The sequence below is a fragment of the Hermetia illucens genome, chromosome 4, assembly GCF_905115235.1.
Source record: "Hermetia illucens chromosome 4, iHerIll2.2.curated.20191125, whole genome shotgun sequence".
NCBI lineage: Eukaryota > Metazoa > Arthropoda > Insecta > Diptera > Stratiomyidae > Hermetia > Hermetia illucens.
Window position 1 is genome coordinate 23,583,735 of NC_051852.1, and position 144,179 is coordinate 23,727,913.

A 144,179-nucleotide genomic window follows, 5' to 3' on the forward strand; every position below is an offset into this window, starting at 1 on the left:
TGCTTCTTGGTTAATTTTGCTAGGAGAGTTGCAATTCGGTAGGTATGCATTACGTTCTTCAGGGGTAATACATCCTACTAAATCTTTGCTCTTGAGGTTCAAGATGACTTTACTTTCCTTAGCAAGGAGGGCCACAGAGATAATTTCCGCGATCGCGATTAACGCCGGTTTTGAAACGGTGTGATAAGCGGACGCCACTCGCAAAGCTCACCATCCTTGCACTTGGTCAAGGTGCTTACTATGCACCTCCTTGCCAAGGTCTTCAGCCCATACCTCCACGACATCGAGGAAAATGCACCGGGTTTCTCCCATAAGAAAAAGCGTTCCGGTAGAAATAAGGTTCCCAACATTCGCCATTAGCTGACTTAAGGCCAAGAGTCCAGCTCCAGTCCTGTTCGCTATTGCTTTGATTTCCTCGAAATAATTCATCCTCGAGGAGAGCATTAAAACGAAGTGGACACATAGTCGGGATTCTCTCGCTGTTCAAGATGAATACTTCAGTTTTTTCCAGCGCAAGGCTGAAACCATCAGCAGTCACTCATCCGTTTACCCGTTCCATGAATATGCATGCTTGGCGCCTGTTCAACAGTGTGTCCGCCAGGAAGTGCCTCAATGTCGTCTACATAACCGAACAGGCTTGACTCTACGGGCCTGTCGAGCTTTAGCAGACCATCATAGAAAACGTTCCAGAGTTCCGCCCCTAGAAGGGATTGTTGTGCTACTCCCGATTTGAAATCCATCCTCATCCATTCCATCTCATAGGGAGAAAGCCGTCCCTCAAATAATCCCTTAATATACGCCACAGATAGCTCGGCCATTCTACGAAATTGAAGACATTTTTATCATCAAGTGTTATAAGGAGCACTATTTGTCGAGATCGGCGTGTGTGCGCCTTAGCACGATGAACTCCATCCTCGAACTCCATAATAGCATTTACCGTGGGTCTTTCTACTCTGAACCTGAACTGCCTCGGGAACAAGTTCCCAGCAGAACTTTTCGAGCCGCCGCCATGTCAAGAATAAACAGCTGTGAGTACACTGATAGCAGCTCGGGGTCTAATCTTTGGTCCTCTGGAGTCTGGGCAAGGCAGGACTCATTCAGGGGCCCCGGCACTGAAATCACTGCCTAACAGAATTTGCCACTCTGTGTCCGAAAGGTCGTCCGCCAGAGCATCAAGTCTCCATCGAAAGTCCGACTTTGTTTCATTCGGTATTAGGTAAACATGAAAAAAATATTATCCCTTAAGACCGACTCCAGGCAAAGGCATTTCCTCGACTTTGGATAAGTCAAAATTCTATGAAGCCGGGTCCTTGTTGCAATATTCCTCACTGATTAAATCAGCTTTTACCCTCACGGCGAACTGTAAAATGTGTATCACGCTACTCGAGTCCCAAACCTTTCTAGCTTTTTCCTGAAGATTAGAGGCCGCCTCGAACTTGTAATGTATCCAGGTGTACTAGGATCCTTGCGGAAAATGCTATCCTCGCTTTCGTTAGAACCCTTCACTTGGTGATCTACCTAAGCGCATCTACGGCATGTTATCCTTCGTTCATGCTCCTAGCAACTTGCAGAAATGTGTCCATAGTCTACATTCATGTAGCACTTGGTGGGGGTTATCCACATTCGTCCCTTGAATACTGAGGTCGGGGGAAAAGAGAGCCTTCTACCCCAGGAGTCTCTTCACCGCTTCGCAGCACATACTCTTACTAGTTGGCTTCGGATTTTATTCAACGAGGACTTCCGCAAATGTCTGGGCTTCCGTCTTTTTAATGAACAAAGCGGACGGTCTAGTCCTTTTCCATTTCTTCGCCTTTCTTGTTAGTAGTTTTTATTCTTAGCCTCCTAACAATGAAGCGTGTTATTTCCCTTTGTCTTTCTTGGCCTTCTTCTGAAACTACTTGGAATGAAGTATCCTTCAGGCGCGTTTTCCTCTTTCCGGTTTTTTCTTTTTTGCTTTGTAGTGCGCTACCTGCGAACCCAGACATTAGCCGCAATGCAGTTCCCGTCCTTTCGTGGCGTGACCTACCCACTGTCACTTTTGCCTTCTCATCTCAAGTCAGAGAACCCAGTCACACCCCATCAATTTATAAAAGCTAGCAGGTTCCAAGTTACTAGTGGTAGTTCATTTCCCTGGATTACCGAGTCAGAACTTTGTCCAGGAAAAGCATCAGCTTAATGTTTAGTGTTGGGTTACTTGCATTTCCAGATTTTGGAAAAAATATGAAAGCCAGTTTTTGTTCTATTGATACGTCGACTAATGGTGCCGCTTCCGGCATGACGAGCTTCACCGGTAATGAGAAGAACAATGGGCAGTTTTGAGATGAGACCCAGACAAACTCCACTTTGGACCTCAAATTTGTAGGTAACTTGTGACATTTTTCGGAAGCCCTCTCAAAATCAATGAGAAGTACGTGGAGCAGTGAACTCCGCAAAGTAATCCACAATAATAATAATAATCGTTGGCACAACAATCCATATTGGATCAGGGCCTTGAAGTGTGTTAGAGCACTTCATTCAAGACCGTAACGGTACACTAGGAGGCAATGTGGTCAGCATTGCGCTCGCCCGAGATTATTACCCTGATTTGACTCAGGTACTCATTCACAGCTGAGTCGACTGGTATCCGACGTCAAATCACGATACAAATCCCACTGTCGCCAGCGAGATTTGAACCGCGACCTTCCGTACGACAGCCTTGTGCTCTAACCACTCAGCTACCCGGACACAATCCACAATGATCGGAGGAATAATAAAACGGTCGATGCTAAAGGATCCAGAAAGGCGTCCTACTCTCTACCCAACAAACTTTTAAGATATTCCCTGATGTGCTCCAAGATTAATTTAAGTAGTAACATTTCGAGTGCCTAAAGGACCCAAACAATGCTTTAATTGTCGCACTTGACTCGATTACTCTTCTTCGGGTCTGACCCATTGGCCCCTAATAGCACCCACTAGATAATAGCTCAGATATTCAGGGCTAACCAATGAGTGGCAGTGGCAACTCTGAAGAAAGTTCTTCTATTTAGAAGAGCAATCCGTCGCATTTTATCCCAAAAAGGTGGAACTTCTGCGAATGTGATACTGTTGTCAATCGTTGTAAAGTGCTCCTTCCATCCCTTCGGCTGTCTATCATCGTTGATAAAAATGTTGTGGATCTTACATCTACCTCAATGTAGTGTACGGTGCTGAAACCATTGCTATCTGTAGGAACTTCAATTGGTTTCCACAAGGCAATGGTGGAATTCCTATCATCGCAGTGGACGCTATATATACTCCCGACCTTTACAATCTAAACGAACGTATCGGAGTGACGCCGCTCGCAGCCACCAATGGAGCTCTTAGTTCATTACGTTCATCATTCCACCGCCATGTCTTTACAGTCAGGTTTTATGAACCCATCACGACTTTCCAGACTACAAAAGTACAATGCAACAAAGGGAAACGGAGTACTCCCCTGAGTTTTGTCACCTTACTTCACATAGGCTCAGTTTGTGCAGCCTATATCGCCGCTTAAGCTGGATATAAGTTCACAACCTAGCAGATCGCGCTCAGATAATTTGGGGTTAACATACTATAACTTGCAGAGATCACTTTTAGCGGAAATTCCTGGCGTCACGACAGAGCAACATAGCCCAAAAATGTCTACCGCTTTGTATCCTTTTTTCTGTACCAGCAGAGCAAACCTTCTAGTGGGTTTGCAATGGAAGGCATACGCTATGGGAGAGTTTCGAGATAGACGAACTAAGCAAGGCTACTTTCAATTTCATTTCTATTATGTGACTGGCCTTTTCCAACATGCCTTCTGAAAGGGTTAGCATCGGATAGATCACCTGGTTGAATGAGGTAGCATTTGAGACCATGTTCATCAGTACCAAAATGCTTTCTTCAACAACGTGACAAGCTCTCCAATTTACTGCAGCACTTCGGACAACATTCACATTCAAGTTGCCTTCTTCAACCAAATGATCTACTGGACGATAACCTTTTCCATTTCCTCGACGGAGTAGTGAAAGAGACCAAACAAGGGAAACAAAAGGAGGGAAGGATTCCTCCAGGCCCGCAGTTTTCTCGGAGGCTTGCAGAAGAAATTTGAATTTACTTCGAGTTCGTACTTTTCCTCTAGGGTTCTGTCTCAATGGCAAGTGCTCATCACATTACCTCTACATTGACAGCTCAAAAGGGAAATCGCTTTGGAATTTAACCAAATCTTCCTCCCCAAAAAACTAAGGAAACGCGATGTAGATGTCATTTTAGGAAGTCGGAACAGTCATCTCAAAATTCTTCTGGGAATAGTCAAGGTACCTATCGGCCAAACGGCCAATTTCGGGATATACGATATTTCCTAAACACATTGCAAAAGTATACGTCGTACAGACAAGAAAGAATGTGGAAACACGTCCTGGAGAGCACTTGAAAGAGGCAGGGCTTGCAGAAAAAGGGGGCGACACACTTCAGATCGAAGGTGATGGATCTTGCATCACCACATCGTTCACAAGAAGAGCGTCGGGTTGGTGATGTAAATCTTGAAATGGAAATTAATCAGTCTTTCGGGAATCCCAGATGGATTTACTGGGCCAAACTTTGTCTGTTATTTAGATTGACAAGAATAATTAATTCTAGAGCTATTAAAGGGGTGTAGTATAGGTCCCTTATAAAGTCCCTTGAAACAAGATATACGGGAAGGAAACCCCATCTCACCCTTCTGCAGTAGACAATATCTATAAGGAAAGACAGAACTGTCAGGAGGAAGTCTTGGTGAGGCTTGTGACAATCCGTTGGTTTAGTAAAATTCTTTCGAAAGAACATTGACCTGTGTCCCTTCTGAAGAAACCGGACAGACGCCAGTCAGAATTATTGGGACAGAGACACGAACTTTTAATAAAACCGGATTACTTCTTTAGCAGAAGCCACCATGCAGTTTGAGATGCAGTGTACCACCGACGTACATCTGGTTCCCCAGTGACAGGGTCATAGACAAAAATTAGTCAGTGGTCTAGTTAGTCAAGTAGGATTCGGTGGGACAAATAATGACTACTGTGCAGGTCAAGACATCGCTTCCTGGAATATCTCAGAGATGCCTCTGGTTCTGAAAGTCAGAACCAGGAGAGTGCCTTTTATTGATTTCGAACCAGGACATGATATTAGCATGTAGGCCAAAGTGCCCTACAGTCAAAACCATACAACTGTGCTAATTGAGCCTGCATAACTGCAACATAAATCAATCAACCTTTCAAGTTGTCATAAAACTACTATAAACTTGCCACAAATCGCACTTACCCTACATAAACTCGCGTAGATATTTCTATAGAATGTAAATGATAAAGAAGCCATAAATAGTGCATCACATCCCTCTCCTGTCATAAACGTCCTTCAGAAAAGTATCCCTGAAACCATATTTTCATTGCAATCATTCTCACAATATGTTCATCCATTCCTGCAAGTGATACTTATTGCAGCTGTTAAATAATTGAATCTATTATTCGACTCTCTGCACACATCCCCAACTATCACGCTTGAATCCTCGCGAAGTGAATGATTTCAGGGATTAAGGATTCTACTTCCACTCGTAGATGGATAAACTTAGCTGCTAACATAAAATGAATCCAATTTTATTTCGCTTCGTCTTTTTCTCTCCTTTTGCAGAAGATTAAGGGCTTAAATTCCTTATACGCCAGATGAGTTCACTTCTTATAATTCTGATATGGTTCTGGTCCTCCTCGTAGTCGTCCCAGGACTCGTTGCTTTCCCTCTAAGAGTTTCTATTCCCACTCAAAGTCAGCTACGTAAGTTAGGATGTACGCAGAAAAACGGATCGCTAAATCCATTGATAAAGTTGATGTCATTTAAAGATCTACTTTGGAGTAATTGTGGATATTTGTTGGGGAGAATGTTTGTTGCTGCCGCTGCTTTCGAGATTTTTATCTGTTCGCACGAAATAGGTAGGCCTTCGAATCAACACACGGGAATCAAGTCAGAGCCGAGAGAAGGTGATTCCCATATCAATTTTATGGAGAGCGTAACTTGTGAATTTATCGTAGCGTATTAGCGAAAAGCTGAGAAGTTAATATTGGAAATCCCATAGAAAGGCAGGCTTCAGTCGTCTCAATTTAGCAATCGTATCTTGCCGCTGTTGATTTCGCCATCTGATTTTCGCGGAATCTTTTTGTTGTCACAAATTTGTGATTTTCATCTTTTGTTCAGAAGAAGATTCTCATGTTTCTACTTCATGAGATGAAGATATTGTTACCGAGTGTTCATCATCTAAGCCAAATCTCGGTTGATTTTTACAATAAGTGGACTGTTGGAGCTCATTTGTTTAAAATATTGGTCATATCGCATCAATCGCACCTACACGCCATCTTTGGCACTCTCTAACAATGTCCATTAGATTATCCAAGCGCATCCACGGTTCTACGCCTAGGATAATGGAATGTTCACCTTTCTATTGCTGCTAAATGAAACTACTTCATAGTAGAGCACCCCGAAGCAATAGAAGTTTGCAAACAAGAGATCATGGTATTCCCAACCAACTTGGCGGATTGGCCGACATGTGTTACAGAATTTGGAAGTAAACTGTCAATCCTTTACGGAAGCTCTAACTGTCAAGGTACAGATGAGTTATTAAAATTATGCAATTCTGTATCATTTCCAGTCTTAGACCAGCTCTATTCCAGGGGCTTGACATGAATTTGAGGAAAGGCACCATGACAACATCATTGTCTACGCCAAAATCTTCAAATATTGCGATAATACCTCGAGAGCGTAATGATTAAGAAGTTTAGATAGAACATCAAAATACCATCCTGAATTGACTATGGCCAACTTCAAGACCACAGCTATATCTTACTTTGGAAAACTGGTAACTATAGGTTCTGTTCTGCCTACCTACACTGAAGTGGTTTGACACAGTCAAAGTTTTTTATCTTGCACTCAAAGCACTCTTGACTAGTGCCAATCCAAGAATAACTTTCCAGCTTGCATAGACATTTAGGGGGCTTATTTAAGGTAATTGCAGTGGAGATAACACTTGCAAAGATACGATCATCACTTACTACCAAAAATGGAAAGGCCCACTCCCCCGGTGGATAAGAGGACCATATAAGGTAATAATCCTGGCGGCCAGATGTCGTTAACCTCGAAGAAGGAAAAGGGCCACGAGAAAAGATGAGATGATTCGGGCAGTGTTGACCAAATTCGTCATCTAGGGAGAAATACAAGTCTTTTCTCTGAAGAGGGTAGAAGAAAGGTACTTGAGAAATACAGGGCTGCTGTCATTATCTAACGATACACCTCTATGGATAACTAAAATGTCACAATGGAGATAGAGAAATCTCTGGATCTTATCACACCTGTGGAACTCCTGGGAGACTTCCAAAGAAGAGCTTGATCTTATCACACCTGCGGAACTCCTGGGAGACTTCCAAAGAGGAGCTGGGGAAAAAATAAATCGCTAACGCTGCAGAAAACACTGTGCCTTCAGGGGAAAACGATTACTAACAAAAGCGGACGTTGAGAAAACAGCATAAATCTGCATCAACAACAAAATAACTAGGATATCGACGGCAGTGATTCCACTGTAGCAATATCCAGTTCAACTAGGACCACATCAGCGCCGAAGTAAAATAGAAGGGACAAACCAACGACGAAGACCCTTCTCAACAATCCCAACGAAGGGCTGGGTAGGTCAGGACAGAAGCACTTTTCCTTACAAGTGTGACGAAGTTGAGCATAAAGCGGAGACTTGCGCGGCGGAAAAATAGAGGATCGTGGTCTCCAGGAAGAACACGTGGCTTATGTTCCCGGTTTCGGGTATTGCCAGGTCTTCAAAGAAGAGCTGCTAAAAGTAATGTAAGTAAAAGTAAAGCATGCAACTGTTTACAATCTGATGGGGCAGATAGTGCAAGAAAGAAGACCTGACTTTGTGCTCGTTAGTGAGGAATACCGAGATACGAGTTCACCATCGTGGAATAACGATATATGTAGAACTGCTGCCATTTGAGTGAGAGATACGATTAACTTGCGAGTGCGAAGACTGGCCCAGGAGATGGCTTCATTTGAATTCGTTGTGCAGAGGTATGTATCTCAGAGTTTACATCATACTGGTTTTTTGCTTTTCCGAACAGACTTGACGCATTTGAAGACAAGATTCGTAATACAGAATGGAAATTTCCAGATGAAGGAGACTTTAACGCCTCGAGTGAGCCATGTCTCTATTACATTCTCAGAACATACAAACTTTGGAGATGGCGGCCAAGACGGGGCTTATTGTCTTGAAGCATTCCGACATTTCAATGCCCTAGTTGCAAAGACTGGGATAGTGCCCGTGTTACTGACATGAATTTAGTCACGGAGGTCTTAATGTTAGCTGTGTCACTATGGAAGATGCTAAAATACATTTCCACCGAAGTGACAAATAGCTCCTCCCAATGCAAATACCTACTAGCTGGAACATAAGGGAAATCGACGTTGCCAAATGTGCCGAAGTTCTTTAGAGTAGTAAACGACCAATATGACCCGGGTGCAGATAGAGGAACTGCGACTGAATCGTTGGTGAACATAACAATCAGTCATCGGCGCCCAGAAAAAGATTCAGGTACGTGAAGTCATCAGTGTATTAGTAGGCGGCGGTATTGCAAGCCTAAACTGGCTGAAACTTTGGGGAATCGTAGAGCAGGCAGGAGGAAAAACCGAGCTAAATACGAAGCTCACCATGAAACCGACTGGTGGAGAATACATTGTTAGCAGCAGTTAGTCAGCGACATAAACGCGCTGCGGCTTCTTGTATAAGTTGGTCACCAAAAAATCGGCGCTCATCGAATAATAGTGAAAGATATGGTGAAACTAATTTCTCCTATCTACCCAGTTCTAACTGACATTGTCATTGAAGGATGAGTTCTGAGGTATACCTACTATTCATTGTAAAGGCTGATTATATTCGCAGCGAAATGCTGAAACCTGTGACCAGCTGCGCGTGTTTAACCCATGTTTAGCAGCAGGCTCTCCCTCTCTCCCCACTAGTTGGTTGCGAGACTTGTGCTGATAAACAAAGGCAAAGACAGTCCCGCGCCGTACAGTCCTGAGAGTAGGTTGGACACAGCGGCGAAGCAGCTTTAGAAGGTCATTATGCCAAGATTGAGTTGCGCAACACCTGTTGCAGGAAATCTTTCACCAAAACAATGTGGTTTTTGTCCCAAACAGTGAGACCGGTTGAGGCGCAATGTCGCCACTGTCGACGAATGGTGCTCCGTGTGACGCTACAAGTAAGAAACGCCTTCAATTTTACAAAGTAGTGTAATGTGCTCAAAGTGCCGAAAAAGTGTTTTCATATTCCCAACTATATTTTGGGATATTGAGGTACAACCTAAAGGATCGTACCCTGCTTTACGAGGCCCGGGATACACTGCAGAGAATGAGGGTTACATTAAGGCGGGCTCAAGGATTTATCTTTGGTACAGGCCTCACCCAATAGTCTACTACGACTCGATACGCCCGATGAATCGCGCGGAAGAACAAGCTCAATGCACACTGAAAATTGTGATACAGTGAATGGATAACTCCGGATGGATTCTCCTATCTCAAGAGAAAAGCCGGACATTCATCTTGACCAAGGAAAGGGTTTCCACAATCCTCCCCTATTCTGGTTTGTGAGATAATGGTATCATAATAGATAGACATGAAGATCAGTTTCTTCTGCTAGATTCAGAACACCAAAGACAAAGCTGCTTCCAGAATGTTCACGATTTGCCAGCTAGTGACTGATGTCGGAGGTCCCTTATCCAGTAGACGTCGTTTGCTGATTCAGAGCGGAATTATAGATAACTCAGAAATGGAAAGGGAAATAAGAAACCAATCCCTTTCGAAGCTAGATTCCACACTGTCATCGCGGCCAATTGGACCGTCCATCTCATCAAAAATATGGAAAGGTAGAACTGTTTCTACTGCAGGGTTGACATTCATTAGCTTTACCCTCGTGCATAACAGTAGCAATTACGCCAACGCTTTAATTGCGTTCCTACTGGAAGTTATGCGAAGACATTCCACATGAGTTTGTGTGACACATGGAGAAACACTTGAATTATGACAGCCTACGCCTGAGATAAAAGGGGAGTAATTTAGGTTGATTTTTAGTGAATGAGAATCCAATATGATGCCCTTCTATCAGAGGCATCTCCAGTAAGAACTCCAACAAAAGCGGACGTTTCTTTTTAAAAATATTGCACAACTTTCTTCAGGGTGCCCTGAGGTGGAGAGAATTTCCGACCGAATCAACGTTAAGTCGCCAAAGACAACCTCCACGTGGTGGCACTGAGAAACACTGTATTCACTTTAACTTGCTTCGCGTGGTCCAGTGGTCGAATATTCTAAGAGTTAATTAGAACGATTAGACTCGATTTCTACACGAGAACGCATCTGAATTAGCGAAATCTCACCAAAAGTTATCTGGTACCATCGTTAGCCGTCTTATAGGAGTTTCATGGGGTTGAGGCGGCACGTTGGGGCACAAAACTAGGCACCAGTATGAATTCGCCCCCGCCGCTGCATTCAATGGCTGCAGTAACACCTGAGGGACTGAGAATGTTTACAAAATGTCATTGTTGATATTTGCCCCCCCCAATCTCATGTCAGTCCCTCAGCTGTGTAAGTCCCTCTAGCTGCAACGACTCCCGGAGAGTACCCGCGCCGCCTTGGCCTGCGCGGACTCAGGATCGCTGGAGGTTTGGTCGTCACAGCCAACAAAGTACTCGAGGTGTACGCGCGCCTCGTGGTCGCGGAAATTTCCGAGACACAACTCAGGAAATTTTCAATTTTCTTGAATTTTGCCCGGGTTCTCTGGAGGTAGATTTTCGGCAATATCTTGTCTTCTAAGGATGGCAGCGTGATAATTCTTAGATTTCGTTAATCTGGGCCGTCACCCCTTTCAAACGAAACGCACACACGAATCAGACGACTTTGCATTTTTTGCCATTTTTTCGCCCCGGGGTCGTGAAATTTTCAATTTTCTTTGATTTTGGGTGGCCCCTCTGGAGGTGGATTTTCGACAATATCTCGTCTTCCAGGAATCGTAGCGTGGTAGTAGTAGTAGTAGTATTGAATTTCGTTAATCTGCGCCGCCTCCCCTGTCAAACGAGGTATCCTCCACGCGAATCCGTCGATGTTCCATTTTTGGGCATTTTTTCAACCCGAAGGTCCAGGAAATTTTCTTGAATTTTGGCCGGCCCCTACGAAGGTGGATTTTCGGCAATATCTCGTCTTCCAGGAAAGGTGGCGTGATAATTTTTGGATTTCTTTAATTTGGGCCGTCGTCCATCTCAAACGAGGTATCCCGCACACGAATCAGACGACTTTGCATTTATGGTCGTGGAAATTTTCAATTTTCTTGGATTTTTGGTGCCCCCTCCGGAGGTGGATTTTCGGCGATATCTCGTCTTTCAGACATTGAAGTGTGAAAATTCTTGGATTTCGTTAATCTGGGCTGTTTCCCTTTTCAAACGAGGTATCCCCCACACGAATCTGATAATTTTTTCGACCCGCGGGTCGTTAAAATTTTCAATTTCTTGAATATCTCGTCTTCCAGGAATTGTAACGTGAAAATTCCTGGATTTCGTTAATCTGGGCCGCCTCCCCTTTAAAACAAGGTATTCCCCACGCGAACCCAACGATTTTGCATTTTTGTCATTTTTTCGATGAAAATTCTGTCATTTTTTCGTGAAAATTTTAAATTTTCATAGATTTTGGCCGAGCCCTCCGGAGGCGTCTGCCAGACATCGTACTGTGGGAATTCTGGAATTTCTTTGGGCCGCCTCCTCTTTCAAACGAGATATCGTAGAGCTCTATTGCAATCACAGTCAAGTTCCGCTACCCGAAATGGTGAGTAGTCGCGCGGCGGGACCCTCTACGATTTCCTGGTACCATTGCAAATACGGAGCTTCAGCGACTAAATTTACCATCGGATGCACGTTTAACGTAATCTTACAACAATCTTCAATCCCTCAGGTTATGTTTTTACGACCTTGGATCTAGCTAAGGCGTCGCTCCCGAAGACATTCCGAACCCGCGTGGTTTCAGCTCCGGGCGGAGTGAAGTGGTGGCACATCGTAGGCGCGAACCTAGGGACCAGTATGAATTCGCCTCCGCTGCTGCATTCAACGGCGCAGAAACAGCTGAGAGACTGACATGAGACTGGGGTGACAAATGCCAACAATGACATTTTGTAAACATTTTCATTCTAGACTCCCGTCCTGTCCATCAACCCACGAAGTGATAACAGTAATGTGTATTAAACTAATTTATAGTTTTAAATATATTTTTCAAATAAATAGAAGTGAATTTTCATCTTGCGTCATAGTTTATCTTTGTTCTAGTAAACAACAACAAACGTTCATGAAGGAAACGTCCTGAAATTGAACTTCCTGAAACTCCTGTGAAGAAGGGAAGATCTGGATCCTCAGAGCACCGTGGAAATTCATACTTCAGGAAACAAATAATTAGGCATGCGGGACCAATCAGCATCGCGACTTAGAGAACTGAAATTTTGTACATGAAACTGCATATATGGAAAACGGTTTCTCCACAGGGATGTGGTTACGTTCAAGCGATTTTTAGGCCTCAAACTTGGGGTTGTGTTTCAAGTCGAATGTCGACTCCTTAGTTAGGTAGAGATTTAGGTGGGTCATGGATCCATCAGTATGAATGCTGAGTTATGCAGTCGTTGTTGCTTCCACAGCAGCTCCCTGGAACTCATGGTGTTCCTTGACCGCTTTCGATAAATTAACTAACCTTGCGTAGCCATAAAATCTTCAATTTTTCCGAAACCGTTTAACTATCTGCTGAGTGTCCTTTCAAGACTTGCAATGTATTTTAGTTAATGCTGAGCTCTGGTGCCAGCCCCTAATAGACAGAATGAAGAAACAAAACGATTTTATTCTTTTAGGCAGTTAGAGCCAACTATATGTATGAAGCTTCTGCATCCTTTTCTTATGCCTGGCTGCTTGTGTCACCGATTGGCTAATGTCCTTCCACCCCATAACTTCGTCCTCTAACTAGCAGTTTATTTTTAACGCATTCCCCCTCAAAATTGCTAATTTTATTCCCCATCATTTCCAACTAAATGCAAGAAACTTACCCTAAATTTACTTACATTCTTTCCGGGCGTTATTTGTTTTTTTAGCTAATCATCGCTCCCTCCCGTCGCAGGACAGGCTGGACTACTCTGCAGAAATTATTCATCCAAACTCATTAAAAGTTTTGAAGACTTGGGGGCATAAAAAGAAATAAAGTACACCGTCTTTCTTGCCAAAATGATCTTTTCTGTCTTCAAAAGAGCCCAAGGACGAGCGGGGAGCAAAAAACCCCCGTAAAGACACACAAGTAGGCGGCAAAGAAAAGAAACTACAGGACATCACTATACAATGTTATTTCCATCCAGAATTTTCGGTAGAAACATCGGGCGATAAGTGAGGCAATTTATTTATATTTTCATGTAAAGAAAAAATAATTGTGCAACAATAAAACAAGATGTTCGCCAAATTGGATTCCTTTGTCGGTCGACGGTTGCTAGTTGAGCTTAAAAAACATGGAGCGCGGACTGGGTCAAATGAAAGCGTTTTCCTTCTCGCCCTAATTCACCTATCTTTAGCATCGTCATTGCTATCACACCATCATCCAGGATATTGTACGTGAAATTGTCCTTTTGGTTTGTCGTCAAACAAACTTTCTTACCTGCAACGTCTTACTATTGTGCTTCCTCTCGATTTGAGTCGCCGGTGAACTGAATTTCAGCTAATTTTCTCAGAGGAAAATCAAGTGGGTGTAGTTGTTTCTTTCCTTCATTCCTTCCAGTTGGCACAGCATTTTCCGCAGGATACCTGAAGATAAAATTACTCAAGGTTAAAGCTGAATTGTTACTGGAAAGGAGACGGAAGGGTGAAGTTGTTCTTTGAGAAGAGAAGAAAAAGATACTTTTTTCTCCCTGTGGAATTTCCTTGCTTTGTTGGATACGTCGTAAGGAATGCCAGCTAGAAGGACGATGTAGCTCAGATTACTTCTATTCCCTTTTCTCTGCAATGCTTTATTTTGCAAGTTGTTAACAAGATACGGAAGCCTTTGTTCGTGAATTTTTGAATATTCGCTGACAGTCACATTAAGAGTATCTTTGAAAATATCCAAGTTTCGCCTCCATTTCATTTCGAGGCTCTTCAACAACACGACTGTTGGTCGACTACATTTCGCAATTTTTCTACTTAATATCAATTTATTCTAGGACAATGACTTTATTAAAATCTGCTCCTTCGTGAAAAATACCAGGGACGTAATTTGATGAATAGAATAGTCTGCAGAAAAAATGTAATAAACCAGCGGTGGTGGAGATTTTTTTTTAACAAAACACGATACCAGGAAACCATTCCAGTTTGTTATTAAGAATAAAATAGCTCTTCCTCGAAGGATCGTTTCGCAGGACTCCGGTTCATTATAAAGGACATAAGTTACCTTATTAGGAAACCTATATGCAACGTGGCGACTTTTAATGACTTCAGAGTAGCCTCACCCCGAACCTACCCTCTTCTTACATTATGTTGGCGCTTCATAGGTTTGAATATTACAACGTTCAATAATGAAGAAAATATTCAAAAAATTTTCTGGGAAAAAGACAGCAAACAATAGTAAAGAGCAGAGTGTGAGGACGAAGTGTTCGTTAATATTTTTTCTGAATTTAAAAAAATTCATTTCCTTTCACCTCCGCTTGTTCCGGAGCCATACCTGCCGGGCACGTTAGGGACAAAAACGCAAAATTCCTATTTTCCCATTTACTGTTCTGTGTCCCTCAACCCCAAGCTTTCTGTCCCTATAACCACCAACAAAAACGAAAGAAAGAAGGACCACGTGGTGTCAGATAAAAATTGTGCTGAAGACCAAACAAAGAGACAGACCCAACCCAATCAAACACAACAAACGAAACCTAGCAACATATTATGTGAATTTCTCATATTTCTGCGGAACAAAGACAACCAAATTCAAAATTCCTTCCACGAAAGGACATAAAACCTGAATCGTTTCTAGCGTACACTAGTCTTGGGGACACGTTGCCTCTTCCACTTACTTCTTCAGCGCGTTTCATTGGTATTTTTACCATCACCAGGATAGCCCGGATAGGCTCAAATATTTGGGGCTACAACACGTGATCTGTGCTGAATTTCACTGGAAATTAATTGAAATGAAACGAACAAACCAACCGAAATAATGTCAAATATTAGTCTAATAAACGACAGCAACTCACAGATGGAATGTGGGACTTCAAAAGAAAGCGAAGGAAGAAATTATTTCTAGTTAACTTTCTTTTCCTCCTTCTTTTTGCTTATTTTTGTCTGCTTTATTTAAAATGCTTGGCGTGTCTCTTCCCAAAAGCGTGACGGCGAAAGTTGCCTAATTTTTTGAGTGTACTTGAATATCACCTCAACCTTTGATGTTCCCTTAATTTCGTTTATTATATATTCAGAAGAAATAGAAACTCAAAGCGGGGCAGAGACTGTTAAACTGAGTATAAAGTTGTAGTGGCCGCGGCTTCGTGACTGAAGCGCAATTTAATTTGGCTTTTTCGGGATTAATTTGATCAAATAATGCATTCTATAATGTGCAATTACCTTAAATTTCGCCCCATGTTTCGCACCATTGAATGCATTTGAGCGAATTGATCGTGACAGAGGAGAATGATCTGCTGCATCCGTCAACGTACTGCAAATGTTACTGGCAACATGAAATCTGACAGTTCAAGGCAGTGTTACCGGCTCCGGGAGTTGTTTATGCAGGATCTGATCAACGAACCGGCAACTGGGCATAGTGAAAAGAATTGCGGGGAAATTCAACTTGAATAACAGGGTAAATATTCCCAAAGTGCAAATTTCTATTTGGGGTTGACGGTGTTTGGTTTTTTTGCAGCATTCTGGTGACATCCTCGCAAAAGGTGGATCCCAGTGGGTTCAGGGTGATGTTCAACTTGTAACCAAGCACAGCAATAATCTGATGGCAAGTAAGTGATTATTACACTAGCGAAGAAAGAACTCCTAAAAGAATTCCATCACGATTCATATTTTCGATAACAAATAATAATTTAATCCGGACAAATCATGACGTCGCATAACTTACCTCGGTAAATATGGTGATTATAGGGATTCAAGCAAAATACGAAAGAAATTCAACATGAAATTGTAAGCGCCAGTGCTTACCGGAATTTGCAAGAGGTAATTGAACCGGTCCAGAACACGTCAACCGTAGGATGGATATAGGGGTGAGATAAACTTCATTAAATCGTACGTTAGGTTGTTTCCGAATTCTTTCGAACAATAACTTGGTGCAAATTGTCGTTCTTCCACTTGGTTTTAGCAGAAAAAGTGACTGCTATTTTGGATGTTGAATTATCCCCCCCAAGTGCATAGCAAAGTATGTGAGAAATCCCCCAGATTATCGGTTTCGGCCGGAAGTTAATGAAGTATCTTATGATAACTAAAAGCGACCACTTTTTTTTATTTATTTTAGTTATTTTTTTTTTTTGTTGAGAATGCTGGGAGTCCTGGGTCCGTGTTCACTTGCTGACTGACCGGACTACTTCGGAAACAACTTACTTCCTCCATTGTGGTCCACGGACTCCCCCTTGAGGCCAACAGCCAAGTTTATTAAAAATCTTGACTGACGGTTTCGTCCAGGGCAGAGGCAACTCATCAGACTTTCGCCTCACCTCTACCCTGGGAGCAGCGTGACCAGAAGTAGCGACAAACAGCAATGGCTCCATTTGTATATAATCGCAAACACGACATGAGTTCGAAATATATTGAAGTGAAATCCATCCCAAGCTCTCCTTCTCCTTGATCCCGCCAAATTCACACATATAGGGACATCCTCTCAAATAATGGCCTGAGAATGTCGAGGAAGGGAGGGAACCTCAGGAGTCGCGTCTTATTGAAAAACCGAGGCAGAGGAAACAATGATTGACACTGTGATGCGTCGTGGATCTTTCATCCCTCAATCGCACCACTTGGGTCCGGAGGTTTACGGCTCCACAGGCGTACGGTCGAACCATTTCTTTGTATTTTCCAAGTTTAGCTCGCGTTCTGTTTTAACTCGTTGTCCCTCGGGAATTCCTTTGTTTGTACACATAGGTGTACAACCGAGTGCTTTGATGGAGCTTATTTGCGTATTTGCGGGCAGACCTTCAAGGTCTACTTAGCCAATTTCTTTTAGGTTTTGGGATAGGTCTTCCTTCTACTTCATCGTGGTCACTCAAGATTGTCATTTGACCATCTAAATCTCTTAAGTTCATTACAAAGCTATTTCATAAAAATTACTAAATTTCAGAGCCACGTGCTAGCAAACATAGTTCACATAGTGTCATTCAAACTACCTCCCTTATAACCTGGAACTAACTCACCAGGTGTAATGAAGGTTGATAGCAATTTCTCAATTTCAGAGCTATTAGGGATTATAATCCCTTCTTGTAGGGGAAGAGATGACATGCTTGGTAGACTTAGAAAAGGGGGCCGCAAACCACGTTAAGGCAGTTTTATTAGTTTTAGATGCATCTACTTATGCAGTTTCCTTCCTGCGGTGCTAGCAGCCTTCTGCGATTTCGGAAGCATTCATAGGGCAGCCTGGTCTTTCTCCCTCAGGGCAGAGGCGAGGCAGCGTCTGATGAGTTGGCTCTGCCCTGGTGCGAAAGGGTAGCCGTCACCGCCCCTCTTCTTTGGGTGTTAAACCCAATAGGAGAAGTCCGTGAACCATGAAAAGTGGCAGTAAGTTACTCTCCATTTAGTCCTGTCCGAAGCCAAGTGGACTTAGGACTCCTTAATCCCTAAAGAAAAAAAAAAATAAATACTCTGTTAGAAATCTTACAGATGTGCTAATATTCCCCTGGCCAGGAAGCTCAGGTTCGTTCACAATAATTTTGGGTTGTCATTCAGCGGCATGAATCTTTCTGATCTCATCCTCGAGAACACTGAGGCCTAATATTTGACAAGGAAAGTAGTCAAACTTTTCTTATCAGCAAGATTTAAAAGCTTTGGAACCCACATCGAGAACGTTTCATTCAGTTCATCATCAACGATCGGTATCCGGTCTAGGCCTGCCTTAATAAGGACTCCAGACACGCCGGTTTTATGCTGAAATCCACCAGTGCGATATCCCTAAAAGCTGTCTGGCGTCCTGACCTACGAAATCGCTCCATCTCAGAGAGGGTCTGCCTCAGCTTCTTCATTAATGTGCAGCCCGAGATCTCGCCTCGCCTGCTTGATCTGAATGAAAACAGCACATTTCGGGTTGCTCTTCACATAATATCAATATCTTCAGCGTAAGCCACCAGCTGGGTGGACTTGATGAGGATGGTGCCTCTCGCATTGACATTTGCATCACGAATCACTTTCTCCAGGCCCAGGTTAAAGAGGACGCACTTTAAAATGTATCTGGTTGCGGTTCTATACCAGTTCGGGGGATGTGGTATACCAGCAAATTGCCATGAACGTCGCTTTGATAAGGACAGTCTTTCGCTTCCAATAGAAAGGCATGTCACACCGTCTGAGATTGAGTCGTCATATCTCCAAAGGATTCAACATTTCTGAGGACATCACTAAACTTGATCAACATTCGGGATTGCTCATTTCAAAAAAATTATGTATTTGTGCGGTAATGGACGTGTGACTTTCTAAAAATCATAGTTCCTTTTCGGTAAATAGAGCCTATCTTTCCAAACACGAATACGAAAACCAAAGCCACCACAAATGGCTAAGATATTGGCAATGGCTTTGAATATTGCATATTTGAATATTTCCTCGCCTTAAATGGCTCACGACCGATCAGTGTCGCCAGAAAAACGTCCACCATCGCGGCAAATAAAGCCAACTTGTTGATAGGTAGCAACGCCAATGCAAGGCATACGCTTTCGGGCAGCTTGGAAATCAACGAATGCAGTGCGTCATATTTTGATTTTATTATTCCCTCAAATCCATCTATCTATCTCATAGGAGCAATACACGAATCTTCTATTTTCCCAGTCCAGAGAACTGTGACGGTTGGGAGGATTTCATCCCACAAAATGACAAAAGGATTTGGTCTGATCCTTCTCAGATCACAGTCAGATACTATTCAGTCTAGACATTGCCGCAGAGATATTCAATCCTTTTAGAGACATCAGGAGGATCAACTAGAAGAAGTTTGGTCAAGTTATCAAGAAAAACCTACCCGCGTGCAAAAAGCTAACATTGGCACAACAGACGAGCTAAAGTCAAAGTCTGGAAAGGGCATTCGAAACCGCCTTTAAAGTCTCGTACCCTGCAAAATACATCAAGAAGGCATTGCTGAATGAAGATCAGTCCAGCCTGGAGAAGCTGAGCAGGGCGGTCTTCAACATCTGCTGCATGCGCAAATCTTTGCAGCAATACAAAGACTTGCATGATAAAGTACAAGTCGGCCATCATGACTGCTAAGAGGCGGTTCTAGTTGGACTATTGTCAGATTATTGAACGCACCAAAAAATCTGCGTAACATTCTCTGTAACATTCTGTCCAAGGAACATAGTAACCCATCCTTCCTTAAAAATTCGGAAGGCTCTTGGACGGATTCATACGCACTTCCCCACCAGCGAGAAGAACCGAGTGTCAGAGCCTTGCTTCGAGAGTATGCAGTCCCAGTCGTGGGGCACTACCAAATCGGTAATTATCGAGGATAAAATCGACTGGGCTTAAAACAGCTTCTCCGCTTCTCTCTCAGATGGCACAATGCTAGTCATGTTATGAAAATAGCAACACATTCACCGGAGCTGTATTCCCTTTCACACCCGTACCATCACTTGGAGACGCGGACAAGCAGTTTTCATATCGAAAGCAGACAGGCACGGCCATGAGTACGAGAAGGACTTTCGGCCAATCAGTCTTACCTCTTTTGTTTTGAAGATACTAGCACGCGTCCCAGTAAGCCTACCTCAAAGGAAAATCCACGGAAACTGCTCTCCACGGGGTGATTGTAGTACACTCTAGCTGGCTTCCTTGATATAGAGGGAACATGGACCAACGCCATCAAGGAAACCTTGGGCAGTATTGGATTGGGGGGTATCTTACTCATTAGATAATATCCATTGCTAAGGACTAGGATAATCCAGTTTTATCTAGGAGGTAGTCACTTGACCGGAGCTGCCAGCAGCGCCATTCCCCGAGCTGACGTTATTTCTCCAGTGCTCTTGTTAATAGTGATAAACGAAATTTTATGCATATTGGAAAGGAGCGGGGCGAAGGATGCCTATGACGATGATTTGGTGATATTGGTGTCAGGGATGTCTCCTCCATTATGAGTGACATCATGGGAAAAGGCCTGGGACAGGTGCGCTTGTGGGCTGCATTACCTGGAATCGGCATAAATCGATTAAAAGCGGAATTGGCGCAATTCACCCTAAAGACCAAATTCCACCTCCCACGGTTAAATGAACAAACATTGCTTCTTTCCTCGAATGTAAAAGATCTGGGTGTAACCCTGAATCCGAAGCTAAATTGGAGATTGAACATAGACTTGAGGATTGAGAAGGTCCTTATAGCTTTCTATGCCTGCAAGAGGATCTTTGCAAGGAGATCGGGTCGACGGCCGAGAATGATGAAATGGTGGCTAACGCAGAGGAAAAAGTATAAGTACAGTAACAAGATTAAAAAAACAGTTTTACACATTCGGTGGCATCGGCATTAAATCTCCGGTGATACCAACATATACCTTGAGGACGAAGACTTCCGAATTTGGGTTGTGAATGCGATCGAGAATGAGAGCGTCAACATTTACGTCCGAACGAATTCACGGGTTGGAACTCCTGTTTGACCGTGTGAAGCTACATTCAGAGCTCTGAAAGCTGACTTGATAATTGCTGGACCAGCTGCGTTAAACTGGTTTCTGCTGCTGAAGGCGAGGATGTCGGTTCCGCGATATTTGATAGAAGTGTGGCGTAGATTTTATCAGCTATGTCGGTTGAAGTTTGTAGTGGCTGACCATCCACCGTCACCATAATCGGTTGAAGAGCAGATGGAAGCCGTTCTAACCCTAGACTTCGCATCAGCGGCTCCGGACCCGGGATGGTTCCTGGTTACCCATATATGTGTCCTTCATGAACTGTCTAATTCACTCGCTTTACTATTTGCTTGCGTAAGTTGCTGTTGTGGGGTGTTATACCTCACAAATCGCGCCTCCACTATTTTAAACCAAATCTCAGGTTTGTGGGGATGGAAGTTTAGAAAACTTGGTATCCAGTTTACCGCGGCCGCAGCCATACTCTTCTCAGCAAGCGTGATGCGTGTCCTCGGCATTCTCGTTTTTACGTGTAACTTGAACCCGGCCATTTTCCTTTTTAAGCGCGGAGTCACCACTTTCGGAATTGTCAGAATAGGTTAATACCAGAGGTTGAATGAAAGCCGTGTCTATATATTTGATTGGTATCTTTGGTATGTATCCAATATCGGTCCTGCTTCTGATTGTGGTGTTCACAAAGTGAAAGTTGTAAGTATACTGTGACTGCTGTACTTAACCCTCTAGAAATTAGTTGACTTTTAGGATGTCCAGATAGCTGAGTGGTGAGAGCACAAAGCTGTCGTACAGAAGATCACAGTGACAGTGGGATTTGTATCGTGATTTGACGTTGGATACCAGTCGACCCAGCTGTAAATGAGTGCCTAAGTCAAATCAGGGTAGTAATCTCGGTCTTACGGTCTTAAAGGAAGTGCCTTAACACACTTCAAGGCCCTTATCCAATTGGATTGTTGCACCTACGATTATTTTTATTATTATTTAGGGAGAAAATCACTTCGGTAGAGAAAAAAGATGATTAAAATTTCTAATTCCAGACAAATGTCTGGAAGTAATTGGCACCGCTACAGTTTTTTTCCGAACTGAAGTGCAGTCTCTTCAGCCAGGGATGACAAATGCATCTGGTGTTGCAGGCTTCCGAGAGGCAACTAGAATAGAGTTGTAGGGTTTGTAGTAGCAATGGAGGGGTTGTTAACCATACGCTGATCACGGGTGCTAAGAAATCGGTTGAGAGAGTTGGAAGAAGTTAATTGACACTTTGCACAATTCGTTACGAAATATGGTATGTACGGACCGCGGCTTCGCGACGGGAGCGGATTCTCATTCGCTTTTTTCTGAATTAATTTGCTCACATGATGTATTCCATAATGTGCAATTAACCTAATTTTCGCCGCAGATTACATATTATTCAAAGTATTCGGGCGAATTGATCTTGACAGAGGGGAATGATTTTCCGCATCTGTAGGCGTACGCACATGTTGCTGCAATATGAACTCTCGTAGGTCAATCAAGTTCAAGGGAGCGCAGCGGCATGTAAACCGGTTCGTGGGTGGACAGCTGATCGACGGTCGATGGGATTTGATTCGTTATTTTGTCGGAGACGTGTAGAGTAGATTTGGCTGGTTTCTTGGTCTCCCGAATTTCAGTTTTGAGCATTAAGCAAGGTGGATTCCAGGGGAATTTTTTTTGATAAGACGAGAATTGAAAAATGCTGCAATTCGGAAAGGAAATTAGCGCGAAAAGGGTGGATGTCATGGAGGCGTAGTCGGAAACTCAGGCAATTAGCTGGATGAGCTAACAGTGCATAGTTTTGATGTTATAACGACGTCAATCAGGTTTTGGTAAATTTGTGCATGGGCGTGAAGCGACAGGATGAAAAGCAACAGAAAACATAGTCTACCAAGAAGACGTGATTAACAAGCGGCAAAGCGTTTGTTAAAGAGGAGCTTGCTTTGCTGTCGCTAATGTGAATTTCCCCAGTTTCTAACTGAGAGGATCTGAAGGACCCCACTACATTCATGAACCTGGCTAGCACAGAAGCGTACAAGAACTTGTCAGCACTTTGATGGAGCTTCAGTGTTTGCGGGCAGACCTTCACGGTCAATTTCTCCAACTTTTTAGGTTTCTGGGATAGCTCTCCCTCTAGGTCGCCTTCGGCACTCAGGATGGTCGTTTGATCATCCTATTTCCCTTAGATTCATTACAGGTAGTTGTTGGGAATACTTGCAACCCTTTCAGTTGAATGAGTCTTCGAATGTTGTATTGTTCCATTTTGAGAGATTCATGTTGCAGAAGAGCAGATGGGAGAATGTACTGTAATGAATGTGGTATACGGGTGGATAGGGGAATTATGGGAGTGGTTTGATTGGCTTGTATAGTGTTGCGCACACATTTGTCGTCTATGCTCGTAACTATTTCCCAGCGACTAGTTCTCTAACCCAAAAAAGACCAAAAACTTACTGATGGGGAGAACAACTGGTCCGCAAAATACGGGAATATGAGGAATAAAAAATACTCACTACTCCGGGGGGCGATAAACACACAACCCGCGTGGATACCTTGCTCTTACCACTTTTTCGCAGCAAACATTCTTCTCTCTTTATTTATATCACTCCAGGACTACTGTTTCTTAACGATTTTCTTCAATCGGCAATTTGTGGGTAAACTCCCATCGCAGCCAATTTCACTCACCACAAACATCCACCATCATTACGTACCGTCCATCAAATTGTTCTTAACATCAACAATACACACAACCAGAGGAGTAATGAATTTCCGGTGGTAATAAATGGAAAAAAATTCTTTTAGGATTTTTAAATGAAAAGAAAGTAAATTTTTGAAATTGTGGATCGTGATAGTGAGCTCAAGACTTAGACAATGGAAATAGTAAGAGTGCTAAGTTGCAGGGAAACAACAGTATGTAGACAATTACATAGATTTTTACTTGCTCCGGAACTGTCTGGACAAAGAGGTCTCCCGGGTACTATTTACGCTGTGTAATCTTTACCATACCAACTCTACATATTACCCTTTCTCCAAACTCACAAAGCAACCCTTTAACTATTTTACGAGATAATAAAATGGAGTAATGACAACCCGTCGTATCTAAACTCAACAACTTTCACACCAAAGACACATAAAGTGCTGGTTCCTCCGCTTTGAGCCGCCCTTACTTGCCAAACGAAATCCTCTAATTAGCAATTCTTATCTAAATCGTCCCATTTTCCAGCTACATCTAATTGACAAATATAAACTGAAACAGAGATAAAAGCTCTTCACTATTTATATTTAAATGAGAGCAACATTTCCGTTAAACTTTCCATTATGAATATCATCCGTGGAAGGAGAGCGATACGAGATGACGAACCTTCAACTGTATTTAGCAGAAACGTCCAACTTCCTGTATTTCGTCCACTGTTACTAAATGCTCAGCTATTCGACACTAATCTAGAACGTCGATAGCATCAGGAAAACTTCCTTACTATCTTCAGTCCATATTTGTATTCCCAAGGATATTATGACAACGTCGGCCAACAAAAACTAGTCTAAAATTAGTTTAGATACACGTCCGTCCCCTTGTGGTTATTATTGCCCTCCTCCGTCGGAGAGTGGATAAATAGAATAGTTTCTGACTGTTATTCCAACACAATTTTCCCGACAGTGTACGAAATGTCCAAGTGGAGTCCTGTCTCGGCCGTTTGTCCTGGGATACAGCTCTGGTGGTCGTGTTTCATTTCTGGAAAGTGGTAACTAATCCGTTTGCTTTTTTAAAGTTGCTCGGACTGGTGTAGATGCAGAAGTGGTCGCTTTTACTGGAAAATCTCCGAAAGTTCACCGGGCCATCTATTGTTGGCTGATTCCATCTGTAGTGAGGCTTCCATGGAGCTATAACGCCCTATCGTAATTTTGAATAATTCATAATAACCAAGAGTGCAGCAATTGCTAGTTTTGCGGACAAACTCGCAGGCAAACTGGATCCTCTCATAGACTGGAATATTCATTTTTACAAACAACTTAGTCGGGGCTTGGTTTGATTTTATCTTGGTTGCTCCCTTTTAGTTTATGGTTCACGTGATCTGAATTAGAATTGACAGAGTTGAGAGTACGTGGAGCACCTGCCGTTCTACCTCGGAAAATTATAGAAATCTCATTTTCTCTTTAAATTGCAGAAGGACGAAAAAACTTTTTATTCAAACAAGCCAGAAGTGGACATGCATGTTACCTGAATAGAGCAAACAGAGATATACTAGAAATGGAGCTTTACATTATTTCGAAGAGAAATTCTCATGTATGGTTAACAATGTGGACAGAACTGGTAGAATCGAGAGGTTCTCCTGTATCTCTACTCGAATTCTTGGAAAATCTTATTATTGCTTCTGCGGGTTGGATGTAATTACTGCACTAGGGATTATAAGTCTTGCTGGCTCTATTACGGACGAGGTGCTGGCAACGTGTAAGTCTGGTGGTGGTGGAGTCCTAATTGCATTGGAAGATTAATTCCACGCTGAACCCATCCTTCCCTACTTTGTCTCACCATATGATTGCGTTGCCCTACGGGTCTCCGCACCTAACTTCGCTCCTAACCGGTTTCTTGTATTTTGCATTAACGTTTCCTGTGTTCGCTCTTCCCTCCTATTTGTCGGAACTATTTATTACCAAATTCCCTTTCCGTCCTTTCTTCCTCTGCGGAGATGTTAACCTTCCCATACCCAACTGCCTTAATTATCCTAACCTATTCCTTCCAACAATCTCTTCCACTCTTCCCTTCTACTCTCTTCCTCTATGAACCCTTGTTCTGCGCTGAATTTCAACACCTCCAAAAACTTATTGAGTCGCATTCTTGATCGCTTCCTTTCCAACCTCGCGGAGTGTCACCTCTTTCTATTTCCTCGCGAATCACGGGATGTTAAAATTTACCCTCACCACCCACCGCTTGGATTTGATATAGAGCTCAGACGCCAGAACTGTGGGTAATTCCGTTGAGTTTAACTTCCAGACAGCCAACTTTGATGATCTCAACTTAGCCTCAGCGCCAATCAACTGGAATCACGTATTACCAAACTCTATATCTGATCAGGCTCTTGGCACCTTTTGCAATATCCTGTTCAATCTCCTCTCCTATTACGTCCCTTCTTCTCCTAAGGGTCTTCGATCTTACCCAGATTGGTTCACAACGGAGATCCTTGATAATACCCGGCTGAAAGATGCATTGCGGAAGAAGTTTCGAACTTCAAAGAGTGACGACGACTCAGCCTATTTCAGGGTCAGGCGCCCCACTGTCAAGTCGATGGTTCAAATAGGGCATAAACGATACTTGTTGAACGTCGAAACTACCTTTGCCCGAGGTAACTTGAAACCGCTTGGTCCCACTCTTTCCCTTCTACTAGCAATTTTGCTGATTCCACTGTCCTCTATACTTCTTTGAAATACAAACTGTTCCGAATCTCTCGCTATTCCTCTCCTTCCTCGCCTTCTTCAGTTGAGTTCCTTATTGGTAATCTCGACAGCAATGTCGGACCTGGTCCCGATAAGCTTCCTAACCTCTTCCTTGTTAATTGTAATAACATATTCTCCCCCCCCCCTTCTTGCATTACATTTAACAAAAGTGTAGAAGAAAGCTACTTTCCTTATCTTTGGAAGAGAGCCCTTATCATATCTATCATCAATAGCGGAGATTTTTCACTGGTTGTGCACTAGCGTCTGGTCTCTCTTCTTTCGTCTTGCTCCAGAATTTTCGAGAAATACGTCTACGACTGGCTGGCTGCCCGTTTCGGTAGCCTCATTTCGTGCTACCGATTGAGACCTTTCGGTCTTTACCAACTTCGATGCTAAATACATTAATTCACCACAGAAGGTACGCGCTATTTATACCGATTTCGCCAAAGTTTTTGATACTGTTTGGGATCAAGCAGTGCACTGCAGGATGGACTAACGCGGAGTATAGCTCCCTAGAGCCAACCTATTCCTTTCTGAGAGTGAGTTGTCTCCCTTTCGTGGGGTGTGTGGTTTTCCGGGGCCAAGCCTCTCGTCTAACAAGACTGTTAGTGAGTGGTGATAGCCATACCCTGTACGAAGTGATCCTACTATTAACAAAACGCTAGGCTGAAGAGCCGAAAAACTCCGCCCCCATTTTAAGGTGTCATGCGTACCGTGACCATGAGATAGTATGCAATCAGGGGTAACTGATTGTATTCGGATGGAGCCTCACTGATACCTGGTCACCTCAGTGAGTAAGTTTGAGCTTACAGTGCTACGGGGGGAAACGGCCTGGCGGACCTCATAGTCCACCTACACGTGGGGATCAAATGAGTACCCGTATAAAAACAAAGAAAACTACAACCCTATACCGCACACAAACTGGCCAACCAGGCGATGGCACATTTCCGAAATACTAAAAACCAGCTGATTACACCCAAATTGGAGAAGTTGGAACGTCAAGCAGTGGATCTAAAGTCAACATTGGTATACTGCGAGGACAATAACCAACAAAGGCCATGATTAAAAAAGCAGGGATAAGCAAAAGGATGTCTGAGATAAATATATCAGACGTCAGGAAGCAGAGACCTTTCAATGGCATAGGTGCTGAATGGTTCCTGCGTTGTCTGAGAGAAGGCCTCGAAGCAGAAGAGGCCGTTAGGAAAGTTCAGGACAAACGCGAGGAGCAGCAGAGATTAGCCCACATGATTGAAATGTTCCAAAAAACCCAAACCGGCCAGATCAGGGGGGCAGGCAGGAATCTGAAAGCCGGCCATAAGCTACGTTATTGCGGTCAAAGGCATTCAACTGGCCATATTGCCAAAAACGTTTCCCGAGCAAAAACTCACTCGTGAGAAGTAGGAAACCTTGTCGTCAGGCAGAAGATCTCATGGGCCTCCTAATCGCTCAGAATGAGGATCTTCAAATACGACTACGGAGAGTCCTCAGAAGCAACGTGGAGGGCAATGCTAGACTCCTCACGATCAGGGTAGATGATCGATCCCTGGAGGCAATCAAACGTCGTAGTTGACATATCAACTATCCATTTGGTAACAGACTTGTGCACGTGCACAGGAAAAAGCCGAGGCAAGACACTTGGGAGGAGACATCCGGGGGAAAACGTACCCGAAGCAATCTCGGAGCCCATACAGATGGAAAAGACTGAATCGGGCAGGGAAGTAAACCACGCTGCCCAGTGAAGAGAAGAAGCTGGACGATCTACACCTGGAACTTCTAGGACTTAGAGTGGGCAGCGACGTGCAGAAAAGTGCCGCGCCGGTGGGGGAGGGTGATACTCCGACAGTGAACCGGAGTTCCAAAGAAAAACGGAGCCAATGCTCCGCAGTAAAAAAGCCCAGATAAACTTCCACCATGCGAAAGCTGCATCTGTCGTAATTGTAAGGACAAGTTCCAAAGAGAGTATTGGAATAGTGCTGGCTCAGAGGCCCTGGATGTACCGGAGGCCGATTCGCGGTGTGCAAGGAGGACGTATGGAGGTAACTCCTCTTGCGAGAAACCAAGAGCTTGGATCATTCTTAAACTTAATTTCAAACATATCCGTTTTCCAGATTTCCTGACGGGAACCTTTTGGCTATCAAAATTCACTGGAAGCCGGGAGAGAACTCGAGAGGCAGTCTTGGTATCGCGCTACTTTCCAGGAGACGGCATCCGAATACCATGGGAGCTAGTCGCCCATCTAGAAACCGGAGGAAGCTGTTACACTAATCGAAGAGCAACTTCTAAACCAAATAAAACCCCCAGAGTGGAAGGCATCTAAGAGTGGTAAAGGGCAACATAGCCTTGAAGTACATACCAAAGACGGGCGTGGTGATGTGATTTTTATTCCGAAAGCGGATAAAAAGTAGTCTTTTCACCCTAAATCTTTCGAACCAATTTACCTCACATCCTTCGAACCCAAAACGATGGAGAAGCTCATAGACAACTATATCAGAACTAACGTCCTAACGCGTAATCCCCTACATCAGTGTCAACACGGTTACCGTTTACGCTTTTTGAAAAATAAGCTTCCTTGGCAATAGGGCTAACCGAAACTACTCTTTATCAGCTGACGGATATATTATGGGATGCTATTGAAACAAAATCGAAGGAGCATTCGATAACACATCGCACACAGAGATACAAGATGCCCTGAGCCACAAAGGAGTGGGAAACACCCTGGCATTCTGGATGGGCAAAATGCTAGAAAGCAGGCAAATAGAAGTACCGACGGGGACAAATTCTATTATCATGAACCCTACTCAAGGTTGTCCACTGGGCGGGGTACTATGGCCGCTTATGTGGAGTATGGTAGTGGACTCCTGGACGTGCTAGCAAATACTGGAATACAAGTCCAGGGTAACGCGGACGATATTGTTTTAATCTATAGGGGCAAATATGAAGATACCCTATGTGATAGAATCCAAACTGGATTAAAGGTTACTAGTGCCTGGTGCAGGAAGAGGGGACTGCGGATCAATCCAGCCAAAACTGCCATAGTACCATTCACTAAGAGACGTAAGCTTGATCATCTGAGAGCGAAATATTACATGACGTGACGGTAAAACGAAAAACAGAGGTCAAATATTTGGTAATTACGCTAGACCAAAAATTAGGACGAAAGAAACACTTGTCGGAAAGCTACGAGGGCTTTGATGACTTGCAGGTCCATAGCAGGAAAAGAATAGAGTGGTACCTCGAAGATATTGCTTTGGTTATACACTGCAATTGCCACAAAGAATTCAACTCAGCACATAAGCCAGTGAGTTATCCAAACTCCAAAGATTGGCTTGTGTGGGGCAATGAAAACATGTCCAACAGTGAAGGTGATCGACATTGAGAATATCCGGAAGTATCAGTGAATGAAGGAAGATTGATATTCTTTCTAAGCGGTACCCTGAATTATTGATGACGAGGGATAACGTGACAACGAGGTTTCACTTTGATAAGAAGTTGGAGTAAGAAAGCAAACTGAGAGAGCGTATCTATGGCGTATGGCTTAAGCCATACTTGGTGCACAGACGAATTACTCATAACAGATTGCGCGGGTGCAGGGGTCATTGGCCCAAGAAAAATGTACTCGGAGCCAATGAGTAAGCAAACTAACATATTCGCTATAAACACACAGTTCTCTTTTAATCTCCAAAGGAACTACGACGACAACGATCAAGGCATTTTAGTCCAAGTAGTGAACTCTAAATTGGTATGAGAATGCCTTGACACACTGAATACCCTCGGTTTATACAATAAGGTCTAGATACTCTGGGTTTCAGGTCACGTTGGGTTGGAAGGCAACGAGCAGTGGACGAACTGACCAAGAAGGCATGCCCTTACACGGCCCAGAGCCCTTCTGTGGAATCGGAAACGGGTTCATGGTTATGATATTAAACAATGGAGAGGAACGCCTGAGGAAACTACTGGGCGAGCCTACTAGGAACGAAGCAGTCCAGGGTATTTATGGGGAATACACACCCAAGCACACAAAGAATTGTTTAAACCTCACCAAGAAAATCCTCCGGATCATAGTGGAAATTCTCACTGGCCACTGCCGACTAAACTATAACCTAGGGAAGCTAGAGATAACTATGGACACTGCCTGCGGGCTCTGTGGGGAGTGTGCCGAAATCTCTATGCACGTTCTTGGACAGTATCCGGTAGGTCGAGCTACGTGGGAGAACACTTAATACTAGATGCAAAGTTGAAAGATTTGGAAACAGGGAATTTACTAAAATGCTTAACGGTTATAGGCTTGCTTAATATATGAAAACCCGTAAAAGGGGCACATTAGTTTTTTCAAGATGCAGTGACACTTCCTCGTAATAGGATAATAATAATTGATACCATATACCACAATGTTCTCCCCTCCAAACTCTTCCTACTCAATTACTTCCCCCTCCCCTTAGTCATCTCTGGGCTTTCCTCCTCCATATCATTCCGTTCTTTTAGAGTTTCTTTTCATGAACACTCATCCCGTTCCTTCTCTCCCTTCTCTGGTGTTCCCCAAGATTCCATATTTGGCCCCCTACTATTCCGGTTGGTTATCAATGATCTCCTCTTTATCTTGACCTGTCCGTATTTGCTGTACGCTGACGACCTTAAATTTTTTACCTCTGATTTGCCTCCTTCGGACTGTGCTCTCTTACAGTACAGCCTTTATACTTTGGTCCGTTGGTGGTCTGTTAACGAACTGACACTGAATGTCCGCAAATGGCGCTGGATATGGTATTCACCTAAATCTTAATCAACATATTTTTTTGGTCTCCTAGCTGACAACCCCTTTCACTGCTGACCTCTTTTCAAGACCTGGGTGTAATCAACGATGACAGACTGTTTTTCAGTTCGGACTTCTTCAATCGAGCTTCCAAAAGTGTTTATCCAACGTTCTTGCTCCGACTTTACTCAAATTCAGTCCGGCTTAATACTTTTCAACTCCCTTGTCAGAAACATCCTTGAATACTGCTGTGTATTCTGATCCCCTTTCGCAACCGTGATTGTTGCACTCTTGAAGCTGTACGACCTAAATTTACCCGGATCCTCTTTCTAAAAAAGGAAAGGGAAGGGGAGGGCCTTCCGTCATGGATTATAAACTAATAAAAGGACTTTCCAATCCTATTTGTAAATAAGTAATTCTACCGTCTGCTTGATAGGGCCTGCGGAGGGGGGCATCACCATTTAAATGGGGGCGCTCCGGCAAAGTTGAGACCAAAATAGGCCACGATTATAACTTTCCTTTTTCTCCAATAATTCACTTTAATTTTTTTTAAATTGACAGCTCCAATGCTGGGAGCCAAGTTAATAGAGCAGAGAAACATCATCTAGACATGAAAACAGAAACGCATTCGAACAGTCCATGGGACATGGGATTGAAAACAACACCCGCCTGCGACATTGCTCCAAGCGTTGGCACTTGACCCCCTTTCCCCATTGAAATTCAGTCCATTGTTGGTGTAGGCAACTACCCTACCATCACTTTCATCCTCAGAAAGTTGCGTAGTTTTCATCTCATTCCACACTGTGACAATTCCGCAAAGAAATAGCCGGAGGTCGGTCTGCTTCACCTTTGTCCTCACACGTCACACGTATATGCAACAGCTTTCCATTTCGAGAACATCTGCAATATGAACTCGGCTCGGATTCTTGGCTTTCCTCCCAGCACTTAGCGCCAGCATGAGGGAAAAACCAATTTTATGCTACGAGGATTTCCTACGGTGAATGTGTAGATGAGTACGTCATCACAAGGCTATGGACCCCCATCGTTGTTGGCTACTTCAATCGTAAAGAGTCTCGAAATAAACACGAAGATCCTATTTATTTTATGGTGGCATAACTTCACTACAGAATAATAATAAATTCACAACATTCACTACGGGAGCCGTGTTTTACGTGAACTGGACTTGACCGGGTCTGGAATAGCTTTCCTGCCGCCCAGGGCGATGGCGAAGGTGCACGATTGATGTTGTAAGGGTCTAAGAGGGTATTATTGCTAAAGTTAATTGTGTAGCATTGAGAATGTGTAAATGTGACTTCTGATGTAGACCAGGTGGAGGAGGGGAAGGAAGTAAGTTTTAAGGGATGAAAAATGTCATGGTACAAATTAATGGAAGATTTATTGGATAGTGGGGAAATATTTAGATACCGGCTTACGAGAACTCTGAATTTTTATGACGAAATAAATATCAGGGATTCAAATTCAGTGAATTTTTACATTATAGATAGTAGGGCAGATAGTAAAATGTGGGTATAGATTTATTACGTAATGGTGACTGCCAATCTAAATAAGAAAATAAGTTTACATCCTTTGTGGTTTAAAGGGGACATGAAAGTTGCGGGTGCAGTATCGAGTGATGTAAAATAGTATCTCAGAGTTTAGATGTACGTCAAATTCCGTGCTTTAATCTCTATCTCACTAGTCCAATTAATGAACGTCCATAATCATAACAGCTCAGATCGGAAAAATCCCACGTTGGGCGCTCTTTTATTAAAGAAAAATAAGACCAAAAGCTGGCCTTGTGTGACTATAATATTGGTCTAATTCAATCGCCATAAATAAGCGAAAGTACACTCATATAAGGACAAACCACTGCCCCTAATCTCTAAGTAGGGCAAAAGTCAGGAGGTTAGAAGAAGCGAGGTTCGAATGATTTCCGAATTCCTCGATGCTTTCATCTGTTCATGTGTTTTTAGTTCGGCGATTTTCAGATTTTCAACACAGCGACTTAAAAAGCGGTAAAACGGTGGTGGAACCAAGAACTGCAAAGACTCAGAAATTTAACCAGATGACTTCTGAAGCAATAAGAATGAAGTCTGGTTAAACTGCCGGAATTTACAGCGTAGATTAAAGAGGCTCATAAGACGTCCGAAGCGAAACTCCTTTAGAGTATACTGTGAGAAATTGGAAGGCGAAAGAGAGACTTCAAAACTACGTAGATTCCTCAAAAGAGGTGAGTCGCCCAAGTTGGACTTTCTAAGAAAACCGAATGGTATTTGCACGAACTCCAGAGTTAAGTCTATACAGCCTCTCTTGGAAGTATACCATCCGGAGAACAGGTGTCAGAAGCGTGGGGAGGGGGGGAGAGAATTTGCAGTTCCTGCAAGCCTGGCAATATAACGGTGTTACAAAGTGAACCGGAACATTGCGGCAGTGGTTGTCACCTCTGAAAAGGCGAGAGCTGCTATACCTTGAAGTACCTAGCATGGATGGTGTCTATCTAGCGATGCTAAAGGAGGGTACAGAGCGCTTATAATGTTTTGTAAGGATGTCTTGTTCTGGGCTACGTAAGCTCCCCTTGACAGAATGTTGTGATAATTTTCACACCTAAGATTGGGATGGTTGGATATGGATTTTCGCTGAAATGTGTGGAGAGAGACTAGATGCGCCCGACATTCGAGAGAAAAAAAATATAAGACGCAACTCTGAAAGGCGAATCTGCCATGGAGGTATTCGTACGTCTTACCAAAAACTTTGTGATATCGCCAGAGAGCATGGTGTCGAAGAAGCTTTAAATAAGTAGATTCACGCTATGCTAACGCAGATATTGCTGTGTGCTCAAGTGGGTTGGGGTAGCTGTGAATCAATGTAGTGGATCTACTATGGGTACCTGGATGTTGTTGTGTTAAGGGAAATGAAATCTCGGATGCTTTAGCGAAAGAAAGCTCATTTTTCCCCTTGCCCGGACCAGAACCAGCAACTTGCAAACTTGCAAAAGTATTGTGGGCATTCTGAGTGGACATAATTCACTAGCTGGGCACATGTTCAGAATAAGGATTCTCTAAGATGATACGTATCCATTCTGTAATGAGGAATGGAGATCCATGCAGCATTTTCTATGCGAGAGCCCAGCATACGGACGTATAAGATCTTTGTTGCTGATGCACTCGAGCTGCAGTGAGTTGCATCCATTAACAGAAATCCTGCGATAAACTAACGAACCAAAGATATGCCGATAGACAAGGCAATCGAATACAATGAATCGCGAGGGTCTGAAAAAATGGTCTAAATTTCATATTTTGTCTGATAGTATGGTGGCGTTCAAAACCATCGCATAACTACGATCCGGACCTAAAATAGTATGGGAATGCCAATAAACACACAAAGCACTGGCTGTCGAAAAACGAGATACAGTTGAAATGTATAGCAGGGAGTAAACAAAGTTATTGTCAAGAATGAGAAGGTGGATGGTCTGTCAAGGAATGGAAATCAAACGTCATTAGCGGGAATAGAGTCTGCATTTGAAGTGATAACTAGAAGCTTAAGCGATTGAGCTAAAGATGGGGGGCATCAAGAGGTCAAAAGCATAACAAGTTAATACTAGAGAATAAATGCGGATTAAAACAGCCGAAAAATTGAAGACGAGGACATTAGTGATTCTATTATAAAAACTGACGGCCGTCACTACGGAAACATCTGCACTCGAAAGAAAATTATAATGAACACCACCCAATTTAAACCTTAGAGTCCCGACGAAAAAAACCGCAACTTAGTTGCGACGACTGGCGGACGTCAAAATGAACGCGATACTTCCGCTTTCTTCCTGCACTATCTGCTTCCTGGAAGAAAAACTTCAGCCTATCCAAAGGAATCGTCTTGGGCTTGTGACCAATGTCCAGACCGAACGAGTGGTCCCCTCGCTCGAATACCACGTATGGTGGCGGCTTCTGATGGGCATCAGTCTTCACCAGAACATGGGTTCAAATTTCAAGTTCCCCAAAGCTGTGGACGGCCGGCTGCGTGTGAGATGGCGGAGATGGCCTTAATTTGGGCACGGCCTCTCGTGGAAAGCACAACAAGCCACGGCAGCCCCTTTTTTGTCAAGGGCGAGGTCTTCTCGGAGTCAAAGGTTCTCCCCATACATCAGCTCAGCAGGCTTATTCCGTAAACAGCTAGTAATTCACGATCATAAGTGCTATAATTCCGTTGAGCGGAATTCAACTGTTTTGAGAAGAATCCCAAAGGTTGCCAGCTTTGATTCTACCAGCTGTTGTCTGGTGGTTTCCAACGCTTGGACGATTTTTGGAGACCACACGACCCCTCGCGAATTCTTGGTATTAGGACTAGATAAGAAAGTGTCAAGTGATGCCTAGTGGTGAGCGACTTTGGCAGGAAACGACGGTGGAAGTTTACCATGCCCAAGAACCATTTAAAGCCGTTGACCTTCCTTGGAAGCGGAAAGCTCGCAATCGCTTACACTTTGTGTGCATCGGGTTGAATGCCGTCAGGGGTGATGGAACGGCTTAGAAATTTTACCTACTACTGGGGAAATTTGTATTTGTCAACGTTGAGAGTTAGGCAATTTTCAAGGAGGCATTCAAAAGTGCACTCGAGATGTGGAGATACTCAGACTCGGTCGAAGAAACGACCAGGACGTTATTGAAATTGACGAAACAGAAGTCCAAGTTTTGAAAAGAAAAAAATGAATGAATCTCTGCAAGGTTTGCGCTACATTGCACAGGTCAAAAAATGTGGACTGTGTAAGCTTGCTGTTTTTGGAATATCTTTGGGAGACGCAGGAATTTGATGGTAGGCCTGGACGAGTTTGTCAAATAGTGTGCGAAGTCTTGGGTAAGTGGAATGGGGTACCGGCCTGGAATCTTTTGAGTATTCAGGCGCCTATAATCTGCACAAAGTCGCTATTCGTCATTGGGCTTGGCAACCAAATGGAGTGGAGATGACCAACTGCTATTAGAAGGTCTGCATGTACCCTGCTTCAGCAGTAGTTTAAACTCGCTCCGTGAACATCGTGCTTTTGGGGTGATAGAGGAAGCACCTTCGCGAAGATTGAGGAACCAGTATTGTTGATGCTGTAATGATCATGCCTAACTGACTAAGAAAGACTACATTCACTAGTAATATTGGGATATTTTTGGAGTAGTGCGTGAATACGTGGATCGGCAACATCCTCAAAAATTTCAGAAAGAGTGTTGTTGTTGGAGCAGGTTGAGATTTTCGCTAACGACCGAAAAGAGGTTTTGAGGTCTATTAGGGACCCAATATGACGACACTGATATCAGTTAAAATAAAACGCCAGGAAAAGGTCCTGCGAAAGCCAAGATTCGCTTCTAGTTGCCTGTATCCGTAAGTTCCGATAGACGTGGAGTTTGCTGCCGCTAATTTTAGCTGCTGGGGAAATAGTTTGTTGGGTCTAAAGACGGGAGGACCGAGACTTCCCCGCTTGTATCTACCAGGCAATTGGGCACACTAAAGGGTCTTATACTGTTAGGCGGCGGCACTTCGGGTAAACGTCGCCGCGCCTTTGAGCGAACTTAGTTTCTTTGGATTTGCATTGATGGTCGCGGAGGTGTTTTGCGAATTCGTCGACAACAGCCACCTGGAGAAATGAGCGTTCAGGTAATAACGCGTCGCGCTCCATATTGAACTCAAGCGTGTACTGGTACTACAGTGGGTTCGTGGATCATGTCACGAAATGTACGAACCTATCGTACAGCAAGCAATACAATTTCAGACTTTCGCAGTATCAGACAGACTTTCTGCCAGTATCATCCACACTTGACTTGACACTCGCGTAAAACAAAACCTTATTAAAATCGATTCAATGTCTGCTTGTCTGCCAGCTTGCCACCAAATTTGCTCGAAAATTACTAAACCAATTTTCACGAAATTTGGAAAGAAGGTGTGATCTGCCAATCCCATTACATTTAAAGGGGGTTCCCCATACATGGAAAAGGGCGGTATAACTTTTTTCCTACCAAATATGGTCATGTTTGATATCAAATGAAATGACTCGATTAGTACTTTTCGAAAATGTTTTTGATATTGGGTGAAACATACAGGAGCAGGGATTCAAAATAAGGGGTTCAAAAGTGAAACAGGTCTCGTTTTCATAATCTGTCGAATCGGAAAATTTGAAATCATCCATTTCCAGGAACTACTTTGGCGGTGGTAAAAGTGACAATATAAGGCAGGAAAATTTGCACACACTAGGATGGCCTGCGTGCCCTACGGCAGTCACTGAAGCCGCCCCGTACCAACCTTCTTTCCACCCAGCTGCTTCATTTTCCTGCTATATTTTTCTATTCACAAACAAACTGTGAGAGTCCGCCGCTGCTACCGACAACGAAACGATGCAAGCATTCAATACAACTTCTCAAGGGATGCACGGCCCGATGTACATGCAAACCCAACAACGGGCAAATTTTGTACGGAAAACACATTTTCCGTAAATTCTGCGTTGCTATCGATTGACCACTAACTGAATTACGCCGGTCTCGAGCTGAATTAGTGCCGGTCCACTGATGATGATTTTCTTTGAATCTTGACGAAAGTTTGCCTCTTAATCGGGGTCACCAATTATAGATATATTTGTTTTATTAAGGACACACTTAATTCAATTAAAGCATTTTAAAGTTTCACCCTCCATAACTTTGTTAGTAATAGTTGGATTTTCTCCAAACTTGACGAAATTGTCCCTGATATTGTCACCGCGAAAGTGGTTCCAGGATGTGGATGATTTCAAATTTTTTGGTTCGATAGATTGTGAAAACGACACCTGCTTCACTTTCTGGGACACACATTTCGAACCCTCACTTGTCTATGTTTCACCCAATATCAGAAACATTTTCGAAAAGTACTAATCGAGTCATTTCATTTGATATTCAACATGACCATATTTGGTGGAAAAAAATGTACACCTCCCTTTCACATGTATAGGGAACCCCCTTTAAATGAAATGGGATTCGCAGACCATACCCTCTTACCAAATTTTGTGAAAATCGGTGTAGCCATTTTTAAGCAAATTTAGAGTAACAGACAGACAGACAAGCAGACATTGAATCGATTTTAATAAGGTTTTGTTTTATGCAAGTGTCAAGGCAAGTGTGGATGATACTGGCAGAAATATTTGGCAAAAGTCATGCAGTGACACTGCGAAAGTCTGAAATTATATTGGTTTGACCAAACAACCCTCAATGCAAGCACTTTCCCTTTAGTTTTAGGGTTAACAGACTGAAATACGTGGGAATCGAATGGACAGGTTAAGAGAGGGCAAATCCAACCCACATCCCCCATAGACCCATCTCGCCCTGTTGCACTCTATACAATTCCGCTTTGGCTAAACATTCATTTTGTTTGCCAAAAATATATTTGGGAGCCAAATTTTCCGTTTCTACGCACTAGTGAGTGGAGGAACATGTTCCAGAAATAGCACATACGCAAGAAAAAACGTATTTCAACCGAAAAAAGTCATCCATTTTTAAAACATCTTCTTTTCTTGTTTGGCGCCCAACGTGGGTGAATATGGATATACCGGAAATTCCTGAACTTCAGGCGATATTTTTTGAAAGAAATGATTTCAACGAGGAGCAGATAGAACAATTTTCATTGGAATCTATCTTATTTTTTGTACCATTTACACACGCAAAATTAAACAGGAAAATTTAGTCAAGGGGAACCAATAATTTGTAATCATTTGAAAGTATGAAATTCTTAAGTTGACTTTGCCTCACGGAATCAGTTTAACCCTTCTAAAATATCTGAAGCCTTCATTCCAATCGTTTGAATTCCCGGAACCATATTATTGTTTCCTTAAGTTTGCCCACAAACAGAGACGACTAAAATCTTATTCATTCCCTTGAATTTGAAAATTTACACCGTTGTTCGCCTTGAAAACGTTGCCCCAAAACTTTCAATCGCCCACAATATGCCAAGTATTTGCAAGTAACATTCCCGTGTCAGTTAGACAATCTAATTTCAAAGATATCTAGCATGCCGGCATCTTCACGAAATATTTTGAAAAGTATCTTCCACAAGCATAATCTGAGCTAAAGATGTTTGCGCTGAAAATCAAAGCACACAGGATGATGGGAGGGACAAATTATGCGTCGTACTATGCTCGTATAGTGATTTCAGCAGAATTGGCAAGCGCTAGAAATTGATATCGATTTGGAATCGGTAGGAAATTAAATTTCTCATTTTTCCAAGGACCGGTTTTTAGGGTATAGCTCCTGGCAGAAAGCGTGGTGTCGGGTTTGTTTTGGAAAGCGCAAAAGCAATTGGGGGTCTTTTTTGGTACTAAATGTGAACTTTATACAATTGTTTTCCATAAATTTTGTGATTGTTGACGTTAATGAAATTGGCTCCGGGAAAGTGTCTACAAATGATTTGCCACAGGAAATGAGAAGTGCGACTTTGAAAATGAGAGACTTCAAGTGGGAATTCGACTGTTTTAATTATCGATTATTTATCCTGGAGAATTCGAGTGATTCAAATTAAATTGAATCTTTTTTTGGCAAAGTTTTGATTGAGTAAATATTTTTTCATATTTTTTGTAGAGTTATACTTGTTGTTAAATTTTCCAGGCTTGAGGATGAGTCCCTTGAATTACTTTATTCCCACAGGGATTACTGCGACAGAAAATCATCTCTTTTCTGGAAAATTCCAGCCAAAATCATATCATGTAGAGTAGGTTGATTCCCATTCGATGACAATTTAATAATTCTAGTTGTTTGTTTTTCAATTGATAGGAAATTATCATCTCATTAACTGAATGGTGAATGGTGTCATGTGGGTCTTTCCAAACTGAAAAGCTTACAAAATATTATAAAACGTATACAACGTCATGCGGTGATTTCATACCACGCTATATTGAAATAATGATTAAATCCTGAGCCTACCGGAAATCACCTACTCTTATACCCGGTACATGTCGTGGTCAGTAGCGTGCGGTTGATTCCCATTAGGGACTAAAACCCTCAGTGGAAATATCAATTTTAATGATATTATTTCAGTATCATTAATGACGATTTTCAGTGAATCGACATTATCTGTTCGATGTAATTAAAATTTGCTGTAATCAAGAGTTTAGTTATTTATTTCATAGCTCCTAGTGCTTTTGTATTTATACCTGATTGTGCCTGGAATTCGGGATTTTCGGGGACAATATGTAATTCTTTTTATTGACTGAACAATGATCATTTCAGTGAGTGGTTTTTATGATTGAGTTTTGCAATTAGTGCGGGTGACTGCACGCAATCATTGGTAGTATTCCCAAGGACATTTAATTAAATTCACAGTAGCCATTGGTTCCGCATTGGGTGTCCTTTATCGGGATTGAGGTGGAGAAAATATTGCTTTAAAAAACACTACTTTTGCAACATTTACCTTTCTAATGAGCGTATACATTACGCCAAATTTTGATCACCTTCAAACCATTCGCCTTTGACTACAACGTACTTCTCCAAACGATTCATCCATTGTTCAAAACATTTTTTAAATTCACTCATCGGGATGTCCTTGAAGCCTTCCAGCGATTTTTGTTTCACCTCCTCCACAGTGACAAAACGCTTTCCTTTCATATTCCTTTTGAGTCTGAGGAACAAAAAGAAGTCACAGGGGGGGAGGGGTGTACAATCGTATGAGGGGTGGACAATCGGTGTCATGACGTTTTTGGTCAAAAATTGCTTCACGGAAAGGGTAGTGTGGGTCGGCTCGTTGTCATGATGGAAGAACCAGTCGCCTGTGCGTCAAAGATCTGCCCTTTTCTTCCGGATACTCTCCGTTAATATTTTCAAAACCTCCAAGTAGAATTTCTGGTTGACAGTTTGGCCGGGGGAACGAACTCCGCGTGCACAACACCTCTGTAATCGAAGAAACAAATGAGCATTGTCTTGATGTTTGACTTGGCGAGCTTTCTTGGGACGAGGAGAGCCAGCTGTCTTCCACTGATTTGATTGCTGCCTTGTTTCGGGGTCGTATCCATAGCAGCACTATTCATCACCAGTAATCATCTTGGAAAAAAATCAGGGTGTTTTTCGAGCTAATTTTGAAGCTCAAAACATGCCTGAAGTGGACACTTCCTTAGCTCGTCTGTGAGAAGACGCGGGACGAATCTGGCTGCAATGCTTTTCATGTGCAAATCTTTGAATAAAATTCTCTTAATTGAACTCCATGACATCTCACAGAGTTGATAAATGGTTCCGCGACGGTCTTCACGAACGAGGGCATTGATTTTGTCGCCGTTTTCATCACTTCTTGACGTTGAGGGGCGTCCTGAACGAAGTTGGTCTTCAATAGACATTTCTCCATTTCTCTCCATTAGGTTTTCTCCGAAATGTAAAAAAGTTGTTTTACTAAAAAAACTCACAGGCGAACCGATGCACTCACAGCAACACAACTTCGCACACTGATGCAGGTGGTGTAACACTAACGGACATGTGGTCAAACACTAGGTTCCCCCACTCTTCCTCACCACCACAGCGTAATTCCCGGAACTTATGGGTCCCCCCCTCCTACAGATTGGCGAGATTAGGCTCTCCAATGATAAGAGAATTTTTACTAAGAAGGAGTTCATTTGTATAGTTACCATTCATCCCGCGTTTGTTGAAATGGACTGCAACTCCCTCCAGGAAAGGCAATATAAAAAACGACCCGAACAGAGAGTTTTTGAGAGGATACTAAGCCCCATAATCAACGCTTTGCTCTACTGTCGTTCCATTGCTAACAACCCTTTGGAAAATCAGATTAATTTTACTAAAAAGGGGCAGTTTTCCCTACTTTAATTATTCAACATATTGATCCATCTTCTGTAAAAACCTTGAATGTTTCCAGCGGAAAATTTTAGCTCAGAGTGAAAATTATGCGGCCTGCCTATTACCCCCGTGGCCCTAGCTATTTCATTGTGCATCATTATTCTGAGTCCTTAAGAAATTTCCCGTTAGTGGAAAATCACCATTTTCTTCTTTTCCCTCCACTGGTACGAACAACTTAGACCTATAGTCATACCATAGATATCATAGAAATTATTATATGAAAACTGACCGTGTAGGGTAGGCAAAACCGGGTATTTCCCACGGTTCAGATCGTCAAGGCCTAAATCGGAGACAAAGTACTCCTCGAGTAGATAATCACTGCCACTCAAAAACTGCCTTTCCACCCGGATTGTTGTCAACAGCGACAAGATTGCAATGAAATACCAGTTGTCGCTGAGAACAGTATTTTGAACATTTCATATATTTAAATATTTTTAGTCAAGTTAGCACGACTACCAATCGTATGGTGGATGACTTGCAGTATGATCCAGGGCAATAGAGGTTATTCCGTGGGAGCTGCGTGCTCACCGTGGCTACAAACTAATATTTGCTCCTTCAAATAAGTCCATATAGACGGCATGGATATTAATTACATTTAAGCCAAAAACTGGCAAGTAAAAATCAAGCACAACCCGGTCCACTCAGATCCCAATTTCGCCTAGGGAATCCAGGAAGCTCACTTGATCAATTCAGAGAAAATTTTCTTCCTCAATAAAATTTGTCTTCAGTTCGGCCGGCTCCGATCTGAATTTTGCTAAACTTCTTTTGCCCTGTATGTTATTAATAACAACCGTCGAGTTTACGGGATTATATAACGAAGCAAAAATTAGCTTGTTGCTACCTCAAGAGAAGGCAGAAGAGAAGCGAAAAGGTAAGCTCTCAGGCGGCGCTACTTCACTTCTAACATGCATGAAACTACAAAAAACCAAATTGGATGTTTACCTGAGGGAAGACCCCTCTGTCTGACCCCAACCCGGTTAGGAAAATTTCTCCGCCATATGCTGGTAGCCTCAGGACTCCCTTAAATTCTCTAACAAAATTTAATCTTATGTAGTCAAAAGTAAGATCAAGCCATAAACTATGCAGAGTAGTTATTATCCACTCCAAAACTTTCCCTATAGTAGTCAAAAACTGCATGAGATGGTAGCAAGTTGATTCGGCGGAAGGTTAACCAACCTATGGTACCAGCATTAGGATCTATAATCTAGGGTCTAGCCTGAAACTCCTATTAACTTTGCCTTCCATGGAAAAAATATTTGTTTCTGCAGTCAACAAGGATCCTGAAAATGAAGCATCAACAAATTATCTTCACAATCACCTGAAGAACGTTATCATAATTACGGCCACAAACATACTTGGCACTAGCCGCAAAAAGGATCAGAACGGCTGGTTGGACGATGAATGTAAGCTAGCAATGGAACGGGAAAATGCTGCATACCGAATAATGCTGCATTCTCAAAGAACGCGGGCACGCGCGGCGACTTATCACAAACTCCGTCGAGCGGAGAAGCGACTTCACAGAGAGAAAAAGGAAGCCTGCGAGAAGCAATAAGTGTGTGAGCTCGAAAAGCACAGGGAGCAACCGCACTAGGGACGCAAGTTTTACCAACAAGTCAGCAGAATGAAGCCTTACACACCTCGATGCTTATCCTGCCGAGACAAAGTGGCAAATCTGATTTCCGGCAGAATGGGCATATTGGAGCGATGGCTTGATTACTTTGATGAACTGCTAAACAACCAGAACAACGACGAGTTGGGGGGTCCCGCCAACTGAAGACGACGGACAAATACTGTACCACCAAGTATCGGGTGCTCAGAGGTGGCAGCGAGGAAGATGGGGCGGCAACCCTATCGGCCAAACCAAAACCAAGTGGCCGAGGAGAACCTCCATAGTGGTGGCACCGGGACACACTGTAATTACTTTGGTTTGCCGGCCGTGATTCAGTAGGCGAATGCTCCAAAGGCCTAATCAGGGCGATCAGACCCGAGTCTGCGCGGGGACTCATCTGAAGTGGCAAATTGGTCACGAAACCTTACCAAGGGTATACTGGTACCATGGGAACCGGGAAAGCCCCTGGACTCACATACTTCGGGTGTACTCCTGTTGTATGTGAGGACAGCTCGGTTGTTTGCGGTTGGCCCCCCTAGTGGGAGTTTCATGGTGGTTGTGGTTATGCTCAAGCGAGAAGAGATTTTCGGGCCTCGACGTGGTGTTGCGTATCAACACGGGTGCCGTACTCCATAGTTCGGTAGAGATTTAGGTAATTCTTGCATCCACCAGTATGAATGCCAAACCATGCACTTGGTATAGACTGGTACCGTTGTTGCTTGTCTCAGCGAGGCTCTGATTGTGGTCACAAAATCAATCCGTGTCTGAAGAGCACCGTAGGATTTAAGTCTCACGACAGGTGCCTACGTAAAACACCATGGGCTTCACACCACCAAGTATCGAAGAAACAATCCGTGCAATTCATCGGCTTAAAAATCATAAGTCGCCAAGATCCGATGGAATTACAGCTGAATTGGTTAAATATGGAGGCGCCAAATTACACCATGTGGTTTTTCAACTTGTGCTGAAAGTGTGGGACAGCGAATCAATGCTGGATGACCGGGAAAGGGGCATTATCTATCTCATACATGAAGAGGGAGATATCACACAGTGCAGCAATTTTAGAAGTATCAGGTTGCTGAGTACCATATATAAAAAATTATCCGCTATCTTCCTAGGCCGGATAGCCCCATACGCCCAGAACATCATTGACCCATACCAAAGAGGCTTCACTCCAGACAAATCAGCAACGGATCAGATTTTCTCTCTGCGGCAAGCGATGAAAAAGCTGTTGGAATATGGACAACAGTTGCACCATCTATTTATCGACTTTAAATTGATAAGACTGACTAGGCTGACGCTTACCAATGTGTGAGGCAGATAAAAGCAGTAGGATCACTCTCAGGACCATTCCCCTATTATGCGTCCTCTTTAATCTGGCCCTCGAGAAAGTGATCCGTGTTGCTGAGGTAAATGCAAGAGGTACAATCCTCTTTAAGTCCACCCAACCACTGACCTATGCTGACGGTATCGACATCATGGGAAGAACCACCCGAGACGTACAAACTGTCTTCATCCAGATTGAGCAGGCGGCGCGAGATCTTGGGCTGCACAGCAATGAAGGCAAGACAAAATATATGGTCGCAACTTTAGCACCGAAGACGAATCAACCAACAACATCAAACCGCACTGGTCAAACACGAAGAAGAATAAGGATAGGAGAATACAGCTTTGAGACCGTTGATAATTTCTCCTATCTAGGGTCGCAAATCACAACCGATAACAGCTACGATGATGAAATCCGCGCACGGTTGTTGTCAGCCAACAGAGCCTATTTCAGCTTAGAAGAACTGTTCCGCTCGAAACGTCTCAACATACGGTCAAAGCTCTTACTGTACAAAACAATGATCTTGCCAGTCCTTATGTATACCTCGGAGACTTAGGTTCTTAGCAAGAAGAATTGCAAACTGTTGGCCGCGTTCGAGGAAACAATCCTGTGAAGAATTTTTGGCCCCCTACATGAGGATGGACGACTCCGTAGCGTACATAACGACGAAATCTATAAGCGATGCCATGACCGTGAAGTTGTGGATAAAATCCGGCTCAATAGGTTACGATGGGCGGGTCGCTTAATCCGTATGGATGAGGATGATCCCACCCGGAAAGTCTATAAGGACAATATCTATGGTAGAAAAAGAAGACGAGGCAGACCTTGCTTAAGATGGAGCGAATGCGTAGGTCAGGACGCCAGGCAGCTTTTCGGGATATCGAATTGGTGGACCTCGACGCAAAACCGGGATGCTTGGAGTCCCTTATTGAGGCAGGCCTAGACCGAATACCAGTTGTTGCGCCGTTGATTATGATGATGATCACGTTGAGCGCCATATTAGAATATTTAAAAAGTGAACTTGTCGAATAGGTTTTTTGCAGACTCATTAAGTAAAGACCATTGTTCGCCCCTTTTTATGTGAGATTTGACCTCTACCCTGGCGGATTATAAAAATCAATCCGAGCTCAAGACTTCAAGCAATAATTTAAAAATAGAGCATGTTATCCGGCGAATGCATAGACCAAAATATATAGACATACAACGGCATTGAAATAAACAGGACAACCCGAGGATAGACTGAACAAAGGACTAATAAATTCCAGGAGCAAAAAGGCACTAGATGAAAGCCATGTCAAATTTTACAAAACTGGTGAATTGTACCTATGAAGAAGTGTCATTTTTCCTTCCCGGATATCTGCCCGTATGCTGTGGGAAGCATTTCCTCTCCGGGTGGTGCGACCCTTCATGAAATCGATGCTGAGCAGAACTCCCCTAATTATCAGAGAGAAAGAGATATATCTTGCTTGAACTCTCTTAGCCCCGCCACAATGTAAAATGAAAAAAGGGAAGTAATGGCCTCACTGGACACAATCAGGTAGCGTTTGATAGAATACCGCTTCGTTGGACAAAACTGTCATCAAAATTGAAAGAATTGATACATTTCACGAGCCTTGTGTTTACCGAAAACTTGAAAAATAGTTTCCCTTTGGTCCGTAGTGCCCCCTTATCTACTAGATGTAAACTGTCGAAGTTAAGGGGTCAAGCAAAAATAAGAAACTTGGAAATTGGTCAACTTCTGGTTTTCCCGTCAAGCTGAGTTGGTGAATCGGGATTAAGATGTAGACGAACAAAAAGTGGATTATCATCAAATCGTATTGAGAGAAATTTCAATGAGACTGTGCTTTAGTTTCATTATTAATGTTGTGCGAGTGGTAAGCTCAGGGACCATAAATAATCGTGGCGGCCGAGATTCGAACCAAAAGGAGATTGAAAGTTTGAGGCTAACACCCAATGTACCGATTAGCCGTATCTGTGGAAACTCCAGCCGAAACCAAGCACAAAGTATTTTACATATTGAGTCAGGTTAACGGAAAACGGAGTGCGAATTTTTTTTTTTGAGGATGGTGGGAGTACACTTAATGACGGATTGTGGACTGCCAAATATTTCAAGGTGATTGTTTTCTCTGTGGATCAGCGAAGCAGTAGGAAACTGTCGAAATTTGAAAAATCGTGCAGCAAACTTTTGTATCCTCAAAAAGAGGTCAGTTTATCAAAGTGTATTCCCCAATTATAGTAGTAGATTATTCTTACCAGGTAAAAAGTGACCGCGCTTCACATTAGGTAGAGGTGTTTACTTGCGTTGGCAGCCAGTCTTAAATCCCATAACACTACTAACCTGACCATATGACGGTCCTGGGGATTTAATGTGAGTATCTGCCCTGTATGCAAGACCATGGGATTGGTCTCTCTCGGATACAGATTGATTTGGAGAGCACAACCAGAGTCTCGTTGAGGTTAGCACAACAGGACTAGCTTATACTGGTGGATGGCAGAGCTACCTAAAACTTCTACCGCAACTAAAAAATGCGGCACCCGTGTTGTATAGCGTAACCCCATACTTGAGCCCACGAGAGGCTCTGCTCGCGATATTGGCACAACCAAAAATACCATGAAGCTCCCACAAGGGCAAATAACCGGGCTGCGAGGCTTCAACATATATTCATATATTCTCTGTAAGTCATCCCGATTCCTTCAGATGAGTCCTTTGCAGACTTGGGTCTGGTCACCCTTCTCGAGTACGTGGGGACGGCACGCTTCAAGGAGTTGACAGAATTTAATCATGTGTAGAAGATAATTTAGTATCTCAGTGAATAGTCCGGGTGCTCATCTGCAATCAGCTTATTGAAGTATCACCCTATGGCAGCATGCCTCAATTTATATCAATTCATATCATGTGACATGAGAATTACTTTTTTATAGCCTATGTAGCATCCTTCGATTTCTTTAAAGTCATCGTAGTATCACAAAAATTGTATGTAAACCCTTGGCTGTCCATCATTATATTAACATTCGCTCTTTGTAAAATTTTGAGAATTCCAGCAGAGAAGACAGTTACCCCACACCCCATAATGAGGCCATCATTCATCTGTTTACCATTACAATTACCATACCATGTAACTTTCATAATCCAAAGACTAATTCGCAAGTGGATAAGAATGATAAATTTCAAGCCCAAAAGTGATTGGTTTTATTCGAGTACCCCACCACAAGCAACTGCCATCAGGAGACCGCATTCAGAACTTCTGACGTGTTAAGTGCAAGAACAGCAATTTGTTTCCCAACTGCCGAGCCAGGAAGAAGAGACGGCAAGTATACTTCGAGTAGATTTCAACGGCACAATTGTCATATTCACCATTTTGTCAATCATTAATAACATCAGGAAAAGTTCCGGCTATCGACGCCGCGAAAACCAAGCAACCAGCCAAACAACTGAATCTTGGGAAAAGACGGTGGAATGATGAGATTGCAACTGAGCTTTGGAAAACTGGGGACTGGAACAATGTGGTTCAGGAAATTCGTGTTTCCGGAAGTTAAATCCTTGAGGCTTGAACGTGAGCACCTGTCTAGACGAGTTAATCCCACGGTCTTCTTAAGACACGGATTGATTTTGTGATCACAATCAGAACCCCCCTTGGACAAGCAACAACGGTGCCAGTCTATACCAAGTGCATGGTTTAGCATTCACACTGGTGGATGCAAGACCTACCTGAATCTCTACCGAACTAAGGAGTACGGCACCCGTGTTGAAACGCAACACCACGCCGAGGCCCGAAGGTCTCTTCTCGCTTGAGCATAACCACAACCCCCATGAAACTCCCACTAGGGGGCCAACCGCAAACAACCGAGCTGTACTCACATACAACCGGAGTTCACCCGAAATATGAGAGTCCATGGGCTATCCTGGTTCCCATGGTACCAGTATACCCCTGGTAAGGTTTCGTGACCAAATTGCCACTTCAGATGAGTCCCCGTGCAGACTCGGGTCTGATCGCCCTAATTAGGCCTTTGGAGCATTCGCCTACTGCATCACGCCCGGCAAACCAAAGTGAGTACAGCGTCTCCCGGTGCCACCACTATGGAGGTTCTCTTCGGCCACTTGGTTTTGGTCTGGCCAAAAGGGTTGCCGCCCCGTCTTCCTCACCGCTACCTTTGAGCACGTCTTTCCAGAAGAGAGGACGACATCTCATTAGCCAGAGGCACCGTTGTACCGATTTAAAACAACAAGAAGCGTACGGCGGAATATCTAAACTGAACAGCTAATTTCATCTTCTTGATAACCTCGTTCAGTATCATTGAAATTAGCGACGACGAAGCTAGGTTTTCTAAAAACTATGTTTCTATCTCTTCCCAAGGAGAAATAGCGTGGAAGACAATAAAATCTCTACACTGCATTTCCGAATATTGAGAATGGATTCGACAGAGTACGACACAAATCATTTGCTATGCACTCGGGTAATGTCCAGTGCGAAAGATATTCCTTAGGTAAACTACTGAATTGAAAATCTAGGAGGAATGTACATATAAACCAACTTCCTGATCATCTTTTTGTCTTTCCAATTGAAAGCCCAGAAATCGGTAAAAATTATCTTGAGCAGCTCGTCTTAATTTAGAATGCCACATTCAGCACAGTTTATAAAAAACTTTGAAAAAAAAGGACCAAAAGGATTACCACCAGCACTATCAGTGAACTCAATGCATTATCACTCATCGGATCGCTACTCTTCGCTAACGCTGCATTACAAGTAGATGGACGTTCTGCAACTACTACAATTCATCTATACAGCGCCGTTTAGATCACTGTCCTTCTAAAACCAACAAACGCTCCCTCTCGTTAGAAAATAGTAGATGATATGCTGGATCAAGAGCGTAACTTATTAGGATTACCTCCAAAATGTGAACATTCACGGTGGGGGGGGGGGCGTTGTATTCATCATCAAGAAATTGTCAAAGAAGCACCTCCTATGGTTTAGTCATTCATCATTGTCGTTGGTGACAAGCTGCTACACAGGTTTATCCTGAGAATCCAATTCGACGGAAAACGACCAGAACTAACCTAACTGTGCACGCTGGACAATGATTTTTAGACTTCATTCAGGCTACGCCCATGAGTTCGATCAGTACCTGCCTCCCCCATCAAATTCGAGATCGAGATGATCAGCGGAAAGATAAATTAGATTAATACAAAATTTGTAAGGAATTATTATATTTGGCTGGACAAGTGGCCTGCCTTTATTCCTATACTGGTCAGGTAGGTCATTAGTTAGGTCCAAGCGGATTCTGACTCCCTTTAGGTTAGAGCCTGCTCGCTTCATGCTGGAGACTCAAGTTTAGGAACTCCAGTTGGCCCTGAGCCGACAGTAGTTGCCGCGTTTACGTCCGTGGGACCTAGTGTGCTTATCAGCCGGGGGCTCTAGCACACCAGTAGTTAGTTAGTTCCGCAGTCCCAAACGGCATTTATTTCCCAAAATTGCAGTACTGCGTATTATTCCATAGACATTTACTAGAGGAAATTAACTTCTTTCATTGTTTCCACACAAATAAATTTTCGGAATCAACTTCCAAGTACTTCATTGATAAAACAACGATTTGTAGTGTCATCTAGAAAATTCTGTAAAAGATTTATCGAATAGCAGTCGCTATGAGCACCACTAGGTCTCCCAGTAGAGAAAACTGTTCTCAGTAAGCTATCTAGGATGGTCCCCAAATTATTGTCGAGCACTGTAACTAACTAAATCGTTCTATGATTACAGGAGCAATTGACGATATATCCGATCCTTCTTCTTTGGATGAAGAAACCCTTTGTCCCAAGCGGGGTCGACTCGTTGTGGTCAGTTGCGCCATTTGATTTTATCAAATGCCTGATCTGGATGCAATCTCGAAGCTTTTAAAGCCCCATCCAGCGTATCAAGCCACCGTTGTTTCGGCCTGCCTTTTGGTCGTTTACCATCGACTTCGATGTTCAGACCAACCTTGACAAGTGAATTCTCGTTAGCGCGAATTACGTAACAATACCATCGAAGACGCCTCCCTCACAGTTTTCCACGATCGGTACAACCCCATATCGATTACAGATATCCTCATTTCGGATGTGATTAAAACGTGTCCCACCACTAGTCCAACTCAACATCTTCGTCTCCATTACCGCAAGACGCCTTGTCTTTTGTAGTCGGCCAACACTCAGAACCATAAAGGGCAACAGGACGAACGACATTACGGTAAATTTTAGATTTGAGACGTTCTTGATACGTCGATCACAAAGAACACCAGTTGTGGAACGCCACACAAGTTGCATTAATGTGTGAAGCAATTTCATAACGCAGTTCTCCATTGGTTGATAGCGTTAACTCGAGGCATTCAAATGGCTTAGTTCTGGGCAGGACACTGCCGCTGACAATGATTGTGTGTATTTAATGGGGATCGGTCGTAAAAAACTCAGTTTTATTTAGTTTCAATCTGAGACAGTGATGCATGAGGCGATCATTCTATTTTTGGACAAGTTGCTCGAGATCATTTTTGCTATTAGATGCTAGGAAAACATCATCTGCATAAAGCAGTGCATAAGTCGCTGGACTTTGAATGTCCCGTGTGACGGTTTCCATAACAAGAACAAAGAGGAATGTTGAGTGGGCGCTTCCTTGATGAACATCAATAAGGATACGAAGTGGTTTTGATACACTCGCCACACTTCGAACTTTACTTTTCGGATCATGGTAGAGCAATTGAACCCGGCGCACGAGTTCTTCTGGCACTGAGGTATACATATCTGGACAGTTGCCAGCCCTCTCTAGACCTTGACCAAAGCGTACCCAGCCGAAGACACATCAACCAAGGCCAGCCATTACTTGAGCCCAGTGCCGGGCCCGACATCCCACAACGACAATACATGCTGTATCTACTCCGGGAGAATTTGACGCGTCTGGCAATCAAACAGCAGGGCGGGACCTTTAGCAGAAATTGGAAAAAGTGGCACTACGAGCTGGACGAGCAGCCAACCTGTCGGGGCATCAAGAACCAGTTGCCGAGGGTGCAGAGGAGCCAAGACGCCCATTCGAGTATACAAGCTAGAGAAGCTAGCAAGAAACCATAAAAGTAATGCTGTACATTGGGAAAGAAGTACCAAAGTGCATAGTGGTAGTACATAAAATAACATATTTCATCCATACAGTGCCGTGAAGACCATCGTCCTTTAAGGCTCCGAGTATTTAAGACTTCCCAAAGACAACAAATACTTCCTGTCGGTTTGGGAAAAGTAGATGCTATACTGGATCTATGGCCCCAGGGTGAACCACCCTAACCATGCACGCTAGACAATGATCTCGGGACTCCATTCAGACTAAGCCCACGAGTACCTACTGCCCCAAAATCCAATTCGAGGGCGAGATATTTAGGGGAAACATAAATTAGAATAATAAAAAATTTAGACTCCAGGCCAGCTACTGGATTAGTTGAATTATTATTTGATAAGTGTTAGTTCCAAACTAAGCTTCATCAGCATGCTGAGTGATACTCTGTTTTCTTTTGTTGTTTGCACTTCCTTTCATTTTGGTGCTACAGGACCTTCCCCGGACAAAAAAAGCACATAAAAGATTTTCTAATCATTTGTTTATGGAGAAAGCCGTCGTAAAGGCTACCTTTGCTTTATTTCCATTTCAAAAATATCTGGCCTGGCCCTGGGATTCTATTGTTTTTGTCATTTTCTAGAATATCCACTTAATTTCTTGGGTTGGGTTAATCAGGCAAATGAGCCCATGATCAATATTTCGTTTCCCCATTCTATTCCCATTATCTTCTGAAAAAGTCATGACCCGACTATGCCCTTTTAAACCTTTCAATGGATCTATGTCAATTTTTTATGTCCAAAAAATACGTAAATTTACGTAATGAAAATGTTCCCTTAATTCTCTTGAATTGAATCTTGTCCGATCCAAACATCTTCCTTTATTCATAGTCATTGCTTTTATCAACTATAAACATCGCGACAAAAGACATCAATCATAGCAATTTCTTCCACACGAATTATTATGGAGCCATTACAGTCACATCATGCTTTATGGCTTGCGTCCTGGGCTAAGAACGATGGCGTGGTCGCCTACTAATGGAACCAGCGAATTATCCCCATACATCTACCGATAGCGATCAGAGATCCCATTGGGCGTATAAATTCGATAGGACCCTCGTAGAAGACTCTATTATTCCACTGCATATCTCGCTTGTATCCATTAATACGTTTTCGGCATTTTTTCAGTGGAAAAGTCTCGGACGGCCTAAAAACCAGGACCATCGAGGCATGGATTCAATTTCGAGAACAAAAATAGTCCCTCGAACATTCCTACTGTGCAGGAAATTCCAACGGAAAATGCCACAACTGAGCCACCCACTGGGTTTGTTTTGCATATTCGCTTTCTGTTCTTCCTTTGAGTACAGGGAAAAAAAAAGGATTCACATTTCGGATCTCGGTAAATGGGCCACGAGTGTAATCCTGTCGACAGTCGATTGTCGGGGACAAAAACGTAGAAGAGATAAAACAGAAAATATAGTCAAAAAAATCGATGAGACTTAGCAACATTAAAGCCACCACCAACCAGGCTGTAAACCGTCCAAATAGGCAAACGCGAACCCAGATATGTATCAGCAGAAATTCAGCAAAAAAAATATATGTCCCTTATAATTACGCAATGTGAGGTTGATAGATTTTTATGACATCCAAATGGAGAGAATAAAGCCAGTCGAATAAGGATTTAATCCTCAAAGTTATGGACCAATAAAATCCAATACAAATGGGAGAAATTGGTTGAAAATAAAAGCACACAGTTCGCTTAATTTACATACATTGGCTTATCGGGCCTTTGATGGTATCCGACGTAGGTTGGCGCCAAAATCCTTGTCTCTGAGCTCCTGCTGAGTTTTATTCACTTCATACAACAGATTGCACTTAATCACAGAACTCACACAGCATTCCGTAATCACTGAAACAAATTGAATTACCGCACACGTTACGGAAATAATATTTATTATGATTCACTGACACTCCAGGACACACCATAACATTTCCAAAAGCAACTTTTTGACAACCCTCTTTCAAAGTAACTTCAAATGGGACAAAATCCGGAACAGTCACTTCTGAACTCCAGTGAATGCCACCTTATTGGCCGTCGTTCGGCGAAATTCAACAAAATTTGCTTTAAGGATTCAAAACACTCATCTCTACACCGGGGTGTATTCACGCATGGGTGCCGCCCTATTTCTGGAAAACATGCACGAAGGAAGAAGAGCCTAGTTTAGGCACAACTGGTTTATCTTGAAGCAAGGAGAAGATAAACTGCATCTTAATAGTATCTAGGCGGAAGTTTAGGCTTTCTGCAAGGACGATTGAAGATAGTCGCACTATAGACTTCTAAAGGACACGACCACCTTCCGAAATTGAAGTTGAAAACTCGCTTTTTCAGTTAGTTAGCTTTACAGGATACGACTGAGGGCAATCTTTTTCCTGAATTATCATCACAATCTACTCGCCTTCCCGACAGGACTACCTCAAGCCAGAGCATTGTATACCAGTAAAATACCAAATCCGAATCGAACGAACTGTCCTTACGTAGGATATACAGCGTTGAATACCCTCGCCTCAAGGACTATCCGCGACGACAGTTTCAATTAAACTAATATCCACCGTGCAAGGATATCTGGAATTGCGATGCAACACGACATCTGGTGTGCCGTTAATGAACCAAGCATGCGTACACTTCAATAATCCCCTTAAGGACTATTCCGAAACGAAACAGGGAACGTGTCGAATAAAAACATTCAAAGGATTCAAACACACAATCTTGCAAGATAGGACAATATGCTGAACTGAAATTTTCTTAAGAAAGGTTCATATGTTGGGGAAATGTACTAAAAATGTTCTCCAGCCAGGAAATGTGGATCCAGCACATAATTCTGCCGTAGGAGTCCTGCGCTTTAGAAAGAGGTTCCATATAGGACGTGAAGAGTCGCAGCATTGTGAAGAAGTTATGAATGAATTTCGAGTTCCTTTTTAATTTGACCGCATTTTCGTCGTGGCTCTCCTGGAGACGTTGGCAAAGGACGTTTCAGCTGATAATTTAGTGAAATCCAGGAGCGATTGAATGTCCTTTCGAGGTAGCTTATGCAAGCCGATTTTTCCCTCCGTTTTCAGTTTGGTAGGGCGCGTGTGGCGAAATTTTTGAATGGAATAGTATTTCAGGATGGATTAATCCTTGAAGTAGGTGGACTTTTGGAGATTTCGTGATTGTACGGAAATAGTCGACTCTTTCAGCCGGAAATTAGCAAGAAGTGGCAGAAAAATTCGGAAGAACAAAACAATCTCCACCCACATTCTTCAGGAAAATTTGTTTGAACGGAACAAAGGTCGTCCCATGGAATCCTATTAATTGCAAGGTTGGAGTTCACTTTGATTTTCGTTACGCAACAAAGCGAAGTCAATGGAAACATTTTAGGAAGAAATGTTCCTTGATAATTTCGATCAGATAATATAGATATATGGGACCAGAAAAAAATGTGTGGTGTCTTATGCCCACGTTCAGTTTATTTTGGGAAAATCGTGTCTTTATACCATTTCTGACATATTGAATCAAAAGAGCCAAGAATAAGACATTTTTCTGAAAGATGTTTTTGAAGATGTTAGATACTTTCTTGACAAGTTTAAGTTGATATTGGAATTGAAGCCGAAGAAGATAATAATAGCGCCGAATTTTCATGAATGTAAATACGCTTTCTTAGCAAATGCAGCAGAAATATTGTCATCATTTGAACTTTAATAATGTAATTTTGAAAGGGGCCGTAAAAACCTGAAGCTTCAGGCATTATAAAAACTATCGATGTCCTTTCCCTTCTTTCATAAAAAAACTGAATCTTCCAATCTACAATTAAAATTTGGTTCATTTGTTGAATTTTTTCGAGTCTCAACCCCCCCCCCCCCCCCCATCCTCAGGAGTCATTAACGATCCCTAACGGGTCGCTACGATAAGGAGAGTAGCGTTCTGACCCCTTCCTGGCATAATACCTCTGCCTTAAGTAGTAGCCTCGAGAAAGTTTCTCGGTGAAGAGCGAACTGCTAATGACCAATACATGCCGGGAAACACTGAGAGTTTCCGGAGCCGTCGACAACTACTTCGTTGGGTCGATGTGAGCCTAGCTCTGCTAAGGTAGTTGTGGCGTGTATCAGGAGCCAGCCCCTTCGTGACCCTGGTCGGGTATTATGCATTGAATCGGTATTAGCAGACCGCGTTGCCCCGAGTGAGCGCTGATCTGTCCGTGAGTTCCGGGATGAGCTAATCGTAGGCCAGACCTCAGGGAACTGGGGTAGGAACTTTGTCCCCAAGGGTGTACCCATTCCTAACTATTGTGGTCCGCTCCCTTGCACACGATCCACTGGTGAAAACTTAAATGATGAACAAACACAAAACAAACGAGAAGATAGTAGCAAGAGTTGAAATACCCGACGAGACATCGGGATGTGCAGAAGGAGAGGACAGCTCGCAAAGTCTTAGTTTGAAATATGTATAAGGCGAGTAGGAGGGCTTCTCTGGCAAAAACTGAAGAGGAAGGGCTTATTAAGAAATGCATGCGATCTGCTACTTTCTTCCAGAAAAACGTCAGCAAAGTAGTGAAACATGGGCTGATGAAGCTGGAGGAGCTCCTGGACAGAATTTTGTACTATAGGCGGACATGGAGAGTAAGAGAAAACAGAAATAACTGCACCTCCCAATGAGAACAGCAGCAGCGGACAGCCCATTGGAGAGTGAACTGGGGAAAAATCGAAAAGGAATGCGACCAACGTGATTTCGAACTGGCTCCCTAATTATGGCCACGTTGAGGGTTTACTCACGGTTGGTTTGCGAGGGTAGGTCCTGCGCTGCTTGGCAGTGGATGAGGTTAATTTGTATCAACCTAATTTCCGACTTGTGTTAAGCAGTCTTGTGTATTCCAAGCATTGCTGCCTGCAATGTGCCGATGGTCCACCCCTCCTCCCCTTTGCACAGTAAGTAATTTGGGTCAACTTCTCAGTCGTTAGTGATATGGCCTTCTACTCCGCATCTCCTGCATTGCTACGACTTTGTATTTGAAAATGTCTTCACACGACCGAAAATGAATGAATGAAAATGCGTTCACAATGCAAACATCGCATCAATACCTCCTGCTCCCTAAGCTCGCTTATAACCTAGCCTATTCTTACACTCCCTATTGCTAACAGTTTGTGTGCTGCCTCCACTGATAAACTAAAGATTTTGGTTCCCCGTGGGCTCTCCTTAGCGTTTTTATCGCTAACTCTTCTAATCAGAAAACATCGAATTGCTTCTCAAAGGCTTCGGGAACCTCCTCCTTCATGGTGATCTCATTTGCAACTTTGCAGATCGGCCTGCTAGTCCCGGCTTCCTGCCTCACCGAGTTTCCGATGGATTGGCTCAAGAATTTGTTCGGTTTTGTTGGTTTTTGGACTCCCACATAAGGTTTCCTTACTGGAACCGAAGTACCACCTTTCTTTAGGTTTTCACATGCGCCTTTAGAGATCTGTTTCCTTTTTCCTAAGTCGCGGCTGTCACAGTTTCGCGGCAGCATTCGCCGTCGTCCTGACGTGCTCCTCTTTTTTTCGGACTTGAGCCTTTTTTCCTTTACGGGGTTTGCAGGCCTGTTGATTCGAGCAATCTTTCGGGTAGCCTCTTCCCCATTTCCGCCTCCTTTGTGCTTCCTTATCGAATGCTACGGTTACACGCTTATCACTGAGGGTACCGATAGCGGGGGCTTGTGCCCTTGTTGGCGGCGATCTGCGGACAATTGAGCTTCCTCTGAATGAGTTCGTTGATGGAACCAGTTCCAATTCTTCCCGTAAACTTGTACCATTAGAAGCCATTGCAGCCAAGCTGCCCACTACCAAGACACAGGAGTCGTTGTATATCGACCGCGGAGAGCCCGCTTGCCCGCTCCCAAAAACCACCGGTAATGGGTTTTTCGAAGCCCTGCACCGTCACTTTGTTATCCTTCTGCTCCTTCATGTTTGATTTTATTTCTACATATTTTTCCCATAGCCAATTTTTACGTACGGAAGGTCGCGGTTCAAATCTCACTGGTGGCAGTGGAATTTGTATCGTGATTTGACGTCGGACACCAGTCGACTCAGTGAATGAGTACCTGAGTCAAATCAGGGTAATAATCTCGGGCGAGCGCAATGCTGACCACATTGCCTCCTAGTGTACCGTTACGGTCTTGAATGAAGTGCTCTAACACACTTCAAGGCCCTGATCCAATATGGATTATTGCGCCAACGATTATTATATAATTTTTACTCCCGGGCAGGCTTTTTGGCCCATTCACGCACATCTACGGATGCTTTGCCTGCATTCCGCGGTCAGGGATAACGTTTTCCAGGTGGAAACCTTAAAAAGACGCTGCTGTAAGAGGTTGCAGCGGTATGTGAGATTATCACCCACTAAACCCACGCCCACTTCTCCGACCACATCCTCGCTGGACCACCGTGAAATATTACTTCGCGAGAAGGGCTCTGGTTCACACTAGCCCAACGCGTCCGTCGTGCTTTCCGGGCGTGTTCCAGTTCCTGCAGCTTTTCCTCTATCACAGTTACTTTTGCATTTATCGCACTCCAATTTGCTACAGACCTCAGCATCTCCACTACGAAACTATGGGGTCCAATAACTGCATTGAGGGAATCATTTAACCTCCCTCTTTTATTCGCGAATTTTGGACAGTGGAATATAACATGGTAAGGGTCCTCGGGCATGGCGGCATGGGCACATACTCCCTTATCAGATACCGTCCTATATATACTGCACACCCTCAGCGCGATTGGCCGGCATGCCGAACTTACCCATCGCTGGTTCACTGTGTTATCCAGTGCGCATGCCCAGACAGGAGCCGCGTCTCACGGGATGAATTTCACCACCCCTGCGATAAGCTGCTTCGATAGACCATCTGCTAGCTCAACGAATGGAAGCAGCCTGTTGTATATAACCCCCTCAAACATCTTCCCCATAGTGTATTTTTGGGGCTGCGGTAGCAGAACCAACTTTTGTCTTTTTCACTGCGCGGAAACACTCCTTCCACCATGCACGATTTAAATGTACTTATGAACCATGCGGGCTTAATTTTAGCTGCCAACTTCAAAGCTTTCTTCGGAATCCCGTCCAATCTAGGAACCTTATTATCTCCAATTCGTGTACAGATCTCCAGTAGTTTCCCCTCGGTTACCACTGGGATTGTAAAGACGTCCTGTTGGACCGTTGATTGATGTTCTTTCTCTTCCTATTGTCATTATTTTGAACAAGAGTCGCGGGCACGTCACTTGGGGTGATTTTTGTACACGAATCTTGTTCATTACAACCTTGTAAGCAGTGCCCCACGGGTTCCTATTCGCCTCAAGGCACAACTGCTTGTAGCAATTGCGTTTACTTTCCCGTATAGCTTTCTTAGGGCTACTTCGAAGATGGCGGTATTTCTTCTCCGACTGCCGATGTTCTTCTTGTTCTGTGGCAAAGCCTCCTCGTTCGCAGATACGATGCTCTCAACAGCGGGATTTCTTGGTTCCAACAATAGTTTGGTTTCCTACTGTAGTGAAACTTGCGTCGCGGGATTGTAGAGTCGCACGCCTCAATTACCCGTTGGCATAACTGACTTCCTTTTTCCAGCATCGTTCCTTTCGGGTCGTAACCTCCTTTTAAAGCCGCCAAGAATGTCTCCTCCTCAAAAGCTCCCAGCTATCCTGGTTTTTGTGCTTTTGTTGCTCACTCGACTGTCAGCCCCTCCGTTCCTGATGTCGAGAAAGATGGTCTGGTAATCACTGTGAGTGAAGTGTTCACTCACTATTTGGAAGTCCACGCGTAAAAATCGTCGGCAATGATTTTGGGGCTGTGATCCCTAGCATCCAACACCAATCTGTCCAGCATGTCCTCATATTACGCTAATGTTGCACTTGGAGGAGCATAACAGCTGTAGATATGGATGCGTTTGAATTTTGCCCTTACAAAGTCGGCTCCTGTTTGTTGAAAAGATTGCGGTCTACATGGCCATATAGCCGCGTTTCTCGATGAATCTTTCACCCACATAGCACCAGCGTAATTTCGGTAAGGTTCACATATTACCGCCACATCCACATTCGACTCCCGAATGGTTTGTAAAAGCAAGTCTTGAACTGCCTTGCAGTGGTTGCGATTGATTTGTATCAATCTCATTTAGACCTACGATTCAGCTCTCTCCCGTGCAATCGTTGATAAGGTGGCCCCTTCTCCACACTCCTGCATCTTATCGACCTATCTGCTCACTTATACATGCTGCAGTAAAGTGACCGAAATCGAGGCATTTGAAGCACAGGAGTCGGCGCACTACCCAACCTATTCTTACCTTGCCCACAGTAATCAGTTTAATCCCTGATTCCACTGCGCTGGAAAAAACCGAAGTAGTCATCCTGACCAGAAGGAGAATCCCGACCTTGCGTCCCATATCGATCGGCGAGTTGACTATAGAGTCAAAACCAGTGATTAAATACCTTGGTTTAATGCTCGACTCGAAGATGAGCTTCTTCGAGCAAATCAAAGCAGCCGCGGACAGGGCTGCAGCAGGAGTCGCGGCCTTGAGTCGGCTAATGGCGAATGTCGGGGGCCCTATATCAACTAGGAGACGTCTCCTCCTGGGAGCAACGCAGTCCGTCCTTCTCTATGGTGCGGAGGTATGGGCTGATGCCCTTGACAAGGAGGTGCATCGTGAACGCCTCGCTCAAGTGCAGAGGCGGGGAGCTTTGCGAGTGGCGTCTGCTTATCGCACCGTCTCCGAACCGGCTCTGATGGTGATTGCGGGAGTGATCCCCGTTGCCCTCCTTGCCAAGGAGCGCAAAGCTATCTACCGCCGTAAGAGCGAAAACTTAAGAGAAGTGGTTGCCCGTGAAGAACGTCAACGCACCCTTAACGAGTGGCAACTTTCTTGGCAAAATGAGCCAAGGGGCAAGTGGACTGCGCGGCTCATCGACAAATTAGACCCATCGTTGAACAGAAAGCACGGTGAGATTGATTACTTCCTTACCCAACTTCTAAGTGGGCATGGAGGTTTTCAGTCTTACCTGCACAGGGTTGGGAAGGCGCGATCTCCTGATTGTGTGTTCTGCAATAGAGTGGCGGATGACGCTGAACACACCTTTTTCTCTTGCGAGAGGTGGGACGGCCTCCGCCAGCAGCTTTATGCAGACACAGGGGAGCTCTCTCCAGATAACATTGTGGGAGAGATGCTGAAGAGCGCTGGCAGCTGGAATCGTATTGCGCATTATGTTCGGGCTCTTCTTACTACGAAGAAGATTGAACTCGACCAGCAGACGGATCGGACGGTAAGGGGTTCCCTGAACTAACAACAACTCCCTTCCTCCCCTCCCTTCCTGTTGGTGAAGGGAATTTCCTGACTTGAAGGCTCCCAAAGCCGGGAGAGCGGGAGGGCTAGCCCGAAGTAATGTGTCAAACGGTTCCAGGCTAGTTCTCTGATGACAGGGAGGTGTTTAGTTGGTAGTCCGCCAGCGTGCAGTTGCGGGAGTCCAACACTCTGTGCGTAAACGCATTCACCTACCCTACTCCCAAAAAAAAAAAAAAAAAATCCCTGATTCCACCGGAAAGCTAATAATAGCGGCCTGTGTACCCCATATGCCCTTTTCATCCTTTTGGTAGCACTTTTTTCTATTTCGGTAATTGTAGGTGTAGGTGTAATTGTTCCCTTAGCGCAGTACAGATATCCTCTCCTGATGTGACCTCGTCTAGGTCTTTGCACTCGATCAGTATCTGTTGTTTTCGCAGCACCTCTTCCTTGATACGACTCACACTTCAGCCCAAGTCGGTCGATTCTGGATTGGATTTGACTTTCCGAAGGATATCGGCGTAAGACATATCTCCTTTCTTGGAAATAATAATTATTTCCGGTAACTCTTCTTTTTCTCCTTTTTCCTTTGTCCATTCTTCGGGCTTACGAGCTGTAGGCTCTTCACCTTTTTGCAAAGTTAGGACCGTAATCGAAGAACTATCCGAAACTTTCTCCGCCACAGCTTTCTTCGGTGCAGAGACCTTTTTTTTCTTGGCCGCTTGTTGGACACCAATGTTTCACTTATTCCATCCCCACTCCGTTTGTCCGCGTTCTCAACTACCTTATGGTGAGGAGCCGGCACCTGCGTCTCCCTCGTGACTTTTAACATGACGCTCGGGCGTTTTTCTCCTTCACCGCCCTAATAATGGACAACTTAACGCCACGTATCAGAGACCTCATATTTTGGTAGATATTCCGCCTCTCTTTAATGAACTCATAGATTTAATTTATGCATTCCCAGAATGAAATAAACGCTGTTGGAAGGCTACAAACTACCTTCCACGATCGTCTTTAACAACATCGATAATTTTGTCAGTCTGAGGACTTTCCAAATACTGTTCCGTGTCCCGCGGCGAATTTCGACTACCTAGGGGTAATGTTGCCCTCAGTGGCGTCCTCCCAAGCTTTGAGCGGGGAAAAGGATCCGGTGTAGATCTCATTTCCACTCGACTAAGATCCCTTGTAGCATTAGATGCCAAAGTTACTAAGTTTCCCATTACTGAGGCACTGCCACCGCTCGATATCGACGACCGTGAGCCCACTGGTCCACTCTTAAAACCGCCGGTACTGCCACCTTGCACCGTAAAAAAACTACCTTTCTCGTCCGTAGTTGGTTTGATTTCTAGGCGTCCCTCCCGTAGCCAATTTTTATCCACGGGTGGGCGTTTGCTTCCCATCTACCCAGCTTGCGCATAAGCATGTCCATATGCGCACATCTCCTGTGCATGCCCATAATGCATCCACTGAGCGTTCCTTTGTCCACACGAAGGCACGCGCCCGATGGGAGATTTGGCCACTGAGGCCTGTATCCTTCCTGACATTGATATACTGATCTCAGTCATATTTTCGCCTGACCCTCTTTGTGAGCAGTGGTCTTTGTTGGTTGACATATTCGCAGTAAGCCAATGATAACCTTGGCTCTCTTGGAGTATAATCACCTGGCTTTTAGTATTGCGGGGATGTGCCTCCATTTGATGGGCCAGGTTGTGTGCTATAGCTAACCGCAATACGGTAAGGTTAAACTTACTCACTGAGGCGACAAGTTATCGTTGAGGCTCTGTTCGAATACAGTCAGTTACCCCAACGGCAAACTATCTAATGGGCACGTTTTGCATAAAAGCCTGGTTTGGGGCAGGAGTTCTTTGACTCCTCTGTCTAGATCCGTAGCGTAGCATTGTGTTAATAACAGGGTTACCTCGCATAGAGTGACGCTATTAGCACCCACTTACGAATAGAAATTGGTTAACTTCTAGCCATATATCACCTCAGAGAGGGACAGGTTGGTTCCCAAGGATATTTCACGTCAGTTTATTCTGCAGTCCACTGATTGAGAATGGGGTACCCAGATTCTAAAGAGATCGCTGGTTGTAGCTGGACGTTGAAGATATTATTCTTCGTGAACCTACGAGTTGGTACCGAAGGTGTAGGCTGGTTAAATTTTGTTGCCCTTGGCCATTCAACAGCAGTCGCGGTCAGAGAAGCTTGTGAAATGAAAGTAGCACCCCACAGTGCTAATTGGGCTCTTTTATCTACCTACATTGGGTCATGACCAGCATTTCAATACATTTGGACAAAGGTCACTTATAAATGAATATTTTGAGGGCCACCTCAACCATCCACCTTGATGGAGCTACACTCTTTCCAGGAGGGTTTTTAATCACCTTTTTAGACTCTGCTCGTTGCAGTGAAGGAGGGGGCTTAAATCAGCATAATCTCTTCCCGTCAAAAGCATTGAATCACGCCCAACATAGCTTCACAAAAGATCAAATTATCTAACCCAAACGTCTATCATTCCTATCACCATAAATTTCCGCCTTATCAGAAAGCGTACTAAATCCTTATTACTGTGAATTAACATAATCTGAAATTATTACGCCATTTCATATCACATTTGAGCTATCATCGTTTAAATTCTGCAGTGGGAAAAACAAGAAAAACTACCTCCGCAATCGATTTTCCCGTACAACTGCACAAGGAGCGAAAATCCCCACATAAAGCAAAATAAATTCGTAGAAATCAGACAAAATATGGTGAAAGGAACATTGGATAATTCCCGTGTGTAATAACACCAAAAGGAAATCATTTTCCCGAATTTCCTCCTTTAAACCGAATCGAAAAGATTTTATGCAAGAGAAAAGATTTGCCAACGCTCCCTTATCCCATTTTCTCTGGTCTACTGAATTACCCCCAATAATGGCCCATATTGCCGTCGTTGCATTACTACTGATGGTCGATTGCTGGTGCCAACCCCTCGATCGAGTCCTTCTCCACCGTCAAGCGAACGTTACGTGAGGACGGCGATGGAATGGAATGTTCAGGCGAACAAGCAGCTTCCACCGACTTCATATTGGTTTCAGCATTCTTTTGTCCATTAATTTTAACAACCCGATAACTTGCGTTGTGTATATTTGATTGTTATGGTATCATTGTTGCCCGAATTGAGGAAGGGATGAAGTTTATTCGACACTTATGCTGCCGCCCCTCCTCCAAGTCCAGGACCGGATGAAGACAAAGTTGCCACCACGAGAAACACAAACGGGAGAGACAGGATTGAAATTGAAACGATTTGTGAAATTGATTGTTACTGCGGTAGCAATTCCTCCGTTTTCGATAATTTTCTCGAGATAACGCTCTATTAAGAGGGTGTTTAAGTGTCACCGATCGATTCGGCGAGCGAAAAGGGTGGAAATAGCCCGTAAGCAGCCCAAGTGCTGCAGGACGAAAAGGTTTAAAATTTCCCAGCTTTTTCCATTATCCACTTCCCACTCAACGACCTACTCGAGAGCACTTTTTGTCACCTATTTCGATTTGATTTCAAGATGATTTCGTCCTTGAAGAAAACAACATTCTTGTCAATTCAAGTTGAGGTGTACAAGATCTAAAAAAAGCTGGGAAAACGGAAAACACCATCAAAGTCGTTGAGTCCATCATTTTGTAGGAAGTAAGCGACAGAATAAGCCTCAACAATTCCTCAGCATTTTTTTCCCATCCAAATGTATTTCACGTTGTCTGTTGTGTGCCAAACACTTTACGCAGCCAACAGTAGACTAATGGGTCGCGGGGGAGGGGGCGAACTAGGAAAACACCGTGTAGGAGGAGACCGACAAATATCCGTACACACCAAGCTGAAAATGAAAAGAAATGAAGATTCGAAATCCTCTCAAAAGGGAAAACATTTCACATATGAAAAGGATGTGACAGACTTATTTGAGGAACTCTCGATCTGAGTACATAGACACGAGTAGAACGCACTTCTAGGGATGCTTTCTGACTTTCGCTGATATACGTCGCCAGAGCATCCCTTGGGGTGTTTGCGTATATGTTTTCCTTTTTTCGGTGTCATCTTCCTTCACTGCCGTGTCTCTCTGTCTGTGTGTATTTTCATTCGATTTCTAGTCTCATTCAGCTTGTTTCCCCCAACCCCCACGCCTGCTTTGTCTACGCCCGGTTTTCACACCTCCTTGCTAAAAAAATGTCACCTCATGCAGCATGTAAGATAGGAAGTTTTTCCGCATCCATCTGATCTCAATATTCTCCATAAAAGTGAAATTTTGTTGGTGAGCACACATCACAAGGATTCCGGAAACAGAATGAAGGGTAAGTGAGTGAATACGGTGGCGAAGGACTTACATACCAGGGAAAGTGTTTCTCAGGGGCTTGAAATTTGGTTTCCTTTGAATGAAGTGGAGGGGGAAGGGGGGCGGTTTGAGGTATTCTTGTCTGTACTTTTTCCTAGGCTTTCCTCTAGTGGCAATCGTTTTCTATTTTCCTCACTCGATTTTTGACTATGGAAATTCCTAAAGGAGCCACTGGCGCGAGGTGGGGAGGAGTGGCGCAAATACGCAATTGGCAGTATCATGTTTGTTTTTTCTTGAAAAAATTATAAAGCAGAAATTGGGATTGACGCGGCTGATGGATGTGAAAATGAAAAACAGAGAGTTGGCTTTGATATGAAAGGTGTGTATACACCTAGTCATACGAGTTAATGCGTAGGGCAAACATGATTCCAGGAGACGAAATTGAAGTAAATTTGTTGATTAAAAAGTCATGAAGAATATTTTCCAGCTGAATAACGTTTGTCTTTTTATTTGTCAGATTTAAACTATGAAAATAAATATTAGGTTTTATGGCTTATTAACCTCAGCACGATTATTGACCAGATATATACCTAAAAATCGTTGCGTCGTCCACCGCATTTGTACACATTTAAGTCCTTTTATGTAAAGTTATTATGCACCTGGACGATTATGTACCTTGTCGTGGAAAGGGAGCTCAGAAAGGAGAATCCTCCGGAAAACCAGAGGTGACACTAGAAGTTAAAGTCATAATCAAAACACTAAGCCAAGGTGTGAATACCTTGCCGAGGGCTGAATGGTCAGAAGGGTTGGGATATGACTGTAAACGGTGAACTCTGGGTGCAGGCGAAACCCAGTTTCAACTAGCCTAGTCTCGGCAAAAAGGGGCTCTTCTGAAATCGACTTATTTTCCCTGGTAAAACAAAGGCCATGACACCCCCTAGGACACCACCTTGTCGAGGTGGGGGAGCTTGTGGTAGTTTACTATTACACTAAGGGTGTTCGAAAACACATGAAGATAGAAACAAAGAATTGCAACTCTCCAAGTGGTAATCAGGTCGTGACCGAAGCACGGATTTTGGAGCCCTCACCAAATTCATGTTCCCCCACGGAGAAATCTGTGGAAGATAAGCTCTCCACTTCTGTGCAAAGTTTACACCCAGTGTCTACGACGCGTCAGCGAAAAAGGAAAGTACAGCAACTCCCTTAATGAGAGGAATTGGAAATTCGACTACGGTCGGCCTGTCGGTGACACTGTTGCCTAACTCCTCTAAAATACAGGGGAAGAAGGCTCGGCAGATGGAAACTTTAGCCGCAAACGAGAAGGAACTACAGGCTTGCCTGTCAGAACCTTCTCCTCCGCCTGTACCCGGAAAAACGGAAGCTAGTAATGTGGACGCAACGGGTCTAACGCCGGTATGTGAAAACAGATTCATGCAGCCGGACTCGGTGAACCCGGGAGAGCTTCTAGCCGACGATAACGGAAGACACTGCAAAAGAAGGCCAAGTTTCTAGGAAATGAGGGCATGGACGTTGCTACACCACCAAGTGTGGCGATATCCAGAGAAATCAGACACAACCAAGCGGAACTTTCGGCGGAAGGTGAGGACAAGCTCGTAACCCCAGTGAACGCAGCAGACTTTGCAGTTAGCAGCGGTTTTCATATTAGATTGCACTTATGGCCACAAACATAAGAGTTAGTCTAATCAACCTTCAGCATGCCAAACCTTCTTCCTAACTACTGGCGGCAAAACTGGCAAAGTCGGAGGACTGTCCTTATATATTTCTGGTTCAAGAGTAATGGGTTCGTTTTAACAGAATCTGCGGTATTGGATCAGTCGAGGGGATCAACCTTCTTCGATGAAAGATCCTCGAGACCGAGGGCCTGCGTTCTGATGTCAAAATTGTTAGACCCAACCATGCTGAGACAATTCTGTTCCCAGGAACTTGTTGCGGTCAACTTACAATACCACATTAATGGTAAGAGGAGAAACGTCAGACTTGTCTCTGCTTACTTACCCTTTGATTCTTTGCACCCTCCGCCAATGCGAGAATTAAGGAATCTGGTAGTGTATGCAGAATCAAGTAGCCTTGAACTTTTAATAGGGTGTGATGCGAACGCCCAGCATTTTTGTTGGGGCGATAGCAAATGCAATCCTAGAGGAGAGAAGCTGTTTGATTTTATCACTTCAGCTATTCTGATCATCGCGAACGTAGGGTGCGCCCTACGTTCGTAGGGCCTAGAAGAAGTGAAGTAATTGACCTAACAATCTGCACCACAAAGTTATCAGAGGTGATTAGAAACTGGTGAGTGCTAGATGCAGTCTTACTCTCAGATCACATCTCTCAGATCACCGTTATTTAGAATTTAGTCTAACTATTGCAGGTGAATAGCGTGTAATACAAAGACCGACTCCTAGGAAAACGGATTGGACGAATTTCAATGAGCGTCTTGGTGACAAAGTTGAGCTCCCTAGCCGACTAAGGAATCCTTTGGCGATGGATTGAAAACTCTAAATCATACACTTTTGGAGTGCTTTAAAGAGGCTTGTCCTATTTCCCGAGGCCAAAGTGGTAAAACGGTTCTATGGTGGAACAAAGAACTGCAGAGTCTCAGGAAATCAACCAGACGACTTCTCAATCGTGCTTGAAAAAGCAATAAAGATGAAGGCTGGCTAAACTTCCCGAACTCAGAGGGTGAATATCAGAGGCTCGTAAAGCGTTCGAAACGAGACTCTTTTAGAGCATACTGTGAGGAACTGGAAGGTGAAAAGAGAATTCCAGGCGGTTCAGAGTCCTTAGTAAGGATGATTCGGCCAAGTTTGACTCCCCATAAAAACCGGATCGTACTTTCACGAACTCCAGAGTTTAGTCTGTACAGACTCTCTTGGAACTACACCACCCGGGAGAACCGGGCTCAGTAGTGGGAAGAAGTGAATTGGCGGTTTCTACAAATCCTTGAACATGAAAGTGTAGCAAGAGGAATTGGGACTCTTCGAGAGCGGTTGTTATCAATGAAAAGACGAAATCTGCTATACTAACATTTGAACACTTCAAAACATCTGGCATGAACCGCATCTACTCAGCGATGCTGAAGGAGGGTATAGAGTAGTTAGAACAACTTCTAAGAAATATTTTTCGTGGATGGGTTGCTCTGGGCTACCTGCCTTCTTCTTGGCAGAAGAAGAAGGTAATCCAGGTCCAATCAAATCAAATCCAAAGAACTTCAGGCAAATCGGCCTAACATCATTTTCACTGAAATGTCTGGAGAGACTTGTTGAGTGTCACATTCACAAGAAGGCGCTAAGGTCGCAAGCCCTAATTGAAAACCAACGTGCTTACCAACGTGGAAAGTCCTGTGAGTCTGCTCTTCATTCTTTAGTTTCAAAAATAGAGGATTCAACTCTGTAGGGTGAGTACTCAATGGGGGTGTTCGTGGACATTGAAGGGGCTTTTGACTGTGCGCCCTTCCAAAAGCTCTGTGAAGCCGTCAGAGGGCGTGGTGTTGACGAAACACTAATAAAGTGCATCTAAGGTATGCTAACGCAGAGATTATTGTGTGCTGAAATGGATGTTGAACTCTACCTAACTACGGAAGCGTCAAAGGCTGCCCTCAAGCAGGTGTGCTATCTCCTCTTCTGTAGAGTATGCTGATCGACTTACTACTATGCGAACTGCAAAATCTGCCAATACACGCTCAAGCTTATGCGGATGACGTGCCTGTGCTGGGTGTTGGTCGAGGTCTGGGAATGGTGTGTAGAAATACACAACCCGTCGTTGATTTGATTGACAGTTGTTATCTCAGGCATGGACTTTCAGTAAATCCAAATAAAACCACAATGATATTATTTACAAAAAGGAGCAAACTGAATGGTCTTTGCCTTACAGATATATGGGGTACAATCTTTCAACTCTCTGAAGAAGTCAAATATCTGGGATTTATCATATTCTAGACAAGAAGCTTCTTTGGAACACACATGTAGAGATAAAGATCAAACGTGCTCCCACAACTTACCGGCTGTATAGGCGGACTTTTGCCTCAACATGGGGACTTAGGCCTCAGGTAGTAATGTAGACATATATTGCTATCATTAGGCCGATGTTCGGTTATGCATCCGTAGTGTGGTCGGATCAGGTGAAACAAAAGAGTTTTCGCTGTAAACTAGACACACTGCAAAGAACTGTGTGTCAGGCTATCACCGGTGCCATGGGAACCACATCCGACGCAGCTCTGAATGCGTTACTCAATCTGCCGCCCTTGCATTTGTTTATTCAGGGCACTGCAATGAGAATAGCTCATAGACTAATTCGATTAGATCTATGGGAAAACAGTGGACGTGGGTGGCACACACCATTGGAAGAGTTATTGGGAGAAGTAAATCTAGTTTTCGCAATGCTTTCCGATTCTCAGATCCCCATACATCTGAAACGGAGAGAAAACTGAGGCAAACCAGAAGAATGCGTGTCCGGATATACTGACGTCTTCTACAGAGGGGGCTTAAAAGCAAAAAGTGGACCTGGGGCAGGAGTCTACTTCTCGAATAAAAACGAGAAGGGGATTTTTCTTTTGGGACAGTACACAACGGTCTTTCGGGCTGAAGTGTATGCAATCCTAAGGGATGACTGACGAACGGTTGAAGGGCAGGCGCATCGCAATCTGTAGCGATAGTCAAACTGCATTGAGGGCGTTGAGTAGTACTTTGATCACTTCGAAAATCGTTCAGGAATATAGAAAACGATTGAATTCTGTTTCTAGATTGGTCATTGTGGTGTAGAGGGGGATGAAATCTCGGATGCCTTAGCAAATGAGGCTTCAATTTTCCCCATGCCCTGACCTGAACCAGCAATTGGGGTCTCAGTAGCATTGGCTGATGCTGTTATCAAAAACTGGAAGCAAGCTTCTCATAATGACAGCTGGCGAAGTCTTAATGCCAGTTCCTCTCTAGTTACGCACATCCAGGCGACAACTCCTCAACCTACTCCTGTTCGGAAAGTAGTCATTCTGATTGCTCGTAAGGTTGTCAGTTGAAACTCATCTGTACTCAAACAATGCGCTACTAATGAAATGGAAGAACAAGTTTTCCCATTACCAATGTTATCAGAACCCACTTTGGGATTCAGCTTATTCTATTTCCATTTGGATTAGAACCAATAATGCAAAGTGGTGTCATCCCACGGTTTGACAAGCAGCACCGTGATCAGTACTCAAACCTTAGTCCACTGAATCGCGCAAGTGGATTGATGACAAGGTGAGCATTCGGAACTTCATATTCCGGGTAGAATAGCTTCCTGGAATATAGTGCCTTGTCTCAAGTTAATTTTGGTCCAGACATTCGCTAAAAACCAGTACTACTTTTAAGGAGAACTGATACTTACGTAAGCGTTTTAATTGGTGTCCTTAATCCATTAATAGTGATTTTGCCTTTGGAAGGTCCTCAGTCCTTTGTATTGTAAAGAGTGTTTTCAAAATATATCGCGGTCGTGGCTCCCACTCCGTTTGCTTCCTTTCAGTGGTTTTTGAAGTTTCATTGCCTCCAATCTTAAGTTTACCTTAACTTAGACACCGGTACTCCAGGGCCTCTCCATAACACCATTGACCCCAAGTAGTTTTTATTGATCAACTTGGGTCGCATTATTCTTTAAGTTGAAGTCCGATCACTGTTTAGTATAAGGATTCCTTCCCAGGAGATTTCTGAAGCGAAGGCTTCTTGTTCCCGGGAAACAGAAGCGTTATTAATTAGTGACAGATGACAGTTGGTGATGAGCCTTAAATGCCAGCTTACTTGGCGGGGCGGGGTTACTTCTGACCTCCATTTATCTTATGGAGCTGCTGTATGTATATGGTGTAGCTGTCTGTGTTGCTATCTATTGAATAGTATCAAACCGACCTTAAATATTGAAGTGGTTACTAGTAGATCTCTGCCTGTCCACCAACCTTTCCTCTATAAAGTTGCGATTATCTCCTTCCAATTCTTCCACAAATATCAACAATTTATAGAGATCAAATTTCCGGAAATCCACTCGAATAACAACAATCAACAACGTCAATAGAAACTGAACGAATCAATTGAGTATCTAAAATTCAAATTCAAGTAAATAAAGCTTCCAAAGGGATCAATTACACTTAAATCCGAGTTGATAGATAGCATTACACTCAAATCCTAAACAAATGGACTTCGCTCGAGACCGATGCAGTTCAGATGCCACCACAATACAATATCAAAGTAACAATTGAATTCTGCATTGTATCATGCAGTCCTCACACATATTCAATAAGTTTAGGTTGAAATTCAATAGCAGAAATTCCAAGTACACAAAGGCAATGAATAACACATTTCAGCATATTTCAGATTTGTGGTTTATCAGTTAACATGATACATACATATTTCTGTCATTTCTCTATATGGCTTCCATGGACGAGTTTGGATGTTAAGATCGAAACATTAAGCTTCGCAAGGATAATGGGCTGCAGTTTGGTATAATGAATAGTGGTTTCGAAATGGTAAGTAAGATTCAAAAGGTTCTTTGATGATGAAGGTTTTAGTACAATTTCTGTCAATCAATACGGCCATTTCGGGGAGATCTAACCAAAAGCCAAGCAGCTTTCTCCAGAGTGATCCGAAAATGGCACCCTGGGTGGAACTCAGTTTGTATTCAATGGACTTAGTCTACTAAACTACGTGGAAAATTTAACTACAAATCACTTTGAATGGAACTTGGTAAGATCATACTCTATATATAGCCTACATTGCTGCAAAAGAGAACAGATATCGGTATGGAGGGTATTTTGCAGCCTGGGCACCATATAGTGACAGCCCCCCAATTTTCTCCATACTGTTCGGTTGGATAGCTTCTGAGAATGGGTCCGTGAAAGAAATTATCAATTTCGACCCATCGCACTCTCCACCTTTCCAACAAATGTCAGAACTAAGGCTGGCTTCGGAAAGTACTAATCGAGACCTTTCATTTGATACCCCACGTGACTACATTTTATATTGCGTGCAGTGAGAACCCCCCCCCCCCCCCTCCTTAAATTTGACGCAGAATGACGTAACTCACTGTATACGTGAGGGTTCACAGTTCCCACCTTTCCACCAAATTTGGTGTCAATCAGCATAACCGTTTTCGAGAAAAACACGTATGACACACAGACAAACAGACAGACAGAGGAGTTGCCACATCTCCCAACAGGCGCAACCCCAGCTGGCGGATAGAGGGATACTTATTCATGTTTAAATATGTGCTCAGGCACTTCTTTTCTGACTGTGAACGGGCTAGTGTTTGCTCGTCTCTGGTACGTGGACCAAAATGACTATGGGGAGGATACCCGGAACATAAAACCACCATGGAAGAAGAGAGTAGGAGCAAACTTACGGTGCGGGAGCTCGGAACCCCAGTACCAGCGGCTTTTTACAGTGAACAAGTCGACCGCAGTGCCTCGGTGGTCGACAACTTGGCCACCGTAGCATATAATGCTGGAAGTGATTTAGATCTGGAGAGGGAGGTGTTCACGCGAAGTACCAGCTTACCGAGAACACCGGTAACAAGACCAAACAAACATGAAGTGAAAGCAGATCGTTGGACGACAAAAACCACGATAACATCCACCGCATTCGTTCAAGATGCGCGAAGCAGGAGGTACTCCAGGACCAAGAAAGAAATCTATTCAAAAAAAGTTCGTCAACTATGAGACCTCCACCAATGTCAAAGACGGTAAAGGATAAAGTACAGGCATGGTCAATAAACGCTAAAATTGAAGACATCTATAAAAGGAGTAACCTTGTCAGGACCCATAGACAGCAGAGTTCCAATCCGGGGGAATTACCCTTCACCCAGCTTGTGGCAAAAATAGTTGAGCTGTCCGAGTTTATCAAGGACAAGCATAACGTGCACCAAGCCATACAGAAATGGTTAGAGCTACTAGAATCCTTTATAATAGATCACAGATGGAAAAAAAGAATTATTAGAAATACGCTGAACCCTGCTGTTCCAACAATGTCACAAGCAGCCCCATTGAGGCCTAGCCATCGAATAACGGCGAAATAAACGAGTACGCCAAAAAGAGGGGTATCCTCTAAACAATTAGCAGGTGCCAAAGGGAAAAAAGGCGAACAGGCAATTCTGAAAACCAACACTAATAGTTCAGAAAGAGGAAAACGTGCAACGAATGTAAGAAAGTCGGCCAGCTTTGCGAAGCCCAAAATGGACGAAAACGATGGATGGACAAAAATTACCAACAAAAAAAAAAACGAAAGAAAAAATAAAAGTGTGAATTCTTCCAGTGGTGGCTGTGTCCTATCACAAAGGTCAAAGCTGATCCCGGCCTAAAATATCTTAGCGGAAATGTGAACAGAATCCGAAGAACCCAGAAAGGGGACCTCATTTTGAAATTAAAAAGATCCACCGTGGGCGAAACTGTTGACTTTCGCAATAAAGTTCAGAACTCATCGAAAGGCGAAATTTATGCTCTGAAGGAGCAATTCAAGTTGGAAGATCTTGCCGAGGAGTTTGTTGTGCGTTTACGAAAAGCATATGGTGGTACTCAAGCGGCCACAATACGAGTCCCAGCGGAGGCAGCGCAGAAGTTGCTAGCGGCAGGAAAAGTTCGGATTGGATGGGTTGTCTGCTGTTTAAGAGAACAAACTTGACTAAAGAGATGCTTTAAATGCCTTATGTTTTGTCGCTGATGGTGTGGAGAGAAAGGCCAGATTGCCAGGGAGTGCAACAGGGACTCCAAATCCCTATTGTATGAAGTAAAAAGGATGGACAGACAGAAAAAATGAGGTTTATTCAAATAAACCTCAATCATTGCAGGGTCGTTCAGTGAACCTTATAGAAACCGTCACAGTGACATATGGGTCACAGATTCGCTTGCGCCTCAAACCCTCAAGCTTGCGATTCCGCGAAGCAAAGGGATATGCTTTAAAGAGCAATGATTAGAAGCGGACGTAAACCCAGGGGGAGTGCCTATAGAATCGTGATGGGACGCTTCAGAGGACGTTCTTTTCCTCAGGTCACGTGTCCTCCCCTCTTGCTACAAATCATCCAGGGGTTATTTCCCCAGCAATAGGAGAGTAGAGACACATTCCAGTCACCTCTGAAAGTAATGACAATTCCGCTAGCCACCAGAGACGAGCTGCTGGAGATCTGCGGTTGAATAGGAGATTATAAAGCCTGAACGAAGTACCGAATAAGGTCCTTAACATTGCCGTGAAATCCAGACTGGACATGTTTGCTGAGTTGATCGAAGCGTGCATGTCCAAGGGAATATTTCCAGCGGCATGGAAGTGGCAGAAGTTGGCACTTCTACCTTAGTCCCTCCAAGTGAACCACCCTAATACAGACCCTCATGTCTTTTGGACACTGTGGGGAAAATGTTAGAGTGGGTACTCAATAATAGATTACTCCCGGTTGCAGAGAGTCAAGGCAACCTTTCAGATCGACAGTATGTGCTCCGTAAAGCCAGGTTAACCATTGGTGACACCGAATTGTTTACTGGTTTGGTCGAAGATGCAATTCACGGAAGGGGTAGTACTAGCAAATATTGCGTGGTAGTAACCCTGGACGATAAAAATGCATCTAATTCGTCCAATTGGAATCTAATACGCAAATCCCTAACGAAGGTTGGTATTCCCGCCTATCTCGCTGCTATCGTCAATGGTTATTTAACTGAATGGAGGCTCTGGTGTGACACCGCTGACGGACTCCAGGAGTACGTTATTTCCGCTGGTGTCTTGCAAGGCTCCATATTGAGCCCATTACTGCCTAACATCATGTGCAACGATGAATTTAATCTTCGCCTTCCGAAGGAAGCCACGATGGTGGGTTACGCCGATGATATAGCGCTAGCTGTCGTCGCAAAGCATCTCAAAGATGCTGAGTTATACTCATGCAAAGCAATCAGTGCTGTTAACGGTTGGCTGGAGAATTCTGGTCTGACAGTTGCAGAGGAAAAAACGGAAGCGGTCCTCATCACCAAGCGCCGCAGAAGAAATTTTTTCCGTATTCAAATTGGGAATCATATTATCACTTCTAAGCCTGTCATCAAATACTTGGGAGTGATGATAGACGGGAAACTTAGCTATAAGCAACACATGCAGTACGCTTATGACAAAACATCCACTGTAAGTGTGGCCCTGGCAGGGATGATGCCAAACGTGGGAGGGCCACGGCATGCTTCCAGGTTGCTTATAGCTAAGTTGGTGAGTTTCTCCCTGCTCTGGGCAGCTCCAGTTTGGCGAAAGGCATTGCAGGTTACATTTGACGATAACAAACTGAGTTTAGTCTACAAAAGAACAGCTGAAAGGGTGTACTCGGTATTCAAGATTGTCTCAGCTGATGCAGCATTCGTCATCTGTGGAATGACGCCCATTGACATCTTGGCAGATGAGATGACGAATATATACAATGCGAAGTTTACCTCTTCTTTATGGCAGACGAAGAACGCTGAAAGGGAGAGATCCCTGAATAGACTGTCAAAATTACGATGGAGTCCCAGAGAACCCAGAGCATGCATTCTTCCACTGTATGATATTTGTGGAAGAAAGGAGAACTCTAGAGGAGACTCTAGGAGAGGGGGCGGTACCATAGAATGTGATGCCGAATATGGTAGCACGACAGAAGAACTAGATTGCGATCAACTCCATGATCGCATCTATCTAAAATCAATTGCGAAAGGCAGAGGAGAGTAAAAAAGCGCGGTCACGTGCGTCGCGTATAGAAGAAAGGTGACTACGCTAGAGTGAGCTGACACCGCCCCGTGTTGTAATTCCTTATGCTGGGTAGTTTAAGTGGGTAAAAATCTTAGTGTGTCCAGACTAGTGTCTTTTGAAGATTTCCACCTCCTCAAAAAAAAACACAGGCGGACAAGCAGACTGACAGACGGACGGAAGAGGCAAGTGTCCCGAGTTCAAAAAGGCGCTAAGTGCAACGAGAAAATGAGATTGGTCCAAATCAACCTCAATCACTGTATGGTCGCGCAAAATCTGCTCTGTCAGACCACCCATGAATCAAGTGACTATAATAAGCGAACCTTATAGAAACCCTAATAATACTGTATGGGTAGCCGATCCAACAGGTGGAGTGGCTTTGTGGGCATGCGGGGACCAAGCCATACAGATGTATGAGGCAATTCAGAAGTGGGTTCTTATGGGTAAAAATAAACGACATATACGTCTACAGTTGCTATGCTCTTCCAAGTCTGACATTAGCTGAATTCGAGAATATGCTGGACAGATTAGTTCTGGATGAAAATGACGGAACCAAAAGTCATGGCCGGTGATTTCAATGCATGGGCCACAGAATGGTGTAGGTCACTGCCGAATGCAAGAGGGCGTTGTCTCTTGGAGGCTATCATATTGGCTAACAATGGTCAGGTTAATACTTACTGGAAAGGGGCGTCCGGTTCGGTTGTGGATCTGACTTTTGTTAGTCCTTAACTAGCTCGCGATATGTCCTGGAACGTCAGTCAACAGTACACCCATAGTGATTACCAGGCAATAGTTTTTAATCTGAAGAGCAAGACAAGCGGCTGGAAATCTGCTCGTCCAAAAATGAGGAAAACGTCAGGTTGGTCTGCGAAAACAATTGGCTAGCAAACTTTCATAGATGTGTGGTTAGACCAGGACACTATACAAGATACACCATCGGAAAAAGTCCTCCATTACATGAAGTGTATCGCGAAGGCATGCGACTCATCGATGCCGAGACGTTATACTTTCCCCGGTAGAAGCAGATCAGAGAGCATGGGTAGGATTGACTAGGAGGTGAAACAGCGAGCTACAAGGAAGCCCGAAGAAACCTGAAGCTGGCGATACAGCGAAGTAAAAGGGACCGCGTTAAGCAACTCTGCGCAGAAGCGAATATAGACCCATGGGGAAACGCCTATAAGGTTGTGATGGGGAGATTTAGAGGTCAGGTAGATCCACAAACTACATGTCCCGATCTCCTAATGAAAATCGTTCAGGGTTTGTTCTTCGGAGAGGGGGGGGAGATTATATAGATTTGGCTGTAATACCCCCAGTAATGAAGGAAAAAGTACTGGAGATTTGCGGTAGGTTGGGAGACGACAAAATCATCGGCCTGGACGGCATACCAAACAAAGCCCTTAGGCTTACCCTTGATGTGCAAAAAGATAGAAAGCTTTCAACTATCCCAGCTGCGATGGTATTCCGGAGGACCCGGAGCATCTTTTCTTCCATTGTTCTAGACTCGCTGAGGAAAGACGGAATCCAGAGGAGACATTGGGAGGAACACTAGCACCGGAAAATATTATTGGCAAAACGCTTATGCTGGAATGCAGTGAACGACATAGTAGGGCGAATTCAGTGCAGATTAAGAGAGGCAGTGGGGGCGAGAAAGGTCGTGAATCGATGGGCAAAGGGAGAGGCTAGAGCCATATCTACTCCGCGCTGAAATACTTTGTGGTGGTTCCACGGAGAAGAGGATTGGAATTAGGGGGTGGTTTAAATGGGTAAAAGTCCCCCACACTGGAACAAGTGTCTTTGGAAGATTTCCACCTGCGGGAAAAAAAAGACGGGCAGTCAGACAGACGACAGATGGAGAAATGAACAGCCAGACATGAAGCTAATTCTAACAAGGAAATACATGTATCTTAGGGAAAACTTTTCATTCAGTTGGAATTGGAAAGTTTATCTTGACTCTCCAGTAATCACGAGAAACGATTTCCATTTAATAAGGCTCAAAAACACCCACAGGCATAAAATCATCACCAAATCCATTGATGGGTATTGAAGGTATTTACGTTTTCTCCAGCCTCTATACATTAAATTGAATTTAGTTTAATTAAAAGAACTGAACCACCTTCTTCATTGTGTTGCAAGTTCATTGCAAGGAAAATGAGGTGTCATTTTGCTTCAGAATTTCTATTCTGAAAATAACCTCTATCCAAAAACTAATTCAATACGAACTGCTGATACCAAGGGTAGTAATCCTCGCACTTCGCTGACATCCTGTTCGATTTTCTGCAGTGCTAGAGACAAGTCGACAGGAGCGCTGTGTAATTTAGGAAGCTTCCCGAGTGTTCCTGGCTTTGTTTAAAAAGTAAACATTTGGATACAAGAAGGATTTCGAAGAGGCTCTTCCCAGAATCCATGACACATCGTAACAGCATTAACACCTTTGGAAATAATTGTATCCTAATCGAAAGTCGTGTAAGGAGCGATGTAAATTCGAAAATTGGATTCTACAGAATTCTATTATGCGATGCAAAGAGGAAATCGTGTGTGTGTATGCCTGCCAGGGTATTGCGTTTGTTTCGAATCCTTTTTTGTTAGACGTTGTCATTGTCGAGTGTCGATTGTAAAAGTTTTCTTATGTAACAAGTACAAATTTCGATTAAAAACTCCCCCTTCCCATTGTCCTCGGCTGACAAGCATGCATAGCCATTTTATGCATATATTTCAGCTTGTTCAAGGCTAAAAAGGAAGAGACTCTATGCGGATTCCCGCAGGATTTGTAGCCGCGCGGAGGAGTGTAGTTACAAGATGTCCCACTGTTGCGCCAAAAAACACAGTCACTACATTAAAACGGCATTATACTTTTGAAAAGTGAGGAAATCGCCTAGAGGTCCCGCGAGAATCTTCCTGAGTTCTACTTTTCTCTTATTCATCACCACTGAAGAGCAGGGGAGGGGGTGGAAGTGAATTTATTTTATTGTAGAATATTCAACAAAGCATCAAGAAGAAGGAAGTAGTAAGATTTTGTCGGTGGTCCTGAGGTTGCTTAACCCTTGGATTGGTGTGAACCCAAAAGTTAGTTGTTAGTTATGAAGAGAGGTTGCACTTTTATCATTACGGTGGATGATGTCCCTTGCATTGAGTTCTCTGCAGCAATGGCAGCTTAGTAGAAATAAAGGGTTTTGGTCTTCAAAATTAATTTTCAGCGATAATTCATAAGGAAAAAATTTAAAAAAATTAATTCATAAGGAAAAGGTAAAAAATGAAATAGATAAAAGCTCTTTAAATTAATAAAAAAACCGCGAAAAAGAAAGCAGGTGGCGCGATGGTTGAAACTGAAGTATAGTCTGACTGTGTGGATGTCCCTATAGTCCACTAAGAAGTGAACAGGAATCACTAAAGGTAGCAGTGTCATCCGCAAACGTCGCTACTTTGGCTTCATCACTGGCTATCCACTGCCAACTTTCGGAAGCAAAGATTTATATTGCCGCCAGACTGTCGCCAAACCTTGTGACTCGTCAACAAAATTTTAGGCACTCTGTGCCAACCAATTTTCAATATTTCCTTTTCTTTCATAAACTAATAAAATGGTTTCTAAAAATAGATTTAAGCAATTCCAGGTAATTTGTACAGAGGAAAGCGGCCCTAAGCAGCGCAAAACCAATAATGATGCCTAGCGCATTAACGACGTCTCCGAGGGTGACGCGGAGCCGGAGCTATGATATCCGATGACAATGAAAAACAACAACGAGGCCTGCGAAGGCCAGCTAGTTCGATGAAATGCGAGCAAAATGAGAATGAGCGCACTCAAATCGAGCTGCTGACGAAAACGATCAGCGAAATTAGGAACATAGTGAAATTCTTGCAATCTATGCTGGCGACAGTTTTTTCCAGTATAAACGTGGGACAATACCCTGATGCTCTGACCAAACCAACGGAAGTACTACCAGCGACTTCGTCATTCCGTCCAACACGGGATCAGCCCGCAAGTGAGACAAAGGTTCGAAAAGGTGAAACCAGTGGAGGAAGTGCAGTGTTACAAAGCTTCGGCTATATCGCCCACCATTGTTCGATAGTGCACAGGTGCCTTAAATGCATAAAGAGCCAGTCGCGTAAACTTCCTTGGATATAACATTATTCGGAACAATGAAAATTCAGGCACTGCCCTCCTAGTCCGAAAAACTGTTTTTTTGGGAAGTCGCCATTCTAAAAGACCTTCTAAATGGATCCTGGTTGTCTCCGTCTACATCAAACGTAATTCTAAAACTGACTTGCAAGGCTTGGACAATCTCCAGTTAAAGTCAAAATATCTTCTTCTCGTGGACGATTTCAACTCTAAGCAGCACCTCCTGGGGCGACAAGGCAGTCAATATGAATGGGGACGACGAGACAATGATCTTGCCAGTCCTCATGTATTAATCGGAAACTTGGGTTCTTAGCAAGAAAAATTGCGAACTCTTGGCCGTGTTCAAGAGAAGAGTTCTCCGAAGAATTTTTGCCCCCTTATATGAGGATGGACGATTCCGTAGCCTACATAACGACGAAATCTGTGAGCGATACCATGACCGTCACGTTGTGGATAAAATCCGGCTCAATAGGTTGAGGTGGGCGGGTCACTTAATCCGTATGGATGAGGATGATCTAGCCCGGATAGTCTATAGAGGTATCACGTTGCTGAGTACCATCTATAAGATATTCTCCGCTATCTTGCTAGCACGGTTAGCCACATACGCCCAGAACATCATTCGCCCATCCCTAAGAGACTTCACTTCAGGCAAATCAGCAACAGGTCAGATTTTCTCTCTGCGGCAAGCGATGGAGAAACTGTTGGAATATGGACATCGGTTGCACCACCTCTTCATCGACTCTAAAGCCGCCTATGATAGCATAGCCAGGGTAAAACTGTACACGGCCATGAGAGAATTCGGACTGACTAGGCTAACCCTGACCAATGTGCGAGGCCAGATAAAAGCAGCAGGATCACTCTCGAGACCATTCGACATCAACAACGGTCTACGACAAGTGGATGCCTATCATGCGTCCTCTTTAACCTGGCCCTGGAGAAAGTGATCCGTGATGCTGAGGTAAAAGCAACAGATACGATCCACTTTAAGTCCACCGAACCACTGGCCTATGCTGACGATATCGACATCATGGGAAGAACCACTCGAGATCTACAAACTGCCTTCATCCAGATCGAGCAGGCGGCGCGAGATCTTGGGCTGCAACTCAATGAAGGCAGGACAAAGTATATGGTGGCAACGTCTGCACCAAAAACCACCCAAGCAGCACCATCAAACCATAGTTGACCGTTGATACTTTCTCCTATCTAGGGTCGAAAATCACAACCAATAGCAGCTACGATGATGAAATCCGCGCACGGTTGTTTACAGCAAATAGAGTCTATTCCAGCTTACAAAAACTGTTTCGCTCGAAACGTCTCACCATAAGGTCAAAACTTTTACTGTAGAAGACATTGATTTTGCCAGCCCTCCGAAGAATTTTCCGCCCCCTACATGAGGATGGACGATTCCGTAGCCTACATAGCGACGAAATCTATGAGCGATACCATCACCATCCGGTTGTGGATAAAATCCGGCTCAATAGGTTACTCACTTAACCCGTATGGATAAGGATGATCCAGCCCAAAAAGTCTATAAAGGGAATATATATGGTAGAAAAGGAAGACGAAGCAGACCCTGCCTGAGATGGAGCGATGGCGTAGGCCAGGACGTTAGACAGCTTTTAGGGATATGGAATGGGAAAACCGCGTACCAAAACCGGGATATCTAGACTTCCTTATTAAGGGGGCCTAGACCGGATACCGGTTGTTACGCCGTTGATGATGATGAATATGTTTCAGAAGATAAACAGGTTGACGAGTAAACACAATTCCCGAAATTTCGTTTTTACTAATAACAGGGAACCTGTCTGCAGTGTCGCTACAAAAGCGCAAATTGTTGGGAAATCATTTGCGGCCAATAAGCTAGTGACCTTTTCCGCTATGAACACCGCTGTCAAACTAGTGAATTCGCAACATTTTTTTAGTCTTCCATAACTCACCACCATGATCCACAACCTAGAAGGTAAAAAACCAGCAGGACTAGACTACCAATTTCGTCTTTAAAAAGTGCTTCCTTCAAATTTCTTTTACCAATTTTTAATAACTGCATTAATAATGATTATTTTAATTTTACTTGGAAAGTAGCAAAAATTGTTGTGGTCCGAAAGAAGGGAATCTGCTCCGAGCCAAATAATTTCAGACCCATTTCTCTGCTTTCCAACCTAGGAAAACTTTTTGAGAGAGTTTGGACAACTAATCTTATCCAGCACTGTAATCTCGAAAGTATCAGTCCCAGCCAGCACTTCGGTTTCCCTCAGAAACACGGAATGCAACATGTACTAAGGTACCTTCATGACACTGTCGTTTCTAGACTTAATGTCAATAATAAACCAACCGTAGCCAACGCATTGAATTTAGAAAAGGTCTTCGACTCAGTATGGGCAAATGAACTCATATACAAACCAATTGAAAACTAGTTCCGAATTCCGATTAACAGAATTGCCATCAACTTTTGCGAAAATATGTTGTTCTATGTCAAGATAGGAAACGAATTTTCCGATCTCTTGCCAGTAACATCAGCAGTACCGCAAAGATCCACTTCAGGGCCTACCTTATATAATATAGCTGATGTTACCATTCCTGAGACCGGTACCGACATTATCCAATATGCCCATGACACCCTTATCTTCGCGTCAAACCTCCGCCCCAACAAGGCCACCAAAGCAATAAAAAAAATCCTTGGTACTTCTCTGCAAATCCTTCCGCTATTGGGGCATTACAATAAATGAGGCAAAAGCCCAATTGCCTACTTTTATGGGATAATCTAGATACTCAGGTTCTAGAAGTATCCATAAAAATGCTAAACCTTTGAAAATTGAAATCGGAGATACAACAGTCTTAAGTTTCTAGCTATAAGTAAGGCATGCGGTGCAGTTAGTAAGATCCACTATCTTCTTCGCGAGAAAATAGGTGTTAGTGCCTGATTCTTTACAGGAACCTGATAAGACCCATCATCTGTTACGGAACACCTATGTCGACCACCTGCTCCAAATCTTCCATGAGTAAATGCGAAGCGTTTGAACGATAAATTGATATTGCAGCCTCTCTTCACATGTACAAGGACGCCCCCTTAAACTTAGCACAAATTACCGCCGCTTGCTGTACGTAAAGGCAACAACAAATCACACGCGCTCACCAATTTTCGTGACTATCAGCCTAGCCGTTTGTGAATAAATCGGGTATGGCAGACAGACAGACAGACAGCCGAAGCAACCCAATAATAATAGCTGGCAATTTGAGCGCTTGGGCCAAAGATTGAAGTAGTCGCGATACAAACACTAGAGGCCGCATATTGCTCGAAATATTTTCACTTCTGAATGCCGTTCCGGCAAATACTGGCGGCGTCAATATTTTACGGAGACGGGATATGGAATCGGTGATAAACCTTACGTTTGTTGGCGATATGTTATCTAAGGATCTCCCGAGGCGGGTGAGCGATGAATATATGGACAGTGCCCATCAGATGGAGATAGGACAGAAGCAAAATGAACCACGAAAACTGCAGTAGTGGGTTGGACATCCAAAAAAACTTGACAAGCAAATGTTCGAGGAAATACTTCTGCAGGAAGCGATGTCAGTGGGAAATGCAGAAGAAAAGGTGACGCAGGTTCTTGAGAATATACAAAAACCTTTGGGTGATCGTCTTATAGGCAAACTTTTTCAACGGATCATTTTTAATAGGCTTCTACCAATCAAAGAAAAGGAGGGTCGTATCTTGGACAGGCAGTGCAATGTGCATATAGTCATGAAATTGTGAGCCGTGCTTTGGTTGTAAGTCCACTGCTACTGTGTTGCTCCATCATGACCTTTCCACCCAGTTGGTTGGCGGTTATCTCGTTTCTTTAGCGCTCCACCTGAATCGATCATTCGCGCAACGAGATACCAATGGTGGCTCCGCATTTCGCTAGTGGAAGTTCACCGAGATCCACGGCTCCTCCATCGTCTGCAGTAAACCAAGCAAAAGTTATAACAATTCATAAAAATTTTATTAGCTTAAATTCACTCTTTACGTCCGTTGCTATCGACTTTCACCAGCCTGCCTGTCTGTTTTCCCAAATGCTCGACGAAGGCGATCAGACCAGAGGCTGCAAAGGACTCATCTGAAGTGGCTCTTAGAACGAAGCCTCATCGGAGGCTTTCTGGTACCATGGAAACCAGGATGGCCCTCTGAGAGCATATGCTCCCGGAGAATTCTTGGAGGATTGGCCCTTGTGTGAGTTTCATAGTGGTTGTGGTTATGCCTTCATCGCGGACAGAGCTCCTTGTGAATTCAAGTGTAGGGTTGCGCCGTACCTTTTAGTTGTAGCAGAGGTGTTAGATAGGCCTCGCATCCACTGGTATGAATTCTGAGCCTGTACTCAGTGTAAACTAGTACCGCTGCGCCACTCATGGTGGGATTCTGATCGTGGTCTCCAAATCAATCTGTGTCCAAAAAGGATCATGGGATTGTATCAAAACGGCAGGTACCCAAGATAAACCCTCAGACCCTTCATGTCTGTCTGTCTGTCGCAAGCAGTTTTCTCAAAAACGACGCTGAAAAGGTGGGAACTGTGATCGCCCATTAAGTTACATCTTTTTACGTGCACAATGGGGATGCACATTTTTTTCGCAGGACGTTGGGTATTCAATTGAAAGATATCGATTAGTACCACAATATTTCGTACTTTCGTCTTAGTTTTGATATTAATTGGGAAGACGAGGAGTGCGGGGGCTGGAAAATAATAAAAAAGGAGACCTATTCTACGGCTGTTACCGAAAACGTAAAATTTAATTTAAAACAAGTCTGGAAACCGGAAGCTAGACGCTTCAGGTATGAAAGGTTTTGTGTATTTCTCTTATAAAGAGATTTGAGTGTGCATTTATCCCATTAGCATGTAGCACGTAAAAGATGCATATATTATGTGAAAATAGCCACTTTCAAGTGATATTGACATTCATAGTCTTGAATTTGCAGAGGAGCAACAGTTTTTACCTAGTGTAACTTTGTTAGTAATAGCGCGATTTTCACCAAATTTCGCAGGATTATCCTCTATACTGTAGCCTACATTGCTACACAATTTTGTAGATCTAGGGTGAACTTAACGGGGGTTTTCTAATTATAGTAATGTACTATTATTAACTTTATTTGAACAAGTATCGGTATAGAGGATATTTCGGGGCCTAGACACCATACAGTAGCAGCCCCCTGATTTTTTTCAGAGTTTTCGGTTGAGTAGTTTCTGAGAATGGGTTCGTTAAAAAAATGACCACTTTCAACCCCCCGCACTCCCCACCTTTTCAACAAAAGTCAAAACTAAGACCGGCTTCCAAAAATACTAACCAAGATCTTTAATTTGATACCCCACATGACTATATTTGATGAAAAAAAAATTTACACCTCCCTTTTGCATGTATGGGGACCCCCCGTTAAATTCGTCGTAAAAGGATGTAACTCACTATGTGCGTGAGCGTTCACAGTTCCCACCTTTCTACCAAATTTGGTGGCAATCGCTATAACCGTCTCCGAGAAAAATGCGTGTGACGGACAGACAAACAGACAGACAGACAGACAGACAGGCGGACAGACAGACAGACAGTAAACCGATTATAAGGTTTTGTGTTTACACAAAACCTTAAAAAGAGTAGCACGATCAGTAATTCCTTATCACACCTTCCTCCTTGTGAAAGCTCTAAGATTCGCTTAGGTTTATTTAAATCAAAAGGATAACCAGTTCAAACACAACATTTTTAAAATTCTACAAACTCCAATTTCACTTACTTACCCTCCATCAACGGGTTAAAATAAATCCACCCTTAGATCTAAAAGTAATACTTTAAGAAACGGGAAAAGCTTCTCAAACGATTCACCGAACAAACGATTTACTTTGCCTTCGAAAAGATAGAAAATCGTGTAATTTATTGAAACCGATTCCGGAATCGTACTAACATGGGAAAATGTCAAGGTAAATATCCTGTTCGATTTCGGGAGCCATGGACGGCGGTAAAACGCTAATGCACCAGGAACGTGAAGTGTTACGGTTGGATAGTGATAAGGCGAATCAGTAAAGCAGCAACTTGGGCGGAAGGCGAACAAAGAGCTCCAGGAAATATCAAAGCGAATGAACGCCAAGCAAGTTGGCCTATCAATTCCGAAAATTTATTATCCATATCGTTATCCGATTGAGGCAACTATTCAAGGAAGATCCGCGTCGTAAAGTGGAGTCTCAGACGTGGAAATGTTTTCCAGAGGAAACAGTTGGTGATTAGATGGTGATTTTAGCAAGATTCAGGGTGGAGAGATTTGGTGCTGATAGTGGTATTATTCTCTCAGTGGCAGTATTTAATCCAGGAGGTGTCTGGGAACGTATCGATAATCCTGAGATCGAGGGTGAAGTAATTGTTTGGACTAGCAACGTATTGTCTGCTGAATTATGCCATTTGTGGTCTTAAATTTCGTTACTAACTGAGCGCTTCTAGTAATGGGAAGTTGCAGATGACTGCAATATCTGATGCCTAGATTACTTATATGGGGATAGGATTCTAGCACCAACTGGATTTGTTATTCTAAGAAGGGAAAGATCTCAACTTTGCCTCTTGTTTCGAAGTAGGTTTGAAGCAATATTAACTTTGGTGTATGGAATTGCATTTTCCCACTCTTCCCACTGCTCATAAGCTCTTAGCAGTCACTCGTGCCCCAATACATTGTTGCTGATGGAAGAGCTATAACAAACTCCCCTCACTAGAAAGCCCTCAAAGTGCAAATTTACTACGTTACCGACAACGAGCTGAACATTTACTCAAGGAAATTATATCCTGTGAAGTGTTACCTGGAGGTAACTAACATACATAAGTTTAAACTGTAACCTCATTTCCATGGTTGGTCTGAACAATTGCTTCTCAGCTATAATAGTTTCAACTTCGGATAGATGCCAGGAAACCCAACCCCTGAATAGAACTTTCCATACGAAGCCACAACCTTAGTACGTTTGCACGCTTTCATTTCCTACAAAGAAAATCAACATTTAAGTTTGGAGAATTGTTTGAGGAGAGAACTACTGACGAGATGAAGTCCTTCTTCTTGATTCGAGACTTAGCCCCTCAAGTGCAAGCTCGGTCACTTGAAAGGAAATTCACTCCTGCTCTTCGAGTGCATTCAAAGGACTGAATGCTTACAGGTGAGAGCTTCAGGTAAATTTCCATTTGGATTTATTTGAATGACGAGATTTTTGGGCTGTGAGATATTTGTCTATGGTGGAGGAGATAAGTCGGCTTGGTTGATGGAGAGGAGTGCAAAAACCACTAAAATGAATGCTTACCTTCAATCGGTCAATTTAATGCATTCGAATCAAAGTTTGGCTAATTAGTAAACTAGCCTTTGGCTGAAAATTAGGCCGTCCATATTCGTGGTATAGTATACTATGTCTCAATATGATTCTGGCTTTGCACTGCCTCCAAACAGAGCTATTGTGTCTCTTTACTGCTCATAGTCTATCTATTCCTCACTGTTATATGATTTTCCCAATTTTCAAGTGTTTCAACCTAGCATCTGGTATTCAGTATTCTCCCAGGCGTCTGATCACACTTTGCACAAATGCCGAAAACTGTCCCAGAACATTCGTGGAGATTTCATGTGGGTAAATATCCCTAGCTTCCCAAGGTGATAGTTTACCCTGTAGTGGTCAGTGAGTATTCCAACTGTGATCCGGAGGCCTTACTTCTTGAAGTATCTCCCCAAAAGTACCCCAAACTGTTCCATTCTTGGTTAGTTCACCCAACACAGTTCCCACAGTCGTTTTTCTTCGTTTTTTAGCATAGTAGTTATGAACCCATTTCCGGGTCCACAGAATGGCTTCGCCCAGTTTACTGGCGTCGCTGTTCCTTTTCTGGCCGGCTCGTTCGCTACTTAATTGCCATCTAACCCAACATGGCCTGTTACCCTGAGTATCCAGATCTTATTGAACGACCCGATCGTATTCAGTCTCTCAAAGCATTTCCATTCCAATTTGGAATTCACCTAGTAGGACCTAAGTACCTTTATAGCTGGTTCAACATGCATTCAAAGTATGCTTTCTTTGAACTAATGAGCTATGCTAATGTTGTCTGCATGTCTCATGGTTGGCGTTAGTATGGCAGCCGAGGAGGAGTGGTAGCACCTTCATCACCCGGAACTGCGCCAGTGTCTAACGATTAATGCCTTACGATTTCCATTGAATCTTGGACAGCCACAAGTTCTCCAATTCAATACGTAAACAAACGTATGTATTTTGAGTTTCGTTTGAGAATGATGTAACCTTTTGATTTTTCACAAGCGGAATTCCAAATCCCCTACGTACATCCTCCTTGCCTGCCGTGCATTTGCCCCCGGTATACCCTCGGTTCTTGAGCCAGCACTATTTCAATGTTAGTCTTGGAATTTGCCCTCATAATTACCTAAGATATAGCTTTTGAATGGTGGACGAACCTACTTTGGTATTGACAAAGGAAACAAATCTTCAACGACTAGGATTTCACTAAAAAGGCAACGCCCTTCTAAATCTCTGGGATGTCGCCGGAGAGCATGGTTTTGATGAAACTTGAATTTAGTGGATCTATGCTATGCTAAGGCAGAGATTACTGTGTGCTGAAGTATATGTTGGTCGCTACCTAACGAAGGGAGTGATTAAAGGCTGCCTTCAAGGACGTGTGCTATCGACACTTCTGTGGAAAAATCTGCGAATACACGCTCAAGCTAATGCGGAATATTCGGTTAGACGGGAAGAGGGGCGTTCTCAGATGCTTTGGCTCTCTCCACCTCAAACATACAAACATTATGGAGTATGCACAACGATGAACATTCCGGTTCCGGAGTAGGCCAGGGCCGTAGGTGACGGCGACGATATAGCACTGGTTGCGTTCGTAAAGCATCTCTAGGATGCTGAGTTGTACTCAAAGAAAATTAACGGTGCTGTTAAGACTTGGTTATAGAGCGCTGAACAGAGTAGAAAAGGGAAGGGTTTCTCTTCAACCTAGCGCCGGAAGAGAAATTTCGCTGGCATTAGAACTGGCAATTATATTATGACTTCCAAGGATGCCATCAAGTACTTGGGAGTGACGGTAGATGCAAAGCTCAGTTCTGAACAGTACAAGGAGTTTATTTGGGAAAAGGCATCCACCACCAGTACGGCTCAGGCAAGAATGATGTTGAATATAGGAGGTCAGCAGCATACTTGCAGGCTGGATGTAACCAGGCCGGTGAGTTCCACCTTGTTGTATGCAGTCCCAGTTGGGGAAAAAACATTGCATGTTTTGTTAAGACACATAAACTGAGTGCGGTCTGTTGAAAGATATTCTTAAATATTGGTTTTGCCTGCAAATGATGCGGCGTTTGCCATCTCAGCAATGATGCCGATTGACATCTTGGCAGACAAGATAATGAGCATATATGACGTCAAGTTCATCTCTGCTTAACGCAGATGAAAAAAGCCGAAAAGCAGAGATCTATAAATAAATGGTAACAGTGACGGTCAGTCAGAAAAGAGCCGTTGGACATATAGGTTGATCGGTTCTATTAGGGAGCGGCTAGAAAGAAATCTTCAAGATCAGGGATAATATCACCCAGTTTTTCAATTGGACAACTCACGCGAGTGGCTTCAGTGGGTAAAAATATCTCCCTCTGGCATACCCAGGCAGGAGAGCCTTTTGAAGATTTCCACCAACTTAAAAAATGTGTCCGGATACATGCGTGGTTAGAGCATAAGCCTATCGTTCACAAGGTCGTGGTTCAAAGCTCACTGATGGGAGTGGAATTTGTATCGTGATTTGACGTCGGATACCAGTTGACTCAGCTGTAAATAAGTACCCGAGTCCAATCAGGGTAATAATCTCGGACGAGGGCAATGCTGATCACATTGTCTACTACAGGGTACTCTAATCCTTTATTGTACCGTTACTATTACGGTCTTTAATGAGTGCTCTAATACACATCAGCGCCCTGATCCAATTGAATTGTTACGCCAATGGTTATTATTATTTCCAAGTTGTCACAATCTCGGCAGATACCGGATTCGCAGGAATTCGGGCAGCAGAGCATCCTTCACATCAGCAACTCGAGCATGGGTTCCTTGCAGAATTCCTAGGTATTTGTAGAAGTTTGTCCTGATCATAGCTTTGATGTGAAAGTCACCAATGCTATGTCCGGCATGCGGCTCATGATGACCTCTACGGATGGCTTGGATTCGATACTGGCCTAATTCAAATTCCATGCGAATATCACGGCTGTACATGGCTTCTATTCGCAACAGGTGGTCGTCAGTTCCAGCATACAACTTGCATTGTCATTTAGCACGTATGCCATACTTTATTTCAAAACCATACCCTTTAGCATCACTCAGTAGCCATGAGAGGGGGGACTTAACGAATTCCCCTGCAAGATGCCCTCCGTATATAGATGGGCTGTGAGGTATTAGCAACCTCAGATGTACGCACTGATACGCCAGGTATGCGGATCAGTGCTGATCTGGATCAGTCTGGCAATGTCCTGCCTAAGTAAATTCCGCCGACGTTCCAGACGAATTTTCCATGGTGGATCTCTTCGGTCACTCGAATTAATAACGCGAAAGTAAGTCTTCTGACCGTGCAATCTGACAGCCGGAACTGCACCACCATTCACAAGTGATTGTAGCTGAAGAAGTAACGTATCAGCACACAGCCGGGATACAATCTCATCATTGATTTGAGATAGAATTTTCGGAATTGCTGGAGATGTCTATGCAAAGGATCTATTTCCGAATATTCTGTATACGAACTTCAGCCGAGACTTCAGCTGATCGGCGGAGAAGAGTCCCTTGGCGAAGATGAAACTGTTACATGCAATGCGGCGTGGTGTTCTTGATGCCGCTGCCTCTCCCCGATTGACTCTCGGTCACTAGTTGTCGCGGTGGCCTCAAGCCGAACACGTTCCCTGATGGGGCCCGGGTTTGTGTCGCTGGGAGTAATAAAGCGGTAGTGGTCTGCGATTCATTGCACAGTCACGTGCGCGAATTGCGGGAAACGCTAGAGGAATCGACGCTGATGCAACAACGGGCTGTAGAATGTTGTACCCGCGCCGTCGTTATTTCGGATTAGGTGCGAATGATGAAGATATTCATTTCCTAAGTCCACTTCATCCGCTGCCTACACGAACCTGATGAAGTGGTCGCCACAGATTGTGGCGAAACACCTCAGCAGGCGGAACAATGCTCCTGGGTATCGTGACACCTAGACGTTGAAGTGCCCCACGTGCTGTCCATTACGGTAGTCCGACCCAGTTGCCAAGTCAAACGACTGTCACGGGTTATCCGCACAGGATTTTAAAATTCTCCTTCGCCTCATTTTTGGTAGTAAACTGCACTACTGCCAGGTGGATTGATAGCTTCCTCAGCGAGTAATCTGCAAGACTACGAAGTTCCTGCACGGTGTACAGCCATTCAGGCTGAAGCTATCCATCCCTTCTCCTTTCACAACTGGGCTTAAGACCGGCTACGGCGGAGTTATTTTTAATATTATTAAAAGAAAGTGTGGTTAGTATTATTTTAATCACGTTAATACCTATAAAAACCCAAATGATGGAGGAAATTTTTCAAAAGATAAAACACTGAAGAAGGGGACAGTTGGTCCCCAAAATACGTATTTCTATAGATTAGATACTTTTAGCCAATAAAAGAAAAATATCTTCCAAGGCCATCTTTCATTTTAAGAATTCGGCTACCAAACTACCTCCTATTTCAAACCATGAACAGGACAACCAAGTCAGATAAGGAGTTCAATAATCTTCTGAAATCCAAAAAAGCAATAGCAAGTATCAGTGAGGATATTAAGTTCCTCAAATGGTGTATATACCTGCGAAACGGCCACAAAGAGGAGCATATTAAAAAAGAAATTAAAGGCGCTCGCCACAACACAAGCGGGTCAGTGTGCAATAGGGAAACCGAAGGAACAATTCATACCCAAGTATGTGATCAACAGATCCACGGAGCACTACACCCAGGAACAGCTTTCACTTCTCTATAAAGGCTTGAACTTCGCCATAAGAGACCCCACCGTCCCAAAAGAGGACATTGAGGCAGGAATCAAATATACATCACAAGATGAAAAGGTCGGCAGCCGAAAAGAAATTAGGCGACTAGTGACTCCCTCCAAGCCAATGGCCGCAAGGAAAAGGGGATCATCCAACCACCACAAAATCATTAAAGAATTAAAAGAGAAACCCGTTTTCTACTTACCAGCATCTGGAAGACCCTCTGCCAAGCTCCGCTAAAAGAGCGGAAAAGGCTCTAGCCGAATGCAAACCATTATTAAGAAAGCAGCTGAATGAGAATGCCTAATCCATCTCTGCCCTAAATCAAATGCCTCCCCAAAATACATAAAGAAGGCAACGAAATCAGAGAGATAATTGCAGCAACAAATTCACCGACCCAAAATATTGCGAAGTGGCTCTTGGAAGAAGTCAAAACATTAGGCCTCAAAATAGGAAAACGAGCAATGGAAAACGGCAGAAAAGTCATTGCCAGACTCACCGAGGCCGGGGGGAGTGTCATGAAATATTAGTATCCTTCGACGTAAAAGCGCTGTTCCCATGCGTGCCGATGAAGGAAGCCCTATACTTGTTCGAAGAATGGACCACGACACACGAAAACTCATCCGAATGGAGGAAGAAGGCTAAACTGTATAAGAAACTGGACTTCAGGTGCATGAATGAATCCTTTTTTTCACATTCAGGAATAAATTTTATAAAACAACCTCCGGGATGGAAATGGACAATTCTCTCTCACCGCTGCTATGCGAAGTATTCATGGAGAACCTGGAGAATGAATTCGAGGAAGCTGGGACACTCCTGAAATTCTGGATCAGATACGTGGATGATGTATTAGCAATTATCAAAAGGGAGGAAGCAGGAACAATCCTCGAGAAACTCAACCGGGCATAAAAGAACATCAATTTCCCCATGGAGATCGAAATAATTCGGGAAAGAAGGAATTTTGAACCGACCCAAACGCAGGAAACCATCACATACACCTCACGATTTCCAGCATAAGACGGTGGCGTACAACTTTATGATCCGTAGGATGGTTTCAACAACACTCAATGAAGAAAGAAGAAATAAAGAAATGAACTACACCCTGGAAACAGCCGAAAAAATAGATACAACAAGAACCTCATCGAAAATCGGATCAAAAAGAAACTACGCCAGACCTCAAGAAAGCAACTTTCAACACTCTTCCAGGAGGTGACCATTGAACCTAGGCAATGGATAACATTAACCTACACAGGTCAGGCGCTGAACATCAAAAGTCGGCTACATACAGGTGAATTCCGGGTCACCTCGACCAGCAGAGGCTACCTACTTAAGACCCGGTTACAATCAGTCAAGGACCAAAAAAAGTGTACTGAAAAAACGGCATTTATAAGATTTCCTGCCCTGACTGCGACAAGATTTACGTAGGGCAAACAAAACGGCTAGTCCACACCACGATGTCAGAACACTTAAAAGAGGCCAAATCCGCTAAAAATTGGAATAGCCCACACATAATGTTCGCGGTTGCCAGACACATTGTAGATCAGGGACACCATTTGTCGTTGGACAACGCCAATATCTTGATGAAAGTGAACGACGTTCGGAGACTAGATTCCTATGAGAGTCTCCCCATCTTGAAAATTTCCCCCGAAAAAAGGCTAAACACCGACATAGGCATGCAGAGCCAGTGCTCATTACTTTGTATCATATGAGGAACAATGCCGATCATATCCAGTCCGGCAACCTTCATATTTGGAAAGTGGTGTCTCAAGTTTTAAGAGCACATAAAGTAGTCTTTGAGAGACTAGTAAGGACACCCTGAACTCCAGTTAAAAAATTCTTCCTGCTGAGAAAACCCAAAGGGGCCACGGGGTTAGCAGGTGGACGGGATTTTGTACAGTCCTAGCAGATATGAATTCCAAGCATTACTAGAACTTGGTACTGCATGCTTTTCTGAAATGTCAACCCTGATCCATAACATATCATTTGAAATTCTTGCCCTTCTGGGACTTTGATTCATTTGTTCTGTGTAAGATAAGATACTCTGATTCTATTGCCTTACTTACACTTGTGGAAGACTCCAAACGTCAGTTGAGAGAGAAAGGAGGTCAATCTAGCTTGTTATGTATGTTATTCAGCAATAATTGAGAAGCAGTTCAACGTTACCTGGTGTGGAATACTGCCAAGCACGAAGGGATAATTTACAAAAACTTCGACTTACCACTCTATTGAGTGGTACCAGTTCATTTTATTAAGTCCCTGTTCTTCTTGGGCCTTCGGTAAATATTTATGTCACACCTTCAACCCCTTTCAATTTGAGTGGAGTACATAATTCATATCACGTCCCCTTCAAGTCTTCGGAATATACGATAAAGGAGCAATCAACATTGGCACCTTCGCCGATTCGTCATAAAACGAACCATTATAAGGACATGATATGCTGTAAGGACATGATATCATATAAGAACCCCCTACAAAAATGCAGCCTCTTCATTAAATATCAGCCCATCCCGAGAAGATGAGTCAAACATATTTCATTTTTAAGGAATTACTCCCGTCACTCATAAAAAGTCCTTTCACACATGATTACCGCTCCCCACACGCTTTCCTCATTCATTTACAGCTTTCTCTTCTCTTATCTGCTCTTAACTTTTAATATCGTGAAATTTTGCAGCTATTTAAAAAGAAATGCTTAAGCACTTGCAGCCCTTATAGCAGCGTCTTACCAAGCAAGCCTGACGAGAGGGACCCCATCCACCCCGCGTCCCACATCACAAGCCAGGATTACACTTAAAAACCCACACACGTTAGTGAAACACCATATTAAAAGCTACATCATATAATGTTTGGGATCCTTTTTTAAGATGCCATCCGCATATAGACACGTACATACACTATTACCGATTTATTAGTGTACGGAGCGACAAAAAGTGAATATAGACGCTAAGAGGATTAGACAATACTTCGCCAGGCGAGAGTGGCAATAAGACGAATTGGAAGGTGGGCGGCCAGGGTTCTGGGTGCTCCTGGGGGATGCAGAGTTTGACTCATTCGAAAACGGGGGTTGGAGGCACTTTAGTAGTGGCACTTAAATCTTATCATGTACGGAGTAAATTGTGAACAGTTTCCGGATGAATTTAATTAAAGATTTTATTAGGGGAGTGATGATATATGTTACGAGAGCCTGCAACATAATAGAAAGGATTTGAAGCTAATATACACATCTGGGGTATGAACTCGGTGATAGCTAAATTGCTTCCGTCGCCTCCACTTAGAGTTATGACTTATTCCGAGTGTACCGAGGTATTTGGGTTAATAGCTTTCACAGGTTTATCTCCGTTAATGGATTTTTCAAGTGAGCGGCGTGTTCGCAAGTTCCCTATTATGTCAAATAAATGGAAATTGTTTTGATAAATATGAATTATTGTGGCGAAGGTGAATCAGAAATTTTGAAGAACCACCTCCCGAGCAATTTCAATGCAAATAAGATCTGCTTGGATAGTCAATTGCGGGTTGGGTACAGCGTAATTGGATGGCGTAGTTTAATTAGTTACCAGCGTTTACGTATGTGCTCTGTGGCTTTCGTTAGTGGGAAGATGGTGTGATGCTCATAATAATCAGATAATATATCAAAATGTTTCAAAATGGTAGAAGAGATTCTGGTAGGTGAGAGCTTCGACATGAAGATGCACTTGTACCGTAGCTTGTTGTGTGATGCGAATGGAAACTCCAAGCTTGGATGGAAAAAATCGATGGAAAAATGCAATTATAATATTTTATATCGAACATGTACCAATTTCGCTGAGCAGCGCAAAAATTAATAAGGAAAGAAACCTTGAACTCTGCTCATTCAATTCATTGCCATGACACCTCATCAAATATAGTATAATTCGATGACTTACACTTCAGACACCGCTGGAAGTGTACCTATACCACTTGGGCAATTTGGAAATAGTGGCGTGACAATTTTATGGAGAAATATCTATCTTTTTCTCATGGAACCGGTTCAAGAAGTCCTTTTTAATTGAACAGCGCTTTGTTCATCGGATCTTCAATTGAAGGTAACCATCTTAGCAATTTTTCTTAGAAGTGGTTAGCAAACGTTTTCATAAACAGACCTAATTTCCAAGGATCACTTCGCTACGTTTTCGCTGGCTCTCATTGAAGGCCTTCAAATTAACCAAAGATAAATCATCTTTCTTAATGCCTATGAGTTGGGGCTTAAGACTACAATCAAAGTCTTCAGTGCTTGTCGTAAGAGACGACTAAAAGGAATAGACATTTGTAGGCTAGAAACGTCCAAATTTTGAAACTTCATTGCTACCGAAACATCAACAACGCTTCAGATAGGACTGATCTCACAATGAAGACCTTTGAGGAGCACCCGAGTTGTACAACGCAATTCCACGCTTGAGTTCAAGGAGCATCGCCCGCGATATAGGCATAACCATACCACCATGAACTCCCACAAGGAGGCCAACCACAAATAACCGGGGCGAGAGCACATCCTCTAGGAATTCCCCTGGAGCATATGGTCTCAGAGGGCATTCCGATTCCCATGGTACCAGATAACCTGCGATGAGGCTTCAGATGAGTCCCTTGCAGACCCGGGTCTGATCGCCCGCCTCGAGTACGTGGGGGGTTAATGGGTTAACTGGAATTAGTTCGAAGCGGAGAACCGCATCGAACCTTTTCGACCAGTCAACAACCGCTCTCCGTACAATACAACACGAAAGACGTCACAAGACAACACTAACACAAAACACACAGGACTGGTGGCTGTCCACCACGGTCATTATAGCCATTCGCCAAGCAAAACTCAATCAAGCTACCATGCCCCGTCAGGAGGAAGCCCATCTCTGGCAGACACGTTTCCACCATTCCTTACATCTAAGCTGCCACTTAGATGTTACGCTCACATCTAACACCCTTTTGACCGCAAGCGATCCTAGCCCCTTCACCTGATCTACACTTTCTAAATTGGTTTGAAGCAAAGGTACGCCCCTCCGGATCCTGTAGGACGTGGCACACCAGACTATCTCAAGATCAAGAGGAGAAACACTCAACAAGACCTGCATGGCGTCGGTCGAGACCGTACGACATACAAGAAGACACGATAACAACCCCACTCGCTGACAAGCATAGAGCAGTTTCCTCCCAGGCACCGTCATCGTAAAATCATACAACGTGCAAGGAAGAGCTCCACATAAATGAATGGAGCAGCTCTTAGACCCCATTCATATCTCATCACACGTCTCAACATACACACCAATTTAGTCAAGCGTGGCTTCAGCCCGCGCAGCTGCGGACCCAAGGATATACGTTCCGCGATCGAGACTCCCAAGTAAGTGCCGCTATTTCAATGAAACTCCATTGAGTTTAACGTAGGCTGCCTATATCGTGCCTTTCAGCATCATCGCGACGGTTTTTTCCGTTGAGACCGTGACAGCGGCTTTAAGAGACCACGCGTTAACGATGCGCACGTACTCAGTATCCTGCTGTTCGAGCTCAAGTCGACTGTCCCCCTCAACAAGAATGAGTGGATCATCCGCTTAGGCAACACATTCGGCAACGATTGAGAGCTCACCCAACAGTTCGCCCATCATGAGGTTTCATATAAATAGGCAGCCGCGCTCCACGTCCAGCCACACACGCTCATTGACACCTTGGACAAACGCTTTGTTACCATGGATGCAGCTCTTCCACAGAGCTAATTACTGGCCGTCACACTCACAAAGCTTCTACAACACATACGACCAATTAAGGAAATCAAATGCGCCTTTGAAATCTACAAGTGCTTTTGTACTGTGGAAAGCGAAGTGGTGGCAGATACGAATCTGGTGTCGGGTTGTTTCTGACCGCTACAAAAAGGTGCGCTCCCTTCACATGGGAGCCGAACCAAAAACTTCTGATTGCAAGATTCCGGCCCAGATTTAGAAGGAGAGTTGTGCAGTCCTATGCACGAACGCAGATTTTCCATATAGTGAAGAAGGATGCTTTCTACGAGCAATTACACGCAGTTTAAGAGGGATTTCCTAAAAGTGACATATGATCGTGATGGGTGATCTGAATATGAAGGTGGGATCCGACAACAACTAACTCCAACATGTAATGGGGAATCACGGTCTTGGCGATCGCAATGTTCGTGGTGGCAGATTTGTCAACTTCTGAAGCTTCCATCGCTCGTCATTGGTGCACATTGTCTCAGTACAGAGCTTATCATATGGTTACTTAGGTTTCAACTGATCCACGCCGTACAAACAATCAGATTAACTACTTTGCGTTTAGCAGTAGATTTAGGAGTTGTCCGTGGATATGCGTGACAAGAGAGCCCCTTACATCGGCCTTAAAATGCATCACAATCTGAACGACGTTTACCTTCGCTTACGTGATCCGTCCCTCATTTTTGGCAAGGCTGGAGAGCTGCAACTCCCTAAGCTTAGCATCGACCCTCCTAAGTTCATCATGTCGCAGTTGCTCCGCAGTAAGCTATCCTGTCGAGACACACTGGTGATTTGAAAGCCTCGCGATCGTATCGAGATCAGACTTTAAAATGAAATGGCGAACCGATCACGCCGAGCCTACCCCGCTTGAGAACAGGACAAAGGCTGACCAGAAAGAAGAAGCATGGCAGATGTAATGAGTAGCCTGGTTGAGAATATGGATAAGTATTGAACCATCATCAAAAATGCTCTTTTCTTGGGTATTGCGCCAATCGTTGTCGCCCCGAAAAGTTGACTGCATTGCGGAGAAACTACTAGTTATTATCATACTGCCATATGATGGCGCAAAATGTCATGTGCTCCATCGCGGTAAAATCCCAGAGGAATTTAAGGTCCAAAGCGGAGACCGCTAGTGTTGTATCTTGCCATTGATATTATATGTTCTTGTTATGTTCCTCATGTTGCCTTCTCCGAAAAACGTGAAGGAGTTAAATGGATGATGACTTCTTTCCTCAAACATTTCGATTACGCTCAATACGACTTTTTACGTTCTCACCGGGTCATGGAATTTGGCCAAGGAGCTCCAGGTTTATAAATAGAAGCAAATAGAGTTGGGCTGAAAAACAACCCCACCAAAGCCCTATCTGTATTAATGGGTTGAGCATCCCGTGTAGGCGCCGATCAATTTGTATATCTACAAGTGCGGTTTCTACTGATGGTTGTGATTGTTATGTACTATCGTCCTTTCTGTAGGGGGAGAGCGAGAGACAATGATCCCACTGTCCCTAGAAGCCGTCTTGAACACCTGTCTCCGACGTATCATGGGCGTTGGCTGACTTTATACTATTACAAATGAAGAACTTGTCCGGCGCATGCCTCGCTTCCATCTGTGATGTGATTGGCGGAAGTTGCAGTGGATTAAGGAAGACCGACAATTGCATTGCTGGTTATACCATGTGGTAGAATGCACTCTCACGGATGGTTGATGTGTCGGTCGCCCCAAGCTTACCTGTCGCAGATTTGTAGGGAAAGGAGTGCGGGAGTATCGGGAAGTGGTGGGGGGGGGGGGGGGGGGTTAAAGGCATTTCAGATAATCACGAGCGATAGCGCTTAGGTGTGGTTGATGCGCTATACCCTACAAAAGGTTAAAGGGCAACTATATATGGACAATAGGCCAAATTTTCTCCTCGCAGCTGGCCTATATGCTGGTCGCTTTTTCATTGATAACCAACTTACTAAAACAATGTGACCTGTATCCTGTATCTTCGCAAACTCTGCTTTTAGTGTATTAAAAAACGATAAGACCGCTTTTTCAAATCTCTCACTAGACCCTTTGGCTATGCTCTAGGCGTAGCTCATTCCAAATCCAAGCTAACTGAGATTAACATTTCACACAGTGAAACAGTAATCACTACCCTATATCAACTTGGAGCAAAAAATAACCAAAATTCGAGACTAGTGTGATTGGTATGATAAGGATCGGACACACTTCCCTCAAACTAATACCTGCAGGAAATTCCTCGCGGTTAACTGTCTGGAAGTCAAGTAGGGCGAGTGGTAAGACTCGCGACCGAGAAGAGTCACCTTGGATTATTATAGCAACTTGTATCATCTTTCAAGCATCCCATAGGACTGTTTGAAATGGGAAAGTTCACCTAACTCCGTGAAAAGGATTGGAACTACATTCCCTGATGAGTGTTAATGATTGTTGGTAAGCCAAAGCTTCCAATCCAATCTGGACGAAGAGTCTCGGCACAAAATTATCCGCTAATATTTTTCAGAGGTATGACCTCAGGTCACTGCGTGAACCTCTCGTGTAAAGTAATACCTGAAACCATGGTAGTCTGACAAAGGGCCGATAACCATGATGTTCCGAAAGAATACGCCTACCTCTATTTACGTGTCATTGCTTTGCATTTCTGACATGCGATGCACTGTCAAGCGGGAGGAGTAATGTCTTTGTTCTTGGGTCAGATGCCGGATGCCTGGATGGATTAAAAATTATTAATTATTTGGTGTTGAACGTTGGAAGTATATTGGCTCAAAAAGCTCAGGAGCCGAAGTCGGGGAGGGGACGCTTTCCACAGTTTCTGTTTCAAAGCCAAGGTGTGTGGCTTATGATTAACATGAACACTGTGCAGGGCCTGCCTTCAAAGGAATACCGGAACCTTTCTAATAACTCATTATCGTAGGTGCCAAAAATGTAACTTCCACCAGCTATTGCTTGATAGTGTTAAGCGCATTAGGTCACGCAATCAGGTGTATTTGGTCTTCAGACCAGACAGGTTACCAGGTAAAAATTTGAAATGCCCACTAACCCTGTCAGAGATCCTTAACAATTTTCGCAAGCAGGAAGCTCGAAGTCGGTCGCACGTTGACGCATTTCGATTGTATGCTTGCAGGGATTATCAGGAGCCCGACAAATCTCACCTAGGATTGTATAAATTTTAATTTCCTAACCGCCTGTAAGGGAACGTTAATTCGAAGAAGTCGAAAGGCGTTCATATTGCCATTGTACCTTGACTACGTCTAAGGTGGATAAAATACGCAGGCGTCGGTGAGTGGAATGGGGTATTGGTCTGGAATTGTTTGCACAACTGCGAGCTCTGGTGGTAGTAATGGCACCTCAGAAAGGATAGTATCGAACATGGTGTTTAGCTAACTAGGAAAGAGTAAGCTCATTAGTGATGTTGCGGTATTTTTGAAAAAAATGTCTGAATTTGTGTGTCGCCAATACTTTCAAAAACGATAGAAACAATATTGGGCGTGCGAGTTGAGACTATTCCTGGTGGCCTAAGGGAGATCGTGGGGTCAATCCATACTGGCAAAAGGGACCTATGGCGAAAGTAGGAGTGTTGACATTTGGAATATCGAATCCAATTTTCTGGTGCAAGGCGATTATTCCGAGATACGAAGAGAACGGAGACCACAGGGCCTGTATCAATCAGGTAGCGTCGCCGGTCAAAGCGGTCGCAAATTGTCAGATACTACGTTTCGGATGGGCACTATCAGAACCCCGGCAGGACTAGCTCTTCGTGAAAAGTACAGTGACTGATCCATTTAGTAGTCTCTCCGCGAACTTTCATGTACTTCATGTTGGGCGGGGGTCCGCACTTAGCGACAGTAAGCACCAGACTGAACCCTAGTTATTTGTTCTAGCCGACCATCATCGTCTCATGGCCCTATCTTCACCTCCGCGTGGTGATTGTTGGAAATGCTTTCTTAATGAAAAACTGCAGATGGGGGAGGATGAAGGTGAGTCCCCGCCGTCCGAAAACGGCGAACTGAACAACCCCGTACGATTAATCAGATTGACCAGATTTAAGAAGTGTCATATGGATGTGCATAATAAGAGTGGCACTAAAACCGGCCTTGAAAGGGTTCACCATCTGATTCTCGCTTACGTTCGCACGCGTGTTGCGTCCGCCACTTCTCGCAGAGCTGGGGGGGCTGTGACTCCCTAAGTTCAACCCAGCTGTCCCTCGACAGCTGGAGAATTATCTGAAGGTCATGGGGGAATTTAACAGACGATGACATTTTTCGTCAAACACCTCGACTACGCTGGTGACATCTGTTCGCTCTCTCATCGCGTGGTGGAGTTTGCACTGAAGGTAAACCCAAATAAAACCTATGTTTTGGGTCTGGTGAATCACCGCACTCTCCCCTTCTATATCCCCAGAGCATCGAAAACGTCGATCAATTTGTATATCTTGGAAGCGAATTAACAGCGCTAGATCCGCTGTGGTGGTTATGTCTAAAATCTAGAAAAGCTGTTATCTCAACACTAAGATCAAGTTGAGATTGTTCCTTCTATGTTGTTATATGCGAGACTTTCCATGTACTGAAAATGAACTCCAGCGTTACTCAAAAGCACCAAGCTTTCGTCAATAACTGTCTGCCCCTTATCATCGGAATACGCTGGCTTCACACTATGTCAAACGAACAACTTGGTCGGCGCACAGGCATGGCACTTATATGCGATGTGATCGGAAGACGGAAGTGGCAGTAGATAGGTCACACATTAAAGAGGGCGACAATTGTATTGCGGGCTATGCCATGCAGTGGAATCCACTCTCCCAAGATGGCCTACGAGTGAGTCGCCCAACAGTAGAGGAGTCGTCCGAGCGTCTCGGAAAGTTTTGTGGGGAGCTGAAGCACATTTCAGTTAACGGGGAACGCCTGGTTGTGAATAAAATGCTGCTCAATAGGTTGGGGTTGGTGAGCCACTTAATCCGTGCGGTTGAAGCCCGGAAAGCCTATTAAGGTAACATCAATGCTAGAAAAAGAAGGCGAAGCAAATTCTACCTGAGATGGAGCGATGGCGTAGGTCAGGACACCAGGCAGCTTTCCGCGATATTGAATTGAGCGGTTTTGCCACAAAATCAGGATGCCTAGAGTTCCTTACTAAGACAGGCCTAGACCTGATAACGACTGTACTTAATGCGATGGGAAGGAAGTTGAGTTCAGACTGTGGCTACAATATTTATTTTTTATTTATTATATATATTTTATATAATTATTATATTCTTTGTTTTCTTTTGATAATTGGACCATACTTATTAGCTGTCCAGAGGAACCAGGCAGCGGTTTCGCGTGAAAGAACATAAACACAGGCATGCACTAGCTGCATGGTTCCTAAATGAGTATAACTTCCATGTGTCCGTTCAGGCGTAATTGGTCCGGCTAGTTCAACACCCTTCTCTTGGTGAAACTCTCATTGGAACCTCTTCTTTAAAACACTCGCAATATTTCCTAGAAAATTCTCGTAAAATATCCATTTTATTCGCATCTGTGAAATATTATTCAAAGTCAATTTAATGTGATGTTTGTCCCAGTGAGAAGTGCTGTTAGCATAGATTTGTATCCTGAATCAGAAGTTACTTACTTCCTATCAGGCAACGTCACCAAGGAAGGGTGTCATAGGGAACTGATATCGCCCTTCAATACAATAAACATCCCTTAACGCTTCACTAAACTGGAAAAAGCTACACAAATTTCAAAAGAGTTTGGTCAATTATTCATAAGGAAAGAGGCTAACGAGGGTGCTTCCCTCTCCTATTCATGAGCCCCAAAACAACACATCCACCAGTGTATTATCTCTGCCTGAATCTAAATTGGTTTGTAAACAAATTCACGCTTTTGCTAATATCAAAGTTTATCAATAAACACTACCATCAAATTCAATAGCTAAATATTGACTTAATTGGTGTCTAAGCCACCCACCCATCGACGAATTTAACAGTCTGAAATCCACCCCTTTCGTCAAGTTCCGCGTCAATAGTCAATTTGTTTTCATCATTATGATGAATTGACTTGTTGGTGCTATGGGAATAATTCCGACTTGACGTGGACTAGGAAAATTTTCCAGAGAACAAAACTAAAGCGTCTGAGGCAAAGCGTAATAAATCAAATAAGGAGGTGATCCATCAATAAGGGAGTATAGTGCCGGAGCGGGACTGAAGTAGTGAATGGGGTGTCGAAGTTCTTTCACATCGTTGAACTTCTGATGTTTATTTTTTTCCGATCCAATCCCAACACTCTCACGGGGGTACGCTTCCATTTTCGGGGAGGGTACGCTTGTTCGCAGATGAATGGACTCGATGTAGCTACCCCCTCCCTATATCACATCAGAAGCATGACCTGCCCAGAATAGAAATCGGCTTATTCATTTTGCTTATCGATATGTATATTTCAGTCCCGGTTAAGTCTCACCTAGATTCCAAGTTGGCGTGAAATTAGGTGAGCCCAGATGATTCCGAAGGATTTCCCGAAAGTTTCTAACTTTTCCTAAGTAAGATGGATAAGAAAGTAATTTGACTGAAACAAATTATGGGGGATAAGTATGTAATAAAGATTTCATGCATCCCCCTCGAAGTTATCCCCGGTACGGTCATATTTGCAACAGGAAAACTTTCAAACCAGACCAGAATATCCAAAGACAGACTTACCAAATTAGAAAGGAATAGTTTGATTGATTTCCGTCATTTTACATCCCATCTAACCTAGTTTCGGTCCCACCCACTTTCAGGTGGTTCACCTAAAAATATATATTTAAAGTGCAGCTGTCTGCACGCCAGAGAAAAGTGAAAGGTGTTTTACTTCGACACGATGTTTTGTCCATAAATTTTCCAGCAAGCGCCCCGAAATACACCCCGAACAACACTCGAAACAAAATTAATGGTCAGGTAGGGTCGAATCGAAGAGATCAATCAACTCCGATAAGGCCCCATGAGGTCTGTCTTCGCCTGGCATCGAATACACCTACGAGTCCCGCCATCCATTTTCCCATGAAATTTTCAAAATTTTCCATGATTAGAGCTACTTAAAAAATCTATTATTGTGTTCTGGAGCCGAGCCCCAAGCGGTTGCCTCGCAGTTGCGATTATCATGATCACACACTGAATGTGTTAAGTGAAAAAGTTTGAACGTACAAAAGTTGCCGTTCACGTATCCTTACACCTTTCATCCCTGTGAGACCGGGTGAGTGTGTGTTCCGGAATGGATTCAGGTGGAAAAATATTGGAATACGTGATATCGATGTGTGTCAAGTGTTGTTGAGAATGGGAGGCGATGGCCATGGTGAAAAGTAGCGAGTTCCCAGGCACGCAGCAATGTTTCTCGTCTAAAGGGTACAATAGTGGAGTTCTTGACATATTTATAGGCTCAGCGATACGCCTACTGATGTTTTATCTCAGCCTCTGTTATGGGTGGTTTCTTTGGGAAAACATATAATTAGCTCCTACTCGAGAGCTCTGGCATTATAAAATCCTAGTCGGTAATTTTAGATAGTGGTGAAAAGTAGAAATTAATGGCTTTATTTTCGATTGTGCTTACGGAAGAGGTTCGCAGGCTTCCAGGGTTACGGTGGAACTTTATGGGTGAAAAGTTTCAGCATTTAACTGATAATTGCAGGCACGCCTAACTTTAGTTTCGGAATGAGGTGAAAGCATTCAGTTAAATTGATCAAATAAACGGTTCAGCGTGAAATAGGGGGTTTAAATAAAAAGGCTAACAAATTCCATACTATTATCCTAATGCTAGGGGCAGAAGAAAGAGAGTAACGTAGTTTACAACAAGCGTGGTTTGAAAGCAATTTTCTGTAGTACTCGTAATAGTGAGTGGAAAGGACATCACTCCTAAGGTGGCCCAATTTCCTCATCCCACACATCACTAAGTACCTGTGTGGAGTGGCCGAATCTCCCATCAGGCGAGTCCATTCATGCGGTTAAGGGAATTGTCGCTGGATGCGTTATGGGCATGTATATTTACGAACCAGGAGATGTGGGTGCATGGGCATGCTTATGTACAGGCTGGGTAGGTGGGGAGCAAATGCTTGGATAAAAATTGGCTAAGGAAAGGACACCCAGAAATCAAACAAAATATGGAGGACGAGAAAGGAAGTTTATTCACAATGTAGGGCTTCGGAAACCCTGGACCGCGGTTTTTGGCAGGGGCCAAGCGGGTTCCCGGCCGTCAATATCTAGCGACCGCAGGGCCTCAGTAGTGGGAAAGTTGGCTAAGTGGTATCTACTGCTACAAAAGATCTTCGTGGAGTGGAAATAAGATTTACACCGGGGAAGTCACCACTGAGGCCAAGACTTCCCCTAGACAGTCTAGATTCTTCGCGGCTAGGTAAGTATCAGTGGCTAATCCGAGGAGCCCAATCAGCGCTGTGGTGCGCCATTTTGATGCCAGAAACTCATAAGATCATTACTGCTGTTATGAGAGCAGAGAGGAAGAGTCCAGCCAGCTGAGATCTTGAGAGGTAGCCCGTAGCATTGACGACGGCAAGCAGCTCTCCCACCCTGCAGCTACAAATCTCTCTGAGGTCCCCAAAGAATGGTTTACTTAGTGTCCGTAGCCTGACTCTAGCTAGAGCTGGGCAACCGCAAAGTGCCTGAGGGTTTTTTCCTCTTCTCCGCAGGTTCGGCAATTCGAATTGCAAGGTATGACTAGCCTTGCGATGTGGTCCTCTTTGAACTAGTGCCCCGTGCAGACAGCCGTAATCCTGTATGTAATTGCATGCATCTGCCAGAGGAACTCTCGCCATAGGGTTTTATTATAAGCGGGCCCAACCCTCCTTCACTTGTCACAGGTAGTGAATCTTCGCCATTTGAGGTCCGCGGCTGCTAAGTGCGAGTGCGAGTAGATTCTGTCCGTGACAGTCGCCAGCGAGACACCGAATGTACCCGCTGAAGGACTACCAAGAGCCGAGCCTCGCCTGGCCAATGCGTCAGCCCGCCTATTCCCATCTATGTTCCTCTGACCGGGAACCTAAAGGGGGGTGACCGTTAACGCGCCGCATTTCTGCACTTCCCCACAAGCCTGGAGGATGTCGTCACTGAGTACAAGGCGTTAATAGACGCTTGACTGTCGGTCAAAATGGCTATGTTGTGCTTGTGGTTCGGATCATGCCTGAGCCATCGACAAGCTTCCAGTATCGCCAGTACTTCTGCTTGGAATACACTGACGAAACCTGAGAAGCCATACGCCTATACATATACACTGTGTATATTCGAGAAAACCCCCGCATCGACTCCACAGACCATCTTTGATCCGTCGGTGAAGAATACGGTTTTCCACTTAGCCCTCGTTGAAAAGTCCATAGCAATTTCTTGTGAAGTTCAGCTTGCGTGTGGCCTAGTCCTACCCAGATTTCTGGATGTACTTCGTCTAGGATATTGCTGTGGCCGTTGGGGTTTGCTGTCAAAAATCTAGATTCACGTAGTTTAGTAGTATTTAATGTCAGGGAAAGGCTCAGGGGTCGTCAGTGACCTTAAACGGGTCGCTTACGATACGGGGTATGACGTCTCCGAGGTGCCCGAGTAAGACTCTCTAGCTGGCAGTATACCTGCATCCTAGGTAGTAGCCTTAAGAAAGCCTCTCAGTGAAGAGCGAATCGCGAATGACCGGTTCACGTCGGGACACACTGGAGGTCCCAGAGCCGTCGACACCTTTCTTTCTACGTCGATGGGGTGATGAGAACCTAGCTTTACTAAGGTGGTAGTTGTGACCTGTATCGGGAGCCAGTCCCTTCGGGACCCTGGTCGAGTAGTGTGCATTGAACAGCCGTTAATAGACAGCGTTGCTCCGAGCAAGCGCTGATCCGTCCATGAATTCCGGGAGCAGCCAAACGTAGGTCAGGGAACTGAGGTAGGGGCTGTGCCCCCTAGGGTACATCCGTTTCTGACTATTGGGCCCACTCTCTTACACACTAAGTGCTTTTCTTTGGAGAATAAATCTAAAAACACAAAATAATCGACGAAATACAGGAAAGGAGGAAGAGCTGAATGCGTTTGTGCAAAGCACACGTCGTTCACCGCAGCGGTTAACGAAAGCGGCAGTGAAGGCTGAAATACCCGATGTGACACCGGGACGCCCAAATAAAGAGGAACCTTTACCAAGGGACGCGACCAGTGCGGGGTCGGCAACTTCAATACGCTATAGTGTCCCTGCGCAAGACGATTGGAAAGCAGAAATAGCGGCACAGAGGAGCAAATCCTGTTAGGCGGTGATTTTAATGCTAGGGCCCTTGAATGGGGCGTGCCCCAGCTAGACTCCAGGCTGTGGTAACGTTGCAGTTGATACTGTCGTAAATTCAGTGGTAAAAGTGATAAAGACAACATGTAAGGCTTCCATGCCCGGAGAGGCATCACCAAGGGAGCCTCCTATGTACTGATAGATGGCAGAAACTGCCGACCTACGGAGGGAGTCTCATAAACTACGCCGTTTGGGACAACGTTTACACTCCAACTAGAAGGCATGCGCCATAAAGGCACAGTATAGATTAGCGAAATGGAGACACCGGAATGCGATAAATAAAAGCAAACCTCGCGGCTGGCAGAACCTGGTCAACGGAGTGAATGGGGACCCGTGGGGATTCGGCTATAAACTTGTCACTCGAAAAATCGGGGCTCTGCGGAGGCCTTCCATACTAAGTGCCGACCAAATGGATCGCATTGTATGGGCATTATTCCTCAGACCTCCTGTACGGGTTGATGTCAATAGCACAGAAAGCTTCGAGGATTGTCCCTTTTCACAATGAGAGGGCTCGTAGAAGCGACTCTCACGGTGAAAAACAAGAAGGCGCCACGTCCTGATGGCATCCCGGAGGAAGTTTACAAACTCGTGTTCCGCCAACGGCCACACTTACTGCTTGTTGTGTTCAACGCTTGCTTGAAGAAGGGCATTTTCCCTTGTCGCTGCGAATTGGCCAGACTCGCCCTGATCAGCAATGGAAAGGAGATCCAGGGCTGCCGCCTGCATACCGGCCGCTGTGTATGGTCGGCACGATCGGGAAAGTGCTCAAAAAGTTCATCGGCAGTAGACTCGCTGAAGCGATCCGCGCTACCGGTACTTATCTACAAGGTAGTTTGGGTTCAGAACAGAAAGATCCACAGTGGATGCTGCAATGCAGGTCTTGGATGCGGTTCATCAAGTCGAAGAACACAGCTGCCGATCTCGACGAATAGTGTTCCCCATAATCCTTAATGTCAGAAATGTCTTCAATTCCGTAAGATGGACAGATATACTAAGCACATTAGAAAACTCATTCCGCGTTCCAAGATATTTCCTGTTGATATTCAGTGATTATCTGAAAGACTGCTCTCTACTCTGTTAGATGCTAGAGGGCCAGAGGAGGATGGAAATCAAGTCGGGATAGCAGCAGAGATCCCCAGCTGGTATCTCGGCCTTGAAGCGGTTAATGGTGAATGTTGGGGGGCACTATATCTACTAGGAGACGTCTCTTTATAGGTTCAGCGCAGTCAGTTCTCCTCTGTGGTGCAGAGGTATGGGCTGATGCCCTTGACAAGGATGCATAGCGCCTTGCTCGAGTGCAGAGATGGGGAGTTTTATGAGTTGGGACTGCTTATCGCACTGTCTCAGTACTGGTCGTGATGGTGACCGCGGGAGTGATCCCTTTTGCCGTCCTTGCTATGGAGCGTAAAGTGGTCTACCGCCGCAAGGTCGACAACTTAAGAGATATGGTTGCCCGTGAAGAACGCCAACGCACCATTACCGAGTTGCAACTCATCATCATCATCATCATCAACGGCGCAACAACCGGTATCCGGTCTAGGCCTGCCTTAATAAGGAACTCCAGACATCCCGGTTTTGCGCCGAGGTCCACCAATTCAATATCCCTAAAAGCTGTCTGGCGTCCTGGCCCACGCTATCGCTCCATCTTAGGCAGGGTCTGCCTCGTCTTCTTTTCCTACCATAGATATTGCCCTTATTGACTTTCCGGGTGGGATCATCTTCATCCATACGGATTAAGTGACCCGCCCACCGTAACCTATTGAGCCGGATTTTATCCACAACCGGACGGTCATGGTATCGCTCATAGATTTCGTCATTGTGTAGGCTACGGGATCGTCCATCCTCATGTAGGGGGCCAAAAATTCTTCGGAGGATTCTTCTCTCGAACGCGGCCAAGAGTTCGCAATTTTTCTTGCTAAGAACCCAAGTTTCCGAGGAATACATTAGGACTGGCAAGATCATAGTCTTGTACAGTAAGAGTTTTGACCCTATGGTGAGGCGTTTCGAGCGGAACAGTCTTTGTAAGTTGAAATAGGTTCTGTTGGCTGACAACAACCGTGCGCGGATTTCATCATCGTAGTTGTTATCGGTTGCGATTTTCGACCCAAAATAGGAGAAATTGTCAACGGTCTCAAAGTTGTATTCTCCTATCCTTATTCTTGTTCGTGTTTGTGTTTGACCAGTGCGGTTTGATGTTGTTGGTTGATTGGTCTTCGGTGCTGACGTTGCCACCATATATTTTGTCTTGCCTTCATTGATGTGCAGCCCAAGATCTCGCGCCGGCTGCTCGATCTGGATGAAGGCAGTTTGCACGTCTCGGGTGGTTCTTCCCATGATGTCGATATCGTCAGCATAGGCCAGTAGTTGGGTGGACTTGAAGAGGATCGTACCTCTTGCATTCACCTCAGCATCACGGATCACTTTCTCGAGGGCCAGGTTAAAGAGGACGCATGATAGCGCATCCCCTTGTCGTAGACCGTTGTTGATGTCGAATGGTCTTGAGAGTGATCCTGCTGCTTTTATCTGGCCTCGCACATTGGTCAGGGTCAGCCTAGTCAGTCTTATTAATTTCGTTGGGATACCGAATTCTCTCATGGTCGTGTACAGTTTTACCCTGGCTATGCTATCATATGCGGCTTTAAAGTCGATGAACAGATGGTGCAACTGTTGTCCATATTCCAACAGTTTTTCCATCGCCTGCTGCAGAGAGAAAATCTGATCTGTTGCTGATTTGCCTGGAGTGAAGCCTCTTTGGTATGGGCCAATGATGTTCGGGGCGTATGGGGCTATCCGGCCTAGCAAAATTGTGGAGAATATCTTATAGATGGTACTCAGCAACGTGATACCTCTATAATTGCTGCACTGTGTGATATCTCCCTTTTTATGTATGAGACAGATAATACCTCGTTGCCAATCGTCAGGCATTGATTCGCTGTCCCATACCTTCAGCACAAGTTGATGAACCACTTGGTGTTACTGGTCGCCTCCATATTTAACCAATTCGGCTGTAATTCCATCGGCTCCTGGCGACTTATGATTTTTTAGCCGATGAATTGCACGGACTGTTTCTCCTAAACTTGGCGGTGGCAGTATTTGTCCGTCGTCTTCAGTTGGCGGGACCTCCAACTCGCCGATGTTCTGGTTGTTCAGTAGCTCATCAAAGTACTCAACCCATCGCTCTAATATGCCCATTCTGTCGGAAATCAGATTTCCCTCTTTGTCTCGGCAGGATAAGCATCGAGGTGTATAAGGCTTCATCCTGCTGACTTGTTGGTAAAACTTGCGCGCCTGGTGCGGTTGCTCCCTGTACTTTTCTAGTTCACAGACTTGTTGGTTCTCCCAGGCTTCCTTTTTCCGTCTGTGAAGTCGCTTCTCCGCTCGACGGAGTTCGTGATAAGTCTCTGCGCGTGCCCGCGTTCTTTGAGAATGCAACATTACTCGGTATGCGGCATTCTTCCGTTCCGTTGCTAGCTTACATTCATCGTCAAACCAGCCGTTCCGACTCCTTTTGCGGCTGGGGCCAAGTATATTTGTGGCCGTATCCATGATAACGTTCTTCAGGTGGTTGTGAAGATCATTAGTTGATGCTTCATCTCCAGGTCCTCTGTTGACTGCGGTTATTGCGGCATCCATTTCCCTCTTATAGGTGTCGCGGAGGGTTGTGTTGTGGATGGCTTCAGTGTTCACTCTCACCTGATTGTCAGAGGGGATTCTAGGTGGTATTGTTATTCGAGCTCGGAGCACCATGCCAACGAGATAGTGATCCGAGTCTATATTGGGCCCTTATATGTTCTGACATTCATCAAGGCTGAGAGGTGGGGGCGTTCGATCAACACGTGGTCAATTTGGTTGAAAGTGGTCCCGTCTGGAGAGGCCCATGTATGTTTGTGGACCGCTTTCCGCGCAAACCAGGTACTTCCAACAACCATTTCGTGTGACCCTGCTAATTGAATATTCCGCAGTCCGTTATCATTTGTTTTTTCGTGTAAGCTATGGGAGCCAACGTATCGCCTGAATACGGGCTCCTTCCCTACTTGGCTGTTAAAATCCCCAAGTATGATTTTGATATCATATCTGGGACAGGCTTCGAGGGTTCTTTCTACTGCCTCGTAGAAGGTATCCTTCTCCGACTCTGCAGTCTCCTCTGTAGGGGCGTGAACGTTTATGAGGCTTATATTTCTAAACTTGCCTCGCAAGCGCAGAGTGCATAGCCGTTCGCTTATGCTTTCAAAGCCGATAACAGCAGGTTTCATTTTTTGGCTGACTAAGAGACCTACTCCGAGCACATGGTTTACTGGATGACCGCTATAATATATGGTGTAGTGGCTCTTCTCCAGGAAACCGGTCCCTGTCCATCGCACCTCTTGCAACGCTGTTACATCAGCCCTATATTGGGATAGGGTATCGGCTAGCTTCTTATCAGCTTCATCTCTGTACAGGGAGCGCACGTTCCATGAGAAAATGCGCAAATCGTTGTTCCTTTTTCGTTGCCGGGTCCGTCGTTTTAAAATCCGTCCTATCCGGGGCTCCTGTTGTGGCTTCGTAACAAGTTGTTTTCCGTGTAGGGTTGTCAGCCCTACCCAACCCCCAACCTGGAGGACCAGTTGGTACAATTTGTCCCGTTTTTAGGCGCGGGAGACTCGCCTTCATCCTTCTCCGTCTGCAGCTTTTCGTCAAGAAAGAGCTCCCAGCGGTCACCACGTGGAGGTGGAGATAGGGTTTGGTAGTAGAGCTGTTGGTGTTGGTTCAGCAGGCATTTCCCAGGTTTTATGCTCCATCGTGGGTACCAATCCACGTTTCGCGCCGGGACCTATACTACCCTTTGACCACCCTTGGCGAAATGAGCCAAGAGGCAGATGGACTGCGACAATTTAGATTCATGGTTGAATCGAACGCATGGTGGTATTGAATACTTTCTTACCCAATTTCTATGGGCATGGAAGTTTTAGTCTTATCTGCACAAGGTTGGAAAGACGCGATCTCTTGATTGTGTGTTCTGCAATGGTGTTGTGGCGGACGACGCTGAAAACACCTTTTTCTCTTGTGAAAGGTGAGACGGCTTTCGTTAGCAGCAGCTTTATGCAGACAAAGAGGAGTTCTCTTCAGACAACATTGTCAGAGAGATACCGGAGATCCCTGGCAACTCGAGTCGTGTTGCGCATTATGTTCGGGCTCTTCGCATTGCGAAGAAGATTGACCTTGACCAGCAGAGGGGCTGGATTGCGAAGGGTTCCCTAAGCTGCCAAAGCCAGGAGAGCGGGAAGGCTAGCCCTAAGTAATATATCAAACGGTTCTAGGATAGTTCTTTGATGATAGGGTGGTATTTAGCTGGTAGCCCGTCGGCGCACTGTTGCGGGAGTCCAAAACTCTGTATGCAAGCAAATTGACCTGCCTCACTACAACAAAAACAAAGTTTAAAAAGTACGAACAACTATTGCTTCGTCTTAGGAAGCGGCAGCTCATTAGTCTAGCATACAGAGAGCTTTTTGCTTTAAATAAGATTGGCACCCATGAAGCGCTTGCAGATTAGCTTAAGGAAGCGAGAAACATCTAGTCACCCTGCGGTCACGGTGTTGCCAGGGTCCGGGTGAGGTAGCCTCTGATGAGTTGCTTCTGCACTGAAGAAACCGTGTGTGTGTGTGTGTGTGTGTGTATGGTGGGGGAGAAGCTACAGCTTCTGAGCACTCAGGCCGTGTTGGCCCATTGTACTCGCCTCCCCCGTCTAACGGAATATTCCGGATTCGTTAACGTATCGCAGGATTTCCGTTAATGGATGTGATGCTACCCGTCGCAATTGGAGGACATCGGCACCAAAGATCTGATGCCTGATGCGTCCATAGACGGGGCATTCACATAGGAAATGCTCCGTGGATTCCGCTTCCTCATTACAGGAGGGACACGTATCATCTCCAGTAATTCCTATTCTGAACATATGCCCAGCTAGTGAATTACGGCCTGTCAGAATGCCCACAATACACCTGCAAGTCCTCCTGCTTTTCGACAGGATAAACTTTGCGGTACGTATGTTGGGTTCTGGCAGGAAAAGTTTGGTGTGTTGAGCAGCATTTAAGCTCTGCCATCTGTCGTTATGGGAAACTTGTTCCCAGTTTTTGAAAACAGATTTAGCCAATGCTACTGATACCCCAATTGCTGGCTTCGGCCCCGGCATAGGGGAGATTGACCCCTCTTTCGCTAAAGCGTCCGAGATTTCATTTCCCTCTATGCCACAGTGACAAGGTACCCAGAGTAGTTCCACCGTTTTGAATCTAGACATAGAGTTCAAACGGTTTCTGCATTCCTGAACGATTTTCGAGGTGATCAAAGGACTGCTCAATGCCCTCAGTGCAGCTTGACTGTCACTGCAGATTGCGATGCGCCTGCCCTTCAACCGCTCGTCAATCACCTAGTTTGCCACCCTTAGGATCGCATAAACTTCGGCTTGAAAAACCGTTGCATATTCTCCCAAAGGAAAAGCCCACTTCTCGTTTTTATTCGAGAGGTAGACTCCGGCTCCAGAACCCTCTTCTGTTTTTGAGCCATCGGTGTAGAAGACTTCCGTATATCCCGCCACGCATTCCTCTGGGTCTTCCCAGTCCTCTCTACGATTCAGGGTAACTACATATCTTCTACCAAACAGATGTATGGGGACACGAGAATCGGAAGGCATTGTAACAACTGGATTTAGTCCTCCCAGTAACTCTTCCAATGCTCTGTGCCCCCCACATCCGTTGTTTTCCCATAGATCTAATCGAATTAGCCTATGAGCTGCTCTCATCGCAGCGCTTTGAATAAATATATCCAGGGGCTGCAAATTGAGTAATGCATTCAGAGCTGCGCCGGATGTCGTGCTCATGGCACCAGTGATACCCAGACAAACAGTTCTTTGCAGTGCGTCTAGTTTACGGTGAAAACCTTTTTGTCTCACCTTAACCCAGCATACTACGGATGCATATATAAACATCGACCTAATGATGGCAACGTATATCCACATTACCACATGAGGCCTGAGTCCCCATGTCGAGGCAAAGGTCCGTCTGCACGGCCCATAAGCTGCGAGAGCTCGTTTCATCTTTACCTTACATGTTTGTTCCAAAGAAGTTTTTTATCTAGAGTGACCCCCAGATATTTCACTTCTTCGGAGAGTTGAAGGGTAGTACCCCTCATCTCAGGGAGACAAAGTCCATCCAGTTTTCTCCTTTTTGTGAATAAAACCATTGTGGTTTTATTTGGATTAACTGACAAACCATGTCTAAGGCACCAGCTGTCTATCAAATCAACGGCACGCTGTATATTCCTACACACCTTTCCAAGATCCCGATCAACAGCAAGTACAGCCACGTCATCAGCATAAGTTTGAGCGTGTATTGGCAAATTTTGCAGTTTACATAGCAGTGAGTCGATCAGCATACTCCACAGAAGCGGCGAAAGCACATCTCCTTGGGGGCAGCCCTTCGTTGCTTCCGTAGTCAGGTAGCGATCGACCCCTACCTCAACGCACAACAATCTTTGCGTTAGCATAGCATGGATCCACTTAATTAAAGCATCATCAACACCATGCGCTCTGGCGGCATCACAAAGTTTTTGAAAAGGAGCACAGTCAATGTCCACGAACCCCCCCATCGCGTACTCATCATTCAAAGTTGCATCCTCTATCTTTGTGACCAAAGAATGAATAGCAGACTCACAGGACTTTCCACGTTGGTAAGCATGTTGGTTTTCACTAAGTTGGTGTGACCTAAGTGCGTTTCCACGAATGTAACGCTCCACCAGTCTCTCCAAACCTTTCAGCAAGAATCAAGTCAAGCTGATTTTTCTGAAGTTCTTTGGATTAGAATGGTCATCTTTCCCAGGTTTCGGTATGAAAACTACCTTAACCTGTTGCCAAGAAGAAGGCACGTAGCCCAGAGCAAGACATCCTCGAAAAATATTTCTTAGAGGTCGCTCTAAATGCTCCACACCCTCCTTTAGCATTGCCGCATAGATGCCATCCATGCCAGGTGCTTTGAAATGTTCAAAGGACAGTATGGCAGCTCTCACCTTTTCATGGGTAACAACCGCTTTCGCAGTGTTCCAGTTCCTCTTGCAACACTGCGTGTTGAAGGGGTTGCAAGAACCGTCAACTCTCCCCCTACCACTTCTCTCACCCGTTCTCCCGGGTGGTGTACTTCCAGGAGGGTCTGTACTGAGTCCAGTCTGGAGCTCGTGAAAGTACCGTCGGGTTTTCTAAGAGAATCCAACTTGGCCGACTCATCCTTTTTGAGGACTCTGCACAGCCTTGAAGTCTCCCTTTCGCCTTCCAGTTCCTCACAGTACGCTCTAAAGGAGTCTCGTTTCGAGCACCTCACGAGCCTCTTATATTCACGTTGTGAGTTCCTGAAATTTAACCAGTCTTCGTTCTTGTTACTTTTGCAAGCACGATTTAGAAGTTGCCTGGTTGATTTCCTGAGTTTTGCAGTTCTCGGTTCCACCAAGGAACCGTTTTACCGCTTTGGCCTCGGGAAATAGGACAAGCCTCTAAAAGTGTGCAGTTCAGAGTTTTCACTTCATCTTCCAGCACCAAAGGAGTCCTTAGTCGTCTAGGGTACTGTACTTTATTGCCAAGAAGATCATTGAACTTTGCCCAATCCGTTTTCCTAGGGTTCCGTCTTTGTACTGCAGACTTTTCGCCCGCAATAATCAGATTGAATTCTAAATATCGGTGATCTGACAGTGAGACCTCGTCTAGCACTCGCCAGTGTGTAATCAACTCTAACAATTTTGGGGTACAGATTGTTAGGTCAATTACTTCGCTTCTTCTCGGTCCCACCCTACGTTTGCAGTCATAAGACCAGCTGAAGTGATGAAATCAAATAGCTTCTCTCCTCTTGGATTGCATTTGCTACTGCCCCAACAAATATGTTGAGCATTCGCATCGCAACCTATTAAGAGTTCGAGACCACTTGATTCTGCATACGCCACCAGATCCCTAAGTTCTTGCGTCGGTGGAGGATACAAAGAATCATAGGGTAAATAAGCGGAGGCAACTATGATGTTTTTCCTCTCGCCATTTATTTGGCATTGTATGATGACCGTAGCTAAGTCCTGGGAACAATATTGTCTCAGCATAATTGCTGCTCTCTGCTCTCTGCAAGCTCTCGGTCTTATGGATCTTATGAAGAAACCGTAATCCTTCATACTTTTTGAACTTAGAATGTTAGCCAAAAAGGGGGAAGTGGGAGAGAATTTTGCTTTGGTCCGCCATGAAGTGGATGGCGGACTCAGGGCTCCCTCGATTTCAAACCAAAAAAATGTCGTATTTTCGACTCCATGTTGGATCGACTTTGGGAGATTTAAATAAAATCATTTGGTAGCAAAGGAGTTTCCTTTAAAGAACTTTCTCGTTGTCTTCCTACACTTGAATAACAAGGACCCATTTCGAAGTCAACACCAGAGAACTTATTATTTGTTTGATTTCCTGCATCTAGTCCTCGAGCCCATCCACTTGCGGTCAATATTTATACATTCATAAAGCACTAACTCATGTCTAATGGTTGATAAGCTGACACATTTGTCATACGCTCCCCTAGGAAAGCCGGTCCCCAAGATTCTCATATGCTCTGAAACGTGCCAATTGCCACAGAATATCCTTAAATAATGAACGACTATACATGCACATATGTCAAACATTTACCCAGCTAAGCATAACTATCAGCCCTTGCGTAACTATTGTCATCCTCTCTAATGAAATTCCCGAATGCTGACACACGAGTACATATGTGGCATGTTGTTGACGCTGTAATTAGCAATTTAGTAAACATCAAATCACGTAACGGTCCATGGAATCAGAATGAATCAATTATGGTCCAGCCAGAGGAAGCGATCAGTCTGTCGCGACTCATTATTGGCTGCATGACGTTTGGTCGTCTATGAGGGTTGTTAGGGTCTCTAATGTAATTCCATAAATTTAATAAATTCGAGTTCAATTTCAGCGTCAGTAACTCCGCGCTGATGTTTTGGGGTCACACTTCCTCGACATTTAAACCTGCGGATACTCCACGCCACAATGTTGAAACCACCGACAGATGCAGACCTAGTTCCGCTAATTGAACTCTGCAGAGAAATAGCTTTAATTATTTGTAGTTTTTAGAATATTGAATCTATTCCACTGAAAATAGAAGATATGAATAAACTTCAATAGTTGTTTACTAGCGACTAGGATGTGCTGGAGTCCTGTATCCCTCATGGGAAGGATGCATGCATTTTAAACAGCCCTCTTCCTTCATTCTATCTTCAGGACTACAATGACGGCAAAACGCAGTTAAATTTACATAAAAAAGGACGAAAGGGATGAGACTTGAAGAACAGCTGCAAAGAACGAAGCAATGACTTGGCAAGTCCTTGGCAATGGGGGTCGAAATTTTATTCAAAATTCACTTCAACATAAACAGATTCCAATAATGTTACGAATCCTTTTTGCACATTCAACTGAGAACCTATGTCCTGACTACACTATTGCATAATATCCGAGACTATCTCCGAAATTGAATCCTTACACAACTCCTACACGAAGAGGAAAACTCATAGTTCGCTGGTTGATTCGCCTTTTTCCTCCATAGCTCGTCTGTCTACCGTTACGGCCGGGAAGATGAAAACACCTCCAACTCGGGACTGATAAAAAAGGAAACGAGACGCACACGAGATCGGGCAAGCGGAAATAGTGATGCAACACGTGAACATAGGGAAATTGATGACAGCCCGAAGAGGAGCATAGCATATTGATTTCATGGCAGCAGGAGCGAACATTTCGAGCGCTTCACAGAAGTCCTGGCTGGCACATCTCTCGTACCGAAGGACCCTTTCTACATACACGTCACCATCTTTTACACAGTTTGTCGAAAAGAATTGAATCAGGAAATATGACGGAAATTAAATTTGTAGTCAGACGGTTGATGATAGGAAGACAAACTGGGCAAGGAAGTTAAAATGTACTGAACTGTGCCAGCGTGTGGGTGTGATGCTCCTTTTCTCTGTTGATTTCTTTCAACTGATAGCGAGAAATTGATAGGTTCAATTACGCAAGCAGCTGGATGAGAATCATGGAAGGTATCAGGTTACTAGGAGCGATAGCTTCTCATAGCGAATCAGGATTGTAATTTGTAGTTTCCCTTGAGCACCTGGAAGTGCTCACTTACTTCCGGGAAAATATTGGAAGACTATAATTGGCTATTGCCGATTTCGTTAATCAATTCAGGAGTAAATATTAAAGTTGATCAACAAAAGGAACTAACTAAATTGGGATCTCTTTCTTCTTATTTTTCTGAGATAATTGGGTCGCCGAATTACAGCAAGAATTAACTGAATAGTCCTTCGAACAACTGGAGGTGAGGCCCGATGACATGCTGAGCTTAAAGGAACCAGCTCGTATGAACCAAGGTTGATACTTAACATTGAAAGACCAAGATAAAGTTACAGGCTGCGCAAGGAGTAAGTGGTTTCCACTATACAAACGTACGCCTTCTGAATGAGCACGATCTTTGGGACAATTGTAAAGAAGGCCTACTGAACACACAGCCTAATAATACGTTTTCCAGTGTCTATCTTACGCCGCTTGATGCTTTGGAGGACGCTATCTTGGGAATTGGTGGGCGGATCTTGGTCGGGGTGACTTCAATGCCAGAACACTTGAAAGGAGCATGCCTCACACAGACTTCGGAAGGAAACGAATTCTGGAAATGGCGGCGAGAACATGACTGGTAGTTCTAAACAGCGAATCCACCCCAACGTTCCGGCGCCCAGACTGCGAGAGAAGCATTCCAGATGTAACTTTCGCGTCAGATTCACTGATGGAGGGGTGGCGCGTTCTGCAAGACTTTTCGATAAGCGACTATCAATACATTGCCTTCGAAGTGGTTGACACAAACTCTGGGTGTGTGCCACCCCACTGCTCTTTATGTGCATGGAACGTTGCGAAAGTGAACACCGGGAGGTTTGTCAAAACTCTTGGATCAGGTTGGGACGCGCTGAAGCGTTCTTCTGGGGGTGGTGGTGCTGCAGTTGACACTGTCGAAAATTCAGTTATGAACCTGATAACGGTGGCCTCCGGAGCCTCCGTGGTTAACACAACGTCTAAGCGACCGGAAGGAGGAATGCACCATAGTGACGGAGTACAAATCAGCCAAAAGGAGACTCCGCAGCGTAATAAACAAGAACAAAGCTCGCTGTTGTCAGGATCTGGTCGACGAGGTGAACGGACTCGGATACAAACTGGTAACCCGAAAAGTCGGGGCTCTGCGGAAACCCTGTTCACTTAAGCCCGAGCAGGTGGACCGCATTGTAAGAGCACTATTCCCTGTGCACCCCATATGGGATAATGACGTCAGCACGGAGAGCACCGAGGACTGTCCACTTTTCTCTATGAAAGAGTTGGAACAGGCAGTCCTCTCTATGAAACTTCTTGCTTCTTGCGCCAGGATCCGGTGGTATTCCAGCAGAGGTGTACAAACTGGTATTCGAACATCGCCCAGATCTACTGCTCGGTGCATTCAACGCTTGCCTGAAAGAGGGCATTTGCCCTTCCCATTGGTAGGTCGCGAGGCTTGTACTAATTAGCAAAGGGAAAGGCGACCCCGAGTTGCCGTCATCATATCGCCCACTTTGTATACTCGACACTGCTGGAAAAATGCTCGAAAAGCTTATCAGAAGTCGACTCGCTGAACCGATATGAGCTGCCGGCGATTTTTCTCCACGGCAGTTCGGTTTTAGAGCAGAGAGATCCTCAATTGATGTTGTCATGCAAGTCGTGGATGCCGTTTGATGAGCGGGGACACAAAGCCGCCCTGCTCTTTGGATGCTGCTCCTGGTAACGCTTGACGTCAAAAACACCTTTAATTCCCTAAAATAGAAGGCCATTCTAAGCACACTAGACAAAACTTTCTCCATGCCGAACTATCTCTTACGGATATTGAGGGACTATCTGAGGAATCGCTTCCTGCTCTATGAAACACTAGAGGGCCAGAGGAGGAAGGGGGTCACGTCGCAGTAGCAAAGGGATCTATCCTAGGGACGAACCTCTGGAACGCTATCTATGATAGTCTACTTAAACTCGACATGCCAGAAGAGTTGCGCCTAGTCGGCTATGCAGATAATGTCGCGGCGCACTGTCGAACAGGCGCAAAGCAGACTGGGCATTTGATGCGACGGGTAAGCGGATGGATGACTGCTCATGGTTTCAACCTTGCGCTGGAAAAAACCGAGGTATTCATCCAGACTAAAAAGAGAATTCCATCTCCGCGTCCCATTCCATTTGGCGAGTCAATAATTGAGTCAAAAAATCGATAAAGTACCTCGGCTGACTCTTGACTCAAAGCTGAGCTTTTTTGAGCAAATCAAAGCAGCAGCCAACAAGACTTCCGATGGAGTTTCGGCGTTAAGTAGGTTAATGGCAAATATTGGGGGTCGTACGTCTAGCAGGCGACGTCTAATGATAAATTCAACGTAGTCCGTCCTGCTCTATGGTAGAGAGATATCGGCTAAAGAGCGTCAAACGATATACAAGCGCAGGGGAGGTGGTTACCTGTAAAGAACGGCAGCCTAGATGAGTGGTAACTATCTTGGCAAAATGAAACTAGAGGCAGATGGACTGCGTGGCTCATTGGCAAATTAAGTGCGTGGCTGACTCGGAAGCATAGTGAGACTGATTATTTTCATACCGAGTTCTTAAGTGGGCATGGAGGTTTTCAGTCTTCCCTGTACCAGATTAGAAAGCCACGATCACTGGATTGTGTGTTTTGGAATAGAGTCCTGCACGGCGCTCATCACCTTTTTTTTTGGTTTGGTTGTTGAGTAGTTTATCAAAATACTCAACCCATTGCTCCAATATGCCCATTCTGTCGGAAATTAGATTTCCCTCTTTGTCTCGGCAGGCTGACCAGCGAAGTGTATAAGGTTTCGTCCAAGTGGCTCGTTGGTAAAACTTATGTACCTGATGCGGTTGCTCCCTGTGTTTTTCGAGTTCACAGACTTGTTGGTTGTAACTGGAAGACCAGTATAATTTGTCCCGGATTTAGGAAACTCGCCTTTATCCTTCTCCGTTTTCAGTTTTTCGTTAAGAAAGAGCTCTCAGCGGTCACCACGTGGAGGTGGAGATATGGTTTGGTAGTAGAGCTGTTGATGTTGGTTCAGGGGGCATTTCCCAGGTTTTATGCTCCATCGTGGCTACTAATCCACGTTTTGCACTGGGACCTATATTACCCTTCGACCATGACGATGGGGAGGTGTTTAGTTGGTAGTTCGACGACGTACCGTTGCGGGAGTCCAACATTCTGTTCGTAAATGTATTCATCTACCATCGTCCCCCCCCCCCCCCTCCCCCCACAGATAAATTTGTCAGTCAAGCGCCTTCGCCAGAACCAGAAATGCAGTGTGAAGAAGACGATGCGTTTTTTCTCTATGCATTTCGAGAATAGTTCCACTGATCTTGACAAATCTCGCTTGATTCACGGTTATTTATACGATGTCCTGAATACGGTTGTCAAGAATGCGTTCAAAAATCTTGATGGTATGGAACCGGATCGGACGGTAATTTTAACATTCTGGTGGATGACCTTTCTCTTTCCATATTGAAGCTGTGGTACTTTTTCCAGTCAGATGGTGTTCTACCTTTCTCAATAACCCGATTGAAGAGGCCACCGTTCAGTGTTAGATTCCAGTTCCTCCCTTTCCAGAGCTCAGATGTGATGTCTTCAGGTCCTGTTGATCTCCCCTTTTTCGTTCGTTTTATTGCTTCCTCGGCTTTGATATCGCTGATGGTTAAGTTCTGATGGTTTTACGTGAGTACCCACGGTCTTTTCAAGACAAAGTGGTACCAGACTATACTATATGCATCGCGGGAATGGTACGAGACTATACTAAAGGCATGGCTCAGCTTTTATGTTGGAGGATCCAAGGCCTACCTAAATCTCTACCGCAATTAAGAGTAGGGGACGCGTGTTATAGATGCCTCTCCACGCTCGAGGCCCAAAGGGCTCCTGTCAGCTTGGGAGTACCCACTACGCCCACTAGACGGCCAACCCCAAATAATCGTGCTACGGAGACATACGAATCGAAAGGGCTATCTTGATTCCCATGGTATCAGATATCTTCTGGTGGGGCTTTGTAGCCGGAGCCACTTCAGAAGAATCCCCAAGCAGACTTGGATCTAATTGCCCTAACTAGGCTTCGTAGCAATTGCGCATTGCATAATGACAAACAAGTCAATGTGAATACTGCGTTTCCCGACACTAGCATTTGAAGGCTCTCCTTGGCCACGTCGCGTTGAATCAGTGGACAGAATTACTGCCTCGTTTACTTCAGAACACCACTGACCGGTGGGATTACTCGAAATGCCGTCAGTGTCGTAGAAAACTTATGGTAGAAGCGTTTCTTTTTACAGACTTCATTTAGACATCGATGTTCCAAGCCAAGAATCTCTTTATGGATCATGTTTTTAACTGAGTTCTTCCACATTCATTCCTCACGCTGTTTTATCGGTGGCTTGATTCACAAAACGGCAATCAACCGCCGACGTTGATGTACGATGGCCTTATGGTTGAGGCTTAACTGGATAACTTCCTCAGCTACCATATGGCTCATATTTAGGATTCGCTGTCCATCTGGGCCCCAAGTGTATCAAGGCCATCCAAGTTCTCTACCTCATTTACCAGCAGGCATCTCCTTACTAGCTTCTGACTTTCCAGTTTCAGTGGCGGTTTTTTTTCCTAGATTTTTTCACATCTTTTTCAGTTTTACCTTCTTCTCTTCCTCGCAACTGAACATGATAATGAGGTCTAAGAGCCTCCAAGTCCTCAACCTTGTGGCGTTAGGCAGATAAACCAAGGTTCTAAGCTATTCTGCTGTATCTTCCGTGACGTAACTCGCCAGTATTAGTCCTACTCGAAAGCGTTCGCTGTTGGACGTAACTCTGACCCTTCCACCCTTTATACGTCTACTCGTCTGTGGATTAGCCTTTACTGCCAACGAGAAGATTTTTTTCCGAATTTACTGACTCCCTAAATGATAGGAGATAAATGATAAATGAAATGGACTTAGTAACTTACGATAAGGACCTACTGCTACTTTGAAGCTGTACTTAATACTAGACTCCTCAGAATAACATGCTTTCAAAGACTCACTTCACTACCGCATGAACTCAAACTTCCAAAAATAAGAGCACACTCCACGAAAAAGTTGGTACTCTATTGAAATAAATACTTAGAGACACTCAAACCTGAAGCGAAGAAATGCGGTAATTCCATTTTAATAAGAAATTCACAAAGCATAAACCACCACCCCATCGCTGACCCCAAATGATATAAAAATATCCACAGAAAATGAATATTCAAGGATTCAATCCCAAAAAAAGAACTCATCTTCCTTCCTACCGTTGCAGAAAAAGATTCGTATCTATGAAAAAATCCTGATTTATATAGAAAGATGGTCCTTTTAAGTTGACCTAGCTGGCATTTATGTCGAAGAAAATCCCAAAAATCGCAACTGTAGCAGCCAAAGGACATCGGCTATTCGCAATAACTCACTTTATTCCTTGAGCATTGGAACCGATGCTTTCGGTTAAAGAAGGGTCGACGTCCGGAAAAAAACCAGGAGCTGCTTTGGTACCCGTAAATGGGTGAAAATAAAAACAGAAGGAACATAACGTGATTAGGCATGGATGGCGAGGATGTTTTTGTTTCGTAGCAGTTCTTCTAATGCGATTGCATTGAAAACTATAAAAAAAAACGACGAAACAACAGACAAGGAGGAAGAGCTGGGTGCGTTTGGGCGGAGCACAAAGATGCGTCGTTCACCGCAGCGACCAGTGAAAGAGGCAACGAGGGCTGATATACCCGATGAGACACCGGGGCGCCCAAATAAAGAGGAAGCCTCACCAAGTGGTGCGACTGACCGTGCGGGGATGGCAACTCCATTACCTTGCAGTGACCCTGTCCTGGAAGTAAGCTCAGTGAGAAACGCTAGTCCTGAGCAGATGGATTTGGACACAAATCGAGTGGAAATGCATTCGACCGTCCTCGCTAGAGCCGAAGAGGAAAGGCTCATCCGAAAGTGCGCAGCAGTGGTGAAACGTATGCGGTCGGCAACGTTCCTTCAGAGAAACGTCAGCAAAGGCGTCAAAAACGGGCTGATGGAACTGGAGGAACTACTGGACCGCATTTCCTTCTATAGACGCGCGTGGAGAGCAGCGGAAGACGATTGTAGAGCAGAAACAGTCGCACTCCCCGCTGAGAATGCTGCTTGCGTCAAACGGACCGCAGATAGCCCTCTGCAAAGTGAACAGGGGAAAAAGCGGAAAGAGGACGACGTGCCTGAAGGAGACTTTATCGAAGTAGTCTCCAAGGCCCAAAAAAAGAAGGCGAAAAAGGATAAAAAGAAACAACGGACTCCGGCGCCAGAGACACGTCTGTCCAAAAACAAGGAGGCTGCCAACCCAAAGCCAGTAGCGGAAAAAACGAGGAAACGAAGAAGGACTAGACCGTCGGCTCTGCTCATTAAGCCGACGGAAGGCAAGACATTTGCGGAAGTCCTTAGTGAAATCCGCTACAGGATGAAACCCGAGGAGAACGGAGCAGAGGTGTCTTCGATACGGAAAACGAGGAGTGGTGGAGTTCTCGTCGAACTGGGCCCAAAGACGACCAACAAGAGCACGTTCTGCGAAGCGGTCAAGGGGCTATTGGGGGAGAAGGCCCTTGTTTCCAGCCTAGAACCCATGTGCTCTCTGGAAATACGGGATCTTGACTGCCTCACAGAAAAGGTCGAAGTAGAGGAGGCGCTAAAGCGTGAATGTCCAGAGGTAACCAATGCCCGGGTAAGTATTACCTCTGTAAATGCTCGAGGCCAGAAGCTTGCCGTGGTGGATGTCCCCGAGCAATATGCGAGGAAACTCCTTAACAGCGGGAGAATCAAAATCGGATGGGTAGTATGCAGGGTACGAATGCGGATAGTCCCCACCAAGTGCTACAGGTGTCTGGACTATGGACACACAGCAGCAGCTTGCAAGGGTCCGGACAGGAGGACAGCATGCCGGAGATGCGGCCAAGCGGGTCATCAAGCGAAGACTTGCAAGGAAAGCGAGAGTTGTGTTCTCTGCAGGGATCGTGGCGCATCTGGCGAAAGCGTCGCACACACTGCGGGCTCGGGACGGTGTCCGATCTTCAGGGCGGAATTGGAGAGGGCTAGGGTGCGAACGCCATGATCCGCGTTTTGCAAATTAACATGCACCGGAGTGCAACCGCTCACCAGTTGCTAGCGCAGTTCGCTGCGGAAGTAAATGCTGATCTAGTGCTGATTAGCGAGCAATACCGAAACAAGGACCCGTCCTCATGGTATCTCGACTTATCGGGCACCGCTGCCATCTGGGTTCGGGACGACGTTCGACTTCGTGTTCTTGCCGAAGGCCGGGGGGACGGATTTGCCTGGATCCGGTGTTTAGGGATAACGTTTTTTAGCGTTTACCTGACGCCGAATGAGTCGATTCCGGACTTTCAACGCCGACTTGATGCTCTGGAGGACGCCGTTTCGAGCACGGAGGGACGAATCCTGGTTGGCGGTGATTTTAATGCCAGGGCTCTTGAATGGGGCATGCCTCAATCAGACTCCAGAGGGAAACGGATTCTGGAAATGGCGGCGAGAACCGGGCTCGTAATTTTAAACACCGGATCCACGCCAACGTTTCGGCGCTCAGGTTGTGAAGGAAGCATTCCCGACATAACTTTTGCGTCGGAATCTCTGGCATCATCGGTGGACGGGTGGCGAGTCCTAGAAGACTTCTCGGCAAGTGATCATCAGTACATTGCGTTCGAAGTGTTTGACGCTACTTGCCGGCGAGCACCAACACGACGTTCCCCCTGCGTGTGGAATGTCGCGAAGGTGAACATCGGAAGGTTCGTCGAAGCTCTTGGAGCAGGTAGGGCCGCACTGGGGGGCACTCCGGGGGGTGGTGGTGTCGCAGCTGACACCGTCGTAAATTCAGTGATGAATCTGATAACGACGGCGTGTGAGGCTTCCATGCCCCGGAGAGGCCCCAGGCGCGACAAGCCTTCTATGTACTGGTGGACGGCGGAAATTGCCGACCTACGGAAGGAGTGTCATAAGCTCCGCCGTTTGGCACAACGTTTGTACGCCAACGAGGAGGCATGTGCCATAAAGGCACAATATAGATCAGCAAAAAGGAGACTCCGCAGCGCTATAAATAAAAGCAAAGCTCGCGGCTGGCAAAATCTTATTAATGAGGTAAATGATGACCCGTGGGGACTTGGCTATAAGCTTGTCACTCGGAAAATCGGGGCTCTGCGGAAGCCCTGCATACTGAGCACCGACCAGATGGACCGCATTGTGCGGGCATTGTTCCCCAGACACCCTGTACGGCTTGATGTAAACAGCGCGGAAAGCGTCGTGGATTGCCCCCTTTTCACAATGGGAGAACTCGAAGAAGCGGTTCTCACTATGAAAAACAGGAAGGCGCCAGGTCCTGATGGCATCCCGGCGGAAGTTTACAAACTGGTGTTCCGCCAACGGCCAGAATTGCTGCTCGAAGCGTTCAACGCGTGCTTGAAGGAGGGCATTTTTCCTTCTCGCTGGAAAGTGGCCAGACTCGCGTTGATCCGTAAGGGTAAAGGAGATCCGGAGCTCCCGTCTGCATACCGACCGCTGTGTATGCTTGACACGGCCGGAAAAGTGCTCGAGAAGCTCATCAGGGGTAGACTCGCTGAAGCGATCCGTGCTGCCGGGGACTTATCCGCAAGGCAGTTCGGGTTTAGAACAGGGAAATCTACAGTGGACGCTGTTATGGAGGTCGTAGATGCGTTTAATCGAGCCGGGGCATACAGCCGCCGATCTCGACGGATAGTGCTCCTCATAACGCTTGATGTCAGAAATGCCTTCAATTCCGTAAGATGGACAGATATGCTGGGCACACTAGAGAACTCCTTTCACGTGCCAAGCTATCTCTTGCGGATATTGAGGGATTATCTGAAAGACCGCTCCCTGTTCTATGAGACGCTAGAGGGCCAGAGGAGGATGGAAATCACGTCGGGAGTAGCGCAGGGATCCATCCTAGGGCCGGACCTCTGGAACGCTTCCTACGATAGTCTGCTGAGACTCGATATGCCTGAAGAGTCGCGCCTGGTCGGTTATGCAGACGACGTTGCGGCACTTGTTGCCGGACGCACTGTTGAACAGGCGCAAAGCAGACTTGGCATATTGATGCGACGGGTAAGCGGATGGATGACTGCTCACGGTTTCAACCTTGCGCTGGAAAAAACCGAAGTAGTCATCCTGACCAGAAGAAGAATCCCGACCTTGCGTCCCATATCGATGGGCGAGTTGACTATAGAGTCAAAACCAACGGTTAAATACCTTGGTTTAATGCTCGACTCGAAGATGAGCTTCTTCGAGCAAATCAAAGCAGCAGCGGACAGGGCTGCAGCAGGAGTCGCGGCCTTGAGTCGGCTAATGGCGAATGTCGGCGGCCCTATATCAACTAGGAGACGTCTCCTCATGGGAGCAACGCAGTCCGTCCTTCTCTATGGTGCGGAGGTATGGGCTGATGCCCTTGACAAGGAGGTGCATCGTAAACGCCTCGCTCAAGTGCAGAGGCGGGGAGCTTTGCGAGTGGCGTCTGCTTATCGCACTGTCTCCGAACCGGCTGTGATGGTGATTGCGGGAGTGATCCCCGTTGCCCTCCTTGCCAAGGAGCGCAAAGCTATCTATCGCCGTAAGGGCGAAAACTTAAGAGAAGTGGTTGCCCGTGAGGAACGTCAACGCACCCTTAACGAGTGGCAACTTTCTTGGCAAAATGAGCCAAGGGGCAAGTGGACTGCGCGGCTCATCGACAAATTAGACCCGTGGCTGAACAGAAAGCACGGTGAGATTGATTACTTCCTTACCCAACTTCTAAGTGGGCATGGAGGTTTTCAGTCTTACCTGCACAGGGTTGGGAAGGCGCGATCTCCTGACTGTGTGTTCTGCAATAGAGTGGCGGATGACGCTGAACACACCTTTTTCTCTTGCGAGAGGTGGGACGACCTCCGCCAGCAGCTTTATGCAGACACAGGGGAGCTCTCTCCAGACAACATTGTCAGAGAGATGCTGAAGAGCGCTGGCAGCTGGAATCGTATTGCGCATTATGTTCGGGCTCTTCTTACTACGAAGAAGATTGAACTCGACCGGCGGAGGGATCGGACGGTAAGGGGTTCCCTGAACCCTCCCTTCCTCCCCTCCCCTCCCGTTGGTGAAAGGAATTCCCTGACTTGATGGCTCCCAAAGCCGGGAGAGCGGGAGGGCTAGCCCGAAGTAATGTGTCAAACGGTTCCAGGCTAGTTCTCTGATGACAGGGAGGTGTTTAGTTGGTAGTCCGCCAGCGTGCTGCTGCGGGAGTCCAACACTCTGTGCGTAAACGCATTCACCTACCCTACTCCCAAAAAAAAAAAAAAAAAAAATGCGATTGCATTGCCAGCTACGTACGCTTCCTACTCAAGGCTGGACTAGAAAGGACATGGTGAAAGGCGTGATAAGATAAAATGGTATATCATGTTGCAACCCGAACTAGGACTCGCTCTCCGTTTTTGCTTTCATTTCCTGTCACTTCTAAATTTCAATGGCACCAATTTCGCCACGAAGCACATTCGTTCTGGATTTGTATACACCCCCGGAGTCCTCGGCCAGAAATGGAGTTTTCCATTTTTAAATGAAAATGAATTGAATGGAAGGCAACTTGTCGATTGCATTGGATATGCAGATTGGAGCCCGTTGGCATATTGTGTTCCACTTGTATGGACACACAGCTTAGCTGGAATTTTCTGAAACAAACACCCTCGAGGAAGAGCTCCGAGGACATGTTCATATATGGTATCCATTGGAACTGAAAGAGAAATCTGAAACCTTTTATGAATTGTCTTTTACGATGCATGGAATATTGTTTTGCGATGACTGCTCATCTGGTGGGTCGAAATTCTCGAAGCCGGAGAAGTGGAAAGGGTGAAAATAGATTTCATTAATGACAGGTATTCAGAGGACGGATATTAAATTGTCGGGCTATTGTTCAGGGATATGAGGGATTTCCTATTGTTCGAGGTTATTGTTCCGGCAGGAGTAGTCTCTCCGAGTTCGGTGAACTCAAATAGAGGGTTATGAGCTCCGAAGCATGTAATCAAGTTCTGCTTAAGCAAATGTTAATCCAAAACATCACCAAGGAAACTATAAAGGCTGAATTGAATTCAATGAATGGAAGACTGCTCCAGTGAAAAGGCTCAAACAGGACTTTTTAATAAAATACTTATTACAAATGAAAAAATTACGAACAAGGAACATGATGATAAAGTTGATACTTTCTGGGTTCCCGTCATAATATCGTATGACGTTAGCATTTGTAGCTAGCATGGGGGCCTCCGTTTCTGATCTTACCATGATAACTACATAGATGCTTTATAGGTGGTTCCCGTACCACACACAAACTGACCGACCAGAGGAAGGTACATCTACGAAACACTAACAGCCGGATTACACCCAAAAAGGGAGAAGCTGGGACGTCAAGCAGTGGAGCCAAAGTCAACATTGGCATACTATGAGAACTACGACCAACAAAGGCCAGTGCTCAAAAAGCAGGGACAAGCAAAAGCACGTGTATACCAAACGTCAGGAAGGCGATAAGCCTCAGTGGTGTTGATGCTAAGTGGTACCGCCGTTATCTGAAGGAAGTACTCAACCCAGCAGAAGCTCTTAAAAAAACTCAAGACAGACCTGGAACGTCTTTATCGGAGGAAGAAAACGAGGAGCGGCAGAGATTAGTCCACATGAAGAGAATGCTTCCAAAAACCCAAACTTGAACCCAAAGGTGAAAAATCCCACCTAGTAGGTCAAGGGTGAAGGCAGGAGTCGGGAAGCCTACCATTAACGATACTAATGCAGTGAAAGGCATTCAACTGGTCATACTGTCAAAAACGTTTCCTGAGCAAATATTCACTCATGATTGGCACGAAACTGTCGAAAATCTTCTCCGCAGGCAGAGATGGACCGTGAAGCTTGTGTTCACCGGGAAACCCTTTCGACTAGGCTGCATATTGGTTGGCTGCTTAGACCTAGATCTTCTAGAGGTTAGGGTGGACATCGACGGGCAGGAAAGCCCGATGTCGTAGGAGAAGGGTGATACACCGACAGTGGAGAAGAGCTTCAAACAATAACGAAGCCAATATCCAGCGTTAAGATAGCCTAGATAAATTTCCACCATACGAAAGCTGCATCTGCGATAATCACAAGGGCAAGTTCCAAAGAGAAAATTGGAATAATGCTGGGTGTACGGGCGACGGATTCGCGGTCTGCAAGGAGGAACCACGCAGGGTAATTTGGAATGTCTCTTGCAAAAACCCAGGAGCTTGAATTATTCTTAAATTTCATTTAAAATATAAACATCTTCCAGAGTTGCTGACCGGAGACCTTGCCCAAGTCAAACTGAAATCCGGGGGTAGAACTGGAGAGGTAGTAGTGGCATCGCGCTACTCTCCGGAGGATGACATCCGAATCCCACCGGAGCTAATCGCTAAACTGGTGAAGTATTGTGAGAGGAGGGCGCTACTACCTCTCAACAGCTGCGATGCCAAATCCCATCACGAACTCTGGGAAAGCAACTACATCGATCGAAGAGGTGAATACCTCCTTTAATCCAATCTTAGCAATAAGGTAGAAATGCATAACATGGAGAATACTCCAATCTTCGTGACCAGCACTAGACAAGAGGTACTAGGCATAACTCTATACTCTGATGAAAGGCCTGTCAGGAATTGAAGGATGCAGGATGAGGCCTCTATATTGGATCGCAGAATAATCAGATTCGACATTGAGGGCAACTTTAAAATAAGAAGAATAAGAGAGGAATGCACATGAGCAATAACATGGCCCACCTACAAAGAGGTAGTGATATCAAGAGCAAACTGGAACTGGAAATCGTGGTGGAAGGTCTCAACAAAGTCGATCGAAGCATATGAGTCTAGCTGTCCGGCTAAGTTAGTTAAGTGATCAAGGGATATTCCATAGTAAAACAAGAACTTAACTGGAATGAAAACAGAGATACGAAAACTCTCCAACGGACTGTGTATAGCAACGCGATCAGAGAAGCATCTCAGGGAATTCTGTCAAGGGATCGAACAAACCGCACAAGCAACCAGACTATACAAAGCCCTAGCCAAAGACAGTGTACAATCTATCTGTCTGAAAAAGGAAGTTGGAACATTTACCAAGAATGAGGAGGACAGATTATAATAAGTAAATGGGAAGAAAGGAAAACTGGAAACCAGCAAAGGAGGTATGCTTTAAAGCATACTCGGGTCCTCGAAAGGGTAATTCCTTCTAACTGTTCGCACAATCGCTACAAAATATCGGTCGGATTCACTCCCGCCCTGGCCAACAACTTAATAATAATTCTTTGCTCCACGTAACGGCACACTACAGGACTACAATACCCTGTAGGAGGCAATGTGATCAGCATTGTGCTCGCCCGTGATTATTGCCCTGATTTGTGGAAGCGCTGCAGTGTGGAGTCGATTAGCAGAGATTCCTCCATGCCAGAGTGGCATAATTCACCATGAAGCGAAACTTACCAACTTGAGTGGCTCGCCTACCAGTTGGTAGCGAATTGACATCCACGGGGTAGGCTAAGCAACCTTGGGAAAAGAGATTAGGATACAAACGAAGCTAAGCTCCTGAGTTCCGCGAAAAAGCAATAGGCCATCGAAAGCTAGCAAAGCAAAAGAAGCGGTAAGTGTAATCCAAGGAAGATTTGTACTGCAGACTTTATCACACCGTACCAGACCCTGTATCTATACTTTGTGGAATTGGTGACCGAGTGTTTCTGCTCCGGGGCAAGTTCCGTTTCTGTCATTATTAAGTTTTTTACGTTTGTTCGTTGTGGAGATCAGACGACTCTTCCTTTTCTCCGAGTAATCTGTCTATTTTTCCAAATGTCGTTTGATGACAACGCGACAATCACCGCGGCCGCAGTCGCGGTACGAGTGCGATAGCCTCGCCGGCTGGACAAGGAGCCTGGAAGGGTGTTCTTACTCTAAATTAAAGGGCAAACTTATCAAGCAACTGTCGGTAAATGAATCAGCAAAGCTTACCTTAGGCGAACGCTCCCCGAGCCAACTGCTGCATAAAGCAGTTGGTCGGGGATAAGGTTGAAGTTGAGCTTCTGGTGTCGCTTTGGTTGCACCCTGGCCATCTCGGCCTGTGCGGACTCCAGATCGTTGGAGGTGTTAGCGAACACCGGGGTTAAGATCCATGAGGTTGTTGCCCCCCGTGGTCAGTGAAGTGTCACGGGAGGCCACATGGAAAATTTCAGAGCTTCAGTAGACGGTGACTACCGTCTCTAAGTTAGCAGCAACTAGGAGTTTTCCATTCGGAAGGTAAGACCCGAAGTCGTTCGCGGTCTGCCAACCAAAATGGCTAATCGGGTAGTCGTGCATTACCTGATAGGCACCGGCGCAGAAATCTCAGTTCTCCCGGTATCGCGGAATCAAACTGATACCGCATTAACCTAAAGTAACGGCAGCAAACTCTTCAACCATTTGTATTTATGGCTGGTCTAAGACTTCGACGAACGTTCTCATGGCGTTTTTTTTTTGTTGTGGACATCAGTAACCCAATATTAGGCCCAGACTTTTAAGGTCACTATGGGTTGCTAGTGGATCTGCAGAATAGGTCTCTTAAAGATCCCGTAACTTCGTTCAGGTCTTCATGGAAACTTGACACCTAAGCTGCCGTCAGTCTTTCAATCATTTTTGAAGAAGTAGCCGACCCTTGCATTCGCACTTCTTCAAAAATTCAGCAACATAACTACCGAAAGTAGTCTCTCACAGCAAGTTAAGTATGATATACAGCAACACATCCGCATTATTGGTTCCCCGTTTTTTTCTAAGGTGAGTCTATTACCACCCCAGAAGCTCGCTGTTACTAAGAAAAATTTAACATACTTTTAAAGCAGGGTATTTGCAGACCATAAAATATCTGCTGGTCTTCTCTACTACACATGGTCCTAAAATCAAACGGCGAATGGAGACCACGTGACGACTTTGCGCGCAGCCTCAGCTAGCTGCCGTGTTTTCACGACCTTGAATTTAGCCAAGGCGCACCATCAAACTCCAGTAGCTCCAGAAGATATTCCGAAAACGGCGATATGCACACCCTTCGGACGCGTTTTGATCTGTGCAATGCGGCGCAAACTTTTCAGAGGTTCATCCACTCTGTCCTCCGAAACCTTGACTTTTGTTTCGTGTATTTGGTTGATGTTTAGGTCGCTTCCTCCTTTGAGTTTGAGCATTTGGAACATATCGAATGCATTTTCCAACGTCTCCTTAACACCTGTCTTGTACTTAACGTTGAAAAGCGTAAATTCCTTCAAAGGTAGGTGAAGTTTCACATCACCTGGCACGGTCAAGGGTCAGCACGTTAAACTTCTATCGTCATTTCTTGCCCAACGCCGCACAATATCAAGCTCTCTACTTGTCTGGACCCAAAACTAAAGACTCACGCCTGATTGCGTGGTCTACGGAGGACGTCCAGGCTTTTGATCTAGCCAAACGGCATTTTCTGAAACTGATGCACTATTAGCCGTATTCGTCAATATCTCAGACATCGCAGAAGGTGCTATCCTTCACCAAAAGGTGAAACAAATCTAGCAGCCGTTGAGCTTTTTTTCCAAGAAATTGAATACAGCTCAACAGCACTACAGCACTTATCGTCGTGAGCTGTTCGCCGTGTACATGGCAATCCTCGCCACGGTAGATTCTTCGGTAATCGCCGAGGCACAGAGGAATGACGCAGTGCTTCAAAACCTCAGAAACAACTTCAAATACAAATTTCGGGAGTTTCCCCTGTTCAGCTCAACCTTCGAAATACTCTACGAGGCCTGTGAAAAGGGCCTAGGCCATATTTTCCGCACACTTTTCGCAAGAAAATATTCCATGAAGGACATTATCTTGCGCACCCAGGAATTGGGATAACGAATCGGCTTGTCACTACCCTTAGCTCACAATGAATAAAGATGTCAACTCCTGGGCCTGACAGTGAATTGCATGCCAGAAGTGTAAAGTCAGCAAATACGTTCAGAAAGAAGTAGGCTCATTCCTTCGATTTGCAAAACGTTTTCACACGATCCACATGGACATTGTTGACTCCTTGCGAATTTCGCATGGCTTTAAGTATTGCCTCACAATCATCGATAGGTTTACGCAGTGGCCTTAAACAATACCTCTGGCCGGCATTTCCACACAATCGCACGCTGATGCCCTTTGTCGGGGATGGATCCCACGCTTTGGAGTTCCATCCGAAGTTATTACTGACCAGGGAATGCAATTCGAGTTTACCCTGTTCTCGGAGTTGGACAAACTCCTGGGCTTCAAACGTCACTGAACGACTGAGTAGCACTCGTAATGTAATGCTAGAACGCTGGCATAGAACAATGAAGATCGCTATAATGGCACACGATGATTTTTGGTGGTCACAAGTTCTGCCTTCCGTTTTATTTGGCCTACGTACAGCCCATCGTGAAGAGATCGCCGTCAGCTCTGCCGAGCTAGTATATGGGGACAATTTGAGACTGTTAAGCGATCCAGTGTTCGATACCAGGTCAGCACTTCCTACTACTGGGCTTTTGAATTTGGTCCGGGACACCGTGGCAAAATTAAAATCACCTTCGTCATTCTTCGACGAGGGCTAACACCCCAAAGGACTCGGATGTCTGCACACACATCTTGGCGCACGTGGATGCTCCCCGGAAGCCCTTGCTGCCACCATATGAGGGCCCATATGAACTGTTGAACAGAGGGGAGCACTTCTTTAAGCTCGACATCGGCGGCAGGCTCAAGAGCGTCTCCGTGTCCAGACTAAAGCGTTGTGTTCCCGGGGTTAAGATCTAGGGGAAAGTGGGTGCACGACGCATGAGATTCGATTTGCGTATTAGTTGGGGGTGGAGTAGCTGGAAATGCTACAGTATGAAGGTGATTAACGGAGATTCGTCTGAGCTCTACACCAAAGCGAATTACGCGTAATGAATTGCCACGAACCGGAACTCATCCACCTGAGTGGTTCGCCTACTTGTTGGTAATGGATTGACGACCACGGGGCCGGCTAAGCAGTGTAGGATATTTGAGACTGCAGGAATTGTGAGGATGACAGTGAAAGCTGCATAAATATCCTGGGCCAATGTCCGGAACTCGTACAGAATAGAAGAAGGAAACTCACAACGAATACTTTTTAAATCTGAGTCTAAATTGGCATATATAAATGAGATATGAGATATGAGCATTCCCTCTAATCTTTGCTTCAATTTAAATAAAATAATTTAAGATAAACCTGTGCAAGGACAATTGCTTCCTCTCAATTCATGGATGGTTCAGCTCATATGAAACAATGAAGTTGCCGGTGTCGTGTACAACTTAATCAGGTCGTTTTATGCATCTACATTTTTAATTTATATGCGAAAGGACGAGGCAAGCTCCAGAGCTAAAATTCTTCTCGTAAGCTCGCCTCGTCTTCTCTTCCCGCGCTTCATTTCAAGCAACTCTGATGAAGCGAACTATTTTCTTTTTCTTTTTTTTAGAACATTGCCTTGAGGACATTAGCGAGAACGTTAGCTGAAACTAAAGCCAGAGTTTCAATTTTTAAGGATTTCACGATGCCTGGAACAACCACAACACAGTACGCCATGGCAGCTGTAATTATATAAAAAAAGTCCTAAAAGACTACACCGGCTATGTACATCGCGAGGATTTTCTGAGCTAGAGGAACCCACTCGGCTATTCACAGAGGAGCGTTTGTCAGATGCTTGCTGTTACTTGTGCTTTTCAACGTTGCTCCGTCTACATTAGATACACACATACACCCAGATCTCTGCATATACACGCTTTGTTTAACGGAAAGGATTAATTTAATCATTCCACATTGATACGAAAGTAGGACAACGCCGCCAGCCACCATCTATTCAGCGGTAAGGCTTTGAGCTCTCATTTAGCACTCCATTTAGCGTGCAGGCGAGAAGGCGGGACAAAGGAAAGTTTTTAACAACAGTTTTGTTACTCTAAGCGACTTCACTATGAAAGGATGCGGTTTGGTGTTAGCAGGAGCTCGAAACTTTTATCAGAAGGAGTAGATTCGATTGAATTCTATTTTCAAATCTTTTAGTTTTTAATACAACACACTCAGCAAAGATCTAGTCTGTCCTAATGCAAAAATGTTACCCTCTCCCCTCCGTAACCATTTGGTTGCTCTCTTGGTTGCGATTTTTCCATAAATTATGGCTTGAAAACGCATAACCGCTTGGAATACTGTTTCAAAGGTCCTTGATATTCATACGAACCGTATGTGTCCTAGATATATAAGCCCTTTAGCCGGTGCAACGATCCAATTAGAGCTCTTGGGGCTGAAAAACATTGTCAACTACTGCACTAAGCTTTAATTAGCGGTTTCATGTAACCCTGCGGAAGAGTTTCTTAGGTTGTGTTAACGGAAGGTCCACTCGATGCATTCATGCACATTCAAATATTTGTCGGACGTTTGGGGGTGAAATCAAAGCTAATTTTGTAAATGTTTTCTGGACAGAATTTTCGGATATAAAAAGTTTGAAGAATTTTCCATAATGAACGCAAGGGGCGAATATCCCTTTTTGGAAATTGTTTCAGATTTACAATTTGTCTAGATAAGTTTTCTCTTAAATTTGTTCCCATAACTTCATTTAATGGTGTACATCCAAACGGAGTGACCAGACTCGCGGGTTCTTAACATTATCCTTTGTATATCATGTATACCTCAGATAAGAACCAAGGACTGCTGATGGGGAATTAAGAGCTTAAATTTTCGACCTGCTGACCTGTTGTATGCGAATGGAAGTAATAGACCCTGTTCTTGCACGCTGACTTCAAAAAACCTCCGGGATAACTTGGTTGACAGCCTGTGTGATGCTGACACCACAATGACCAAACTGACCACAAAAATGCTATTCTTACTTCCCCTATGACACAGAGGAAGTTCTCAGTGTAACATTCATTACAACTATTCAATATGCCAAAAGTAAAATGTGATGTTAACGCTCAACACATATGCTGACGAAGTTCGGGCATCAGCTCGGGAGGATTGAGACTATTGCAATATCTGGTAGGATCCGATCTGCAGATGCCCACTCTGGGTAATGATTCCACTTTCTTCAGTGTGGTCAGGCGAGAAATCATCAATATCGCCGCAGTATACGCTGACATTGCAGCACTTGACAGAGAGTGGAGAGTATCAAACGATATCACACTCTCGGAAGACAGGCGCAGTGATCTTGCATCCACCTCCAACCATTCGCGAAGGCGAGATTGCTCGACGTATAAAATAGAACTGAGCGCTCGAGTTACGATGCCTAGAAGACGCATCAAATCCATTGCTGGAACCGAGAAACAAGATGGGCGATCACAACTAACATGCTTTCGAAGAAAGCTGTCCACTAAAGACGCCAAGAAAAGATATTACTTATACGCCTCAGGACGAGTAGAATGCAATAGTCTTATTCTATGCTTTAAATTACATAAAGAAGAGAAGTTAGGATGACGAAGCTGTTGTGCATTGTAGCTTTGGCAGAACCTAGGAGTCAGGGAATGAAAGTGGACTTCGAGGTCTGCAAAGGGCACCTTTAAAATATCTGCATTCTGTGTTTTATAAGACACAGGACGGCAGGTGATGTCGTTACAGGCTGGGCAGTCCATCAGACCTGAGGAAAGTTTTGAAAAATGTGCATGAATCCAGATAGAATCTACGATGCTGTAGGAATGAGAGGTTCAAAAAGTGGAGACGGGATTTTGCTTAAAGAAAGATGAAGAGAGCTAAGGAGGGCTGGATGGAGTTAAAATCAGAGGAGGGGCGAAGTATAACACCTGCCAATTTTGCTGCTCGATTGGTGAGTTCGAGGGTGTCAAAGCATAGCTTATTGTCGAAAGTGACCTTAGGGGTCATCAGCGACCTTTCACGGGTCGTGGCGGCCCCGAGGTGCCCGAGTAAGTAGTTCTGACCCCATAGTTGGCAGTATACCTGCGTCCCAGCCATTAGAAAGCTTCTGGGTGAAAAGCGAACCGCAAATGATCAGTACACTTCGGAACACACTTGGAGTCCCCGAGGGGGGTGATGTGAGCCTAGCTCTGCCGTGGTGGTAGTTGTAACGTGAAATCAGGAGGTAGTCCATTCGGGACCTTGTCGGGTAGCGCACATAAGCACCGGGACGACCAAACAAAGAGGAAACCTTATCAAGTGGCGCGACTGATGGTGCGAGGACGTCAACTCCAATATAATGGAGTGTCCCTGTTCCGAACAAAGCCCAGTCAGAATCGCTTGTCCTGAGCAGGTGGATTCGGGCACGAACCAAGTGCAGTTGACCGTCCTAGCTAGAGCCGAACAAGGAAGGCTCATAAGGGAATGTGCAGCAGTGGTGAAACGTATGCGGTGGGCAACGTTCCGCCAGAGGAACGTCAGCAAAAGCGTCAATACTTGGCTGATGGAACTGGTGGAACTACTGAACCATAACTCCTTTTACAACCGCACATGCCACAAATAGCTCACTGCAAAGCGAACTGTGGAAAAAGCGGAAAGATTAAGAGGTGCCTGAAACGAAAGGTGGCGGAGTCCTCGGCGAATTGGGCCCGAAGACAAGGGAACAAGGGGTTATTGGGGGAGAAGGCTCTTGTTTCTAGTCTAGAGTCTATGTGCTATCTAGAAGTTCGAGATCTGCCTGTCAGAAAGGTCGAAATGGAAGAGGCCATAAAGCGCGAATTTTCAGAGGTAACTAATGTCCGGCCGGGTATCACCTATATAAATGCTTGTTGGAAGTCCCCGAACAATATGCGAGGAAATTTCTTAACAGCCGACAAATCAAAATTGGATGGGTAGTATGCCGCATAAGGATACGGATAATCCCCATCAAGTATCACAGGTGTCTGGACTATGCACACATGTCAGCAACTTGCAAGGGACAGGGCAGGAGGACAGCATGCTGCAAAGGCGGTCAAGTAGGTCTTCAAGCGACCTGTAACGAAAGCGAAAGTTGCGTTCTCTACAAGGATCGTGACGCATTTGGTGTGGGAGTCGCACATACTGCGGGCTCGGGACGGTGTTCAATCTTTAGGGCGGTAATAGAAAGAGCTGGGGCGCGAATAGCATGCTCAGCATTCTAAAAATTAACATGCACTAGAGTGAAATCGCTTACCAGAGGTAAGCCTACCGTGTAAGTTCTAGTAGGCTAGCGCCCTTGAATGGGGGCATGCCTCAGCCAGTCTCCAGACGCAAACAGATTCTAGGAATGGCTGCGAAAACCGAACTAGTAGTTTTAGACATTGAATCCACGCCGAAGTTTTGGGGCCCAGGCTGCGAAGGAAGCATCTTTGACATCACTTTTGCGTCGGAATCTCTGGCATCATCAGTGGACGGGTTTGCCACCCGTCCTGGAAGACTTCTAAGCAAATGATCACCAGTACATTGCATTCGAAGTGGCTGACGCTACTTGCTGGCGTCCACCAGCCCGGCGCTGTGCCTCCGTGTGGAATCCCGCGAAGAAAAACATCGGGAAGTTCATCGGAGCTCTTCAAAGAGGCGGAGTCGCACTGTAGGGCGCTTCAGGGGGTGGTAGCGTTCCTGTTGATACTGTCGTAAGCTTAATGCTGAATCTGATAACGACCGTGCGTGAAGCTTCGATGCCCCGCCGGGGCCCCAGTCGTGACAACCCTTCTAAGTACTGATGGACCGCAGAAATTGCCGACCTAAGGAGGGAGTGTCATAAGCTCCGCCGTTAGGCACAACTTTTACACGCCAACGGAGAGGCATTCGTCAAAAGGCAGGATCACCAAAAAGAAGACTGCGCAGTGCGATAAACAAAAGCAAAGCTCGCGGCTGGCAAAACCTGGTTAACAAGGTAAATTGGAACCCGGCTGGTCTTGGCTATAAGCTTGTCAGCCGAAAAATCACTGACTCGCTGAAGCAATTCGCGCTACCGGGGACTTATTTCCAATGCAATTCGGGTTCAGAACAGGGAGACCCATGGTGCCGTTATCGAGGTCGTAGATGCGGTTCATCGAGCAACACACAGCCACCGATCTCGAGGAATACTGCTCCTCATACCGCTTGATGTCAGAAATGCATTCACTTCCGTATGATGGACAAATATGTTAGTCATATTTGAAAATTCATTTCACGTTCCGAAGATATTAAGAGATTATCTGAGAGACCACCCTGCTCTATAAGACGCTAAAAGGCCATAGAATGATGAAGATGACATCAGTAGTAATACAGGGATCCATTCTAGGGCCGGACATCTGCAACGCTTCCTACGATAGTCTGCTGAGCCTCGATATGAAAGAAGAGTTGCGCCAGGTCGGTTAGGCAGACGATGTTAGGCCAGATGTTGTCGGACTCACGGTTGAACAGGTGCAAAGGAAACTTGGCGTATTGATGCGACTGGTAAGCGGATGGATGGCTGCTCATGGTTTCAGCCTTGCACTGGGAAAAACCGAAGTAGTCATCTTGACCAGAAAGAGAATCAAGAAGTGTCAACCCTCTTGGCAAAATAAGCCAAGAAGTTGATGGACTGCGCGGCTCAGTGACAATTTAGATCCATGGATGAATCGAAAACACGATGAGATTGATTACTTCTTAGCCCAACTTCTAGGCGGGCATAAAGGTTTTCAGTCTTATCCGCACACGATTAGGGAGGCGAACTTCTGATTATGTGTTCTGCAATGGAGTGGTGGACGACGCTGACCACACCTTTACTCTTGTGAAAGGTGGGGGCGGCCTTCGTCAGCAGCTTTATGCAGACACAGGGGAGCTCTCTTCGGACAACATTGTCAGAGAGATGCTGAGGAGCGCTGGCAGCTGGAGTCGTGTTGGGTATTATGTTATGTTAAGTTTGCTATTGCGCTAGTCAGGAAAGCGGAAGATGCCACAGATCGCAATAATGTCAGGAATGTATACCGCACCACGAAAGAGCATGCATGTGGTCGCAAATTTTTCGATTATTCTGTATCCCTGCTGTTGTAAAGATAATAATAATAATAATTCTAGAACGCATCAAAGAATATGCCGAAAGCTTGATCGACAGAGAGTAAGCAGGTTTCCACTCGGAATCCTCCTTCATTGATCGCAGAGTTTAGATCTTCGTTGCATCTGCTCCTCATCGATTTCGGGAAAGTTTTCGATAGTGTGAACAGTGATATAGGGCATTCCAAAGAAACTAACAGCTATTATCACAGCGACATATGATGGGGTAAAATATCATGTAATGCACTAAGGTAAAATCTCGTAAGATTTTGAGGTCCAAAACGGAGTCCGCGAGGGTTGCAGGTAGCACATGGAAGATAAACTCCACTGTTATTGGAAAGTTCTTATCCTCAATCAACACCTGCCTACGTTGTATCATCGGAGTACGCACGGGCCTGACACTGATACGCATACTGTGATGGGAAGGTGGAAGGTCATACATTAAGGAGGGGCGAGAATTACATTGCGGGCTATGTCATGCCGTGGAATCCACTCTCGCAAGATGGCGGACTGCTGGATAGCTCCAAGAGCCCTTGGCGCAGAACAGTAGAGGGAGAGTGCGAGTGTCGGCAGAAGATGGGGGGGGGGGGGGTATTTCAGGTAACCGCGAACGATAGCGTGTGGGTATGGTTAACGCGTTAGATCTCACCAAGGGCTAAGTGGCAAAAATATATATGTATTTCATCAATTTTTCGTTTCAAATCGGCTGTTTTATCTGCTCGTTAACCATAAGATACAATTCGATGCTGATTGACGTGAACGATTACTTTCGATACACTTTTTCGGTTATTCGAACCTCAGTAGACTATTCCAAGACAAACACTTTCGGATGTTGGCAATGCAATCCCATCTTTTCAAACAATTCACTATCCAATTTAGCACCGAAGAGAAAATAGTGAAAGACGGTACCTCTCTTAGAAAGAAGGGACCTCGGCACTTCTGTAGCAAAAATGAAGGAAAACGTTATCTTCTACTTATAGATATTACTTTGCTTTTAAGCAGAACGTAAGGAAGATGACAAATAAAAGATTACAGTGTAATTTCCTCGTTTTAAACAGCGAAGATATTACCATATTTAACTTCACGGATAACACCACCGAGAATTTTGATTTATGATTTTTAATAACGATTTCGGTTTTGTAATTAAATCGAATGAAATCATTTGCACTCTCACTCAGAACCATAAATTTTGTATTCGACAATTTATGCTGATATAAAACACAATTCAGCCTTGGCTGCAACCATATCATCAGGATCTATAAAATAATCGTCCTGTACCGAAAAATTGTGATTTCCAGAAAATCATATTGCATTCAATGCTCACTTCATCTGAATAAAATTCGAATCCTAACTGTCACATACCGCGTTTTTCCTGGGTATATTGTTTTGTTCCCCCCAAATAGCAATGATTTAAGGTATTGCCTCCTGATTCCCACCCCCAATGGCAACCACTCACCTTGCATATGCCAAGGGAGAAATATTGTCAATGAAAATGTAAGTGTAAAATATTATCACTCGAAACGATATGCAGGAATTTCCACATGGGTGGAACAAAGGATGCCACTGGAGCTAGGGGAGTCAACCGAATGGGGGATGTCAAACTGTGGTACATTTTTCGACAAATATGGGCAATATTTAGGTAAATATTCAGATATAAGTGAGGTGCTTGGTTTCAATATTTGAGGGGCTTTTCACCGTATATGATTCGTTGATTGCCTCTAAATATTGCAAGTGTAGATGGAAAATTCAAATAATGGCAGTTGAGTTTCACCAAGTTAAGTCAAGTGTTAATTTCAAAGTGCAATAACCAGAAACTGGGGCAAAATAGATTTGCCAGAAAGTTGAA